At 36.9% G+C, this 144,179-nt stretch overlaps 1 protein-coding gene across 3 annotated transcripts; it reads right to left on the reverse strand.

The window, feature by feature from the left end:
- Positions 1 to 42,680: 42,680 nt before the first annotated feature.
- CLVS2 (clavesin 2) lies at positions 42,681 to 115,156 on the reverse strand. Of its 3 annotated transcripts, XM_027087273.1 has the most exons (7): positions 114,407 to 115,156; positions 113,032 to 113,881; positions 101,216 to 101,390; positions 62,975 to 63,085; positions 56,974 to 57,194; positions 49,885 to 50,009; positions 42,681 to 49,397 (listed from the first exon to the last, which is right to left on the reverse strand). In XM_027087273.1, the coding sequence occupies exons 2-6, from the start codon at positions 113,418 to 113,420 to the stop codon at positions 49,922 to 49,924; spliced, it is 984 nt and encodes a 327-aa protein (XP_026943074.1). In that variant the 5' UTR covers positions 113,421 to 113,881; positions 114,407 to 115,156; the 3' UTR covers positions 42,681 to 49,397; positions 49,885 to 49,921. The 3 variants fall into 3 exon arrangements, with proteins under 3 accessions (XP_026943074.1, XP_026943065.1, XP_026943057.1); XM_027087264.1 differs by having other exon boundaries at positions 42,681 to 50,009; positions 114,407 to 115,154; XM_027087256.1 differs by having other exon boundaries at positions 42,749 to 50,009; positions 113,032 to 115,154.
- Between the last annotated feature and the right edge of the window lie 29,023 nt (positions 115,157 to 144,179).

Below are 144,179 nucleotides of genomic sequence, written 5' to 3' on the forward strand. Positions count from 1 at the left end.
TCCTACTCAACATCTCTACCATGATGTCTAATAGTCATCTCAGACTTAACCAGAAAGTAACCAAACTCCTATTTTCTCAGCACTCCCCATTATAATAAGTGCCACCTCCATTCACTCAGTTGCTCAGGGTGGGAGGTTGGGGGTTGGGTGGCAGCCATTGAATGGGAAAAGATATTTGCAAACCATATATTTGATAAGGTGCTAATATTTAAAATACGCATACAACTCAACATAGAAAAAACAAACAACACAATTAAAACATGGGTAGAGGACCTGAACAGACATTTTTTTAAAGAAGATATAAAAATGGTCAACAGACACATAAGAAGACGCTCAACATCACTAATCATTAGAGAAATGCAAATCAAAACCACAATGAGATACTACCTCACACTGGTCAGACTGGCTATCATCAAAAAGACAAATAACAAGTGTCGGTGAGGATGTGAAGAAAAGGGAACCCTCATGCACCATAGGTGTAAATTGGTGCAGCCACTATAGAAGCAGCCACTATAGAAAACAGTATGGAGCTTCCTCAAAAAACTAAAAGTAGAACTGCCATACGATCCAGCAATTTCACTTCTGGATATTTAACTGAAGAATACAAAAAACTAATTCAAAAAGATACATGCACTCCAATGTTTATTGCAACACTATTTACAATGGCCAAGACATGGAAGCAACCTAAGTGTTCATTCATAGGTGGATAAGTAATATATATATAGATATATGTATATCTATCTATATATAAATATTATAAGTCAAATTTATCCAATAAAAAAAGAAAAAAAAGAGAGGTTCCCAAATTATAAAAACTTCAAGACATGCAAAACCTGAAAAAAAAATCTGTCATTGGAAGATAAGCTTTAGTTATAAAATATATACTGGTAGATGAATCCCTTAGCTGGAAGAAGAGGGAATGCCTCCTTTTTAAATAGCTATTCAGCAGAATCTACTGCTTTTCTCTCTTGTTCTACTCAGTATATTCTAAGATCCTTAACAGTATCAGTCCCTTGTGTGGCTAAATAAAAAATGATGGTAACTTGATTGCTCTGACTTCATGCTTTCCCATTTCTGCGTAATCATTTAAAAACTGACTTCTTCTGGCAGCTCTGCTGGGAGGCATAGAAACCTAAATAAACAAAGGAGACTAGGAAACATACAGACATAGAAAGCTTTGACATTTTGCGAAGAGGTTGAAAATTTAGCTGCACAGTTCTTATGTGTGACAAAGTAGGCTTACTCTAGTTGGTGATGGAGAGAGAATGAGGAAGGACCTTCCCCAGAAATCCAGTGAGCCCAGTGTAAGACTAAGAGTTATGACGTTAGTCTGATCCTTTATTGCTCTGTGTCTGTGAGTTTCAGATTCTGCTAGAAAATTAAATTGTGAGTGCTGACCTACTGCTTAAGATTTTGTAAGAAATGACTATTGACTGTGATGACCTCTGCAATAAGGCAATGTTGTTCCAGCATCTAGTCTGTGATATTACTATTATTATAATTGTTATTATTAACAGTTATTAACTGTTTATTCTATTAATACCAATTTCAAAGGGATCTAATTCGTGGAAAATTTAAAACTTCTGCTTGTCTTCATTTTTCTTTTGACTTTTGTGCATATCATTATTTATTACTCCATATATCAGAGTGTGACCTTGATAAGAAAAAAGACAAAAGCTAACAGGACTGGTTTTCTTTTGGCTGTTGAAAAGGGATTTTTTGAAGGACAATGGTGAAAGTTTTCCTTAAAATAATTTAAGAAATATAAACATCTAACAGGGTAGTGATTAGCACAAAAGCCTTCCAAAACACTTCCACAAATATGTCTTCACTTTGCCACATACAAAAGAAAACTGGAATTTGTTCAAAATTATGAATAATTCCTTAGCAGATAAGACATTTGGTACTAGGACGCAGCGCTCCAACCTCTCTGAAAAATGGCTTTATCTACCTGACCACTGACTTGTTAGAAGCAGCCAGGTATTTCAGGAAGTCAGCTTGATAATGACAGGCAGGCTGTCTTGGTTTGGCAGCTTTTATTCCTAAGGTATGGCTAGGCAATTCTGTAGCTCTCAGTTGACACTACCGTATAACTGGTAAACTCTCATTTTAGAAGAAAAAATACCCTCATTCAATTGACTTCGGGGGGTGGGGGCTTATTATGGCTACATACCAATGAACCATCTGTTTTGAAGGTTTCTTTTTCATCAAGGATGCTAACACTTAAGCTCTGATGGTTCAGGGCATTCTGTCATCATTAATTAATCTCCTATCGCTTGTTGTAGATGACTTGTTACTTTTTTTTTCTTAAACTTTTTCCATTCAATGGGTATTTGGCCTCTAAAGTGAGTTAACGTAATAGATCAAATTTGGTATCTCATCATAAAGCCATATTAATGCTCCTTCTTCCTTGTGACATGTCTCTAATTAGAAATTTTTTAAAAAAGCTTTTATGTCAGTTAGAGAAAATACCCGACACTAAAATTTTGTAATTTTTCCTTACAAATATGTGCTATATACTAATGTAGATGTTTTGTTTTTGCTTAATATGTGCTATCATTTATTCCACTTGTAAATAATTTGTTGTGACCATTAATCAGTGAATAAATGAACAGACTGAGAATTGCTGAGTTGTTAACTCAGGGTCAACCTCCAACTGTACCAGTCACTCAATGAAAGGTGTGTCACTTTGAGCATTTCTGCTACTAACAACAGTAATTAACATTACCACTGTGTAGAACAGTTATCATTTATTAAGGGATTAAATGTCTAAAGCACAGTGCTAAGAATGCTACATATATTATTTTATCCCAAAACTCTGACAAGAAGATATTATTATTCCCATTTTATAGAGGGGAAAACTGAAACCAAGAGAGATTATAAACTTCCTCAGGGTTTCACAGTTAATATTCAGAACTGATTCCTATGCAAGTCTTTCTGATTTTAAAGTCTCGGTGAGTCATCTAAGCTTTTATTTATAAGATAAATAAAATTGTGTAGGAGTAGACCATCTCTAAGGATTTCAATATTAGAATTTGATAATTCCCTTTCTATTTAGCATATGCTAACACATCTTTTGATCTATACTTTTAGAAATACAGAAATCTCAAGCACTTCTTTTATTTAACAGAGCAAAGTGGACTTAAATTTTCCAGCAATGTTTGATTTTGGATACAGCCAGAATGATGAAGTGTTTCACTCAGTTAAACTGACAGCTTAGACCAATGCTACTTATGAAAAGAGCAAGCAATTAATTTAATTTAGAATGTAGAGGGATAAATATTATTTTAAAGCTTAGACATAGTGCCTTTAGGATTCCATTGAGAGTTACTTTGAGTTTACTTTGTTTTTAAAATGATAAAAATTCTCTGTCATTTTAAATTCTTTTAGAGGCATATTTCACAGAGAATTAAACAAAATACTCTACTGTATTCAGCTGGTAGTGTTATTCCTTGACTGCCTATAATATAATGGGGTTAATGAGGCAATTTTTTCTACTGTTTATTATTATTTTATAATACTTAGTTTTACATCTGGAAACTTCTTTATTTGAGAATTTTCATTATTTTATATGTTTTATGTAATTTAATTTCTTTAACAAACATGTACTCATTGACCAATTTATGCTAGGCACTGTTCTAAATGTTGGGAAACGGCAATAAATAAAACAAACCAAAAAAACCTGCCTTAATAGAACTTATATTCTAATTAATAAAGGCTCACCTTTTAATAATAATTACATATACAGCTTTATAAACCAGAATTTTACCTTCTTCATAGAATCTTTTCTGAGAAACCCAGATCATACTATATTTTTCTTTCTAATCATTTACACATTGTTTGAATTAGAACACTTAAATATGCTGGTTTAACATTTTTCTTATATATGTCTTAACTTTCCAGCCAAATAAACTCCATGAAGATGAGACTATGTATTAAAACTTTATACCGTCTCTAGCAGTGAACACCTTTGTATGTGTTTCTTTATGTTCATGTATTTCTCTGACATCAGTATCCTAAATGTTGAGTTGAAAGATAGGTGCATTTCAATTGTATAATAATACTACCAATTGACTTCAAATAAAGCCACACAAATTTCTACCAATCAGTCATGTGAGTATCCATTTTCTCTCACTATGACCATCAGGAGATATTAACAAGCTCTTATTTTTCCTAATATTATAAGAAAAAAAAACATTTTAATTTCCACTTCCCTGATAACTTTTTCATGTTTTTTTTAGGAATGTTTACTTCTTTTCACAAATTTCTGTTTTTATCCTCTCTCTTTTTCAATTGGGGTGTCTTATGTTTTACTTGTTGATTTAAAGAGGTTTTTATTCATTTTGGACATTGACTCTTTGAAATGTATGTTGTAAATATTACTCATATTTTATGACTTGCACGTACACATTTAGTGTATGGTATCAGTGCAATGATGTTTTCAAAAGATCCGTTACCCATCCCTCCCCTAAAAACACAATTCATATTCAAAGTATTATAAGACAAAGCAGCTTATTTTATACATATGTTCAGTTCAAGGGGTTTTCATGACATATTTTTCAGGAGTGTTGATCCCTTTTGGGAACACCTGAAATCTATTCTTTAGGGTCAGCATCCCACTCTACAGATGAGATAAAGGAAGAATTTCGCTCTAGCCTAAAACAAATTTAATTACAGATTCATATCCTTAATAGTTGCCCTTCAAACTGAGTAGCACCTTGCCCCATCTCTAGTTAGGCCCAGTTGTCAAAATAGCATTTTAGGAATTCTATTATATAATATATTATCAAGGAATTATTATATTTTAGGAAAACCCAAAACTACTGGGTTGTTTGACAATGCATTTTTCGAATCAAACTGCTATCCCCTCCCACCCTTCCAAAGCTGTCCTGCCCAAGTGATCATGAGAGTATTTATTTCATGGATAATTCTCTGTCCTTCTGAGTTAACTTTCAATTAATTTAATTCTATGCTCCACTGAAATTAAAATACACTTCAGTTTGTGTCCACACAGTCTGGGACAACATTTCCACACCAAAGCCTACCCTGCCTTAGATTCCATCTAGGAAATGACAGGAGGGGGCCAAGTCAGGCTCTGCATGTATTACCCTATTGTTAAACACATGGCTTGTATTCAGTTTCCCAAAACTGATCCCAGCTCAGATTTTCTCTTTCCTTTCCTTTCCTTTCCCTCCCTTCCCATTCCTTTCTCTTTTCTTCTCTCTTCTCCTTTTTCTTTCTTTTTTCATTTTATCACTGACAACCCAGTCTTTAACTCATGACTTCCCACACAGCACTAACCAAGCAATCAAAATACAAATTCTACAGCAGTTTACAAATAAGAGCCAAGCTGTGGGACTTCCCTGGTGGCACAGTGGTTAAGAATCCACCTGCCAATGCAGGGGACATGGGTTTGAGCCCTGATCCGGGAAGATCCCACATGCTGCAGAGCAACTAAGCCCCGTGCTCCACAACTACTGAGCCTGGGCTCTAGAGCCTGCGAGCCACAACTACTGAGCCCATGTGCCACAACTACTGAAGCCCACGCACCTAGAACCCGTGCTCCACAACAAGAGGTTGGAATTCTAGGTTAGAAACATAACTCTGCTTTTGATTATCTGTGTGACATTGGACGATTTACTTCAATTTTCTAGGCCTCATCTTCCTCATCTTTAAAATAAGGAATATATGACCCATACCATAGGATTATTGCACAGATTAAATATTTAGTAATAAATAATATAGTAAAGCATTTAAAGGGTTTGGCACAGTGCCTAGCTCATACTGCTAAATAAAATGTAAGAATAAAATGGTAGTGGTCCAGACGTGGTACTGCCCACCAGAAAGACAATATCCAGCCTCATCTAACAGAACACAGGCACCAGTCCCCTCCAACAAGAAGCCTACACAACCCACTGAACCAACCTTACCCACTGGGGCAGACACCAAAAACACCAGGAACCACGAAAATGCAGCCTGCAAAAAGGAGACCCCAAACACGGTAAGTTAAGTAAAATGAGAAGACAGAGAAACACACAGCAGATGAAGGAGCAAGGAAAAAACCCACCACACCAAACAAATGAAGAGGAAATAGGCAGTCTACCTGAAAAAGAGTTCATAGTAATGATACTAAAGATGATGCAAAATCTTGGAAATAGAATGGAGAAAATATAAAAAACCTTTAACAAGGACCTAGAAGAACTAAAGTGCAAACAAACAATGATGAACAACACAATAAATAAAATTTAAAATTCTCTAGAAGGAATCAAGAGCAGAATAACTGAAGTAGAAGAGTGGATAAGTGACCTGGAAGACAAAATAGTGGAAATAACTACCGCAGCGCAAAATAAAGAAAAAAGAATGAAAAAAATTAAGGACAGTCTTGGAGAGCTCTGGGACAACATTAAATACACCAACATTTAAATTATAGGGGTCCCAGAAAAAGAGTAAAAGAAAGGGACTGAGAAAATATTTGAAGAGATTATAGTTGAAAACTTCCCTAATATGGGAAAGGAAATAGTTAATCAAGACCAGGAACCGCAGAGAGTCCCATACAGGACAAACGCAAGGAGAAACATGCCAAGACACATGTTAATCCAACTACCAAAAATTAAATATGAACAAAAAATATTAAAAGTAGCAAGGGAAAAGCAACAAATAACATACAAGGGAATCCTCATAAGGTTAACAGATAATCTTTCAGCAGAAACTCTGCAAGCCAAAAGGGAGTGGCAGGACATATTTAAAGTGAGGAAAGGGAAAAACCTACAACCAAGATTACTCTACCCAGCAAGGATCTCATTCAGATTCGATGGAGAAATTAAAACCTTTACAGACAAACAAAACCTAAGAGAATTCAGCACCACAAAACCAGCTTTACAACAAATGCTAAAGGAACATCTCTAGGCAGGAAGCACAAGAGAAGGAAAAGAGTTACAATAACAAACGCAAAACAATTAAGAAAATGGTAATAGGAACATACATATCAATAACTACCTTAAGTTTAAATGGATTAAATGCTCCAACCAAAAGACATAGATCGGCTGAATGGATACAAAAACAAGACCCGTATATATACTGTCTACAAGAGACACACTTCAGACCTAGGGACTCATACAGACTGAATGTAAGGGGATGGAAAAAGATATTCCATGCAAATGGAAAACAAAAGAAAGCTGGAGTAGCAATTCTCATATCAGACAAAATAGACTTTAAAATAAAGACTATTACAAGAGACAAAGAAGGACACTACATAATGATCAAGGGATCAATACAAGAAGAAGATATAACAATTGTAAATATTTATGCACCCAACATAGGAGCACATCAATACATAAGGCAAATGCGAACAGCCATAAAAGGGGAAATCAACAGTAACACAATCATAGTGGGGACTTTAACACCCCACTTTCACCAATGGACAGATCATCCAAAATGAAAATAAATAAGGAAACACAAGCTTTAAATGATACATTAAACAAAGTGGACTCAATTGATATTTATAGGACATTCCATCCAAAAACAACAGAATACACGTTCTTCTCAAGTGCTCATGGAACATTCTCCAGGATAGATTGTATCTTGGGTCACAAATCAAGCCTTGGTAAATTTACGAAAATTGAAATCGTATCAAGTATCTTTTCTGACTACAACGCTATGAGACTAGGTATCAATTACAGGAAAAAGTCTGTAAAAAATACAAATACATGGAAGCTAAACAATACACTACTAAATAACCAAGAGATCACTGAAGAAATCAAAGAGGAAATCAAAAAATACCTAGAAACAAAGGACAATGAAAACACGATGACCCAAAACCGATGGGATGCAGCAATAGCAGTTCTAAGAAGGAAGTTTATAGCAATAGAATCCTACCTCAAGAAACAAGAAACATCTCAAATAAACAACCTAAGTTTACACCTAAAGCAATTAGAGAAGAAGAAACAAAGAAACCCCAAAGTTAGCAGAAGGAAAGAAATCATAAAGATCAGATCAGAAATTAATGAAAAAGAAATGAAGGAAACTATAGCAAAGATCAATAAAACTAAAAGCTAGTTCTTTGAGAAGATAAAAAATTGATAAACCATTAGCCAGACTTATGAAGAAAAAAAGGGAGAAGACTCAAATCAATAGAATTAGAAATGAAAAAGGAGAAGTAACAATTGACACTGCAGAAATACAAAGGATCATGAGAGATTACTACAAGCAACTATATGCCAAGAAAATGGACAAATTCTTAGAAATGCATAACCTTCGGAGACTGAACCAGGAAGAAATAGAAAATATGAACAGACCAATCACAAGCACTGAAATTGAAACTGTGATTTAAAATCTTCCAACAAACAAAAACCCAGGACCAGATGGCTTCACAGGCAAATTCTATCAAACATTTAGAGAAGAGCTGACACCTATCCTTCTCAAACTCTTCCAAAATACAGCAGAGGGAGGAACACTCCCAAACTCATTCTATGAGGCCACCATCACCCTGATACCAAAACCAGACAAAGATGTCACAAAGAAAGAAAACTAGAGGCCAATATCACTGATGAACATAGATGCAAAAATCCTCAACAAAATACTAGCAAACAGAATCCAACAGCACATTAAAAGGATCATACACCATGATCAAGTGGGGTTTATCCCAGGAATGCAAGGATTCTTCAATATATGGAAATCAATCAATGTGATACACCATATTAACAAATTGAAGGAGAAAAGCCATATGATCATCTCAGTAGATGCAGAGAAAACTTTTTACAAAATTCAACACCCATTTATGACAAAAACCCTCCAGAAAGTAGGCGTAGAGAAATTACCTCTACATAATAATGGCCATATATGACAAAACCACAGCCAGCATCGTTCTCAATGGTGAAAAACTGAAACTATTTCCTGACGAGGAACTGGACAAGGTTGTCCACTCTCACCACTATTATTCAACATAGTTTTGGAAGTTTTAGCCACAGCAATCAGAGAAGAAAAAGAAATAAAAGGAATCCAACTCAGAATAGAGGAAGTAAAGCTGTCATTGTTTGCAGATGACATGATACTATACCCAGAGAATCCTAAAGATGCTACCAGAAAACTGCTAGAGCTAATCAATGAATTTGGTAAAGTAGCAGGATACAAAATTAAGGCATAGAAATCTCTTGCATTTCTATACACTAGTGAAGAAAAATCTGAAAGTGAGATTAAGAAAACACTCCCATTTACCACTGCAACCAAAAGAATAAAATACCTAGGAATAAACCTACCTAAGGAGACAGACAAAAGACCTGTATGCAGTAAACTATAAGACACTGTTAAAAGAAATTAAAGATGATACAAACAGATGGAGAGATATACCATGTTCTTGGATTGGAATAATCAGCATTGTGAAAATGACTATACTACCCAAAGCAATCTACGGATTCAATGCAATCCATATCAAACAACCAATGACATTTTTCAGAGAACTGAAACAAAAAATTTCAAAATTTGTATGGTAAAACAAAAGACCCCGAATAGCCAAAGCAATCTTGAGAAAGAAAAACGGAGCTGGAGGAATCAGGCTCCCTGACTTCAGACTATAATACAAAGCTACAGTAATCAAGACAGTATGGTACCTGCACAAAAAGAGAAATATAGATCAATGGAACAGGATAGAAAGCCCAGAGATAAACCCACACACATATGGTCACCTTATTTTTGGTAAAGGAGGCAAGAATATAAAATCGAGAAAAGACAGCCTCTTCAATAAATTGTGCTGGGAAAACTGGACAGCTACATGTAAAAGAATAAAATAGGAACACTCCCTAACACCATACACAAAAATAAACTCACAATGGATTAAAGACCTAAACGTAAGGCCAGACACTCTAAAACTCTTAGAGGAAAACATAGGCATTACACTCTATGACATAAATCACAGCAACATCCTTTTTGACCCACCTCCTAGAGAAATGAAAATAAAAACATAAATAAACAAATGGGATCTAATGAAACTTAAAAGCTTTTGCACAGCAAAGGATATCATAAACAAGGCTAAAAGACAACCCTCAGAATGGGAGAAAATATTTGCAAATGAAGCAACTGACAAAGGATTAATCTCCAAAATTTACAAGCAGCTCATGAAGCTCAACATCAAAATAACAAACAGCCCATTCCAAAAATGGGCAGAAGTCCTAAGCAGACATTTCTCCAAAGAAGATATACAGATTGCCAACAAACACATGAAGGAAGATATACAGATTGCCAACAATCACACTAATCATTAGAGAAAGCAAATCAAAACTACAATGAGGTATCACCTCACACCGGTCAGACTGGCCATCATCAAAAAATCTACAAACAATAAATGCGGAAGAGGGTGTGGAGAAAAAGGAACCCTCCTGCCCTGTTGGTGGGAATGTAAATTGATACAGCCGCTATGGAGAACAGTATGGAGGTTCCTTAAAAAAGAAACAAAATTGAGTTATTTGTAGTGAGATGGATGGACCTAGAGTCTGTCATACAGAATGTGAAGTAAGTCAGAAAGAGAAAAACAAATACTGTATGCTAACACATATATACAGAATCTAAAAAAAGAGAAAGGTTCTGAAGAACCTAGTGGCAGGAGAGGAATAAGGAGGCAGACATAGAGAATGGACTTGAGGACAAGGGAAGGGGGAAGGGTAAGCTGGGATGAAGTGAGAGAGTGGCATGGACATACATACACTACCAAATGTAAAATAGATAGCTAGTGGGAAGCAGCTGCATAGTACAAGGAGAGCTGCTTGGTGCTTTGTGACCACCTAGAGGGGTGGGATAGGGAGAAGACGCAAGAGGGAGGAGATATGGGGACATATGTATATGTATAACTGATTCACTTTGTTATAAAGCAGAAACTAACGCACCACTGTAAAGCAATTATACCCCAATAAAAATTTAAAAAAGAAAAATATGGTGGTGGAGATTGGGTGTGGTTACATCCAGGAACTCCAATTGCTTGGATGCACAGCTTCATTGCTAATTGATTTTTAGCTAAATAACTCATACATAGCAGTCAAAGGGAACATAGATTTTTGAAGAAAATGTTAATCTTCTAAAAGTTTAACGTGTGAAAAAATTCAAAATATTTTATTTTATTTATTTATTTTTAATTTTTATTTATTTATTTATGGCTGTGTTAGGTCTTCGTTTCTGTGCGAGGGCTTTTTCCAGTTGCGGCGAGCGGGGGCCACTCTTCATCGCGGTGCGCGGGCCTCTCACTGTCGCGGCCTCTCCCGTTGCGGAGCACAGGCTCCAGACACGCAGGCTCAGTAGTTGTGGCTGACGGGCTTAGTTGCTCCGCGGCATGTGGGATCTTCCCAGACCAGGGCTCGGACCCGTGTCCCCTGCATTGGCAGGCAGATTCCCAACCACTGCACCATCAGGGAAACCCCAAAATATTTTAAATGTAGTATATTGTAGCACAATGTTTGCTGAAGGGCAGTATGACATATTCTTTGCTTTCAAAGGAGATCATTTATCAGTTTACATATTCTTAATGTATTTAATTGTCCCTCTTATATATTGTATATGGCTTTTCACATTAATAATTTTATAGAAATCACTTAGTCCTTAATTCTTAGGGTAAGACTATGTAAAGAAATTGAGTCAATTTAAGATCAAATCAGGAAAAAAGTATTAAGTAAATTACAGTACAGGTTGAATTTACTGAATTCAAGGAGAGTGTTGACTTTCTCAGGCACTTTAATATTTATCCCCTTTTCTTACACAAAATTTAGAGAAGTTATGACATGGTTCTTGGCAGCATAGTCCTTTACCAGGGTATCATGCCTTTTGTGAGAAGCATGAGAAATATAAGAGTCAGAGTCTTGGGACCAATTACAGAATAAAGGACAGGACCTGCTCTCCTCTCTGCTATGTAAACACAGGAGTAGTGCCTTCTTAGATGGATGCTGGTCTTCTCTCTAAAACTGTAGTTTGATGTTGAAGAATTATAGTATGTCAATAACAGACCATTTTTCAGAGCCAGCCCTAAGCAAAATTGTGAAATAGATAGTTAGCTTTGCTACTTTTCCCCTCCTTCCTAATAATTATACTCTCTACCTGAGGCATATTTCTTTCTAGTCCCCATAGAGCAGGCTCTCTTAACTGTCATTAATTGAGAAAGCAAGATAATTCCCCTTAAAATATCAACTGTTCAATAGTAACATCTCCCAAGAGTATTATAAAGATTCTTGCTGACCAAAAGAATCTTCAATTCCCAAAGAACATTTCTAGAAGTGCAAGTTAGCACTATCATGAATGCTTATGTACGTATTTTGGGGCAGAGAAACTTTCTTAGTATCAGTGAAATTCTACAATATAGATATTATTTGCTGATAAAGCCAAGTCTAATAGTATGATTTTTCATCTTTTTAGCTTACTTTCCATCCTGAACAGATAAAAAGCACGCACGTGTGCACAAACACACACACACGTTTAGCTGTGGAGAAGATGAATCAGATCCACGTAAAGCTACTGAAAGTAAGCAAGACTGGTATTTCAGAAGGCAAGACAATGATTAAAAAGAGAGAGAGAGAGACTATTACAAACGTTGCTGAGAAGTCTAGGAAGATGAAGACTGAAGTTTGGATTTATAACTATGGAGGTTATTGGTGACCTTGACAAAAGTAACTTTAGTAGAGAGGTGGAGACAAAAGACTGGATGAGTTCAAGAGATAATTAAACAAGTGGAGCCCCAAAAATTCAGATATTTAAAAAGAGATTCATAAAGATTTGTGAGAGAGGACAGTAAAGAATTGGGCAGCATATGAAAGGAATATGATGTCAAGGGTTTTTTGACTGTTTTGCTTTAAAGATGAAGAAAACTATAGCATATATGTTTGCTGATGTGAATGGTCCAGTAGAGGAAAAGACAATGATGCAAGAAGTAAAACCTCTGAAGTCCTTGAGTAGGGCAACAGATGCCAGGATCTCGAGCAGACATGAAAAGATGTTAAGAGTGTGGATGATCTGATCCAAAGACACTGGGGAATGAGTAAGTGTCACATTTTCAAGCCACCGAAACAGAACTAAGGATCAGATAGGCCACCCCATAGAAATAACTTCAGAAACTTACCGCAGAAGTTTGATTCTAAAATAGTGTGTAGTTTAGAGTAGCCGAAGATATTTTCTAAGCCCACTGTGAGTGAAACAAGGGCCACTGTAGATGCATCTTCTTGCATTGACTAAGAGATAAATTTGGACAACTCAACTGGAGCTAAGATGGGTACAAATATTCCATGGCAATATTATTCACTTACCAGTTCAACTACCACTTATATGCATAAATCATTTCCCACTTGGTTCACATGCATCTATAGTTTTAGAAACAAATTTACTATGTAAATAAGGTATACCTGTGTTAAGCTCTGAACCTCTTAATTCCAAATCAGCTCTATTTTATGTACTCAGAATCATTCTTCATGGCCTAGCTCTAGTGCAGTACTCCCAAGGGGTAAAAACTGAATTATCCTGACCTTGAGAAAAAAAACCCAGAAATTTGTTTAACTCTATTTTTCAGCTAGATTTTTTTCCTTTCTTTACACTTAAAATTTCACTTAAAAATTACACCAGATAGCCAAGTAACAATTTTAATGACTATGAAGATAATATCTTCTTAGTGATTTATAAAATAATTTCACCAGTTCTATAATAATGCAAATTGGAAAACTGTGGAAGTAATTTACTCTTCTAGGTTTTACCTTCTTCAGACATTAGGAGACATAAGCCCTGATGATATTAATACATTTAGAAGGAAGTTGCTTACCAAATGCATATTGTTAATTTTGTTACATGGTTCAGCTTCATTTGACTATATTTCTCCCCTAAGGATGGTTTTTTGAAATGATGCCTCACAGCTATGAGCAATTCAGATTGTAAAATCTTTAATCACAAAGTAAAAATTTTTACACTTTTGAACCTTTAGAGTACATGTGGTGTATAATCTATCTATTTCAACCCTACTCTTGAATTCATTTGGTGTATTCTTTACTAAAGGTCAGCAATGTAACACTAATTGGGTCAAATTCCCTTAAGCACATTCTCATCTCCTTCTGATGTACAATACAATAAAATAGTTTTCATTGTAGATACAATAAAATTTTAAAAAATGAAATAAGGACCATAGCATTGAATATATATAAATTCTGGAATGTTCTTTCCGCTGGGATTCTTCTTGTGGCTTTTTTTTTTCCTTGCTCCTGTGGGTTTATCTGATCATTTTAACAAGAACATTCATTATTTTAAAGGAGGACATAGGTTTTCTATTTTATACCTCCATTTTATCACCCTTTAGTAATGAACTGTAAACGATCTATAATTGTCCACTTACAAATAATGCTTAACTATTCCTGGAAAAAGCATAATACTAAAATCCAGAATTAATTCATTCACCATGAATAATAAGTATTTCGCTTCCTGTTAGCATTTGTGGAATAAAGCACTTAGAAACAAATTCGGTTTCATTTCCTTTTAAAATATTTATTGGTAATAGGGAGAAGCTCCTTTTCCACAGTTTTTATGTGGGAGGCAGAGAAGGGGCTCTGCATACAATATCATTTTACCTCATTCTCCAGGTGGCAAAATACCTTTCCTTGCTCTCTGTTCTTCCTGCCAAGGACCCATGAAGTATACTTTTCCATTTCTCTTCCCTTAACCAAAACGCGTCAGCCCTTGACACACTCACACACACACACATACACATACACATACACATACACATATATATACATACATTAGTCACATTCATATGTCTTCCAGGTATGTAGACTGAAATACATAAGCTTTCTATATAACATGTGAATTTGGTCAAATACATCCACCACGGTAAACATGGAAATTATACAAATGTAGATGGTACTCACATCCATGAGCCATCCCTAAGAAAAGAAATCATCTTGTCATGAGCAGCCTCTGTGCTAAACAATCTATATTTGTTATTCTAGTTAGTCCTCACAACTGTAGTTATGAAAACCCCATTTTATAAATGATGAAATTAAAGATCAGAAATGTTACGCCATTTGTCAAGATTTAAGTAGCCCAGTTGGTGAATCAAAAGTTTAACCCAGGTCTACCTTACTGAGAGAGCTCACAGTGTTCCCATTTATTAATCCGTTCAACAAATATTTATCGATCATATATCATGCATCATGCACTGTGCTAGGTGCTGAAGTGTGTGAATGAATGAGACAGACAGGATCCAGGACCTCAAACACTTATCACCTAGAGGGGTCAAAGGTATTAAAAAAACAAAAAAACTAGTAGCACAAATAATCACTTAAAACAAAATTTGATAGTGATAGCACAAGGACAAATCCTGCCTGCAAATATATTAATTTGTTCTGCATGGTATTGGCCTGAAGAATGTTTTTATTTTTTGAATTAATTAGTAACGTTTAAGATTTTATACTCAGACATACACAGGCATATACACATGTACATACAGAAATCCAGATTCCCGGTTTATCTGAAAAAATCAGGTATGACTCACTGGGCCAGCATTCCTGCAAGACAATCGTTGGTTAGGGCTGAGAAGAGTTTGGTTCTTTAGATGATCATAGGCTCTCTGAAAAATCACGTTCTCTACCATTTCCTACTATCACCTTATTCCTTAACAAAAGCTTCCAGGCACTGTAGGTTTTTGAGCTATGATCCCTGATTAGATTACAGTTTTGGTAAATGTTAGGATCAGGTAAGATTAACCCAAATGAAATTACATATCTAAGTGAGGTGAGCAAAATTCTAAGATGACCTCCAAAGCATTACACCTCTTGAGTGTGGGTTGAGCCTGTGAATATGATAGGATGTTACTCCTTTGATTAGGTTAGGCTATATGGCAAAGGTGAAGGAATCTTGCAGATTAATAAAGTCCCTGATCAGTTCACTTTAGTCAAAAGGGAGCTTTTCTTGGGCTGGCTTCTACTAATCATGTCAGCACTTTCAGAGCGAGTCCAGAGTTCAGAGACTCAAAGCAGGAGAGCTACACTCCTGCTGGCCTTGAAGAAGCAAACAGCCATGCTTTGGATATAGCCATGTGGAAGGGAATGGTGGGTGACTTTTAGGAACAGAGGGTTTCAGTCCTATGGCCACAAGGAACGGAATTCTGCCAACAACCGGTGAGCTTGGAAATGCACCCTGAGCCTTAGATGAAATCATATCCCAGACTTATAACCTCATTGCAACCTTGTGAGAGCCTAAGCAGAACACTCAGCCACTGTGCCCAGACTCCTGACCCTTGGAAACTGTGTGTTGTTTTCAGCTAAACGAGGTAATTTGTTACACAACAATAGAAAACCCACAGATATGTTTTAAGTAAACAGGTGAAGAGAGCATTAAGGATGAGAAGCCGCAGTTTATGGAAGACTCTATGGCAGAGAGGAGGGAGGGCAGTGGTAAAGGTGTGTGTACATGCAGGGAGGGTGGACCAGCAGCCGCTGGGGCCCAGAACATTGCCTAGGGCCACATAAATCCTGTTGAGTGGCATAGACAGATCATGACCTCAAAATATCATCAATCAAATCTTCAAGGGATTTGACATACATATCCTGAAAAATCTTCAAGGAACTTTGGTGTTTACGGGTAATGATGAGCTGTTGCTTAGACCCCTGGATTATTTAATCAAATAATAACAGCTACCTCAAATTTAGTAGCACATCAGAGCAATGGTAAAAGTCAATATGAATAAGAGAAAGCAGTTCAATAAATAATTTCCTGAAGAAATTATTATCTTTTAGAGTTTTGAGAAAACAAAATCTTACTCCACTTCAAAAATAACAAAACTTAATGTATTATGTTTACTTATTTCACAAATAAGTACTGAATTATAATTTTATCATACGATCTGGGATGAAGAACAATAACATTTTTCACATCAGAACATTTGATGAAAAATAGTAAATATATATTCAAGTATTTATGTTTCCTGAAGGCACATTATTTAGTTATACAGTCCCAAAAGTGATTAAGCTTATATTTATTTCATAAAATGCTGCTAATTGCTTTTCGATTGAGATTCAAGTTCCCAGTCCCCAAACTGATTAATAGAAGAGAAAGAAAATCAACTTTTTGATACACATTACCTAGATAAACCCCAAGTAGTATATTAGAAATTATATATAGATATGAAATATCATAAAGCAGGGAACCAGGAAACAATATTTGAACCATCTTTACACTCTCCTTTTCTTTTCCCTTTCCAACCAGTTATTTGGTATATGCTACAACCCAGACATGGTGCTATGTCATGAGAAGAATCAGTAAAGCATGGTCTCTAGCTTTCAGAAGCTCACAGTGTGGTGGATTTATGGCCCAAAGGTCCTGGTTTCTGAATGGTTCATTACAGCTGAACAAATATTAGTTGATTTATTTCAGGGGAAGCTCTCCAGCCTTCCTATTCCTGAATTTGGAGAAAAAAAATAGATTCTATTCCAAAAGGAATACATTATTCTTTGAATTATTAGTATATATATACATATCATGTATTTCATGTATTTCTTGTATGTGCACTTGTGCATGTTTAAATCTGAAACTGCCCAGGAAACCTGCTTTCTTTATGCTCCACCCAAATTTACTGGCTTAGAAACATCCCAGCCTTGGTTATGGAGAAGTACTTTATCATATTTTTACGTTTCTTTGTATAAGAATCAAGTTAAAAGGAAGGAAAGAGACAGAGAGAAAGAGGAAGGAAGGAAGGAAGGAAAGGAGGGAGGGAGGGAGGAAGAAAGAAAGAAAGGAAGAAAGAAAGACAGTTACATAAGATGAAACAAAAAGTTGAAATTGTTGTGTACGTTTTATAAAAAAATCAAGTTCAATTAATCTATTCATTTCTTCCATTCCATTCTGTTTCGTTAGATTTAGCAAATGTTTGGGGATTTTCTAAGTATCAATGTATGACATTAAGAATATAGAGGTAGGGCACAGTGCCTGGCTACCAAAAGCTTGCAGTTTCATATGGGAAAACATTAAACAACGTCAATACAATTGAAAAAGTGGTAATATCAAAATATACACAGGATGACATTGAGGTACATAAGGGAAGGTCTAAATCAGATTCAAAACATACAGGGAAGGCTGCCTGGAGCAGATTATATTTGAGCTGAATCTTGAAGAATAATTAAGAACTATTCAGTTAGAAAAAAGCATTGGAGGAGAGACAACTTTAGTGATTGGCATATTAAAAGGCATAGAAGAAAGAATGCATAGTGAATTCTAGGTCCTGAAATTCATTATGAAGGACCGAGTGAGGGGTGCATACACAGGAATGCCAAAGGAGGAGACTTGTCTCGTGAGCAGCACAAGGAGAGGCGTCCCGTGCTGTGAAAGGATCTCAATATTATTATCCTTAAGGCTCAATATTATTATCCTTAAGCCTATAAGAAGTGTCAACTCTGATTCTTTGTGTCTAGATTTACTAGCCTCAAGAGGCAAACGACAGAACATGACCTTTCAACGTTCATTTTCATTCCTGGTTATATAAATTACTCTCCCATTTCCATTTTCCCACATTTAGTCTTCTGCTTTGAGAGTACTGCCAGGTAATTGCTCTACTGAGTAAAATACAGCCGTATGAAAAGCAGGTTTTCTCTAAGAGGAAAATGCAAAAGAATTCAATGAAAGGAAGAACAAACAGATTGAGATGATTTATTTGTATCTGAACTCAGATCCTATCTGCTTCTTGTTTAAAAGTCTCTGCTTGCTTTCCACCTTCCAGAGCAGGAAGGGTACCTCCACGGCTCCCCACCTCCCTAACCCCACCCACCATCTGACCCATTTACCCCTGCAAGCTCGTTACAGTTTGCTTTTCCTGTCTTGCCTCCACACTGTCCCCACCAAACTTCATTTTATAACCACTCTTGGTGGGTCACTATTGCCCAGCAAGAAATATATCACACACAGGTCCTCTCTTCATGACTTTAACCATGCTTTTCCCTAGGCATAGAATGTCTTTCTCCATTAGTCTACCTGGAAAATGATTTTCTCAGGCTTCAAGAGCTGGCACAAACATTACCTCATATCTGCAGCTTTCTGTAATTCTCTTTTAATTCCCAACCCTCTAATCTTATTCAGAAAAAATTGCTTCCTCATCAGTCCTCCCATTGTATGACTCTACCACTTTTCATGCTGCATGACACTCACTGGTACTTGTGCTTCTGTCTCCCTCACGGATCATAAGGCCCTCAAAGATAAAAACTGTCTCTTATTCATATTCATATCCTAGCAACACCCACTAATTGTTAGATGCCCAATGAGTACCTGCTGAGTTGAACTGAAACGAAAGCTTGTCGCAAACAGTGAGTTCTCTATGCCCGTGGGTTTTATTTATTTTGATAACCTACTGAGAAATCAATCATGCAACAATTTGTAAGAATCACAAAGGGGGCTTCCCTGGTGGCGCAGTGGTTGAGAGTCCGCCTGCCGAGGCAGGGGACACGGGTTCGTGCCCCGGTCCAGGAAGATCCCACATGCCGCGGAGCGGCTGGGCCCGTGAGCCATGGCCGCTGAGCCTGCGCGTCCGGAGCCTGTGCTCTGCAACGGGAGAGGCCACAACAGTGAGAGGCCCGCGCACCGCGAAAAAAAAATAAAAATAAAAAAAAGAAGAATCACAAAGGAAGCCAAAGGAGTTTAGCCCTACAGTAATCTCATTATTTTACAGAAATGAGCAGGAGTGGATATGCAAGTTACCTAGATTGGTTTTGTTGTATGTATTTAGTATTGTGATTTCCCCACAATTTAGTATTGTGATTTAGTATTGTGTTATTTCATAAAATAACTTTTTAAAAAGGTACTTACAATTAAAGAGCAAATTTTAAAATAATAATGTAATTGTTATTAAAACCTATTTTTTTCATTTAATAAATATTTATTCAATACAGACTTAGCTGAGGCACTGGCCTTGAGCTCTTTAATTTCTCATGGACCAAATCATTTAAATCAGGGCAATAAATTATTTTAAATAACTTGATAGATATCAGCAAAGAACCAATTTTATTATAATGCTACATGCAAAAATTATTTAGAATTATTATATAAAATAAAAATGTTTTTTTAATCAAAACTTAGAATGGCATCCTAAACTCCAGGAGAAATAAATACTTTCTTAGAGTGAGATGAAGAAATAAAAATTTCCTATTTTTCAAGGTCAAGGATTATAAACTCTAAAGATTCATATAGGAATGGATAAATCAACATATCCCTCTATGACATTCCTGAAAAATACCTATTTGGACAATGTAAATGAAAATTGAGCTGTCATTAAATAATGCCCTGGATAAATCTCAACAAATTTTAATCAAAGCTTGGAGAGAATTCTTTTAAAGCTTTCCAATATTTCCAGGGATGATATAGATATATATTGTTTCCATACCTCAAATGCTATGGAGAACCACTTATTAATTCAGTCTAAATCTTAACATTGGATTCAATTTTCTAGGTATTTTTCCTTGGATGTTTTAGGGTTTGGGAGAGAAGGAAGATCTGGATTTTTAAAAATTGTCTAAATTCCTTATTTTAACATATAACAGAAATACAACATAATTCAATAACATTTCGAATTTTGAAAAAAGGACTATCTTCTTACCCTTTTCTTCTTAGTTTAATAACACAGTAGTTTGACGGAACAAATGTTTAAATACTGACTCACACATCAAAAAAAAAAGTAAGTTGTTATACAATGAAATAAGCATATTTGTAAGAGAGGTCTTAAGAAATTAAATGCTACCAACTCCTCAAAACACTGACCTCTCCAAAGCAGACATCAAGAAGCAATTGCTTTTAGCTATTACAGTCAGCTCTTTGTATCTGCGATTGTGAAACCTGTGGGTTTCACAGAGGGCCAATTGTACTAGCCATAAGGGACTTGAGCATCAGTGGATTTTCGTATCTGTTGGTGGTCCTGGTACCAATCCCCTATGGATATTGAGGGACACATATACTTGTTTTCAGCAATTCTAACTTGTTAGTAGAAGGTGAAATACTGTTTCTACACTCATAAAGACTAGTTTAGAAATCTGTTTAAATACTACAATGAGAAACATTTGAAATAATGACCCTAATTTTCAGTAGAGGAAACTGCTTGTTGCATTTTATGGTATTACTAATTCAGTGGGTAAAAATGAGAAGCTAGACCATTGTGAGTAAAGTCGCAAGACCACGAGGCCATGATAGAATGGACTGCTGTCCAGCTGTTCTTGCTATTTCAATGTACTTAGCTTCAGAACCAATACTCATCATGGCATGCTTCATTGATCTAAAAAAAACCCAGACTGCCAGCCATTTCTCCAGCAAAAATAGGTTTATTACCGAATAAGCAAAGAATTGCATTGTGGGGTCTGCAACCATGGTGAGCCATGTGCAAGGGCCCCATGGCAAGGGAAGATGGGAAAAGGAAGTTGGGAGGGCTATAGTAAACGAAGAGTTCATGCTTTTCATTGGCTGAGCTGTTGCCAGGAAAGAAAAAGAGTCTTTCTTCTTCCTTTTGCTCTCTGCTATCTTTTCAGGTGTGAAAGCTCTTCCTTCTGGCCTCCCAACTCTATTTAATTGAAGTTTCTGTTTATTAACTTTTTACAGGTTTGATACCACAAACTAGCCAATATGCATTCTCATTGGTTAGGCAGCCTCTCTACCCCTGCCTCACTTATTGTTAAATAATTTGACTATCACCTCTGAATAACATCCTATTAAATTAAGGCATATTAGTTTCATATTTATCAGGAACTGTACAAGGCTATACATGTATATATATGTGTGTATATATATATGTACATGCATTTATATAAAATTTGTACACATACAAATAGTATATTCATGAAACATATATAGGTATATATCTTATATATGTTCAATATTTGTATTTATTCCTTAGATCATTCCTACAGGTTAATTTTTTCTTATTTTAAGATAGGAAGCCTGAACCTGAGAAAAGATAGTGTCTCTGTGTCACTCTCTAAGTAAGTGATGCAACTACATTTCAAACTCAAAACTTATGCTCTAGGTATTAACAACAATCTCTCTCCAATTTATGTTCGGTATATAACAAAAATCATGTTTTGCACTATGTAAAATTACATGGATATTTTATCATAGTGCTAAGCCTGTGTTTGCTGAAACCTTCCTCCCGTCCTGCTGGAGATCCCAGGAGACAACCACTACAGGTGGTTGTGGTGGACCCCACAGGATGTCTCAAGAAGTATTTGGTCCCAGCCATTTGAAAGCCATGGAGAGTTCTGATCAATCCTTTGGGATGTCCACACAATGCAGAAATTTATCTGAACCCACTTACACTTGCTGCCAACATATAACCCCAACCTGTCCCCCAGTAAGAATCACTTGACTCAGTAAAGTGCAATTGACAGCTGCTGCTGGCATTGTTATCCCCACCGCAGCGGGCAATACTCAGCCACTAGAACCCTGGTCCTACACTGCAATTGCTATGCCTTGCTTCCAGATTGCAGCTGATTCCGTCAGTTCATATAACCTGCCTTAAGGACACAACCAGAACCAAGGATATGATATCTCTCTTCCCTGTTTATATAGTCACTGCCCAGAGTCCAAGCCTTTCAGATCATTCAATCAGCTCTTCAACTCTTATCCCCACAATGCTGTAAACACATTTTCTCTTGACCCAATGTCTCATTCTAATCTTCTCTCTCAAATCTTCCACAATGACCACTGATATTCCCCTAAATTATCTGTAATTCAAAAATGACCTTAACTGAAACCTAGATGTCCCCAGAAAACACAATTTCCCCTTTATCCTACTCAGGCAAGTTGTTTTTATTTTGTTGTCTGTTTGTTTGTTTTCCCTCCCACACCTCTAATGTTTAAGCATTGGGCTAGGCAGTGGGATTTGTTTCCTCCTGGTTTCCAAAAGCTGTATGTGAATCCCCCTATTCTGGAACTTTCAGATGCATATCATCCAGCTTCAGCACTCTCCCCTCCTCCACCCTCCAAGTCCTCCTTGAAGACTTCAGCACAATCTTCATCTTCACCTTAGCTGCTTTAATTATCCAGGTGAATACAATGGCCACATGGACAAACCATCCAACAATCTAGACTCTGTGTTCTCTGAACTTCCTAATGATCTCCTCCACTTCACCTAAGCCACCTACCCCCTCAATCATAACTTGAACTCTGCCATCTCAGGAAACTCAACCACTCCTAAAGTACCCATTTCAGATATCCCACTCTGACCACAACATCCCAATCTTCCAGCCACTTGCCGGGTACCTCCCTCCGTCCCCTGAAGCAGTTATTCATATAACTCATTGAGATCACCAGTCCATTATCACTATCATTTTTACTATATCTAGCAGACTTTCAGGCTTAAAATCTTTCCCTACACAGGTTCAATTCTACAGAGATTTATTTCTGTTACCATGTTGCAGATATAACTAATTTCCCTGTCCTTCCTTTATCATTATAGCCAAACGAGAAAATCACAGCTCTAGATGAAACTATAGAACCTCTCTTAAAAGAGCTTTCTACAGTTTTTTTCTTCACATTCACTCTGCAGTTTACTCCAATCTGCATTCTGACCCTAACACTCTAAAAAAATTGCTCTTGTAAATGAAATCAGTGACACCCAAATAGTTAAGTTACAGGAAAACTTGTTTGATTTTTCAGGCAGATTCAACAAGCCAACCAAAAGTTTCCTATTCTTGAAACACCTCCTTTTCTTTGTTTCTTTAACAGAATATTTTCCTATTTTTCTTCTTGCTTCTCAGGAAGCCCCTTCTAGTGATACTTGCCAACTACCAGACCTTTAAATACTGGAATTTTGTAGAGCTCAGATCTAAGCTATCTACATATTTGAATTTATCGTCTTTCCTTAAGTGTTTATATTTTCTCCTATTCCTTTAAAATCATGAATATAAATCAGATTTATATTTCTATCACAACTTCTCTTCCAAGCCCTAGACCTATAGCCAAATGCCTAATGATACACTACTCGGATATTTCACAAATTGTGTATTTATTTAATTAATGATTTACCTTTAATCTGCCTGAAACTGTTAGATAATAAAAAAGGCAATTAGCTCATGCGTAATCATTTGAATTTCCTGTCACAAATTCTAAAAGTGAAAAACTCCATGAACAAAATATTTTTAACACTCAGTTTATTTCCCTGAACCACCATCAGCCCCTGTAGTTCTTCAATTTATAACAGCGGTCCCCAAACTTTTTGGCACCAGGCACTGGTTTCATGGAAAACATTTTTTCCACGGACGGGGTGGGGGTTGGTTCGGGCGGTAATACGAGCGATGGGGAGGGGCAGATGAAGCTTCCCTCGCTCTCTGATCACCTCCTACTGTGCGGCCCGGATCCTAACAGGCTGCGGACCGCTATCAGTCCGCGGCCCAGGGGTTGGGGACCCCTGATGTGTACTGTACTCTCTTCTTCTGAAAAACACTCTGCTTTTTCATTATTTTCAAATGTAACTGAACTCCTTTCAAATGCTCATTACCAGTTTCCCCTTTCAAAAAGACGTTGGAAGTTCGTTTACTTGTGAGTACAAGGCTCTTTCTCCTCTGTGAATTATAAAGCAATTCTTTAAAGACTGGGGTGGTAGTGGTGGTGAACTTGGGTTGAACTAACACATAAAAGAGAACCTGTAAAGTAAACTTGATGTGAATAACTGAGGTGCGGTAGTTTCCTTATGCCTACCTGGTAGCTATGAGTTTCATTTTTTTTTTTTTTGCATGTTTCACGGATGAGCTTTTATTAAAATTGTACATAGATCTCATAGTTAATTTTTTTAAAAGGGAACTTCCTTTTTTTCCCCCAGTATCAAAATAGTTATCTTTTTAAAATACCTTGAAAAATGTTAATACAATTATTTTGTTATATATTAAATTCTCTCCTAAAATCTCAGTCATTTCTCTCCCACCTCATTACCCTAGAATCCTGCTTTAGTGTCACTATCACTTTTTTTTTTTTTTTGGCATCCTGAGAAGCATCAAGAGGAAAAGAAGATTTTCCTGTTAAGTCCGCTATTTCCCAAAAAAAAAAAAAAAGTTTAAATAGGAGAAACCAAAAACAATATTTGATTTGATACTGAAGATTCTTATTAACGAGCCTTCCTCACAGAGTTATGCTCTATGTTTTGTATTTCTTTCCACATGTAGATCCAGAGTAAACAATGCCAGACAGATTTTGAAATTCTGAGCCTTTCGTCCTTTTTATTTTCTCCCAGGATTGGGAACATATTGGTGACCATATCAATGAGTCAGTGAGCATTTCCAGCATGCCTATTGTCAGTGCGAGTCCTGAATATGACACTGGGACTGTGTCACTATGTGAACTATAAGAAAAGTAAGGCTAAAGACCCACCTCAAACTATGCTGTGTTAAACTGCTAGAGTTCCCTCTTGTCTGTATTTCATCGAAAGGAAAAACTGTGCCCCTAGCACTGATCCATCTCCAATATTATGGAGGCAGGGGCTGAGTGCCTTCTCTCTAGAAACCTTTCAGTAATGAAGCCCTTCAAGCTGGAAACAGCATCCTGACTGCCTTTCACTTTGGAAAACATGTTTATCAACTCAGAGATGAATCATTGCTGCATTTATGCTAAATTGGCCATCCAGGGCTACATAGTTATTTTCCACAGCCACAGCAGACTTTCTCTTCTATTTCATGTGAATCCCAGCCCACTCCTGCTGAATATAAGGCCTGGCCTCCTTCCAGACTTCCCAAGTCTGATTATGGAGTCCTCCGAGGATAGATCTGGTCTACGCTACCTTGAGGGTCAACTTCAGCTCCGAGAAAGCCCTGCTGCTCTGTTCTGATTGGTGTGTTATGGCGATGTCAGCTACCCTGAATCATCAGCAGACATGAGTCGGAGAATAAAGTGTCCTGAAATGATGCCGGGCAAAACTGAGTCAGTCTAGAGCTTTGTTGGCCTCTGATTGTTGACAATGTGCAAGAGATCATTCACACTGACTTTTATAATTCCTTAAAAGTAATGTCTGTCCTTGTATGTTGTGGTGGTTAAAGACATACGTTAATGAATCAGACAGAACTGGATTCAGATCCTAACACTTACTAGCTATGTGTCCTTGGGTAGATTAATTGGTGTCCCTAAATCCCAGTTTACTCATCTGAGAATTTGGGCCAATCTTAGTATCTACCCCATAGGGTGGTTTTAATGATTAAATGGAATCTGGTATATAAAAGGCAGACCATAGAACAAGGTGCAGGATAATGGTTCAACAACTGGGACATATTAATAAGGGTATTATATTCATTGTCTGTTTCCATAATAATCCAGTGTTCTTTTAGCTGTCACTGCCATCATTCATTTCTTTTTATTTTAGTCATTCTATTGGCTTAACTCTCCTTAGGCTAACCCTTGATATCATATCTTAGCTTGCAGTTCAGTACAATCTAATCATCCAAAAGAAATAAAGATAAAAATTTACTCATGTCTGAGAAAAGGCAGTAATTTTTTAATTGCTTTAATGTTACTTTAAAAACTCAAACACTAACTTATTTGAAATTGATTGAACTCAAGGCCTATTTACAACCTGGCTGTGGTGTTTGTTTTTGTTTATTTGTCTGTCCTTTTTGTCATTGTGTGTGATTTCTAAAATTATGAGTAGATTTAAAATTAGGTATTTGGGAACTAAACCATAGAGTATTTACTAGTATGCTGGAGTCCATAGTGCATTGTGTTAGAATTATACAAATACAGTGCAAAACTCAAAGCAAAAAGAGCCCCCATTCATATAATAGCCAAAACAAAATTTATTTTTACATTCAGATGGGGTTTACACTTGAGTTTTCAGCCAGGTTGGCAATCACCTGATGTTTGAATAAGGCCATGGCACGCTCTGAGTGATCTCTATCTTAACTAGTCCAATACTACTCACAACTTTGCTGGAGTGGCCATTTGCTGTTCTTTTGGCTCCTTTAGTAAATAGATGAACTAACTTTTCTGCTTCTGGTCTTCTATCTATTTCTGGCCTTCCAATCTCATGTCTTCCCATGCTACAACAGCTGTATTAGTTTGCAAGGGCTACCATGACAAAATATCATAGGCTTGTTGACTTAACAGAAATGTATCTTCTCAGAGTTCTGGAGGCTGGCAGTCCAAGATCAAGGTGTTGGTAGGTTTGGTTTGTCCCAAGGCACCTCTCCTTGGCTTGCAAAAAGAATCTTTCTTACCATGTCCTCACATGCTCTTTTCTCTGGCATCCTTTCCTCTTTGATAAGGACACCAGTCTTATTGGATCAGGGCCCAAGGTTATGACTTCATTTATTAACCTTAATTACTTCCTTAAATGTCCTACCTCCAAATAGTGTAATATTGGAGGTTAGGATTCAGCACATGAAATTTGGGGGAACACAATTCAGTCCATAACAACAGCCTTGCAGACTAATCATCTGATGAGGCTTGACCTCCCTGACCCTGTTGAGTGGAACACTGGAAGAGTGAACATTATTCTACAGGCAGCTTCCAAGGAGTATGATGTTCCCCATAGGTGGGGCCAGGGACTAATGTAATCAAATTTTACAGGGCCTGGAAAACACTGAGACGTACCAGCCATTTAGGCAAGTTAACAAAATGGAAGTTTTTCATCAAAATTATTTAATTATCAGACCAATAATTGATTTAGTGAGTAGGATAAAACATTTTGTTTTCTTTTTTATAGTGAAATATTTCAAATATACAGGAAAATTTAATGAATAATAGAATGAATACTCAGGTATTAATCCAAATTAATTAAAACAAATTCTTTTAATGTAATTCTTTTGAAAGAAATATTGTTCTTTTAAAAGAAGTATAATATTACAGATACATCTGAAGCCCCTGTCAATCTTTGCTTGATCATAGTGCCTTCTTTCCTCTCCCACAGGTAATTATTTTTTTGGTTTTTTTTCACCACCACACATGATGTTTTTATACTTTTGCTTCATACAAATAGACTGTTGCTTTTCTTATTATTAAATTCCACATAAGTGGCATTGTAATATAGCTATCAATTCCAAATTTCCCTTTATACATTTAGCTCCAGCTATTTTATTTTAACTGTTGTATAATATTCTAGGGTTGACTATATCACAATGTAAATATTCATTTTTCTCTTTATGGATGTTTAAATTGTTTTCAATTTGTTGACTAGTACAAACAACATTGATCGAGGATTTCTGTACCTATCTCATTGTGTGAATGTTCAAAATTTCTCTACCAAAGGTAGGGAAGGAAAAAGTTTTCCTCGATCCACTTAGGGCTCCTGGAACAGTCTAAAAAGTAAACTGACCAAGACAGATTAACAAGAAAAAAAGCACACAAATTTATTTAATATAAGTTTTATGTGACATGAGAGTCTTCATAAGGAAATGAAGACCCAAAGAAATGGTTAAACCTGAGTATTTTATTCTAGGTGGACAGTGTTGAGAAATATGATAGGTCAAAGAGTATGAGGGAAGTGTAGTAAAATGGGGAAAACTTAGAAAGGACTGTATTAGGATTTTTCTTGGTGTTCCTTTGTCTTCAGAGATAAGGATGCTCCTTTCCTCTGGGTATAAGTCAGTCACCTCACACATGAGGGCTTTTTGACCTGTTCCAGGAGAGAGCAGGGGGAAGATCACAGTGACCTCCCTTATTTTTCTGTTTTCTCAAACTCTTTCAGCTTAAAATAGTCAATATGCTAAGGTGCCATATTTTGGAGTAGCGTGTCCTGAACCCCATCAAGAATATGCCCCTAAGAGTGAAGGTATCTCATTTCTCCAACTTTGTGAAACATTGCCCAATTGCCCTCCAAAATGGTGGCACTTATTATAGTTCCCCCAACAACTTCACCAAAATTTGTTATTATAAAATATTTTCAGTTTTTTCAATCTTTGGGTCAGTGATGTTAGCGTCATGTTATTTTAACTCACATTTCCTGCTCTCTGGTGAGCATCTTGTATGTGTTTATTGGCAATTCAGCTTTTTCTCTTAAATCCTTTGCTCATTTTTCTATGGCATTATCTACCTTATTGATTTTTAGGAGTTAGTTATATATTCTAGATTTAAATTCATTGCAAATAGGTTTTACTAATCTCTCACTCATCATAAATAAATTTGTTTACAGTTTATAGTTAAATATGTCTATGTTTTGCTGTACAGAGAATTTTAATTTTAATATAATCAAATGTCTCTTTTCCTTTACAATTTTTGGGAGGCAGTTTAGAAATTCTTCCCTATCCTGGCATCAAGATATTCATCTATATTTTATTCTGAAATTTTAAGTTTTATTTTCACATTCAAATTTTTAAAACATTGAATGCCAAAAAAATAAAGGTGTTAATCTACTACGATTACTGAATAAATAAATTGGTAGGCATGCTTACTAATTTTATGATCTTTATCTGATAGTTCTAATATCTGAAATTGTAAGCGAATTGATATCTTTTCTATTGTTTATTGTATCTGATGATTCTTGCTCATGGTAAATTTTTTCCTTATGGATTTTCCTTATTAAATTTTGTATTATGAATTATCTTCAAGATTCCTTTGAAGTACTAGGAAATGTGAGTTTGGCTTATGAGTGGTTGTGCTTTTGCTTCTGCCAGGTACTCTTGGGGTACCCCTATCTAAGATTACTATTTAAATGTTATTTCTGATTATGGTTTTCTGGACCACTCATATAGAATAAATTGGAACCACAAATCCACATAGTTATGAATTCTCAGGGGAAACACTTATTTTTCCCCACCATGGCCCAGACTACTACCTATTAAGTTTCCTTATGAAGGTGGGTTTCCTGATGGAGTAGTTATTCCTTCTATTTTAATGAGAATATAGCCCTTTGGGAGGGGGCTAGCTTAGTGCAGGATCTTATTTCCGATTCACCGTCCTTTCCCTGGACCCAAATCTTCATTAAAATTTTACAACCCCCCAAAAAGTAGAATAGTAGCCCCTCCACATACTTCCCACCCCTCCATTCCACAAACCTACCACCCAGTATAATTCAAGTATTTCAATACTTTTACTTTCTTATCTTGAGTATTTCCCTTATTTCCTTGCTTACCCAGCTATGCACTTAAAAGGATTAAAAAATATTGTGATCATTCTAGTTATTTTGTTGCTTATAAATATTGCTATAAATGAATGACCTGCTTTTCTAAGTATTGTATATCAAATAGATTCACTTACTGATTCACTTTAATTGGATAAAGCAAGATTTACAGTCTAAAAAATTAATAAATAACTCTGTTTCATAGTTTCTATTTTCTTTTCAGCATTATTATGCATTTATTTTTTATTCAGAAATCACTTGAGAGGTATAGCAAAGTCTTTAAAATTCAGATTAATTTCCCATAAACAACACTGCATCATGAATTATCTATTTTCAGAATTTCAACTTACTGTGACAGGCTGCCAAATTTCTGCTGTCATGTAAATTAAAACAAACAAACAAAGAAAAAACCCAACAATTACCCAACTGAGATATTGTGCTATAAAGAAATGTTCCACATCTCCACCACTTGGGAGTGAGAACAGGAACAATTTAAATTTTTCCATTTTATGTCAATAATGTTTTTTGTGTCCCATATGGAACATCTTTCTAGGCAGTTTCCCAGCTGATCTACTCCTGATATCACTTATCTAGCTACAGACAGAATCAAATGGTTCAGTGTATGTAATTTCTCACTTCTTATTCCAGAGAGACCATCCAGGAAAATTTTTTAAAAATCAACCAAAATGTTTTTTATATATCTCATGTCTCTACTTTCATTTCTTCTTCTTTTCAAAATCTCTGTTCTCATTTGCTCTTGGGAAATTGTTAGATGCCATATGGTTAATATAATCAACCAAGTAAAGGTTTGTTTCAATTGTTTGTGTTCCCAGAAATCTGTTAAAAACCTTTTTTTTTTTACTATGTCATCTCAAGGAAAAAGCAACATAACAGGATTAGATAAATGGAATCAGTGTAATGGATTTTCTAAAATTAGAGGAGGACTTCCCTGGCAGTCCAGTGGTTAAGACTCTGTTTCCACTGCAGGGGGTGTAGGTTTGATCCTTGGTCGGGGAATGAAGGTCCTGGATGTTGCATGGCGAGGCCAAAGAATAAATAAATATAAAATAAAATAAAATAAAAGAGATAAGGATAAGAGTAAGCACTTGATTATGACTTTATTTTCATTCAACAAACCTGTCATGTGAAAGAAGACAGCCAGAGACCCTTCCAGTGTCCCCATTCTCTGCTCTATGGAGATCATATGTATCTTAAGTAAACTCACACATTCATGAATAGTGAGTCATCAGAGCATAGGTTTCTCACATTTTTCTTCCTTTATAAAATACTTTTGCTTAAAACCCAATCTTCAAAAAGCTCTAACACATCTAACACATGCCACATTTCTTCTGTTATCAGGAACATTGGAAGTCATTTCCTGATTATCATTTCCAAGTAGCTTGAGATAATATGCATACATGTTGAGATAATATACATGAATCTCCTTTATGAGAATGTCCACTCCTATTTTTCACTTAGCTTTGCCTTTGACATAGAAATAGTGACATACGTCCACCAGAACTTTCACACCATTAGTCACTACCTTGAACTAAGAGTATGTCAACATTGCAGATAGTTCTGTTTTATGAGATCTTCTGTGTCTTTGATCTTCCTTTTACTGACACATTTTGCAAATGTGTCAATGCTGAAGACCACATTGCACTAAATAAACATAATAGAGAGGGTTTTTTTATTACTATAAATGACAAAATCTATTTCAATAGCACTTAAACAATCTAACTTTTGGATTACACAATACATGTTATATATGACATGACTGATATGCTTCACTTTATAACATATGTTAAGTTACAACATTTTTATTAATGAGAACTCTAAAAAGCAGAATATCCTGATAAAATTAATTTGGGGTAATGTCAAGATATTTTTAAGTAGCAGGCAGTTGTAGTAGAAATAACCTGAGCGTTAGATACCCAAGTTTTAAAATCCTGCTTCTTCCATTTATTACTCTGAACTCATCTTCACAAAGTCTTTACTTTCATCGAACTGAAGTATGAGTTAAAATAGCTTCTTTACATTAAAAAAGTACTTGGTACATAATATGTTCTCTCTTCTTCCATGTTTATTAAGAACATTTAAAAAGTAGAATAAGCTATATATTAAGTAATAAATAAGGTAAAGTAATATAATTCAGTGTCTTTAGTAATTTTAGCAATCAATCAATAATCATTTTACTGTCTGTACTACTAACAATATTGACAGCAAACATAATGACCAATATTATTTCAATATTCATCAATATTTTGAGACTCTTCTTTGTCATAATTTTCAGTTTTGCTTAATAACAATCAACGCACACTGAGAAGCCTTGGTCTCCTTTGGCTTCTAGTTCAGTTTCATGATACTTGCTATTTTCCAATTCCTCATTTGCCTTGGTAAGCTGCATCCTCAATTGATGGGCATGAGTTATTAATCGCAAGAGCACATAAGGATGGATGTAGCAGGAGACATTGGTCAAAGCACCATAGTAGTTTTCTCTCTCTTCAAATGGGGCTCCAAGTTCAGGAAAAGGCTACTACACATATAAATATAAAAGATGAAGAAATCTGGAGCAAAAGAGGCAAATAATGTTTATGACTTTCAGTTATAGATGTTTTTCTTAACACTAAGATCAGTTTATAATGATAAAAGGGTCAACCCATTGACAACATACCAGTTATAAACCTTCAGGTACGTAATAGTAGAGGCCCAAAATACATGAAAGAAAAACTGACAGAATTGAAGGAAGAAATAGACAATTCAACAGTAGTAGTTGGTGTTTTCAAAATTCCATTTTCAATAATGGATAGAATGACTAGACAGAAGATCAACAAGGAAATAGAATACATGTACACTGTAAATCCACTACACATACTTGATATCTTCAGAGCAGTTTGTATTTCATAATTTTTTACCTAAATGTAAAAATTATAGTTTCCATTCTGTAACAATTAACACTAATAGTTAACATTTGCTATTTACCAGGCATTATCCTAAGTGTTTTGCAGGTTTCTTATTCTTTAATAATCACAACAATCCTAATGGTACAAAGAAGATGTAAAAAAAAAAAAAAAAAAAAAAAACTGGCCTGATGTCTCACAGCTGGTGAACGACAAACAAGGGTATTATGGTCTGAATTGTATCCCCCCTGCTCTCCACCCTGCAAAATTCATATACTGAAGCCCTAAACCCCAGTACCTGAGAACGTGATTGCATTTGGAGATAGGGCCTTTAATAAAGAAGTAATTAAATTAAAATGAGGCTGTTAGGGTAGGTTTGAATCCATTCTAACTGGTACCCTGATAAGAAGAAGAAATTTGGACATGGAGAAACACCAGGGGTGCAGGTGCATAGAGGAAAGACCATGTAAGGACACACTGAGAAGGCAGCCACCTCCAAGTCAAGGAGAGAAGCCTCAGAAGAAACCAAACATGCAGACACCTTGATCTTGGACTTGTAGCCTCTGTGAGGGTGAGAAATATATTTCTGCTGGTTAAGCCACCCAGTCTCTGGTATTTTGGTAAGGCAGTTCTAGAAAACTTACATTAAAGACTTAAACTCAGTGTCTGACCTGAGGGGCCACAGTGCCAACCATTATTCTAGTGCATGATGGCAGACATGGTTATTTTTGTTTGTCCCTGATTTTTTAATATGTATGAGTTGTTTTAATCTATCTATGTTATTAATACCCACTTTGAACCTTTTTATCCAGGCAATTGTAGAGAGCTATTTAATAATCTAAAAGTTACTTTAGGTTCTGAGTAAATTGTGATGGATTTCTTGTTGGTCCACAAATGACAAATCTTATAAGAGATCACCTCTGACTCTGGAACACCCATTCTAAAAGGTATAAAATGATTTTACTAAGAAACTATTTTAGAAACAACCTGGAGGTTGTGAACCCTAGAAAAATTAGAGGCAAAAGAATCCCACTAGAGTATTTTGCTTTCCATAACATTGCCTCCTATAATCCAGAGAGGATTTCATCTTTGCTAGGTGATTATTTAAACAGAAGGAATCCATGGGAAATGACAGACTCCTTGTTGAATACTTTCTGTATATACATGACCTCAGAAAATCCCGTCTAAACTTATGGAAAAGTGCATAGGCAGCAGGTAAAATCTGAGAGATTTTTGCCTAGACCAATACATAAATTATATGCAAGAGAAGAATAAATGGCTAAGCAATTCTGATTCCAAGAAAAGCTACAATTCCAAGGAAAGTTGTCAATTCCAACCAAAATAGAATACCTGACTTAATGTTCATCTACAATGTCTAGACATTTATTCTTAAATCAGTGAGCTTTCAGTCTCTTACACTGATATTTTCTTTTCTTTCTTTTAATGTACAATATTGAAACACGTTGCATTGAGGCACATGCCGAGAGTATTGGTGATAAAAAACACATCACAAAGGGAGTAGCAAAGTTCCTAGAATATATATTTCTTAAAAACTAAATTAGGTTTATTATTCCAGTGCTTTTATTCTGCTGGAGTTAAAAGTTCTTAAAATGGCAATCAATTTGAAAGACTTCTTGTACTATTGATATGTAGGTACTGTGACAATTCCTCCCTTTATAAAATAAAAAGAAATGCTATATTTAAAAAAATTATTTAAATAATGCTAAACTGACAAGAAAATAAGGGAAATCCTCATATGATAAATACAAGACAGGTGTGAGAATCTGAGGAAGGATTTCAAAGACTGAAGACGGCCATTGACTTGGGATCTTTTGCCATTCCCATTTCATCTGAAGTTTTGGCTTGAATAGTTACTGAAAATATAGGAGATAAAGCAGGGGCCCTGTATGAGGCTGGAACACTTGAAACACACAACAGTAAATGAAGTCAGGGCTATTTAAGACTAAGGTTAGATGCTTGATGGGGACAGGGCAATATTTGATCTCCATCATTCACTGTGTACAAATATCAGTTCCACAGAGGTCAAGGATTAAATGTGAGAGGCAAAAATGCAAAATGTTTTAGAAAAAAAGAGAAAATATATATTTTTTAAAGAAAAAAATGCATAGCTTTCAAAATTTTTAATATTAGAAAATAAGAAAGACTTAATAGTTTAGAATCCAAATTAAGAATTCATGTTCTAAAAAAAGATCCACAAAATTTAACACAAAGAAAAAGACAAATAAAATATAATACGGTGGAGTTAGTGAAATAAGAAGCAAAAGTACAATACAGTTTCAACTAAATTATTGATATACAAAGGCCTATGGCAATGCTAATAAAGAAGACATATATTAATAATATGAGGAGTAGGAAGGGGAGGTGAATACAAATACTGCATAGGTACTTAAAAAAACAGAGATTAATATAAAATTTATGCAAAAAAATTTGAAAAGTTTATTGAAAATGATCAAATTTCTAGAAAAAGAAATACAGGCAGGCATGCCTTGGAGATATTGTGGGTTGGATTCCAGACCACTGAGGTAAAGTGAATATTGCCATACAGCCAGTCATACAAATTTTCTGCTTTCTCAGTGCATATAAAAGTTATGTTCACACTATACTATAGTCTACAAAGTATGCAATAGCATTATGTCTAAAACACAATGTATGTACCTTAATTAAAACTATTTTATTGCTAATAAATGCTAACCATCATCTGAGCCTTCAGTGAGTCACAGTAGTAACATCAAAGATCACTGATCACAGATCACTATAACACATATAATTATAATATGTTTGAAATATTGCAAGAATTACCAAAGAATTACACAGAGATACAAAGTAAGACAATGTTGTTGGAAAAATGCAGCCAATAGACTTGCTCCAGGCACAACTGACACAAACCTTCAATTTGTAAGAAAACCCAATATCTGCAAAGCATAATAAAGAAAAGCACAATAAGAGGAGGTATGCCTGTACGATAGCCTAAACCAGTTAAATGAGAAACTGAAAATTGAATTAGTCCTGAAACCATTGAGGATGTGCTATTAAGGGTATAAATATTTACATAAGGAAAATACCAGTCCCAGATAACTTTGGGCTTGCCATTCAAAGAAGAGAAAATCCAATCTTGCTCTTTGCAATGTTATATTTTTCAGAGATCTACTCATAAGTGGTAAAACTATAGAGAAAATAAAATTAATCATTAACATAATTTGGGATAGTTATCTTTAAGTGGAATCAGATGGCATCATGTAGAGACGTGAAGGAGGATTTAAAACTATTGGTAATGGTCTATATCTTAAGCTGAGGTATGGATATATGGGTACTCCTTCTGTTATTCCGTATATATACTACAAACTTTAGCAATGTCAGAATGGCTTAAGACAATAACAATTTCTTAAGTTTTTATTTGATTTTTCAATAAATAATACATGCACAAAGTTCAATTAAAAAAACATGGAAAGGTGAAAAGTGCAAATTTCCTTCCCACCCTTACTCAATCTATCCAATTTCCAACTCCCCCCAACAGACAACAAATGTTATTAATTCCTTTGTATTTTTCTGCATTTCCTTAATATACAAGCATATATGTATATTTATTTTATTCCCTTCCCCACTTTTTTACATTAACTATAACATATTCTGTACAATATTCTGTACGTTGCTGTTTTTCTGAACAATGTATCTTAGAGATCTTTCTATTTTAGTACATAAAGTGTTTCCTCATTTTTTTTAGGTTTGTATAGTATTCTGGTTTATTTAAGCAGATTATATCAGATCTGTATAGTATCCTTTCTATGGATATAGCATATATTTTTAAACATTTTTTCTTCCAATTTTTTGTTCTTGCAAACAATTATCCTATGAATATCCTTGGAAATACATTTGAATATATCCTATGAAATATTTCTCATGTATGCAAGTATGTTTGAAGGATAAATTCCCAAAAGTGGAATGGCTGAGTCAAAGTACACTTCTTTTTGTAGTTTTGATAGATATTGCCAAACTGTCATCCATCATAAAAGCAATGTGAGGAAGAACTTATTTCCCCATAGCCTCCTCAAAAGAGTGTGCCCTGAAACTGCTCCACTGAATTTTTGTTTCTCTCATTTTGAGCATGGTACAGCATCTTTTCATATTTTTAGAGAGGCTATGTTTTCTTTTCTGTGAACCATATGTTTATATCAGCTGCCCATGTTTCTATTGGGTTTTTCTTTTTCTCATCAATTTCTAGAAACCTTTTAATACATGAGAACTTAGCTCTATATCTGTGATATGAGTTGAAAAATTTTCCCAATTTGTCCTTTGTCTTTTGACTTTTAAAGGGCTTGCATTTGAAATTTATCATAATACATGGTATGAAGTATGAAGCTATGCTGTTTTTAATTATAATTCTGTTTCCCAAAGAGAAATATATTTAAATTAGATTACTCCCAACTTAGAATACAATAGTATTATAAGTACTATGGGTTTTTTTAAGTGCATTATTTTAAGATAGTTGACTCTGTGTAATATTTATGTTCTCAGTATGGGTCTAATACCATATTTTCACACATTATTTACAAAAACATAAAAATGCAGTTTAAAAGTCAGATAAAATGATAATGGCCAAGTAACTCCAAAGCCACCATTTTCCAAACTCAACAATAGCAATGCTGAGATAATCTCTGATAAAATCTGATACAGAACATTTTTACTCCTTTTTAGTGAACTGAATTAAATATTTCTGTACACTTAGATTAACCAATTTATTAAGATCTATAGTTCTCTCCAATTTTTTTCTTAAGATTTGAGAAAATCCAATCTGTGAAAGATATCAGCCCATAAAATTCCTATAGCAAATCCTATGAGAAAAGCTCACAATAAGGTAACACAGTAGGGGAAATGCTTGTGGGAAGCTCTCTCCCAAACAGTACCACAGCTCTCCCATGGAACACATAGTTGATTTGCAGCCATCATGATAGAAAAAGTCACCAACCTCCTGGCCTTTGATTTGCCTTTAATCGTTGACAAATGTAGAGACGATAGTCAAGAGTTAAGTTGAGTAGTTGTGCTGAGCTGCTCCCCATCCCATTTTCTTCTTGAAATCAAGGAACACATGCTTCTAAACACAAGATAGTTGGCTTCATTGGGTGACTATTGTTTTCTTAGTCATAGGCCTGATAAAGTTTCATCTTCCTGCAGGACTGGGCTTATGCCACATCTACTGATTGTTAAGATCCTTTCAAAGGCTGGGCATAGTGGATATGTACAGTCTGTTTCTAATTTTAATACCCCTGAATATTGTGCTCTTAGTATTAGTAGATGTTTACCTAATATAATACTGGTGGAGAATTCCAAGCACAGTATATGGTATGGGGAAAAAAATGAAAAAAATGAAATGGGGACATATGCAGGAGAAGAGAGTTTAATAATAAAGGGTTAGGAGAGCAAGGAAGAGTTATTAAAAGCAACAAAAGTATCACCAAATTGGTTGAATCTTCATTCTAGTACCAGCATTTCCCTTAATTAGTTGTGTGACTTCTAGCAAGACAGACCTTATAGGTTTCCATTTATATACTAATAAAATGAGCAATTTGGATTACTTAATCTCTGAAGGATCTTCTAGCAGTAGCATCTATTATTCTCAAGGAAAACAAAAAGAGAGGTAGTTTTTGATTGTGGTGAGGAGGGCCATGCCTGAGGGATAATAAGAAAGCTTTTTTTGCTTTTTTCCTTAGGTGTTAACAACTGTCTGTTTGGCAGTCTTCATTAATCAAATATATTGAATAATTACCAAATATCCTCATAATCGTTCCAAGTTAAAAATATGTATGCTACAGATTCTTAGATTTTTTTAAAGTCTTGAATTATATCCATAATTTGTTTTATTATTTTTGAGAAAAGTTTGTTAAAACATGTTTATAATATCCATTAAATGACAAAAGAGCAACTGTGGCAAAATAAGGTTTAAAATTCTTTGCACTAGAAAAATTGCTTTCAAATACCTTTTAGTATGTAAGTTGTATAAAAACCACTATTTGCCTTCCCTGGTGGCTCAGTGGTTAAGAGTCCTCCTGCCGATGCAGGGGACACGGGCTCGTGACCCGATCCAGGAGGATCCCACATTCCGCGGAGCGGCTGGGCCTGTGAGCCATGGCCGCTGAGCCTGCGCTCTGCAACGGGAGAGGCCACAACAGTGAGAGGCCCGCGTACTGCAAAAAAAAAAAAAAAAAAAAACCCACTATTTTTTTCTAGAGACTGACTAAAATCTTTAGTATATAATCAATGAGGGGAATAAATTTATAAAGACTTCAGAAACACATCAGCTCACAAAAATAGGTAATACTTTCCTGCTCTCAAAAACAGGATGTTTTATTATGATCATAATAGATTATCTGGTTTTTTTCCCATAAATTTAATGAATCAATTGTTGGTGGTCTGAAATATTCCTTTATGAAAGTCAGTATGTGAAAGAAGACTCAATTTTTCTATTAGTTAACTAACATGGCATCTAGCCTGCCCTAATAGAGACACTTTCTTTTAGTGATTTTTCTGTATGAACAGAAAAAGAGAAGCCCTATGTTTCCCCAAGATGGAAGTCATTTGCTGTTTTTCTCTCTATTTCATAAGTGAAACTTTTATTTGCTCACGGCTCCTCCTAGATGAGTTATAATCTATATTCACCGTGTCTTGTAATTTGTCCAAATGTTCTCACAAGTTTCTCTGAGTATTTTATAATATGACTACTTTATAAAAAGCAAAACTTCTAAGTTTCACATACCAGCAGGAAGTAATCCTTTTAATTCTACCTAAATTAACACCTCTGGATCTACAGTGATCGGAGCTCCCTTTAACTGTGATACTGACACGTAGAATACACCCAAACCTTTTCAGGAAAACCATGGGTTTGTGGTTCTCCCTGTGGATGAGGGAAAATAACAGATTAAATGGAAAGATTAAATTGTGTAGTCTATCAGGGCTCATTTATCTTTTGTTCTTTTGGTCTTCTTTTCTGTTGAAAATTGATGTTTATTTTTCACATATAATGAATTAAAGCAGTATGGAATTTACCTTAAAAGGGACAAAACTGGGCAGGAACTGGCACCTCTGGATGACCCTGAAACGCAGCTTGTAAGATTCATTTTCTGTGAGCATCTGCAGCCCTGGCAACCACTGGCAGTGCTGCGCAGAAATGAAGGAACTGAAGAATCCTGATAGCCATCCCCAAAATAGCAAGGAGAATGATAGATTATATTGTATTTTTCCATGAAAGGTAAGGGGCCAGATTAACAAGAGGATTTATAACAAGATCTAGCTCATGTTTTTGGTACAAGTATTGTCCCATTTCACAGGTGAGGAAACAGAGTGCCAGAGGTCACACAAATTAAACTAATAAGTCTTCATTGTACTTACACTACTACCTGACGGTATATAATTTTCTTATCTACTTTTTGCATGTCTTCTCCACCAGAATAAGACTTTCATAAAGACAAAGGCTTGGTTTTGTTTACTCCCGTACCTCTGGAGCTTAGAACAGTACCTGGGACAGATAAAGTGCTCAATTAATGTCTGTTAATGTTAAAAATGAAATAAACTGAAATCATCATCCGGTCCATTCCACTGCTTCAAGGGGAGGACATTACAGCTGACACTGGTTTGGATCACCATTCTGTCATTCCAGAAGTCACTAAGTTCTTTCCAGTGATTTGCTGTTTATAACGATCTCATCAAATATATTGTATCAAGTCAACAATAAATTCAAAATAACATTACAATATGCCCACAAATGTTTAGAGTCCCTTTAAAAATATTTTATACTTCTAAATACTAACACCATTTTCATATGTCTCCATTTTTAATGACAAAGTTACTCATAGCTATTTGACACGATGTCTTCTAAATTTACAGGAATTTAGCTTATGACGAAAAGATTGAAAGGGCATATACGCACATCCACATTTTAGAATCTGAAATTTCATTTAGCGACACTTTATTGAACAGAAATCCATTTGTCCTCAGAAATCAACAGACTTGAATAATCTAGACATTAAATGAAACATGAATACTATGGGTTTAAGAATATAATAAAGTGACCTATTTTGTAAAATTTCTAAGTCCATTAAAAAGTGCATATAATGAATAAATTTATCAAAGAACATATTGTTAGGATTCAATCATAAAAAAAATTCATGAAAAATAAATTCAGCAAAAGATAACATGAATTACAGTATCTTCCATGTACTGTGCATACTTGAGCTTGAATCCCTTATTTCTGAAGTGATGTTAAACACATTCTTGAAGATTGGCAAAAAATGTTGCCACAGAGGCAAATGGCTTCTACTGTACAGACTGTCAAGGATAGAAATACAAGAAAATCCTGTCTTGTTTCTGAGCAAGAGCCATTTAATCTCTTGTCTATAAAAGAAGGTTTTCCAAACAATCCATTAACCCTGATTGCAATATATTTATGTAACTGACAAGAAACATGATCATTGCTGAGTACCAATGTACATACTATACATCACAAAGTCACTAAAGACTGGTTGTCTCCTGAAAACACTTTCAAAAATCTATCCTTATTTTTCAAGTTATAGTTCCTTCTTCAGTACCACCTGTCAATCCTTTATTTTCAGTGTGTTCTCAATAGAAGTCCTGGTAGGAACTTATAAAACTGGAGGATTGAATTATTACAATGTAAGGAAAGGCACAAAAATGTAGTGGGGGAAAGGAATAGCATAGGTTTAACAAGAACAAAAGGATAAATTGCAAAGGATAAAAATCAGAAACTTGTCACACCAAGAATCAATATCTAAGATATTCGGTTACTAAAATTATGGATGTGTCCAAATTGTAAAAAAAATAATATGGGGATAGTTAAGGACAAAAAAAAATGTGATTGTAAAGTTCAGAAAATGATACCTGCAAGTAAAGTACAGAGAAGGGAGAAAGTTGGAAAGCCAGTTAGACTATATGAGTTTGATCAATTCCTGTCGTGTGGTGTCAGGACTATAAGAAATATGTAAAGATATCAAATATAAAACTCATTTGATATAAGACTTCTGTTAAGAGGGCTCATGGACTAAGTAGTGTAACATATAGATTTCTAGATCATGGGAAGCTCTTAGAAACACCAAAAAACTTCCTCATTTATAATTGTTTCAGAGAAAGGGTGATCATTATCTCTTTCCTTCTTCCTGCTTTTTCCCTCTCCTTTCCAGTAAGTCTATAGGCATATTCTCTTGATCTGTCTTCCATAGTGGAAGAACTATGGTCTTTTAACTTCCTGCAATTTTTAAAAATTGGAATTAACTAGGATAATCAACAAAGAACAATTTACTATGGTTTTGAGCTCAAAATGACTTTTCATCTGAGGTATCTTGTAGTCTCTCTAGGTGTAAATATAAGCCATGAATATATAGACACAACATCTAATGATCTTAGGGTGACTTCCAAAGATAAAGCTCAAAAGTTATGTAAAATTTGGGCCCTGGAGTAGAGACCAGATTTGGGAGAAAGGGGAAGAGAATTCTCGGCTCATGATAAATTCCCACTTTGATGATGTTTTAAAAAAATATTTCTTATTAAGAAAAAAAGGACTCTCCTTAAATGTATACTACTGGCTAATACATAACTTGTTGAAACAACTTAAGATATTCATGCAGTCTTTTTGGATTTGCTACTAAATTCCAGTCACTATTCAAGGCACTGGTAATACAACAGTAAACAAGACAGACACAAATATCTGCCTGTGTGGAGTTCATATTCCATTAGGGGAAAATGCAAAGTGAACAAAATAAATAAGCTTTATGCTGTATTAGAAGGTGATAAAAGCTATGGAGAAGAAATAGAGCAGAAAAAAATACGTGAAGAAACACAGGGCCATGTGATTTTAAATAGGGAAATCCAGAGAGTTCTAAGAAGGTGTCATTTGAGCAAAGATCTGGAGGAGATGAGGGAATAAGCTACGGGGATATCTGGGGGAAAGAGGCAGAAGGAACACAGAGTAAAAGTTCTGAGGTGGAGGAATGCTTGGCTATTTCCTGGGAGTGCAAGGATGACCGTTTAGCAAGACAATTAAAGAGTAGATGAAAGCTTAAGAGATGATCTAAGAAAAGTCAAGGTCCGGGGTGAGAGGGTATAGTGTCTAGAACTTTAGAAGCAAGAAATTACTTAACAATTACATTTGCATCGTACAGGTAAAGATGCCAGCCTAATCAGAAAATATGCTCTTCTGCTATACTGGTGCTTACAAACCTCGTATCACTCCTCCTCAAACATCGTTATAAGGACTGTGGTTTTTACTCTTGCAGAGAGTTTTGAGAGGAATGAAATCATCTGAGCTCACTCACATGTTGTGCTATAAATTGATTCTAGGGGGCAAGGGCAGAGCAAGGACACTAGTTTTCAGATTATTAAACTATTCCAGGTAGAAAATGAAATCTTGGAGCAAGGTACTGATGATGAAGGTTAGAGAAGTGGTCAGAGTGTGGATACTATACTTTGAAAAGGAGCTAGAAGTATGAGCTAGCAGATTGGATGTGGTTTTGAGATCAAGAGAGGAGGGATAGAATGACTATAAAGTTTTAAGCCCTAGAAACTAGAAGGTTAGGGTTGACTCTTAGTGAGATGGTAAGGTTATAAAGAGGAAACAGGTTCAGGATAGAGAAGTTTGGTTTTGTAAATGTTAAATGTGAGATGTCCGTTAAACATCCAAATAAAATGTTTAGATATATGAATTCAACAGAAAGGCTATTACCAGTCTTCCCCACGAATCCCAGGTACAAAGAACATTTAATAATTTTCTAGCAATAAAGTCTTATTATATATGTTTTTAAATTTTTAGGAAGGATTTATAAATCAGGATGCAAATATTTCAGGCCTATGCAACTGAGTGAGTTGTGTTTATATGGGTATAACGTAGCATTTTTTTCTTAAAAGAGAACTAAACATTTACGGTTTCCAACTGATACTTTTATGCTTCCAGTTAGAAAAAAGGGAATAAGACCATATTTTATTTTTAGAGAAAAGTGATACTTAGAGATAAGGGTTTTGGTGGTGCTGCTGTGTGCAGACAGACTACATACCAGAGCCCTGCCCATCATGTCCCCATGGCCTCTGTTCTTGGGCTAAGAATGTTTAACTCTTGATATCAGAAAGTCTTGACATTTTGAAATCATTTTCTGTATTTAGAATTAGTAATACAGTTTAATGCACTTTTAAGTGACAAGGAGTGCAGACCATATCTCTGGCTTTTTGTATATTGTCTGGTTGCCCTTGTTTTATTCCTACTCAGGATGCTTCTGCAGTAGCTGCTAGAAACGTGCGCTCCTCCTGACAGAGCTTTAGAAAGAGGCGGCAATAACGAGACTTGATAACCTCAAAAGCTGTGCACAGGAAAATCATCTGCGTTTGAGCTAAAGAAAGTCATGAAATCAATTATAGAGGATTCTAGTTAGGTGTCTCTTGCCCCTCCATAGATGGTTTTTCATCCACAGGTAAAATAAACGAGGAAAACTCGCAGAAGATACAAATGTGTGTTTATTAAGTAAGCATTTTTTTCAAGTCAGAATGAATTTTTTTTAAATTTTACTTAATTATTTTTATAGAATTTAAATCAATGTTTTTTATAATTCAAATTTCTGAATTTAGTTCCTTGTCTAATCCAATAACATTACATGAAAATATGAAAATGTTAGTTATTTTACTTATTGATCATTCCCATTGCTCCATGCAACTTAAAAGTTAACTTACTTCTTCATTCAAGCTCTCCTTTGAAGTCTTGTCTAGAAGTTATAGACTATTGAAAATGTAATTTTAATGAAATGAATTGTGTTTTTCCCTTTAGCCCCAAACATACAAGTATCAGAAAATTTCAGGTGTCCTAACCAAAATAGCTAACTACAATTTCTTTCAAAATAAAGTTCCTGTTGCCCATTTTTAGATGACATTTTAGAAATCTCCATTTCACAGATGCAAAGATCCGTACTACAAAATTCAACATCTACTATATGCAAAATAAAGGCTTTTTTAAAGCAAAAATGTATATTTATTCAAAATTACATTATACCATTTTTAATATTGTATTGGAATAAACAATTCCCTCAAAAGGTCAAAGGTAGTTGAGCCAAATAGTGAACAGTGTGCTCAGTATTCTTATAATTACCTCTTGGACATCTTATTTAATCTGTTTTGAAAACAAACACTACTTAGTTTGGGGAGTTTTATTTATCTTTTACACAAATATGAAAACTGAAAAACTGAATTAAGAACAAGACAGAGCTTTGAACCTCTGTTATATATAACCAATTATAATGCATTGCAATTTTTTAATATGGTTTAGGGTTTGTTCACTTCTTATCTAGGTCCCTCTCATTCACCACAAGAACTAAGTTTGACAGAATAAATGCATTGCTATCATTAAGGAAAAAAATATTTGCATGAAATTTGAAACTAAGTCAAATACTGACTGACCAAATACCTTCTGAATTGTAACAATGTCCACTATTTACTATAAAAGTGCATTTATTGTATTTAAGACCTATGCTTATTTGTTTTCTAATTTTTTTTTATTTCAACAGTATCATTTGCACTCCTTTAAAAAAAATAGTACAACTTGAGTGTCTCAGTCCAGTGCATTGCTATTTCACGTTTTTCTCCTACAGTATAGGGGAATAAATTCCCATGCTCAGTGAAGAATAGGTTCCATAGTGTTATGGCCATGTGCTGGGCTAATCTATGGATATTTACTAAATAAAAACTTCAATTCATGAAAAAAATGATATGCTTTAAGCAATTAAAGCGATATAATAATGTTTCAAAGCCAAGTCTCCTTATGTATTTATTATTTTCTCCCTTTCAAATAGTAATAGTGCTAACTAGTTCCAAGAGCATATTGGAAAACATTTTTTTCAACTAAAACAAAACAAAATCCTTTTCACTACTAAAGATAATTACACACACACTGGATATTTAGCCAGTCCTCCACGTTTGTTCCAATATATTTTAGGTAATCTGCTGATTCTTACACGATCTAACAGCCTCATAAATTTAAAATGTATCACTATTTCTTAGGCTATATAGCTATATAGCACATATAAAATGGAACATTTGCCTATTAGCTGATTGATGCAAAAAATGTAAATACCATATCTGAAAGTTCACACATCGTGCCAGAGCTCTGCTCCTTTTATTTTGTGTTGAAAGTCATTCTGAAATGTCCTCGTAACTGGTGGCAATTTTTCAAGTAATTATTAATAAACACACACCAAATAAGAAGCAAAAGAAATTATTAACCAACCAAACCAGCTAGACGCTTAGATAAAATAACATGAGATTGTATAACTTTTCAGCAGGTTTTCTTGATATAACTTCTTTAAAGGACCATAAGCATGTCCATACGCTTTTGGGTTATTTGTAGATGAGAAGGAAGTCTGTTCCTGAAGACACACTGCCATAGCTCTAAAAGTTTCTTTTTGTGAAGACTAGTAAACATGTTTCTTGATGTTTCAAACAATTCTGCATTATCTTGATGCATCAGAGGGACCTCTGTTCCCTCAGAAATATTACGGAAACGTCAAATGTTTAATTTAACAATGTGACCTAGTTAATATTAAAGAGAACCCAGCTGCTTGGCTTTCTTGCTTATGAATGTATGAATTTTCAGTACTGTAAAGTAAACAAGCATTTTATATGAAAACACTTAAGGAATGTCTCTGCCTACACTTATGCAAACTATTAATGAAATAAAAGTAATCATGCATGCACTTCAAAAACTTGCTGCAACACTCAATTTAATATTTGTATATTGTTTTAGCATAGTGCCATGTTTGTCAGTAACATGTTGAAGTTACTGTATTGAACTTACACAATAAAGACAATACTATACGAGAATACTCAAAGCAAGACCTCAAATATCCTTCTTCAAATTATAGCTATATTTCACCCTTATAATATAATAGATGCATGTATTTACTTTTTGGAAGAGAGAACAAATAGAATCCATATTCTAGTATCACTGCTTTATTCCATTTTTAAAGAGGCACTTCTTCATATTTCTTAGAATATATTTTTATGATAATCTCTTCCTTGTAAAATATCAGTCAAAAATGTGTGCAAATATCATGGACAACATAAGGAAGTTACTTATTTTTAAACCAGCTTTGGAAGCAGCTGCCCCTGAAACACTGGAGAAAAGAAATGATACAAGAAATAGAAGGTTAGGCAGGCTAAGTGAGGGAAGTAAATGAATTATGGGCCTATTCCAAATCAAACGTGGTAATTCTTTGATGCCTACAAATTTTAAGTAACAAGATAACTGAAAAAGAAAAGCATAGCTCTCAAAATAGAGAGGCAAATCATTAGAGCAAACAGTCTAGTGTTCGTGTGTATGTGTGAGTGGGGATGTACTATCTCAATGAAATCGAAAGAATATAAGGGTGCTTATTTACTATGTATGTAACAGTAGACATAGCAACGTAACACAGAAAAATCACATGAGGAAAAAGAAAATTCCTAAACAGTGTTAGTTAGCTGGTGCTGAGGGGAAAATTCATAAAGTTGATCAAATGTTCTCTAAGCAGCTTCAAAAACATTACTGGAATTTTTTTCCAGACTGAAAAGACATAGGCAGACCGAACTAGATACAGCAATTTCAAAACACATCATTGTTGTAATTTGTTCATTCATTTAAAAATATTTTACACAATCCAGCCAACTCTCAATTGCTCATTTGAAAAAGAGCCGTCAAGCAGCAATGCCAATGCAGTTTCCAAATGTGGGGTAGGGAGAGAGTGTGAATGATACTTATAAGTGGGTAGGTATACACATAAAATATGCCTTCCAAGTTATTTTTGTATATGACACTAGCCTATGACAGGGGGAAAAAAAAGCTGGCTATGCTGGTTGACATCTGAAGCTGGTAGAATTCTGAAAATTGGCAATAAATGGTGCATATCAAATGAAACTCATGAAAATGCAAGGTTGACTGGCCTCCTGTACTTACTTTCTTTCCATTTTATTCCATTATATTGTCTAACACTTGCTTGTATAGTATATAAAGCCCAATGCTAAAAAATGTATGTCAAGTTGGCAAAAACGTAAGAACAACATTGGTTAGGTTCTTAGATTAAGAGTTGCTGTGGCTTTTTATTCCAATGCATTCCAATCTCTGTAATATTTATGGGTGGAGCAGAGGACCGACAGTCATTATTCTTCTGCATTTGATTGGAGGTCAGCATTTTTAAGGTATCTTGCATTCATATTTTTAATGTATATTTATGTATTTTTACAAATACTAGACAGTCCATTGGTGACACTGCAGAATCGTGTACTGATCTTGATTTTAAGATTCTTAGCTATAGAATTAGAACTTGACTTTTTAAAGCTTTTGACTAAGAAGTATATGAAGGCTGCTACATGCCTTTATTTCTGTTGGTTTCCAAAAGTTCCTTGAGATATTTTTCTTTCAAAAGAATATTTTAATGTTAAATCCTCAGTCTCAAAAATTACCACTCTGAAAAGGTGGTAAAAATCTTGCTTTTTCACACTAGAATTTGAAATTTAAAGTTAAATTTTTAAAATGTGCTATCATTGCAGAATTTTTATGAAGTGAAAACTTTAACATAAGGATTCCAAATCTAGATTTATACTATAATATAGTATCTCAGATGCCCTAAGAAGATTTCATTATCTCTCCTGGATGCAATATGCTCTTAAAATCTTTTCTGAGAAGAAAATGTGAACTTACTGGATGATTAGGAAATTTAACTTGAATTTGGGGAAAACAATATTACTCTCCATCACCTGATACTGCCTACTGCCTTTGTTGATACCTGTTGTTTTTTTGAAGACAAAATATATTGCACTAAAATGGCAGAGTCAAGATTGCATTACAAATTAAATTGAATTCCCTTAAATAAGTTCACTGAAAAGTCTGTTTTACTATACCTTATTTTCATTAACTTTAATGGAAGTGGTTTTCCAGAGTTAGCATTGCATACAGTAATCTATAACATCTCTAAGACCATTGAATATGTGTGATTTACTTTGTAAGCCTGTCACATTGAGGATTTATTAGAGCTCAGTAAAAATATATACGTGTGTGAGAATATATATATTTTTTCAACCAGTGCACAAGAATTAGAAATTAGCCCCTTATTGGTACTTGGCAACTTTTATGTTCAAAATTAGCTGTCAAATACTATTCATGTATGAGTTCTCTTTCTCTTGATCAAAGAGTTTTGGGGGAAAAAGTTTCTTAAAGTACATCAGACAGGGATAAAATGGGGTCTGGAATAAAGGACACATTGTGAAGACAGCAGTTTAAAAAGAATCCACTCTCTTTCAGAATTCCACATCTTAATTTGGGGAACATATTTTTTCACAAGACTCCAGGAATTAAACAACATAGAAGAGTTCAAGTGTTGAGTTTACCAGGTCATTTGCCATTCCTTGTCTCCCAAATGCAAGGCCAGTGATAGTCACCAGGGTACTTTTTCTGTGAACTGAAAATCACTAGACAGTTAATACATTTATCATAATAATTTCCTAGAATCATCTAGTTCCCTGTGCCCATTAAATGTACATTTGAGTACGACAGTTTCAGAGAAAAACAACGAAACAATCACTATGATAGCTGAAATATGGCTTCATAGGAAACAGGGCTACATTTAATTAGCTTTAATTGCTTATGTGTCTTTTTTGTTCTTGTTATAGTTCATATCACTGGCATAGACTCATAAGCCAATCTTCCAATTTAAGTTACTACCAAAATTTACAAACTTGACGTGAAGAGTACATTGTATTTACAAAGAACTTGGCACTTACAGAATAAATTATTGACCTTTTAAAAAAAATTCAGACCAGGGCACCCATGGTTCAGGCAAACGGGAAAGCCTGATGTCTTATATATTATGCTACATTAACGTGAATAAATAAATTTCCAGCTGGTAATTCCTCCACAGCGCTGGCCCTGGTGCTGAAAACAAGTACCTTCCATTTCTAATCCATGGGGAGGGTAGAGAAGTTATCAGTCCAGAGAGAGCAAAGGTTGCATGTTTTCTTCCTCATTTTTATCCATGCGTTTTAACACTGTAGGATCCACAACTGATTGGGATCTAGAAATGATAAAGCCAATGTCAGTGCGTTACTGCCAAACAATCACCTTCTGTTCTCTGTCTTTTCTCCTTTATTACTTCTCTCATGGATGCGGATTAACTTTTTCTACAACAAGAGACTTATGAACTGAGAATGCTGCACATTTAAAGAGATACATTTATGGTGATGTTTTGCATCAAAGGAAACAATCCCCTCTGGCCTCTGAATAGAATAATGCACAGCAGAGGATTCTAAATACATAATAATAGGCTTAAGTTCTCTTCTTTACAGTCAAGGAAGAGACTTTTCTTTGAGTCTGAGAATTTCTAGTACAGGACTGATGCATTCCAAGAGATCACCAAATGGGGGAATTATTACAGTGAACTTATTGTTATAAGAAAAGAAGTAGAAATAAAAGGAGCCTTGATTCCTGTCTGAAAGGGCTCTATGAAACGACTTCAACAGGAATGTGCATTTTTAACCATCTTTTTTTATATTTAATGAGAACTTTAGGAAAAAAATCAATATTTCAATATGAGTTTTGTTCAATTTTCCACTAGGGCATCTGAATAAAATCAATCTTACTCTTGAAAACTTTAAGAAAAGTAGAAACCCCTCTTGTTTAGTCAGGAGCACTTTATGATTAGGAAAGCAAATAATGTGAAAACCCCTTGCACATGCCTTTGATAGCAGGTGGGAATTATATCTCAGTTCCTCACTAGGAAACAACATAGGAAAGTCAATGAAAAGTGCTACTGTGGTGGCAGGAAGCTGTCATCTTAATGGCTATGGCATTAAAGAAGCAGCTGCCCTTTTAAATTCTCCTCCATAATGAATTTTTCCCCTGCTGCTGCATTCCAACCATTTGGCTATTGCTGTGGCAATATGCCTCTTCACAGACCTCATTAATTTTCAAAAAGAAAGACTATAAGCTAAAATACAACCACACATGCTAATGAAGAAGAACAGCAATGGAACTAATTATCAAAGCAAAAATAATTACAGAATTAACTGATAAATTGACTCCTTCATTTAAATAAACTTAAATTCATTTCTAAAGAGAGAATGAAAAGGAAGGTGAGAACTTTAAAATAAGGAGGTTTATTTCCTAAATCACTTTCACTATTTTACCTCAATAATAGGTATTAGATGCATGTGTCAGAATGGAGACTGGCTGCAGTTGAATGTGGGGTGTGTGTGTGTGTGTGTGTGTGTGTGTGTCTGTGTGTGTGCAGGAGAGAGAAAGAGACAGAGAGAGAGGGAAGGAGAAGGAGAAATGATAATTTATCTTAGAAAAAAGTACATGAATAAAATACATTTTAACACAATTGACAATTGCACAAAGCACTTAATAATTAGACTTGTAACATTGTTTTTCTTAGACTCAACTGAAATAATTGGTTTCCCAAGATGAATCCATGCTAAAATATACAGGGGTTCATTTAATGTCCTGCACTAGAGGGTTACTTGACAACGAGTACCCACTAGACTATAAATTCCATAAGCAGGGACTTTATCAGTTTCTCTCCTTGCTGTGAACACAATGCATGTCACAGAGTCTGTTACACAGTAGGATTTTGATTAACTTTTATCCAATAAATAGTTTCCATACTGAAAGAAGATGGCTATCAAACATTCAAAGCGAAGAGTGATGAAGATAAAGCAATTTATCCTGTGGAGAAAGAAATTCTTAACAAAAACATTTATTTTAAAATTCTCACAAAGTTAAATATATAAATGTTGAGGCATATCCTAATAATATTCAAGTATACACCAAAGCTCTTCAGACAGCACAGAGTCTACAATATAATCATTTGCCATAATGTTCTATTAAAACACATATCATACAAATACACATACACATGCACACACATCTTTTAAATCCTTACGTTCCTTGACTACTTTTACTATCAAATGTAAAATAGATAGCTAGTGGGAAGCAGCCACATAGCACAGGGAGATCAGTTCAGTGCTTTGTGACCACACTAGAGGGGTGGGATAGGGAGGGTGGGAGGGAGGGAGACACAAGAGGGAAGAGATATGGGGACATATGTATATGCATAACTGATTCACTTTGTTATAAAGCAGAAACTAACACACCATTGTAAAGCAATTATACTCCAATAAAGATGTTAAAAATTTTTTTAAAATAAAAAAATATTAGAGGATATGGCAATGTTAATAAAATAGTTTAAATTACAGTGCACTATCCAACCTGGGATTAAGTTCCTAGTTTGCTTTTTTTAAAAACATTTTTATTGGAGTATAATTGCTTTACAATGGTGTGTTAGTTTCTGCTTTAAAACAAAGTGAATCAGCTATACATATACATATGTTCCCATATCTCTTCCCTCTTGCGTCTCCCTCCCACCCTCCCTATCCCACCCCTCCAGGTGGTCACAAAGCACCGAGCTGATCTCCCTGTGCTATGTGGCTGCTGCTCACTAGCTATCTACCTTACGTTTGGTAGTGTATAGATGTCCTAGTTTGCTTTTATCATGCACTACAGATGTCAGAATTGTTGGATGATGAATGCTGCTGGCTCAATATGCAGAACGATTCCTCAATAAAACAAGCCAGGCAGAAACAATTTCTGATTAAGATTTTTTTGATATTTAATTGCCCCAAGTGTACTGTTGTTTTAGTCTAGATTTTCTTTTGTGCTCTCTTATACAAAAAAACAGGGTTATTTGTGCAGGATCATAACTGTTAATAAATTGGTCTGTTTCAACTGCAATAGAGGAAGTTACCTAACATTAACTCACAGTACATCTTAGCAGTCTCCAGCCTCTACTGTCTTTCAATGAATAACTTTTTTTCCTCATGAAAACCTATAGTTTAACTTTAATTATCCAGGTATCATTTATTCATTTATTATGTATCTACAATATTGTGCTATACCTTAGTGTTTAAGAGACTAGATTTTAGACAGAAATGGATTCCAATTCCACCTTCTGCTATTTATTAGTTCTGTGACCAAGGGAAGGCTATTTAAACTTCCTAAGATTTTGTTCCCTTATCTGTAAAATGGGGAAAATAATACCTACATCATACAGACGTATTGAGGATCAAGTGCAATAATGCATGCATAACCCCCGGCATTAATTCCGGCAGATAGCATATGGTAGTGGTTAAGGAAATAACTTAGAGAACACTATTACCTGTGTTCCAGCATTAGCATTGTAGCTTTGGAGCTATGTGAAATGCAGAAGTTACTTACCTTCTCTGTATCTGGGTCTCCTCATCAATAAGATGGGTATAGTATTACCTTATTAGTTGTTTAGAAAAGCAAAGGAGTTGATGTATACAAAGCATTAGGTAGGGTTTGGTACGTAGTAACAATAGGTGTTGAATATTATTTAATAAAATGGAAGTGCATATTACCATTAACAACATTAGTGTTGATGCTCACTGCAACTGTTGTGTGCCAGACACTATCCTGGGTCCTAGAGGCATAAGGTAAAAGACATTCCCCGAGTTCAAGGAACCCATTCTCTAGTGAAGTTTGTATTCTTTCACATGATTATACTATCTCTCCACAAATTTACACGGAGGAACATAATCTTCTAGCTATACACGTAGCTAAATTCACCCAAAGGAACAGTTATCTACAACTCTTTGGTGAAGGAATGATTTTTCCCCTCTCAATCTAAGAATGATATAAAACTGGAAAAGGAGATGGAGGAAGGGTGGAACCTAGAAACAATTTTCTCCCGTCCTTGATGGGGAACTACCATCCCCTGCCAGAGAGAAGATAAAAATAAAGTGAAACAACTTTCTTGATCTCATTCTTCAGGAGTTTTCAAAGAGAACCATATAAGCTTCATATGATACAAAAGCTACACCAGACAAAGGATGTCTGGAATTCCAATCAGCCCATGTCAGAAGCAAGAAACTCAGGGTTGGGGAGGTCATCATGCTGTAAGCCAAGTCTTCAGGGGACAAAATGTCCTAATTAATTGGAGAAGAAAATCAGAATCCAAAAAGACTTCAAAATGTGGATCGCCTGAACCAAATCTAACAAGAGGATGTCAATTAAAATAATGTACTTGGAGGAAAAAGCTAAACACAGAAATAAAGAATTATGAGGATAAGGATCTATAAGTAAAGAGACCAGTTTTAAGGGGTTCAGTATGAGTCAGCAATGTGCCTTGGCTGCCTGAACGGCAGCAACAGTGACAGCAACAGCAACTAAAGTGTCCTCACTTTAGTTTGCAGGTCCTCACTGCAAAGCCAGAATTCTGGAACCTCTATGCAAGTAATGATAACGTCAGATGTCACCTCTACAATTCTAAACACTGCACCTAAAAGGGGCCACTGACAGACAGCAGAGGACTCCTTCATTCATTTAACTGGTGCCTAGTGAGCATGGTTTGTGTGCCAGGCTCCACTCCAGGCACTGAGGATTCAGAAGAGAACAGGATAGACAAAGCCACTAAAGTCTCCCTGAAGCTTACATTGCAGGACAGGGGGATAAATAACTAAATAAAATCCATCATTTCACTGACTAATAATGAACTATGAAGAAAATAAAGAAGGTGATTGATAGGAAGTGTCTCAAATGAGTAGGAAGTAGAGCTGATTAAGACCTGGTGACTGAGAAAGACCAAAAGGCCCTCTTGAGGAGATGACCTTTGTTTGGGGCCAGCCATTGGAAGACAGAGGAAAAGAATATTCCAGCCAGAGGTGACAAGAATAAAGACCTTTGGATAGGAACAAACTGGGGAGGCTGAAGGAGAATAAAGAAGGATGTTGTGTCTGAAAGGTAGAGGAGGAGAGAAAAGGTAAATAAACTTAGAGGAGAGAGGTAGGCAGGATCAGATCATGCAGCATACTGTAAGTCTCGATATGGAGTTGATTGTATTCATTGTATAATCAGCAGTCACTTAGAAATTCAAAGCAGAGAAGTGAACTGATCTGATTTACATTTTTAAAATATTATTTTGACTGCCACATGGATAATATAATAAATGGAAGGTAGGGGAACAGGGTAAAGGTGGAGGCAAAGAGAGCAGGTAGGAAGTTTTGGAGGAAGTGTAGGTGATGGGGATGCAGCTAAGGCTGTAGAGGATATGGAGAGAGGTGTGCTCAGAGGAGGGGACCACATTAGTTAACAAATCACAGAAGGAGGGGCTAAAGGAAATGAGCATTGCTAGCTGGCAAAGGAAAAGACTAAGGGACACCTATGAGAGCTGTCTCCAAATCCTCCTGTAGCTCAGTTCTACAGTGAGGGCACTCTGTGTCATGCTGTCACAGAAGAGTAGACAAGATGTATATCAACAACATGAAAGACTCTGTACCTCATGGATTGGAACCTTGTTCCAACACATATAGACTATGTGACTTTGGGGATACGAATATCTGTTTAACAAGGTTGCTGTGAGAATTAAATAAGTGAATGTTACCAAGAAAGTACCTAGTAAGGGCCTAACTCATGAGAAGTTTATTAAAAATGGTAGATTGTAACAATTATCACTGTTAGAATTTTAATTTTTATCAGAAGGAACCTATTCTTAGGTAATGGCTTTTAACCATTTTTGTCTTAGACAACTTTGAGAATTTGATGAAATATGCCTTCTCTCCAGAAAAAAAAAGCACTATATATACATTTATATATCTATATATACATACATACATTCAAACATATACACACACAGTTTGAATACAACTTTTATCACTTTACAGACCACTTTGAGAGTCCATCAATGAACCCCTTTGGTGAGAAGAGCATATAACTCAAATTAGGAAGCCTTGTTTTAAGAGGAGGGAGTTGAAAAGCCCGAACTTGATTTAAAGATAAGCTTGTCAATTAGTGGAGAAATTAAAGCTGAAGATGTTCCTGGCCTTTCCGTTCTCTCCAAGGAGTTGTGGAGCAGCCTGGGGAGAGAAAGGCATCACACCCCGCCCCCCAAGAACAGCAGCAGCTGCAGCAGCAAATAAAAGAGGCCAGTCTCAAAGATGCCACTGCATGAGTCAGTGGTGACCAAATGACCCTAAGGCTTTCCTCAGAGAAGGATGCAAGATAGTGTTTGCAATGACATGGGAGATGCCCTTGTGTCCTCCCTGAATTAGGTGAAGAGAGACTTGTAGGAGCTGTGGTTCCTATATTTCCAGGATAGGAAATGAACCAAGAAATAATATTTGTGATCCAAATGAATGCTGGGCTGGTGTGGCCTGGGGTAGCATAAGAATTAGATGTCTTCATCTAATTGCTACAGAATGCAAACTCAGAGGCAGTTACGCATTTGTGTGTGTCTGGCAACCCCCTTGCCCTCGATCACCAGTAGATCATGGCTGGACATATGTTTTACCCATATTGGATACAAAACACCTAGGAAAGTTTTTATTACGGAGCATGTGTTGAATAAATACCCATTGACTGAAAGAAAACAGGCCTAATAACACTATGAGAGTCAAAGCAGGAAATCAGATTCTGACTCAACAGTGAATTCTGTAAAGATTAAAGCTGTAGGGAAAGACAGTGTTTTGCCCCAGGAATGGCTAGACAGAAACTTTTAAACAGAAACTTGGCAGAGATGCTGAAAAAAGAACATAAGCTTTGAATGTTAGTGTTTGAAGTGTGTGTCTGTTCGCTCTATGGATCCCTTCCTTCAAATGAAATCTTACACAGGAGTCCAAAAATTTGTTTAGATAGTCAGTCTCACCGCAGTGGAGATGGGCACTGGCCCCCCGCCACCTGCTTGCCCTGAGGCACTCAACCAGAACCTTAAAGAACAGTTTGAAAAGCCACTGGATTGGCTGACTTCTAAGGGGCCAGCTGGATTGTGAATTTGGAGCAACATTGAGTTGAGGTTACCTTGAATGAATTTATCTTTGACTTGAAACTCCTTAGACATCCAATCATAGGAGTATGAAAGGCTTTAAAATGTCACCAAATATCTACTTCAGAAAAATATAAAATCTGGAGTTGTATCAGGTGTCCCCACCCTGGCCCAGCCCGCTTCCCAGCAACCTCCAGCATACCTCTTCATGGACTTAGGGGAGAGTTCCTTCTCTACCTCCTTCACAGGCATGCTGTAGGAGTCCACATTGTATTCGCTGTCGTCATCATACTCGTGGTCTAGCAGTGTTCTTGCCCAGGTTCCCATATCATAAGGGGGGAGCATTCCTCCAAACTCAGAGGGCAAAATCTCAGGATGAATTAGTTGGTGTAGACTGTTCAGGTTGTTACCGTGCAAAAATATCTACAAATGCAAGAAGAGGGTGGGAGAAAACACACAGAGGAGAATAAATATCACCCAGATTTTGGGAACTGGGCGGGGGGTGGGGGGGATGGAGGATTGAGGATAGGAAAGCCAAAGCAAGAGTTTTCCATGTCTGTTAAAATATTTAAGCCCTTCATCTACTCTGTGAAACAGGAAGGCTGGTTCTGTAATCCTAATACTTCATATAAAAATCCTGAGGCTCAGGGATTTTAGGTAGCTTCTAGAAGGCCAGATCATTATTGGTTTAAAGAACTGGAACAAGAAATTTCGTTTCCTGCTTCATAGCTGGGAACATGAGCAGAATCTAATGTGCACGTTGATCTGCACATTATCCTGGTGTTAGCTGTACAAAGCTGATGATGTGCATAATGAATGCTGTTAAAAGACTCTTCTCATAAGGACTCAACAACTGCTGAGCCCATTCACGTTATTAAACCCAAAAGCTGTCACCAGTATGGCTTTCTCTTTATCTTCGGTAAAAATAAGAATACTGTAACCACTAAATTACTGCTTTATAATACAAAGTGTGTGATGTAAATAAAAGTAGATTAGCATCATCACAATGAAAGGTTGACTGAAGTTTCACATCCCAAAGGACCAATGTTCTATAATGTTGCCAGCATCTTCTCTGCTAGAGATTTCCATGGTTATCATTCAAATCAGAAATGGAATGAGTTGAAACTGTAAAGCTGTGTGCATCTGTTAATTATTCTTATCACTGTCTACATAGAGCTTTTGGTTAAACTGGAGAATTATTTAAGCTACATACTCAAGATTTGTTTCTCCATAAATTGCTACCTCTTTCCTCTTCTTTCATTTCAATCTCAAGACTTCAGATCAGTCTTCTCTGATAAAGTACTCTTGTCACCTCATATAAACTTTTATATTTATTTAAAGATTATAATTTATAAGTGGCTTAGAAATCTCACACTTCAGGTTCAAGATGAACAGAGGTTCATCTTGCTTTCCATACTTTTAGAATCCACAGAAGTAAATATACTGGAACACAAAGACTAGTCTATATCAAATAAAATGAGAGGAATGGGAGTCACCAGTCAACAAATAATTTCAACAAATTGTGGAAGAGTATAAAAGCACCTGAGATCGGGTCACTGGTCAAAATGATCACAGCAAGTGGCTGGTGGAATACATAATGTGGGGCTTACAGAGGTGGAAGATACTGTCTTCCCCAAGTTAAATAAGGTTAATTGCAAAATCTACACCTTCCCCTTCCTACTTACAGAGCACAACAGGAAAACACGCACACTCTCTCCCTCTCTCTCTCTCTCTCTCTCTCCTATAATTTTCCTGGGAAAATTAAGTTCTAGCACCTGAAATCCCTACTTTATTAGGTATACAACCTTTATTTCATCAGATGTACTACGTCATGTCAGAAACCTTATCTTTCAAGTCATGCAAGAGTTAGGTAATAAATCCTTAGAAAAGTAAATGTAATTCACACTACTTCTCTTTTCACTAACACTCTGTTCCCTCCTCCCTCAACATCACTTTCAGCTTTGGCCTTGTTTCCTCTTTCCCTGAAAAAATAGGGCAACCAGATGAGACCCACCCACTAGCATCTGTGTCCATATGTTTTGCCTTTGCTCCCAGCACAATGGAAGAATAAACTCTACAAAGGCCAACCCCTCCACCTGTGCACTAGAATTCATTCTCTCTTCCACTCAGTTATATTTCCCAAACAATTCTCTCTTGTCTCTCTCACATCATCAGATTTCCTCCTCTTCTGTATCTTTCCCATCAAAGAACAAACATGCCAACTCTACTCTTCCCTCCCCCACCATACAGATGCATAAAACCTCTCTTGACCTTACCTCCAGTTATTATCCTATTTTTCTCCTTCCTTTCATTGCAAAACTCATCAAAGGAGTCATCTATATTCATTGTCCAAGTACTTTTGTCCCATTTTTCCTGAATCGAATCCAAATAGGCTTTGCCTCCCACCATTGCATGAAAATAGCTCTTGTCAAGATCCTTCTCACTGCTAAATTCAGTGTCCAATAATTCTCTGTCCTTATTTTCCTTAAACTCTCAGCAGCACTGGATATAGTAGATGGCTCTCCTCATTGAAACACTTTCTCCCAGGATCTCTTGGTTTCCTTCTATTTGATAGATGCTTTTTTCAGACTCTTTTGCTGGTTATTCCTCACCTCCCCAGCATCTTAACATCAGAGAGCTCCAGGCTTCAGTTCTCAGATTTATTCTCTTCTCTAACTATACTCACTCCTTGGTGATGTCGTTCAGTCTAGTGGCTTTAAATATTGTCCATACACTGAAAATTTATATTTTTAAGCCAGACCTCTCTTTTGAACTCCATATTGGTATTTCTACTCTCTATGTCACACCTCCACTTAAATGGTAAATGGGCACCTGGAGCTTAACATATCCAAGATTGAACTTATAATTCTCTCCCCCAAATCAACTCCTCCCTATTTTCAATGTCAGTTAATCGTACAAATATGCTTCTAGTTTCTCAGGCCAAAACATTTGACTCATCTTTTACTTCTCTCATAATCTAAGTTGTCAGTAAATTCTTTTGGTACTACCTCCAAAATCTATCCTGAATTCAAACATCTGAACAACTCCACCCTTACAATCCTAACTCAACTCCCATCATCCTTCACACTGTGTTACTGCCTCCTAACTGCCCTCCTGACTTCCACTCTTGCCACCAACACTCTATTCTCAACACAGCAGACAGAATGACCATGTTAAAACATCCATCAGGTCACATTATTCTGCTCATAATCCCCCATTGCCTTCTTCTTTCTCTTAGAGTAAGTCCTATAAGATCCTCTATGAACTCTTTCTGTGAGCACATCTCCTACTACTCACACCCTGCTGGAATATGCCATGCACACATTTGTCTCATCATTTATTGAAGTTTTACTATATTCTCCCCTGTGTATATTTTTTCTTCCTCCATTTCATGCAAGAAGTCTGGTTCTTTGGGTCTCCTTTGCCTCAGATTACCTTACAATTATACTTAGGCTGAACTTTTAAATTTAAAAAAAATTTATTTTCCTAAACCGTGCCATTGAAGAGATTATGGTAGCTGACCATAATTATGGTAGAAAGAGGGTAGAATATTTTTAAGAATTAGCAAGGAATAGAATAGCAAGCCCACGATTGAGGAAGAAGTGGAAATTTGTGACAACTAGCAGGAAAACCTGTTTCCTGTCAGCTCTTGGGGGTGTGGCAGGACCACATCTGTGGACCAGCTGAAGAGTGCACTAGGGTAGTGGATTGAAACCTCGCCATTGGGTTCTGGCTTCAGTAAAGATGCTGAAGCATCTCCTTCTGCTGGAGCAGAAGGAGACCTTAATTCAATGAACTAATACTAGCTTGAACAGTGAGCATGTCAAAAGTGGCCATGATGGATGGGAAGTTAGGCTCTACATGAAAGATTCTAGACACTGGTGAAATTTTGAGAAGGGACCCCTGTCAACCCCTAAGGTTGACATTCCCATCAGCCCAGTGTGCTGGAAACTCAAAGTCTGATTTAATTTAAGAAAATGAAGAGCTAAATGTCTACTGTGAAAGAGGATTCACGACTCTTTCCTAGGTTTCCTTTTACCAGTTTTTCAGAACATAGATTTACAGCATCTGTGTTATAAGTTGTTTGAGTAATACTGTAATGCTGAATCACTTGGGATTCCAGTAAGGAAATATAATAACGTTGCATTGTGCATTGATTATATACTTAAAAATTAAAGGTGTTTCAATCTATAATTATTTTCTCATACAAAAATTTCCAAGTCATATAGTTTTAATTAAAATGGTAAAATTCAAATACCTCAATTCCATCTGGAATAGTGCTAGCAATGCATTCTTGTAGGCATTGTCAAAATCATCAAATTCCGTCAAATAACCCCCAAACCTAGAACTTTCCTTGTTTTGTAGACTTGAAACTCTTCAGTCTTTTCAACAGAGCAAAATCATGTCAAAATCATGTCACAACAAGTCACTCCTGCACTCAAAGTCTTTCAAGTGCTCCTCATTTCACTCTGACTGAAAGCCCAGATCTTTACGACCCTCTATGAGTGGGCACACTATGTTCCTGCCCATCCAGTCCCCTAATATCCTCCCCAGTAGCTTATTCATCTCCAGCTTTTCTGGCCTCCTTGCTGTTTGTCAAATATTCCAGGCCTGTTTCTACCTAAGGACCATTGCCTTTGCTAGTCCCTCTACCTGGAACAGTTTTCCCAATACATCCACATTTTCAGCTCTACTACCTCCTAGCTGTGATTTAGAGCAAATGGTTTCACCTTCTATGCCTCATTTTCCCATCTATAAAAGGAGGAAAATAACAATGCTTACCCTAAAGCTTTGTTGGAGGGACTAAATGAGTTAACATACCAAGAGTACTTAGAACAGCACGCGGCATAGCGTGAACACTACAAAAGCATTCATTAGTACAATTTGTGCTAAAAGCCCCAGCAGGTATTTTGGATCACCTGATCATCCCTTCATAAAACAATGCTGAAAGTGTTTTTTCTGAGGCACATCAATACATTTTTCCAAATTATAAAATGTAAATTAATATGAATCTTGGTGGTAGAAATAATTCCTAATATAAATTATAATTGTTTACAGAATTCTTCCTTCTAAATTACTAAAACATATTCAACAAATTCACAAACAGAAAACTCTCTGTTCACAAATGTTTGACACCGACACATACTAACAATGATTTCACTTTCACACTCACAGTAAGGCTTTTATGGCACTGAGATACCTGAAGTGCCTTCTCATTCATGAGAAACATGGAAAATTATCTTCCCTATGGATTTAGAAGTAACTATATTTTCCTGTGGAACTAATCATTTGAAAATTGGTCACAGCACAGTGGTAAAAATATCTCTAAATGCAGAGCTATTTGTATTCAAATGTTAACTCTACAACTTTACAGCTGTGTAAATGAATAAGCAAGTTATTTATCCATCCTAAGACTTACTTTCCTCAGCTTTTCAATAGGAGATGATGCTTACTAAGCTTACTTTTCAGAGATGTTTGGAGGATAAAATGAAATAATGTACATTAAAATGCATTTTAAAATATTATCAATAGTGATAAATGTGTTCGGTATTTACAATGTGCCATGCACTGCATTAAATAATTTATATAAATATTCTTATTCTCAGAAAAATGATTATTTTGGAACCTACTTTGAATATCCTCATTGTTGGATAAAACTGAATCTTGGAATTCAAGTAACTTGTAATTTAAAGAGATATTAAAATTTCTACACATTAGTATTCTTTCTGAAATGTGTGATTGATCAAGACAATCACTACAAAATTATATTAGAGATCACAAAATTCACTATATTCAATGTAATACATATTGTGAAATAACTAACGCCTATTTATAACATAAAAAATTATAACTTTTCCCTGCATATTACTTGAAATTAAGTGTACCAATAACAATATAGTAACACGGTATAATTTTTTTTACTTTTAAACTGAGGCTTTAATATATAATGAATGTGCTAAAATGTTCCCCATTTGTGGAAAAGCAAGAGAGCTAGTTTTTAAGTATTTCTTTCACAGATACACTGTTCAGAATTAATCACAAGTTTTTACATTTTGTAAAATATCTTTTATGTTATCTTTTAGAGTTATATTCAATACAGAAACACATTTTACCACAGCACATGTTATACATACAGTATGCATCATAATTTATTGAACGGGGGAGCAGAAAGGAAATAAAAAAACAAAGAAGCAAACAAATACCCTTTTCCGAGTCTTCTCCTTCAGGAAAGGCCGGATCACGGTATACAGGGCATGGATATACCATGGTTGGTTGACAAAATGAATTCCTCCAAATCGTGCTGGGAAACTATCCTAGAGTAACATGGCGGGGAAAAAAAATCAAAACACGCTTTAAGACACTGAGAAGGTTTAGGGAAGGCCATATGGTATACAAATTTGTTATTCCGTACACTTAAATGATTATGTGTATAGCTAAGGAGAAGAAAGAAGGAAGAACCTTAGGAAGAACCTTACTGCAATTAATCATTGTAACTTTCATACAGAAACTGAAGCAATATGGAATAAAGCACATCTTTCTCAAGAATAGGTTGTTGATAGGAATTTCAGCATTTTTAGGAGTGCCACGTTTTAAGCCTGCAAACTGCTAACAGTCATTATAGACCAAGAAATATATGTAAAAGACTTTAGAAATTTGTCAAATAATGAATCTATGTTAGATAAGTGTCTATTAAAGTGTATTTAAATTAAAATGTTTTATTAAATTTCAATGTAGTTATCTATAATGTGAGGACGGTCAGATATCAAAACTCACTTTATTCTCTTTATTTTATTGCCAACTTTACTATAAACACTCTCCTTTCCTTATTCCAACTACAAAAAAAGGAAACACGCTTAAGCAAAATAAAAACCTGGAATTGTAGTGTAAGAAATTTGCACATGCATTTTGCCAAGTTAAATGAAAGTTAAACCCTCTGAGCTCACCCAACAGGAGGAAAACGGGGCTATCACAAAGCCAGCCTCTCCTTCAGCAAGAACTCAACCATGTAAGGTTTGCATCTGAAGTGATGTAGAGGTGTTTTCCTCCTTTCTGTGACTAAATAGGTGCATCTCAAGTCCACCCCCAAATCTGAAGAGAATCCTTAAGCCAAATAAGTTACACCATTTGACAGTGCTACGGATTCTACGGAAATGGACATAGATTTTGCTACTGGTTCAACATTCCACGCTGAACTGACTACAAAAGTCCCTTTAAAAAACTGTACCACTGGAAGTGTCTCTTGAGTGGCATCATAATAATTGGCATACATCTAGATTCTACTGAGAACATAAACAGGAACAAAAGAGAAGAAACTGAAATAATTGTAGATCTATTTTCTTAATTTAAATTTTCTCTTGAACAAGATTCAAAAGATTTAAAAACATGCATGGTGTAACATCATTAAATTATTTTGTTTTTAGGGGACACTTATGAGCATTAGAAATTCATTAGTGATTTTATATATTGATTTTTAGAGTCAACAAACATTTTTTCTGCAACAAAATTTCTATCTTTGAGAATAACACACTACGAAAAAACCACAGTACTTCAAATAATAATTACATTCGTAAGCTGTGTCTTATTTTATGTCAATGTCTTACTTCTTTTATAAATTTGTAGCTTTCATTCATCAAGAGTATTACAAAACAGAAATGAATCAGGTAGAAATGCAGACATAGTGTCTTTTAATTTTTTTATTTTTTCAGCTAAATATGCTTTTATTTTCATATGAAAAAATACATCTGACTTCCACATAGCAGGTTACTTTTTAAAAAATTTTTATTGGAGTATAGTTGCTTTACAATGTTGTGTTAGTTTCTACCGTACACAGGCATAGAGAACAAACATATGGATACCAAGGGGGAAATGGGGGGGGATGAATTGGGACATTGAGGTTGACATACATACACTATTGATACTACGTATAAAATAGATAACTAATGAGAACCTACTGTATAGCACAGGGAACTCTACTCAGTGCTCTGTGGTAACCTACATGGGAAGGAAATCCAGAAAAGAGGGGATATATGAATCATATATGTATATATGATTCATAGTGTCTTTTAAAATTATGACATTTTTATACATAAAATGAAGATAAATAATGTATATACAATAAAGAGAATACTAATATGTGCCCTCCACTCAACTTAAGAAATAGAATATAATTGGTAACCTTGAAGATCACTGTATTTATATATTCTTTCATTTCCCCCACATTTTAAAATTGCACATTGTATTTCAAATATAAGGATTTCTCTTGCTTATATCAATATTTTATTTTATAAATGTTATAAATATATAAATATTATATTTTTATTTTGCATATTTTATATATTTTATATATATATATATATATATCTCTATCTATACATACTGTTAAGTTTTTTAAGTACTTAAGCTTTATAAAAATGTCATAGTCAATGTGGTCGGGTAACAGTGTTTTTGCGGTTCGTTGTATCTGAAATTTAAACACGTTGTGCATAGCTATAGTTCATCGTCACTGTTGTATAGCATACCATTGTATGGAACACCACAGTTTATTTTCTCCTGTCCCTGCACATTGTTTTCCAAATTTTCGGTTTGTTTTGCTATCACCAACACAGCTGCTCTGCAGACTTCATTCTCAGAAGTGTCTCTTGTGCACGTTCAGGTGTATGTGCAGGGTATTTATCTAAAAGTGTTAACGTTGAGTCATAGAGTGTATACAGTTCAACTTTACAAAATTGTTAGGAGCAAACTGCACCAATTTATACTCTTCTTTCCCCCAGTAATGCAGGAAAGTTCTGGCTGCTCCACATACTACACTTGGTATTACCCATCTTTCTAACTTCTGCCAATCTAGTGGGTGTAAAATAGATTCTCGTGACACTTTAATTTGTTAGTTGCTTCGTCTTTGCTTATTTTAATTCCATCATTAATAACATTGTTTGATAACATAACCATTTTACACAGAGGTGTTTTGTTTCTGGGTCCTTGAGGGCCTGAATTTGTTATCTCTGCTGGTCTTGTTCATGATATCTTGTTTATGGTGGATCATATTTGGCTAATATTAATCCTTGGGAATCCTGAAAGAGCTAGTTTGAAGATGCTTTTGTCCCGACAAGACCTATATTAGCTCCCACTAGGTTCTATCCCTGGATATGGGAGAGGCAGAGAGGTTCCTTAAATGTTTCCTGGCCAGCAGGGATTTCCCCAGCACAACCTTTCCCTAAGGATGCAGCACCTGGAGGAATGCAGGTTCTCACATCCAGTCCCCAACTTGCCCTCAGTGTGTGCAGGCCTCACGTCTTCTCCTGCCCACCGCGCACCCCCAGCAATCATTACTCTCCAAAACTCTAGGTTCCTACAGTCAACATTGGCCTCCAGAACCACTCAAGTTTCCCTTATTCTGTTTCTTTCCAATAGACTCCATGTGTTTGTCTCTGTCGGGACTTGTTTTATGTTCACCAGCGTTCAGTAGAGCACCTAGACATATTTTCATTGTGATTTATTCAACACCCTGGTGCTTCATGGCAGGGAGATCTTGAAGAATTTTTAACCTACAGCACTACCTAAAGCAGAACTACTTAGTACACTTTTAAAGTATACTCCTGAGTGAGCATTTGATCTCTAGAACAAAACTGAATGAACACCAGCTATCAGGCTTTTAAGCCAGAAGTCTTAGCTCAGTGATTTTTAAACTTTGAGAACCACTTGAGGTCATGCCTTCTACTGTGAACAAAGAATATACACATGTAAACACATAACTTACACATGATGCCATGGATTCCTTGGACACATCTTTCAATACAGAATGACTTGGTCAGTACCAAATCACAGTTAAGGCAGTGTGAAAGAGAAAGGAAAACACTGACTTTGCAATCAAGTAGACCTAGGTTAAAATTCTGACTTAACAGTACCTCTGTGTTAAAAAGGTATCAAAGTATCAAAGTCCAAAGCAAGGACATAATGCTTGATTCCTTCCTTTCCTCAGTGTGATATCACTTATTTCCTTTCTCTTTTTCTTCTCCTTGTGGTATTACCATTATACACATGGTACACCTTTTGTAGTTGCCCTGCAGTCCTTGGCTATTCTGTTCTGTTCTTTTTTCCCTTTGTTCTCTTTACATTTCAGTTTTTGCGGTTTCTATTGATATATCCTCAAGCTCAGAGATTCTTTCCTTAGCTGTGTCCAGTCTACTGAAAAGCCTATCAAAAGCATTCTTCATTTCTGTCACAGTTTTTGATCGCTAGCATTTCTTTTTGGTTCTTTTTTAGGATTTCCTCCTCTCTGCTTACATTGTCCAGCTGTTTTAGCATGCTGTCTAGTTATTCATTAAAGCCCTTAGCATATTAATCATAGTTTAAAATTCCCAGTCTAATAATTCCAATATCCCTGCCATGTCTCATTCAGATGCTTACCCTGTCTCTTCAAATTTTGTTTTCTACCTTTTTTCAGTTATGACTTATAATTTTTCCTTGATAGCCAGGCATGATGTACCAGGTAAAAGGAACTATTGTAAAAGGCCTTCAGTAATAAAATGGTAAGAGGTGGGGGAAGGTAAAGCATTCTATGGTCCAATAGATTAGCTCTTGGGCTTTTAATGATCATGTGCCTCTGGACTGTTAACTCACAAGTGTTTCTTGATCTTTTTTCTCCCCGCTTGGGTGGAGCAGGATGGCTAAAGTACCTGGAGTTGGGTATTTGCCTTTTCCCATATGGAAGACTAAAGTTGGGAGTTTCCCTCCCCCGCAGGTCAGTTAAGCTCTAATAATACCCCAGCAGGTTAGGTTCTGGTTACCTGGTTTCTCCTGAGAGCAAACCTTGATGAGTAGAGCAGAGTGCTCTGGCATATGTAAAAATGGTCCCTTTTCCCCTCCTCCTGATGCAAACACAAGGAGATTTTTCTCAAATATTTACGGTGAGAACTTGGTCAAGGTCCTGGAGGTAAATCTCACAAAAGTGTGGAAGGCCCCCCTATACCTGCTCCTCTCCCTGGAGCTTTAACTCTCAGCATTTTATACAATGAGCCTCCAGCAATCCGTCATTAACAATTCAGGCTGTCCTTCCCCAGATTGGTTCCCACGTAGGTTTCTGATCATGACTTTCTGCCCCAATAAGCCAAGACTCCCTGTATTCACCTGTTTCTCTAATCCTGGGGGGTAGGGGATTGCCCTGTGTCCTCACACCACTTTTATAGATCTAAGAATATTTGTTGATTTTTCAGTCTGTTCAGTTTTTTCCTTGTTAGGACAGAGTGGTGACTTCCAAGCTGTTTATATTAGGAACTGGAAACCAGAAGTCTGATCCCCTTTATTTCTGATCACACCTCGGGTCTTGCAGTATTTATACCCCCACCTCTGTGTAGCTTCATATTTTCATATTCACCTTCCATATGATGCTAGTGTGATCACAGTAAAATCCGAAACTCACTACCTCCATTCCACTCCTTAGTACCATGTCACTTTCCCCCATCCCCTTCATGTCTGTTCATGTTCACATGCTGTTTTATCACTTGTTGATTCTGTTCCTTCCCATATGCATCCCTCCCTTTTTGTATCATCTGCTCTTACTAATCCCTTAAGAATTAGCTCAGGCAACACCATTTCCAGGAAGCTCTTTTGATCCTTTTCCTGACTTATCCCACTGCTCTCACATCAAAGCCCATCTCTACCATCACAGTGCCTAAGTCCATCACTGCACTTGCCATGATACTAAAATTGTCTCTTTATTTATCTGCCTCCACTACTAAATTGTGAGCTCTTTGAGTGCAGAGGTTGTGTGTTCCATATGGTCTGTTGGTGCTGGGCCTGGCATCCATTTCCACCTACTTCATGCCCCACCTAACAGAGCAGGGGATGGAAGGCTAAAACAGGAATCTATGTTAGCTAGGGTTCTGACTAGGTGAGATCTGTCAATGAGATGCACTTGAATAAGATTTAAAGGACTAAAGGGAGGTAGCAGTCACCTTCCTGTGCAATGACAGCTGCTAAGCAAGCTCTAGAAGAGCAATTGTTTACAGTAGTATCTGCACACCACCTTCCACTTTCTAGTTACCACCTTTGGAAGGTAAAAGTCTGCTGGGACATTAGCAGTAAGAGGGTGAAGACATCAGTTTCTTGACCTTTGAATCACATCTGCAGGGTTGGGACCTCAAAACCAAGAGAGCAGTCACAGACCTCCGTAATTTTCATTCCTCCTGCTCTTCCAGTGAGGTTTTAAGCACTCACTCACTGCATTTAAATCCATTTTTCCTTGAACTATGCAGAGAGATTTCTGTTTTGTGCACTGAATGCTGATCCAGACTGTGCCTGATTCATCCTTCTACTCCCAGCATTTTGAAAACCTGTGTATGTGAGTGTGTGTGTAAGCTAGATGAATATTTATTAAATGAAATACATTCTGATATTTATTATTTAAGTAAACTATTTACATTCTCTGAGCTACAATTTATCTGCAACATGGGAACAATATTTAACAGGACTGCTAATGGCTCACCATTGGTGCCACTCATTGAGCCCACCTTCTTGGTGCTGAGCTACCATATTAACTCCCACTTTACACACGTGGAAATGACTGCAGTGGTAATTTTATAATATAGTTTATTGGGCAATTGTTTGGCCCTAAATAACACTACATAGTAGAAAATAATAATCAAAATATTAAGAATATACAGTATGTTGATCATTGGCTCTGGCCACACTGCTCTTCACTGGAGACAAGGAAATAAGTGCTTTGCAATTAGTGAGAATATAGCCAAAATGGGCTGAAAAGAGTTAATAGAATTTCTACCTTCCAAAAGCTTTTGCCAATTCACCTACTTCTATTCGTTTTTCCTTGAGCAGAACACTTTGTGCTTGAGGTACAGATTGTCTGGCGTGAATTCTTCAGTTAATGGAAACTCGACCCGCCAAAGCTCTAGTGGAACTCGGCATGTCTCCAAGCTTCTGCTGACCACAAACTCAAATAAATATCCTTCTTTGGGAGAAGATGGATTTGAAAGTACTTCCAGCATGTAATATGTGGGTTTCCTTAAGAGTTGACGGCCATGGCAAACAACTGCAAAATGAGCTCAGTCAAAGCAAAGCCTTGATCTTCTCCTCATTGGCATAAAAACACTATGAACACAAGAGACTTTGGCATCATGGGCACCATATAAAGGGGTAAACATATTTATATCTACCAAATATACATAAGAGAATTATTCACATATTTCTAGCAAAAAAAAAATACGTTTGCCCTAAATATCTAGCTATTCAAGAAAAAAAAAATTAGAGAATCTGAACTATTAGCATGTAACTCAAATTTTTAACTGATTTTGATGAAATATAAAAATTGTGTATTAAGATTAACACTACTATGAGTAAATTGTCAGATTTGAGAACATAAATCAATATAGTTTCTGGTGTAATTAAAGGTTGAGGTAATAAATGTGAGGAAAATGAACTTTTCTATTATTACATCACAGCTCTGGTCTTGTTTCACAAGTAAGACTGTCTAGGACTCCTAAACCAGACTGTCTACGGTTCCTCAACTTCTTCTTAAACTTATCAACTGGGTTTAAGAATTGTCCTCAATGTGAACATAGGCAAAAATTGTATTTGTAACTCACCCATTCAGAATTAAATCTATTCGGCCTTTTTTAATGTTTGTTTTTCTTTTCCTCTTTTCTTGCACTTTTTGTAGCACTTAGTTTCAACTACTATATGCGCTATGGCAAAATGCATTTAGTGATAAATTGTAGCACCAGCACCTAGAAATTACACCTTTAATTCCACAACTCTACCTCTGAAGTTATACTAGGATCAAAAATATTGGACTATTCTTTTATGAAGCTTTTAGAATAAATATAAAACATGCTTGTTGTAGAAATTTTGAGCACAAAATAAAATATAATTTTTTTTTGCGGTACGCAGGCCTCTCATTGTTGTGGCCTCTCCTCTTGCGGAGCACAGGCTCTGGACGCACAGGCTCAGTGGCCATGGCTCACGGACCTAGCTGCTCCGTGGCATGTGGGATCTTCCCGGACTGGGGCACGAACCCGTGTCCCCTGCATTGGCAGGTGGACTCTCAACTACTGTGTCACCAGGGAAGCCCAAAATATAATTTTTAAAAAGTCACTCATAACTTTACCACCTAGAGACAAAAGCAATACTCTAAGCATCTTGGAGTATGCCTCCATTTCTTTTCAGTTATGTTTTATATAGATGACATGAAACACTAACAGTCTTAAATTATGATAATAGTTTTTTTATAATGGCTCATATGTGTGCAACATACACGATATCACTTTCTCTAAAAGTATGAGTAGGTACAGAAAGTAGGTGATTATTGTAGCAGTTGGTACTACTGGTTCCTTAGGTAGGATCAACATTAGCTTCCTTCAGATATGTTCAAACTTCTTAAGATCGGTCTGCTTTGACAGCTAGTGGGAAGCAGCTGCATAGCACAGGGAGCTCAGCTCGGTGCTTTGTGTCCACCTAAAGGGGTGGGCTAGGGAGGGTGGGAGGGAAACACAGAGGGAGGAGATATGGGGATATATGTATACATATAGCCGATTTGCTTTGTTATACAGCAGCAACTAACACAACACTGTAAAGCAATTATACTCCAATAAAGATGTTAAAAAAATAAAAACTTTGAAAAGAAAGCATAAAAAATATGCAATCAAAAGGTGAAGAGAAAAAAGATATAAAAGATGGTGTTAAGTAGTTATTAAGAATATTATGTTATTTGTATAGATTTTATGATATTTGTGGTATGTGTCAGCTTCTTAAAATGTGTAGTTTATAGCGATTCATTTCATTATGAGTAAAATTTCATCTTGTATCTGAAAAAAAAAAAAAATTGGTCTGCTTTGACGTGCTAACCGTAGAATGTTTTGCTAAATATGTATATTGAGGGTATTCTTTCTAGATGGTAAAATAGTATTTTAATCTCATATCCGTCTTTTATTTATTTATTTATTTATTTGCGGTACGCAGGCCTCTCACAGTTGCGGCCTCTTCCGTTGTGGAGCACAGGCTCACGGACGCGCAGGCTCAGCGGCCATGGCTCACGGGCCCAGCCGCTCCGCGGCATGTGGGATCCTCGCGGACCGGGGCACGAACCCGTGTCCCCTGCATCAGAAGGCAGACTCCCAACCACTGCGCCACCAGGGAAGTCCTCAGATCCCTCTTTTAGAATGTTGTACTAGCTATTTGTCTACATGTTGTACCCATCTTCAGAAGCTTAAGATTCCTGAATGAAATCACGTTTGTTCTAGTTCCAAAGCCCTGCTCCCATTCCCTACCACTAGCACCCTGCGCAGAGTCTGCAACTGAAAAGAATGGAACTATAGTTGTGATCCCATATACTTAGTGCCATCAATAGTGGACAGACAGATCCAGGCAAGTCATTCAACTGCTTTCAAAAGGGAAACAAAAATTTTTACCAAAACATTCTAACTAGTGCCTTCTGCCAAACTGCAAGAAGACAGGCAGGAAAGTATTTAATTATCAGCTAATTGGTATGTCTTTTTCTGTGCCTGTCTCATGACTGGTAATAAGCCATATGTAAATGAATGTAAGTGACATTGAAAACAAAGGATCTTGACCCTGGTATGGAGATAAGAGAGTTTACATTGAAATCGTACACATGCAGGAGGATGCTTCATCTCCATCCTCTTAACTTGTAACTGTCCATTAAAACCTCATGCTATCCAGGTAGGCATCAAATAAAGGAACTTAGATGAAAAAAATTGTGTAGAAACAAAATTTCACCAAAAGGAAGTAATTGCTCTGACATGTAGGGAAACAATAATGATTAACATTTTCTACAACCAGTTTGTTTAACATTTAGAGTTTGTCATTGGAGAAAAGAGAAGAAAATAAGCGAATGGTTGGAAAATGACTAGTGAATTCCTGTTTCAGGAAACAAGTCAGCCTTCAAAGATATATCACATTGTATTCCAAAATAAGCACTTAGCAAAGCTTTTTGTTTGATGAGCAATCTCTGAAACAAAATGCATGTCAATTACAGATTTAAATTTTTATGATTCCTCAGAAAACAGTGTCTTAATTTTAATAAGTGTTTTAAGAAACATGGATTAACCATGATGGATCATTTAAAAGAGTGATGAATAGGATACATTAATTTCCCATTAATAAGTGATATTCTTTTTAGAATTAAAAATTTTTGAGATATGAATACATTTTGAAATGATTTTACCCTTATAAAGATTAAAATCTTAAATCCAAATACACACTAAAATATAGATAACTTTTTATGTTAAATTTTTAAATTTGAAAATTGATATTCTTAGATTTGCATTTGCAAACTTTACAGTATCTGTTTGTTTTAAGACCTCTGGCAAAATGTCAGCTATTGTTTAAAGTGTCTATCATGAATACAAGTGTGTCAACATGAATTTCTATTAAGGGTGATCAACAGAATGTGCTCTACCCAAAGGCAAATGCATACCATTTACAACACTTCTATTTTTAAAAATAGCCACTTTCCTTCATCCTATATGCATCGATACTTAGCTAAAGAAGGTTTCATGGTGCCACGACTCCTAATAATGTCTCTTTTGCCCTGTCACTCTCCTTTTATAAAATTCAGTTCCCATTATAGAGATATGCTAGCTTTGTTCTTTTTCAGTTTTGTCTGAGGGTGTTCTCTGTTTTGTTTTGTTTTTTAAGTTAATTTGAAATGATGCCCAAGTGCAAGTGCAGTGATGTTGCCTGATATTCTCCTTTCTGGGGAACATAAAAGAAAACTTAGAGGGGCTCAATGGAGGGCTCTATCTTCTCAATGCAAATAACTAGGAAAACTGCTATAGGATCCTAAGGTACTAAATTATCATGTCCTTTAAACTGTGAGTGGACATGTGCTGTAGGGAGAGCAGGTCTCACACCAACATTTTGAAGGCAGAGGCGTTTGACTGCATTGCTTTGGTGATTGCTTGGACTGAGAGAGTCTTCCAGCTTCCACTCCAGAGGTCTAGGAGGAAACTTCTCTGGGTCACTCAGAACCCAGTGGTGGCCAAGGACTGCTCCAGCTCACAAAGCTACAGGCCTAGAGAAAGGGAAGGAGTGATACTTTCCTCATCCAAGACACACATGATTATCATCTGCTCACATGAAAATGAGAATTGTGTAATGTTCTTATTGTTGTAATTTTAATGTAGACCATCATTTCCCAATTTTTAATTTTGTTATAAAATCTTAAATACAGTATAGTTCGCTTGCCTAAATCTACAAAGAATAACCTCACTTCCTCTCTCACCAGTAAATTATCACTTGTAAATAATGGTTATACACTAATTCCACAGGAAAAAACACAAATGTTATTCCATTTTTTCCTATTCCTGCTATGTTTCGAACACATGTATTGAGGTAATCCATAACACTCTTGGCTTCTAGTTTCCAGGGATAAATCCACGTACCTATTAGGTAAATGTCTCTGTCAGCAAAAGTATTCCGGTCCCTTCCTCTCAGCCACATAATCAGAATTATTAAATAGACCAGAGGGATTACTATGGAGAGAAAGCTTACGAGAGTACATTATGACTATATGATCAGGGTCTCTGAAATTTGTGGGCTAGAACTGACTAATCTTTCTCAAAATCTCAGGTATATTCTAATTCCAGACAAATCACTGTTTTATTATTGTGTTCTTGTGCTTATAGTTGATCATCTGGTGTTGGTTAACTTTGGTTCAAGTACAACCCTTCCCATACTGTAAGGAACCCTGGAACACAATGTTGGTACATTACAGTGGATAAATCCCTATACCTAGATAAAACTCTCAAATTACACTGGTGACACAGTGACATCAACTTTGCATATGGAAGGGTATGTCTGAGTCTTGAGTACAGTAAAATACAGACAACTTAAAGTGGGATAGTATATAAAATATTCCTCCTCGAAAGAGCACTACCTAGATAAAAAAGTTGCTTAAAGTATAACCAACACTGAAAATTAATTTGTACCATGTTTAGTCATCACATAAATGAATGAACAAGAAGATTTCTCTTTCATGAGCAAAATAAGTTGGTATTCCCCCCAGCTATTTTTTCTGTCAGAGAAGGTTGAAATCAGATTGAAACGAATCACAGCAACAGAGCCTTGACACGAAGACACAAGACTTATTTAAGTTAGTCTCTGCTGGTGTGTGCCTGGTACATGCGGGAGGTGAGACAGCCAAGAGGACAGGACACAAAGCCATTCTCACACCTCTTCACCATCCATGAAATACCAATTTCAATCAACTATAACAGCAGGAGAGAACCCAAAGTCAAAGCTACCACCTTGGGCTTCCCTGGTGGCGCAGTGGTTGAGAGTCTGCCTGCCGATGCAGGGGACACGGGTTCGTGCCCCTGTCCGAGAAAATCCCACATGCCGCGGAAGGGCTAGGCCGGTGAGCCATGGCCGCTGAGCCTGCGCGTCTGGAGCCTGTGCTCCGCAACGGGAGAGGCCACAACAGTGACAGGCCCACGTACCGCAAAAAAAAAAAACAAAAAAACCTACCACCTTATAAAAACACTAGGTTCTTTTATTAAAACTGAACACAAAGCAAAGGTCACAGTTAATTGTGCCATTTCCAATCAAAATAGAATATATAGTAATTTTCTATGACCTGTACCTGAGTCTTGTGGCTTCAATCTATGTGTTAGCTGTAGCAAGACAGCCTTACTTTTACCCCCAGCCAGTATATCAATAATGAATTAGGTCTCCCACTTGACTTTTAAACTACTTTAGTAACACACATTCAGAAATGCTAACGTTCTCATATTCAAAATTGCCAAAGGGGAATGAAGCAGCAGAACTTCAGCCAGAGGAATTCAGAAGAGCAAATTATAAAAGTAATTCGGCAGAAATCCTTAAGTGAATATTTCAGGACACTCCTGCCTACATCAGGCAGGTGAAACTGGCCAAGATTGTTTGTAATGGTGAAACTCAGTGCTGCAAGGGTTTGGCAAGACAGGATCTGTCATATTCTGTTAAGGAAATAGAAATTGGTGAAACATTCCTGAAAGAAACCTCAAAGCATATACTTTATTTCTCCTAATACTATTTCTAGAAATAAATTATAAAGAAATTATCATTAATTGGGGCAAAATTTTCTGTATTTGAATGTTTTGTACATATTTTGTAATGAGGAAAACACTGGAAACAATTTAAATTTATTTAACAAAAGAGTGAATAAATGAATAGTGTATTTATAATATATAATACTAAAGAGCCATTGAAATGGCATTTTCAAAGAATTCTTAATAACAGAAAACAATCAAACTATAATATTAGGCAATAAACCAGGAAAAAATTTTATTTTAACGAAGAATATAAAAGAAAAGAATTAGAAATATACATCAAATATTGGCCTGGTTAACTCTGTGTAATAGAATACTAGATGACTTTTATTTTATTCTTTGTATATTTTATATTTTTCAAATGTTCCGAAATGACCATACACACACACACACACACACACACACACACTTAGAGAAATATTTTTAAAAAATCAATACAAAGACAACACAGAACTCTAAGCGTTGATTAATGCTAACAAATATTTACTGAAAACTGCTCAAGCCTAGGAAACATAAGGGGAATATGAATGAAGCAGAGTCCTTACTTTGAAGGAATTTATATTCTGGTAAAAAGAATAAGTAATGTAAACCAAGGAAAGACAATGTTCACAAAATGTTATAAGGTTTAAAGGAGAGAAAAGATGACAGATTGAACAGAAGTTGGAATGATGAGGAAAGAACTCCCAAAAGAGGTAGTATTTGGAATAAATCTTAGGGTGTCAATGAGAATCTGGTCGCTGTAGTTGAGGCAACAGAGTGAGTGGAAGAGAGCATCTCAGAGAGAAGGAGAAGTGCGACTAGACACGGGGAGACTGGGCCACCTTTGGGATCCAGTTGCCAGGACTGTTTGTCTGGAGTTGAAGGTAAGTGTGAAGAAGTGTTGACAGCATGGCTGTCAGCAAGACGGTTTTGCAGGCCACCTGAACCATCCAAGCTGTCTCACAAAAGAGCTCGAGTGTACTTTGCACTAGGTCTCCTTGAGAAGAGTGGCATGTTGCAGTCGTGCTGTGGGAACATTAATCTAGCAGGGTTGTGTAGTTTGTTATGGAAATTTGACATTTTAATATTTATGTTTTAGTGCAACCATTGTAATGTAGAGACATTCTGTCTCAGGTTAAAAATAAAAAACCAACTAGAGTGTTAGTTTTGTCGTTTTGTTTTTTAATGACCAAGTGATGTGTGACACACACATCCATCCACCAGGTCCTCCCATCATGCTCACCTACCACATGCTCACCCGCAGCAGGGATAAGGTGGTGAGGGTAAGGGATGGGACGGGGCTGGAGTAAGACTTGGGAACTAATGGAGATAAGGATGGAATAAGAGTCCTGGGTGTCTCTGATGCACATTTCTTGGAATATGAAACTGATTTTTATGTTTTCACCTGCCCAATCGTTTGGTGAAGCCTTGCAAAATGTCCTACTTTACTTGATTTCAAGTAAGGAGACAGGGAGGATGGACACATGAGGTCAAGCCTATTAGCACTATGCAGGTAAAAAAGCTGAATGCGAGTAATATTAAGGTGTTAAGTATAAAAGGAAAACCAGATACACTCATCAGAAATATGGTGAAGACAGAAGAGGGAGCCTACAAGAGAATGGCTGAAAGTAGGATGCTACATTTTAATCTTGGTTAGTTGAGAGACCACTACTTGTACTAGAAACTGAAAGAGGAAACGGATTATATTTGAGAGGAAGTGTGATCTGTCGAATTTCAAGTGGCAGTAGGCCATGTGGAGATGTCCCCAAGTTTGGATAGCTCAGACTGGAGTAGAGATATAGAAAAGCAGAAACAGAGCAAAAAATGGAGATTCATGAATACACTGAAAAACATTTTAAAAGGCTACAGACACCTGTAAATTTTAAAATGATAATAATACACATTTGTCCCCCTAATTGAAGTTCTTGACCAATATCATGTTGCCGGCATTGGAGAGAAGAGGTCACTGAAGCCAGTGTGATGTTTTCCAATCATTTGCCAGGACATTTTTAGCTCTACCAACTCCTTCCAAGACTATGTGGTGTCCATATGGATTGTGAGGCAGTGGATTATAAAGATAGCTTGAGAGGTTCTAAAGATGTTCAGGCACGTGTCCTTCAAAGAAGCACATATGAAAAACAGCACGGCCGAGGCTCACGGTGTAGGCAGCCCCTCTGCCTGACACTGCTAATGAGGAGCTCCCATTTGGTCTCTGAATGTCTCCTGCAAGGCCAGGGGTAAGGAGGATGATTCCTCAGTTTAGCTAATCTGGGAATATTTACGTTCTCTTACTTGTTAGTTTTACAACAGGAAGGAAGCAAGGGTATAGCTTGGGATGGTCACCCCCCCACCGCCTCCAAAATCTGAAAACTCGTAATGAATGTACCTCTAAAAAAAAGAACTTCTAATTCAATGCTTCAAATATTTTACTGTGCTTTCCTTGTGTTTATTACAAAATCAAAGATACTTATCCATTTTGGTTACTTTGAGAAGATTCTAATTAACGCTACAGGAAATTCATGTGCGCTGTGTAGGATTCTTCTTCCTTTTGCTTTACCTTCTGTGACTTTATTGGCAGTAATAATCACCCCAAGCTATTCCCTGGAAGTTTGCCTTCACATTGCTGCAAACTCCTCCTACAAATAAAGCTCCTTGGGAAGTTGTAGTCAACAAGCTTTCGCGCCATGGTGCATTTCCTCGGAGTGGAGATGTCAAAGATTGGCACTTACTGTCCCCCCATAGCATTCCTATGCACTCAGGGCCTCCTTGAGTGCACAGAACTGGAGAGTTCATATTAGTCTTTGGTCTGCCAATTTGCATGAACAAGATATGGAAGCATCTTTATTTGTCCAAGCATTCATATCAGGGCAACCAAACACATCTGTAGTCTTTCTTTCCTTAATCTCAGTCATGGTATATACATAAAAAATAAAATAAAATTCTAGCCCAGCCACACAAAGTTGCAGAAAATCCTCAAGAAAGCACAGATTTCCTGAACAAAGAACTGTTATTTCCAATGATTGCTGTATGCATGGATGTATGTGTTTAAGAAAGCTCCGTAGCTTCAACGTCTTCTTCGCAATTCATGAGTAGAAGAGATTGCATGCCTTGCCCTTCACCTGCCCTTGAAGGGAACACAACAATTCTGAACTAGTGACAAAGCTGGTTTTATCCGTTTTATATAACGTGTAAATCTGACTGGGGCAACGCATGTCATTTAAAAAATTGAAGTATGTGACATATTTAGGCTGATATTTTGTTCATGTAATTTTTAAAAACTCACTCTCTAATCTTTAGAATAGTCCATGGCTCAACCGTGAGTTACAATTTAGGTGGATTCCAGAGATTTTGGAGACAAAACACAGACAGCTACACCTTTACTCCAACTTCAACACTCTCCCCACCCCATACATGTAGTTTGTCATTGGATCAGGTTTTGATCCTATTCCTTTTTTTCTATCATCTACTTACAATTCCTTTAACATGGGTCTTATCTGTGTTCATGTATGTACATATGTATGTATTTGATGGAAAGCTCCACATGAAGTTCTATGTATTAACTCTAAAAAAATAACCCCCACCTTTAGGTAAAGTCATCAAAAAATTCCTTTACAAGTAAATATTACCAAAGGAGTAGATTTTACTTTAAAAAGTGTTGCTTTTATCTCTCCAATAGTCTCTGCCATATAGATCTGATCAAAAACAAAACAAAACAGGAAAAACTATTCTACTTCTTTCAATGATGCAAAATAAAAATGTTATTCTGAATGTTATTCTATGGTCTTCTTCAAAAGAGGTAATAAAAGTTTATTTCTCATTCAACAAGGATTTATTGTTTTAAGTACGATGCTGGTGGTGAGATCCAGACTCTAATATTTTCACTTTTTTAACCATTCAGAAGGTACTTGTATTTATCTATTTACTCACTGATTTTTAAATTTTTAATAATAGACTCACAGGAAGCTGCAAAACTGAAAGAGACCCCCTGCACTACTCCCCCTTCCTCGCCCAATGGAATATTTGTACAATCCACAAAGTTTACTCAGATGACATCAGTTTTACAAGTATTCATTTGTGAGTGTGTTTGTATGTATTTCTATGCAATTTGTATCATCTGTGTAGCTCACCACATTCAAGATGCCAAAATGATCTATCACCACAGGGCTCCCTCCTGCCACCCCTCCAGGGTCACACCCAACCTGACCCCAATCCCTCACCTCTGGTAACCATTAATCTGTCTTCCATCTCTATAATTTTGTTATTTTGAGAATTTTATATACAAGTAGAATCATACAGTATATAACCTTTTGAGACTGGCTTTTCTCATTTACATAATGCCCTTGATATACTTCAAAATTGTTGTATGTAGCAATAGTCATTTTTTCCCCTTTTTATTACTAAGTAGTATGCCATGGTATGGATGTACCACCATTCACTCATTTTAGGACATTTGGGTTGTTTCCAGTTTGGGGCTATTATTAAGGATATTTGTGTGTAGCGTTTTGTGTGAACATAAGTTTTCATTTATCTGTGATAAGTGCTCCAGAGTGAAATTGCTGGGTGATATGGTTGCATATTTAGTTTTATAGAAAACTGCCAATTGATCTTCAGAATTGCTGCAGTATTTTACATTCCCACAAGCAATGTATGAGACATCTGGTTTCTCTGCATCTTTACCATCATTTAGTATTTTCACTGTTTTTAATTTTGTTTTTATTTTAGCAATTCTGGTAGGTATATACTGATATCTCATTGTGGTATTAATTGCATTTCCCTAAAGACAAAAATGTTGAACATCTTTTCATGTGCTTATTTGTCATCAGTATATCCTCCTCAGTGATATATCTGTTCATTTACTTTGCTCATTTTATTATTGGAGGTTTTTTTCAAATGTTGACTTTTTAAGAGTTGTTTGTTTCCTAGATAAAAGTTCTTTCTTGGTTATGTGGTTTGCAAATATTTTCTCCTTGCTTGTAGCTTGTCTTTTCATCCTTTAAACAGGGTGTTTCACAGAGTAAATATTTCTTTAATTTTGATGAGGTTCAATTTATTTTTTTTTCTTTTATAGATTGTGCTTTCAACATCAAGTCTAAGAAACCTTTTCCTAGCCTTAGATCCTAAAGATTTTCTTTGATTTTTTAGAAGTTATAGTTTTGTGTCTTACATTTAATTCCATAATCCATTTTGAGTTAATTTTTGCATAAAGTTTGAGGATTAAGTCGGGATTCATTTTTTTGCCTATGGATGTCCAGTTACTTCCTGCATCATTTGTTGAAAAAGCTATACTTCCTCCACTGAATAGCTCTCACATTTCTGTAAAAAACCAGGGCATATTTGTGTAAGTCTATTTCTAGGTTCTCTATTTTGCTCCATTTTTCTATGTGTTTATCCCTCTACCAGTTCAACGTTCTAATATTTATATCTAATATTACTGTAGCTATATAAATTTGACACAGAAAGAACAAAATCTACTTCTTCTCAAGATGTAAATTAAAACTATTTTCCAAATATATCACTATGTTGTTCTCTGAAACATAAATAAAAGTTGATTTATAAAAAAAAAAAAAAAAAAAAAAAGTTGATTTTTAAGGAAACAATTCCATCCCTAGAAAAAACTGAAAATTAACTTGCCATTTTATACCTTTCAATTTCATGGGCCAAATAATGTTAGTTTGAAATGTTTCTGTTAAAGCAAAAAAAGATTAATATGCCAACATGAAAAAAATAAACCCCAAACCTGAATGAAAAATACATATCTAAAGATTGAGAAAAATTAATTTTTTGTCTATTAGTGCTATAATTTTTTGTCTGCTATAATTTTTTGTCTATTAGTGAGAAAGAGACCAAATTTTGAATATTAGAGTTACGTATCATACTAAGAAAATACTGCACATACTCCTGTAGCAGTGACACTGCTTCAGTCACTCTACAGCTAACACACACCTTTATCCTTTTCTTAGTTTAAGCAAAAAAGAGCTTCACATTTTATTGATGATATATGTATTGAAGGAACATTCGTTAAGCCCCACTTTTTGCCATTCCCTTAGTGATGGTGAGTAAGATACCACCTCTGCCACCCATGGATTTTGCCATTTAGTTGAAATAAAAATGTTATATTCTATGTTTTACCAGAGAGCATTTTGGTGGCTTACAATGATACAAAACTTTATTTTAAAGTAAATGAGTAGTTTCTGATTTAAAATGACAGACTGAGCATGTGCATTTGTCTCCCTTACTCCTGAGACTTCATTACAATTATGGGAAAGGAATTTTTTTGAGGAAATGAAACCATAAATAGTGAGCGGAGTGGAGAAAAAAACATGATCACATAAATTATTTCAAAGCATTTTTAGAATAGTTGAAGGATTTAAAAGTCTAATGAATAAAACAGAGGCAATACAGACGGGTATGAGAATAAGAAGAAAGGGATTTTAAACAAGAAACAGTAGATTTAAACCAGGAATTCACTGAAAAACAATACAGAATGATAGTCATGCAGAAAAACTAGAAAGCAATTAGACAAATTAGAAGAGAAAGTGACTGGGCTAAAAGAAAAATGATTTTTAAAGGAATAAAAAGAATTTCATGAGTAAATATGAAAAGATGACTATAAGATACTGGCAGTGAATCGTGGGAAAAGGTCTTCTACTTTTAGTTATAAGCTCTTTTATTTTTTATGAAGAAGTAAATATCTTGATATAATATTTTTAAATGGAGTTAAGTATAAAAGAAGGAAAAATAAGACCAAGATTCTCAATAATGAGACTAATGCAGTAAGGTGTATGTAGTACTAGTTAGTACAGATATATCCCTGAGTGTTTTAGCAGCAGCATTTGAAGTTATAATCCCTGAAAATCTTCTGGAAATAGTCACTTAGAGGTTCATCAGATTTGTGAGTAGACATGTGAGCTGGAATTAGAATTGGCATTTGCTTGTGAAAACAAGCAACTTTTAGAGGTGGCCTAATAGAGACACCTAACACAACAGAAATTCACCCTTCCTCTACTCTGTGATAAGCTGAATGATAACCTTTCAGACAGGATTAAAATTCTCCTTAGAAAATGATTTCAACCCCGTCCTAATGTGTAGCAAGCAAAGTAGCAGTTAAGGCCCTAGGATTTATTCCACCTTCCTTGGCAGAGCGAGTTTTAGTCTCAGATATTAATGTGAAGAAGAAAGCATGTGCTGTCATTTGGATCTTCCCACCTTGGTTCCACTCCAATACTACCTGGACAGCAAAGTCCAGTTTGGAGCTATGAAAAAAAGACAAAGGGAAGGAGATCTAAAGAAAATGTTACTGAAGATAGGGCTGACCATTATGCTTAGCTAGCGGGGAGTGAGCAATTCTCTGAGCAGTCATATATGAGTCTGAAGAACATATAGTTTAGGTGGCATAAAGCTTGACTTCAACATGACTCATTCCTGCTTCTCTCTCCTATAGTGCTGAGAACATTAAAACAGAACCTGAGATAAGGTTCTTGGATAACTGGGACTCCACTGGAGATTAAATATTATGCAAAGAATTCAAGAATCCAGTCTCTTATCCGTCTCTTATAATAGCTCCATAAGACCAGAGATGAGATCAAACACCAGAGAGAGATCAAAGATCAGACACAGATAGAATGGAACAAGAAAAGAACAAAATGTACACACTTTTATTAACAGCCTATTTAAAAGACTATTTCAAAGAAATAAGAAAAAAATGACATAAAAGGAGACATTGGGATATTATAAGGCAACAGTGTGATGGTGATAAACTGTAACTTCCTGCCTTTTTCCAGTTGGTATTGCAGAACTGTGATAGAGCTTTGACTCGGCTCTCTGTACAGCTCGCTAAAGGTCTGGTGTACAGAGGTTATGAGCATTTCGCTAAGTGAGGATGATGCATCTCCAAGTCCAATAGCCTTCTCCATGTAAGATGATTCATGAGAACTATTCTCACAGTAGTTTTAACAAAAACTGCCTCATCAATCTGTGTTTTAATACACAGGTTCCTTGCTACCTGTGAATTCCATCATCAGACAGTATTTGCTATAAGTACAGTTGATGATATGCTTAAATGAACCAACAGCATGTTGCAACTGTTACAGTGTTTCCCTCTGTTTAACCCATCCTTTATAACAGGTCCACCAGATTTTCTATTAAAATACACTTTCCCTGTCAAGTCAAAAACTTGACTGATCTCCCACAGAAAAATATTTGAACTCTAGAGTTGCATTCATGACCTTATACTATTGGTATCAATTAACTTTTGCAACCTTATTTCCTACTTTACTTTTTCATGAATGCTAATATACAACTAAATTAATCTACTTGCTAATACCCATCATGTACATCATGTACATATTCATCTCTGTTTTTTCCCCTAACTGTCCCTCAGCGTGTAATGCTTTTAATGATGCATTTCCCTTCTCTCAAAATCCTTCCAGGGCCTTCTATGGATATCTTTTTTCTTAATCCTTTCCTTAAGTAAAATATAACTGCCCTTTCCTTTCTCCCTCTTTAGTATGTTATTTGCACTTTTACAGAGCATTTGCGATTTTAAGTTAACATCATCTTTGGCTATTTAATAATATACTTTACTAATCGTGGCAAATATTTGCCACACTGATCCAAACACATGTGGAGTAATTATTTTTTTACTTGGGGATAAACTGAAAAAAAAAGTTTTGAATTTAGAAGAAGGAAACTAGAATGATACACTATTTAAAAACTTTGTCATGAGAGAAAGGATGGAGGAACAGGCCATTGGTATTTGGAGAAGAAAATCATAAAATAAAAAATATCAGATAGCTCCAAATGTTCAAAGGAACAACACTCTATGTTTTTGAAATATTGTTATGTAAAGGGCCAGGTACTAGGTGCAGTAGCATTGATCCTGTCTTCATGAGTTGGTATAAGGACCAATGGGTGCAAGATTCAGAAGCAGATTTTAGCTGAATTTAAGAAAGAGCTTTGTTGCCAAACTCAGAGACGGAAAGGACTGCCTTTTGAGGTGCTGCACTAGCTGGCTCAGATTGTGTATAAACGGAAGCTGAAGAATCATCTCTTAAGACTACCACAGAAGTAATTCTTACATAAGATGGCCTGTGTGACTTCTACGTTTCCTTCAAATGCTAAGATTCTAAAGATTCTAGCCATGTCTACGCTAAGCTTTTCATGACAGCATCTGACATAGAATGTGCTCCTGTGTTGTGTACCTGCTGAAACTAATTTAGATCTATATAGAATGGTCAAGAGCCCAATACGGAATGACATAAAATGCCAAGAAATAGCATCCTAATTAGATAAGAAAGATCACATTAGGTTGCACTCTGTTATTTTAATACTTGGTTTTCCATTCACTTGTACTTAGTATTAGTCTAGAAAGTCAACAGGAAAAAGAAGAATCTAGTCATGAATCTGTAACCCTTAAATATTTAAAATATGTGAATAGTTGTTTATAATTTACCAACATTTGATCAGATTTTAGAAGAAAATTAATTCATTAAAAAGTCTTATAAAACAGAATGCACTTTTTTGTACATTCAATATCATAAATACAATTTATCATCAGATCTTGAGCAAATGAAAGTATAAACCTTTTCAAGAAAATCTTTTCCACAAAAGGCTTTACCATGAGTAACTACTAATTTAATTTTTTAAGAGTATCTTTTTTTGAATTTTATTTTATTTATTTTTTATACAGCAGGTTCTTATTAGTTATCCATTTTATACATATTAGTGTATACACGTCAATCCCAGTCTCCCAGTTCATCCCCCCACCCCACCCCCCACCACTTTCCCCCCTTGGTGTCCATACATTTGTTCTCTACATCTGTGTCTCTATTTCTGCCTTGCAAACCGGATGGCATTCTAATTTGGGTCCCAAACCGCTGCCTCGCCAAAACCTCTGGTTTGTTTCATTTAAGGTAAGCCTGACAAGCTCTGGGTCTATGGAGCATGCCAGAACCCTTACTTCTCGTCTGTTCAAAGAGACTAATATGAGCAAAGACATGGGCTGGGGGAGAGTGTCTGGTGACTAGATCATGTTTTAGAAAGACAACTGTGATTACCACGTCCATGTTGAGGAGGAACTGGACAGGGTCCAGTTGGAGGCAGGGCCACTGATTTATCTTTGGAGATAACAAAGGTGAGAGGTAACAAAGATTTAAAGGAGGATAGGGAAAAAATATGAATTGGAAAGGACACAGACAAAAAGTACCCTCCCCTTCTTTTTCATATCACTTGGCCTGAACTAATGCAGACATTCAGCATCTCTGGGCTGGATTGCTATAAAATTGTCTCCTAAATTCCCACTTTTCCAACTTCTTTCTTTAAGATTATCCCACTCCATAGATATTGGTGGGCTGAAGTCATGAACAAGTGAATTATATCATATTAGTTTTTCAGTTGGCCATTTTCCATGATTTGTTTTCTCACTTAAAATACTCATTGATTCTCCAGTCTTCATAAAATACAGTTTAAATTCAAAGTCCATCCCACTTTGACCCCAACCTATCAGATTTCTCCAGTGTATCTTTCTTGCCTACCTTACATCAACTCGTCACATGAGACTGCCTAGACTTATAACATATCCAAAATGCAGTGTATGAATTTTCACTCTATACTTAGCTGCACTGTTTCCCTCCCTATGCATCTCTATATACCAAATCATGTCATCCTTGAAGATATGCTCAATCTTTAACTCTTACATAAAACATTTATAGCATTTTAGTCCACACACCACAACTCCCTCTTCTGAACTATTAAACAATTTCTGTCTGTAAAAATTTATTTTGCCATTTATAGAACCAATTTTAATAATATAAGGATATGACTGGTAGGCAGAAATAAGATGTACTGTTTAAAAGCATGATTGTCCTTATAAGGTGTAATTTATGTCCACTTTTTGTCTTTTACTTAATTCACCGATGGCTATCTTATTCAGATTTGCGTAAAAATGTTTTTAAATGGGGCTTATTGATGGCTGTTTAAAAATTCAACTTCCTTCTTCCCTCCTACCAAACACTGGTTAGTTCATCTCAGGTATATTAGCATAATATTTTGGTTTATATATCAGCCTGGTAGCTTCACAAAACATGCTTTTTTAAGCATGTCTGATCTTTAACTCTGAAGCATATTTACATTTCCACTGACTCTGTTTTCCTAGGTCTTGCTGTAAATTTCCTTTGTGGTTCCCAAATGTGACCCGTCACAGCTATATGAGTTAGCACTGCATAATTTTCTTAAGATGAGCAGCTGCAGCTGCCTGATTCTATTAATTTTCTCATCAGACTATGTTAATATCACTTTAAAATAGGAGCTAACCTTTTTAACATGGCACATTGTATACTTATTTGTTAAATAATTTGCTTTATTTTCTACTGTATATCATGACTACTTGAAATAAAATTTTTATGATAAAAATACTATGTTCCCAATGGTAAAATGTGTAAAATGCAGAGAGTAGGAAAAGGAAAATTTCTCCACAGTCCTACCACTCTCATATAGTCATTGCTTACATTCCAATGCATTTTATTCTCCTCTTTGCTTAACATATTATTAACATAAATGTGATCATATTTTCATACATTCATTTCTATCACACACACTTAAGATTATTAATAATCATTGCCCATATTATCACAAACTCTTTGCAAACATTACTCCTAGCAGTTGAAAGATCATCCATCATAGAAACACCTTGGTGCTGCAGGGTTCTTCCTCACAAGGATCTATATTCTCCTTCAGCTCATGGATTCTGAGTCTGAGAACTATCTCAGGTCAGGAAACTAGGCATAATATTCTAACTTTATATTCGGATAGCTGCCTTCATTCCTTTTCTCTTTTTTCTCGTTTAATATTTTAAGCAACATTTATTGTCTTCCTATCTTTCTTTCCCATAGGAACACCATGTTTAATAACCATATCCACAGCTCCCTTAGGGCCAGGCCCTTACAATTGCCACTCCAACCTTGCCACTCATTATAATAACTGCACCCAACATACTTCTGGTGTTTAAACGCCATCACCTAGCCAGCAGTATTTCTGAATCCTGTCATCCCCATTGTTCAGGAAATCCTTTCACTGAGTTTCTTTACCATAGTCCTTTTGATTACTAATTCCCCTGCAGCTCTCACATGTCTTAGATATTGCACTCTCCAGTGTATGTTCTCCCATGAGTATCCCACCCTATTTCATCACTATGAAAGTTTTAAGAATTGCAGGTCTATAACATGCTTTTAGTCTACCCAGGACCAATGATATGATCCTCCTTGCCAGTCAACTGGTGAGTTATTTAGCAGAACTGTTATCTTGCCATTGAGGAAGTCTTCATCTAGTTGAAAACAGTGAGGAGAGATATGTATATTAATCATGTAAATACAAGTCTCTTCATGTATTTCAACAGAAAATATTTGTGATATTCCCAAGAGTGAAAATCCCCAAAGTCCTAAGAACAAACCAACGAGTTCCACATGTTATAAATCACAATACTTTTTATTATCACATTTAACTATTATCTTACAACTTGGAAGAACAAATGTAGTGACTATAAACTTCAAAGAGAAAATTACCCACTTAATTTCTTAAAAGATGCATTATTTTCAGAAAAAGGGAGTGGGAGACTTTCTTCCCACCTAATTTTAGTTGGTGAGTTTTGCATGATCTGCCAAGTTAGGTTGATTAATTATATTATATAACCACTGTATTTTGTTCTAAAGACATAATCTTCTTGTTACATAGTTTATTTATATTATCTTCTCCAGCATGGGGCAGGGAAGAAGTGCATGGTCAGGACTGACTGTAACCAAGTGACTCCTCTGACTAGGTATCATGCCAATCTCTTTCATACATGTTATCTTGTTTAATCTTCAAAATAACACCAGGTGGAAGGTATCACTCCCATTTTATATGTGGTAACAATGACCGCGATCAGTTAAGTAGTCTATCTAAAGTTGAAATCTGGATGTGGCTGAGACAAGACTTAAGCCCAGGAATGCTTGCTTCTAAAGTCTGACCTATTCTAGCACCTGTCAGGGGAGAGACAATTCTGCTTTCAACTATATCCTATATACTTTTTGTCCAAATACCTCTTTATGAAGACAGCATATAATCAAACCATGACTTTCCTAGCAGTTTTCGTGGGTGAAAGAAGACAATCTCTTTCTTCCTTACATAGCCTTATGATGAAACACAAATCACAGTGTCATTTCTCTTACCCTATATCCAACTTAGGAATGTTTTTGTGTTTTTAAAATTAGGACATAAATAACTTATGGGAAGATTCCAAGAATAGAGGAAAGAGAGGTGATAGTTCTAATTCCAATGCCGATACATGAGTTTCCAGTAAACAATTCCAAAAAAACAGGAGCTAAATAATAAAGGGAAAGCCTTAAAAGGAAAACCGTGGACGACGTGAAAAATGTAGCCTTGACCCAAACATAGAAAGTATGAGACTCAGGGAAAATGAAGGAAACCTCCACTTCTGTGAGTACTGTGACCTATTCTAAGAGGTAGAGGGGCTAACTTTAAGGGCAGTGATGACAAGAGAAAACCAGAACTGCAAAGCGGAAAAGACAAACCTCAGCAATGGAATTTCTGGGAGCTCTCCGTGGTGCTGCTTAAGGCTGCACCTTACTTAATCACCTGCACTTAGGCTGATTTCAATTCAGCCTAAGCCTACTTTGATGGTTTCTATGCAGCACTGAGGTCACATTAGCTCTTTTCTGAGTTAAGGCACTTTCCAGACCCAAATATCTATGAAACTAGAAAACAGCCTGTTATGATTTACAGCAGAGTGCGTTTACCCTCCTTTCACTGACTAAATTATAGCTCTAAGTTTAGCATATAGTAGTAACCCATTATGATGCTGATTATCTACCCCCTGTTGAGACAGTAGGCCTCAAACACCACTAAATGTAGCTTGTTCACCAGTTCTGTTGTGGCCCATCGTGGTCTTGCGTGGGGTAGAATGTGCTTTTCTTAGCCATCTTAGGAGAGACAGTGCTCTGACTGGTAGCATCTTTTGGAGGTTTTCTTTTAAAACCAAGTGATAAAATTGCCTATCTGCCTGAATTTCATCTTACTTGAAAATAAACCTGGTTTTCTAAGCTTTAACGCCTTAGTTCATAATAATTTGCAAATAATTATGGGTATATCTCTTGGAATATTTTTGGGTTTTTGGAAATAAATTTACTCCATATTTAATCCTAGAAAAATATCTCTGGGGATTTAAAGAACATAATAATAAAAGCTATTACTACATAGAAGAAGAAAAATTTCTCCCTTAGATCATTATCTATAGATAAAAATGATGGCTCATGACTTTCATTTCTATCGTCTTGTGGTCCTAAACTAGAAAATGGTTGCTTTGGGTGTCCCTGGTGGCACAGTGGTTGAGAGTCCGCCTGCCGATGCAGGGGACACAGGTTCGTGCCCCGGTCCGGGAAGATCCCACATGCCGCGGAGTGGCTGGGCCCGTGAGCCATGGCCGCTGAGCCTGTGCATCCGGAGCCTGTGCTCCGCAACGGGAGAGGCCACAACAGTGAGAGGCCCGCGTACCACAAAAAAAAAAAAAAAAAAAAAAAAAAAAAAAAAGAAAGAAAAAGAAAAGAAAATGGTTGCTTTAAGGAGTTAAGGAACTTCCAAGTCAATAAGGCTGACTGAATAAGCGCACTCGCCTCACCTCCTTCCACAAATTTAAATGACAGTAAACGGTACAAACTATAATAAATTTACAACACTGAAAACTAAATGAGGCAAAGTAACTTTATTAAATCAGATATTTGATAAAATTTTAGAAGATGAAAAATACATGTGGTTCTAACTTCCACTTCCAGAAAGACAGAATAATCAAATCATACTTTTCCCTATTCTTCTCATTAAATATAACTAAAAAACCTGGGCAGTATCCATAAAACAAACATAAGAAGACTATAAATGGTGAAAAGAAAAAGGCAGACCAGCTAGAGACTTTGGGACCCAAAGAATGAAATACTAGCACATTCCCCGGGCTTGATTTTGCCTCAGATATCCCAGATTTATAGCTGGCAACTGGAAACAGGCACAGACAAAAAAGCCCTAACTAAAGCTTGCTCTCACTGGCCAAAGGACCAGGAAAGACGCATACTAGCAACACACAAAAGTTTTAGGCAATAACTACTCTACTCCAGCCAAGCACTAGAGGAAAAGAAAAAAACAAAAACAAACACATGTGACCTCACTCCCACCCACACCAGCAAAGGATGAAAGCACCCTCATCAAGCTGTGATGAGGTATCCCAGCTCCCACCAGGGTCATGTAAGAGAAGACTGAGTATGCAGCCAGGACTTTCATCCCTATTATATCGATGTTAATATCCTGGTTGTGAGATTGCACAATATTTTTGCAAGATGCTACCATTGAGGAAAACATATATGAGATCTCTCTGCACTATTTCTTACAACTGCATGTGAATCTACATTAATATAAAAATGAAAAGTTTAATTAAAAAACATGTGATCCAGAAACATTATGATACACAGAGGATTAAGACCACAGATACAATGTCCACGCAATAGGAATACCAGAAAAGGGATCAGAGAAAAATTGAAAGGAAAGAATAACAAAAATGTTTCTGTTTCTATCTGAAGGATTCATTAAGGTGTGGTAGACACAAGAAGATCTGTTCCCAAATGCATGCTTGTAAATGCCAAAGATGGAAAAAAGATCCTAAAATCTTTTACAGGTACCTACAAAGTATCAAAAATTTGTCTGAATCCAGGCTTCTTATCAGAAATAATGGATGCCTGACAACTATAAAATAATGATTTCAAAGTACTTGAGGGAAATTATTTTGGATCTATGTATCTAGACAAAACTATTAACCAATGTGAAAAAATAAACACACTTTAGAGAATGCAAGTGCTCTGCAACTTTACCTTCTTCAGGTGGAAAAAATAAATAAATAAATATATATATATATATGTAAACAAAACAAAAAAGAGAGAAAAGAATTCAAGGACTTGAGGAAAGGAAATCTAAGACACAGCAAATATTACACAAGAATGAAATTTGAAAGTCTTCTAGAATGACAGCTCTAATACAGACCTAATAAACAAGAGGAAAAAGTCATAACAGGAAATAAAGAGCTCCTAGAATACCTTCAAGAGGAAAGTGGATTCCTTATGGTACACAACATGATTGAAAAACTAGGTACTGATGGTATAACTTTTACTTTATTAATTTATGTACTAAAATTATATTGACTTTTTGCATGTTTTCTCTAGATGACTAAACAATAAGTAAAACTTCAACTGGTTTTTAAAGCACTTGATAGATATTGACAAAATGGTGAAAGCTGGTGGACTCTGCATCCTAAAATTTGACATTGATTTCAGTCTTTAAGCCTATGCAACAAGACTCTACAGTGAAATCCTTTCAGTGTTTCAGCAGCTAGTATTCTTTTTTGGGGAGTTTCTCAAGGTAGGTAATCTCGAATTTTTTAAAAAGTCATATTCTCATTTTATGAAAATTAAATCCCCAATTCAGAGGATTTCTAACTTTCAAGGTAAAGCAACAAAAATATCACTATAGCTGTCTTACATGTAGTCTTAAGACGCTAGAAGAATGATTTACTATTTTTCTCCTTTTAAAATCGGGATCTTAGGAGCGCTGAACTGACTGAATCGCAGCTGTGTTACCTTTGTTATGGGGATATAGCTATAGGGACCCACGTACACAGAAATGGCCAGCACCCCTACCTACGCAAAGCTAGTCGGGTACAGAGATTGCAGTAAGTACACAGAATGGATTGTAGGAAAACTGCATTTATTTCTTTGTGCTTAAAGGTTGGAATAAAACTTTCTTGAAACACTGTCTAATTATCACCTCTTCCTTTCAGAGAACATAAGCAAACATGCTATAAAGAGCTGATAGAAGAGTCATCATAGGTATTTTAGGGAATCAGCATCGTGAAGAAGAGGACGAGGTGTCCACCATTCCTTTTCTTCCTAGAATCACAGACTACATTTCTTCATCTCCTTTATAGTTATGGGTGTCGACTTGACTGAGTTTTCTAGCCAACAGAATTCAAGTTCAAATAAACAATGTACACTGTTTTCAGGTTTGGCCCATAGACATGTATCATACGTGATTTTCCATGCTTTTTCACCTTATAGGGAAATGCAATGAAACTGACCAAACTGACCTGGGAAACCACACATAGAAAACGGCAGGGCAACAAAGTGGAAGGAACATGGGTTACTGACTCACTAGGAGAAGCACCATACCTTGATCAAAGCACCCTATTTGATTTCACCGTGAGATGGTTGAGCAAATGCACACATTTCCGTTTGTTTGTTACAGCAGCTATCAGTACCTTATATAACTACCTCACACTCCCCCACAACTTAAAATTCCAACTGACTGAGGCCTTTCAAAATGCAGTTGACCTCAAGCCATAGAAACACACTATTTTTAATTGTGCCTCAAATAGAAGCCCAGGATTAATACAAGGAGGCATTCCTCTTATGAGTTTATTGTGACTTCTCCGATTGCTGATATGAAGAAAATGAAGCCCATTAAAAACAAATCCTCAGAATAGTTAAAATGAAGAATAAAGAGTATTTTAATTTCCAGATCAATCTTAAGAGAATATAACAAGAGTGCTACTCATGGATGGGACAGAAGAATCACTTACCCCCAAGATTCTGGCAATACGGTACCAGAATTTTAAAACTTAAGAAAACAAAAATGACACCTTAATTTGAGATTTCAAAAGATTTTGATTTAGATGTCCAGGAGGGTACATTTATGAAGGTGAAATGACTAAACATTTGAAAGATAAGCATGTCAGTTTTATCAACATCTGTAGGAAAATCTGAGAGCACTGGGGTCTTAAACTAATTTTTTCCAGTTTTATCAAGGCATGATTGACAAAAATTGGATATACTTAAGGTATACAGACAGCATGATATTTTGGTATACACATACACTGTAAAATAATTGCCACAATCAGGCAAGATCTATCACCTCACATAATTACCGTTTTTTATGTGTGTGTGTGTGTGGTAAAAACAGTTGAGATCTACTCTCTTAGCAAATTTCAAGTATACAACACATTATTATTAACTATAGTCACCATTCTGTCCATTAGGTCTCCAGGATTTTTTCATCTTATAACTGAAATGTTGTACCCTTTGACCAGCATCTCCCCATTTCCCCAACCTCCCGACCCCTGGTAACCACCATTCTCCTCCCTGTTACTATGAATTTAACTTTGTAGATCCTACGTGTAAGTGAGATCATGCAGCACTTGTCTTTCAGTGCCTGGCTTACTTCACTTAGCATAATGTCCTCAAGGTTCACCCGTATTGTTGCAAACAGCAGGATTCCTTTCTTTTTTAAGGTTGTATCTAAACTAATTTTTTTAAGATAAATGAATGTTCACATTTTGCCATTTTGATTTGAAGAGAGTGAAAAAAATGAAGTTCTACTGGGATAGAAGAATATATCAAGATGCATTTACATTGATAATAAAAAGAATAAGAGAGAACTTGCAGTTACTCATCTTTTTTGTTCTCCAGTTAAGGACTTGTCTTAACATAGCCAATAAAATGAAATGGAGAATAGCTCGTATGGTTTGTTCAGTTTTTCATTATAGGTGGTTACTTTCTATCCATTTATCATTATCTCAATGACTCAAACAGAAAGATTATTTGCTTCCTTCCCTTTTTTTTTGCGGTACGCGGGCCTCTCACTGTTGTGGCCTCTCCCGTTGCGGAGCACAGGCTCCAGACACGCAGGCTCAGTGGCCATGGCTCATGGGCCCAGTCACTCCGCGGCATGTGGGATCTTCCCGGACCGGGGCATGAACCCGTGTCCCCTGCATCGGCAGGTGGACTCTCAACCACTGTGCCACCAGGGAAGCCCCTTCCTTCCCTTTTGTTGCTTAAATTATTTGGCTGTTAGAAGAAAAATGATAGCTAGTCTCCTTTTCAGTGGTTGAAAGTGTACAGGTATTAAATGTTATGGATAGTTACTGATACTCCTTCCTTTAATTCAGTAAGTGTATGTTAAGTAAGTCTAGAGCACTCATCTCTTTATTTTTTTTTCAAGGTTGACAACTACTTCCTCTAACTAGACATTTTAAATGGATTTAGCTGCTAATCAAAAAAAAAACAAACTCAGCAATTTTAATGCAAGAAAAAATAGTGAGATATATGCACATACACATGTATGTAGGTACATGTATGTGTTATGTTTATGTGCATATATGTACATAGATATGCAGAATTAACCTGGCCTGTTAGCAAAGTTTATATAATCCTTAGCCTGCTTGCTGAACTGAATATTATATATAGCTTTTACATGTCTATAGTCAGATTTTAAAAAGACTTCCAACGTCCTACTTCTGGGGACTAAACCTCGCAGCCAAGCCACATTCTCATACCATGAAATCAAGCAGCTTTAGGGTTTTCACTCATTTTGTTTTAGGTTAAGAAACAACTGAAAGGAAGCACACTTAGTTCAGACAGCTATGCATGTGATGAACAAAATGTCACTTTTTTTTTATACACTGCCCTTGTCACTGTTTCTCAACATGGTTCTGACGGTGCATACAAAATGTGGAAATAAACGCTCCCACCCTCCAGGCTGTCTGAATAAATACAGTTCATGAGTCCGTGTGTTCATTTTCAAAAAGACAGGTATTGTTTCAGACCTCTACCAGCAATGCACCATCATGCTGCCTTAAATTTACAAGGCAGCTTGCATGCAAGAGGTTTCTGCTGTTGTCAGAAGCATTATAAGCCTGAAAACTATTGGCAGGTTAAAAACCATTGCAAAAAACACTGTTGCAAAACAGAGTCCTTTCGTCTTATTATGAAAGCCTAATTTACTCAATATCTCATTGACTTCCTCTTTAATATTCTCCCATAACTGTCCTCCATACACACACACACACACACACGCGCGCGCGTGCACACACACACATGTGCAATTTCAAAGCTAGCAGGAGCTGTGGGTAAGATCGGGAAGACTGAACAAGCTAACGCTAGACTGAAGTTAATGGCACTCCTCACCCGCTAGCCCTGGACAAGGATGTTCCAAGTCATTAGCATAGCCTCTGTTTTTGGCAAGATCCCCTAGGTAGGACTGGGCTTCCAAACAGTCAGAGCCAGAATTTGTAGTTGGCAGCACTTTCTGCCTTCCACATGAATGACCAGAGCTCTCAGAGCTAGCAGATTGGTGGCTGCTAGTAACACTGGACCCTTGAGTCAAAAGAAAGGGCCAGCATTAAGTACTGTGAATTGATTACATATTCTTGATTCTTTCACAAGTCCTATTTATTAAGGGCTCTTACAATATCTGGCACTGATTTAGGTACTTCGTGATGGCCCTACATCTGAGTCTTAGGTAGCAATTCAAAGAGCTATTCAATTCTTTGTTACAGCCAAACCCCTTGTCAGCAAGCAACCTCTTGACTTCATTATGTACTTTTCAGCAGATGGAGTTTGGGGATTCCTGTGAAATTGTGAAAGCAACAGCACAGAGACTCAGCAGAGCAGAGCTAAGGGGGAATAACAGGTAAATAATCCAAAGGGCAACAAACAACAAAGGTAGGGTCAGGATATGTTTAAAAACATCACAAATAAGAGATTCTGGATTCATAAGAGAGTTTGAGTTTTTCACTACCAAAGAGTTTTAAGAATGGTAATATTTTATAAGAAAAATATTAAAATAGAGCAACAGAAACCAAAAAATATTAAAAGCACACTGCTTCATTATAAATTCAGTCTAAGCTGTTCTAGGTATTTCCAAACATTTCATGTTTTAATTGGCTTCCCCAGCAGATATCTTAGAGTCAACAAGTCACATCCACTTAATCTTGTATTGATTTTCTAAGATGCTTCCTGTTACTATGACTACCCTAATCAATTAAATTCTTGTAAGGTGCAAGACAATTTTCTCTTTCTCTTTTCCTTCCGGCTAAGAATGAATACTTTATTTCCACAAAATATATCTGATGTTGCCTCTTATCTATCAAGGAGCCGCATTGTGTTGGTAAAAAAGTCTTTTATGCCTTTCCTTTAAAAAAAAATGTTTGAAGATTCTGCAAAGAGAAAGCGTACAGAATTGTCTTGGATTGGTATAATGAGTGGCTTACCAATTTGTGGTTGTGAGGATAAAAGTTCTCTTTGGCTAGCAGAAAAGTGCCTTGCCCTTGCCCTTCATCACAGGGAACTGGGAGGTTGGTGGTCACTCAAAGAGACCACTCACTGGGAAGAAGAAAATGGTTCTGCCACTTGGTGTCCAAAAAAGTGCAAGGTCAGCCATTTGTGACTATTTTAGTACTGTACTATCCCAACAAAGACATTTCACCTGTACTGAAATGTGAGGATTTTTGGCATGGGGGAGGAAAGTTACTTTAACCTGAGGCTACCCATTTTTTCTTAGGCACAGCCCTGGAAACAACAGAAACAAGGGGGCATGGGAGGCACAAACTATTGGATGTAAAATAAGCTCAAGGATGTATTGTACAACACGAGGAGTATAGCCAATATTTTGTAATAACTGTAAATGGAAAGTAACCTTTAAAATTGTATCATTTTTCTAATTAACAGAAAACCAGAAAAAACAAGATTCAGGAAAGACATTCATTCTTTGGAATCAGACAACCTGGACTCAAGCCTTGAGGTCAGCTGAGAAAATTCAGGTAAGCATCTTAAGCTCCCTGAAGTTTCATTATCTGTCCTACAAAATGGGATCAATATAAGTACCTCTAGGGTAGTCTGGGTGTTCTCTATATCTAAGCCCTCTCCTTTGATCCCAGTCAATTCTTCTACCCAACAGATCTTTCCAAAGAAGAAGAGTGACCAGGTCACTTTCCTGTCCCAAATGTCCCCATGTCTGGAGTACACAGGTCAAACCACACAGCATGCCTTCCTCCAGCCCATAGGGCCAGGTCTCAGCCTGCCCTTCCCAGATCACCTCTGGTCATTTGTTTCAATTCATTTCTCACTCTAGCCGTATCGAAACTGATTTATCATTTACTTTCAATGCTTTGTAGCTGTCTGTTCAAGGCACCTCCCCCAAAGTTTCCCTGCCCCAAATGCTCTTCCTGTCCTTATTCCCTTAGCAAACTCTTGCTCTTCCCTCAAGGCCAAAGCTATCTCCACAATCACCACCTTTCCAACTGTGCCAGGAGTTTCTCCCAAAAGAAACGAAGACTAATTTTCACCAGGTAAAAAAAAATCTCATGTTTTGTTTGGCTTCCAACGAGAAAAATATATATTATTTGGCAGCTAACATGAAAATATCTAGATGCTATTTAACCACAAAGTAAGTGATTTTTAAAAAATGGAATCTGTGTATCTATAATCTGAGCACTAAAAGCAAAATACGATATTTTTCAGATTCCCAAAGTCAATCATCTTTAAGTCTTCACAGCCTAGGTAGTCACTGAATTGTGAGAAAAACAGCACACATCCAGGAAAATAAGCCACTTGAAAAATGAGCTTACCCACATCAATTACTTTGATCATTAATATCACCTGCGAGGTGTATTATTTCTAATGTAATACTTTAAAATTGGTATAAATGAATAGACTGACATCCAAACAAGTTAAGTAATTTGCCCAAATATTTGATATGTGGCAGGGCTGCCATCCAAACCCAGGTCTGTCTGCCTCTATAGCACGTTTCCATCCTTCAACAGTGTCTCTCTATTGGCCTTCCACTGTGATCACAGGTGGATCTTACAGCAATGGTCTCTGTGTTTTTATCCAAAGTATAAGGTGCTATCTCTAGTTGGGTCACTCAAAATACCTGAGGAAAAAGAGGATTGGTGTATGCAGGTAGAGACGTTATACAGTCACCTCTGTATAAAGGAAGAGAGATGGGCCCTCTTCAAATCACAGTTACATCCCTTAATAATACACATCATTAAATGTTTCCTCCTTGGCACTAGACCCACTGGTAGCTTTTCTTACTTTTGGTTTAATTCCCTAGGGTATTTTTTTGTTTGCCTATTATAGCAGAATGATAGCGTGATACAAATTATCACTGAGTTATTAAAAATATTCTCACCTCTTAATTTCCCTGACTGGGTTAATTGGAAGGGGTTTATTATTGTGGTTTTGGTGGTGGTCTTAGTGATGGCAGTAGTTGTGTTTAACAATCTAAAATTGTGCACATGTGTCTTTACTTCAAACACTTTACGGTTTCACGCTAATCTCAAAAAAAACAGTTTATTCATGCTCTGCGTGAAACATATCAATACACAATAATATTTCTCACATAGTAAGTACAAAATAAAACAGAGTCTTAATTAGAAAAGTCAGAAAACGTTACTTCAGTATGAAAGTAAATATGAAATCACACATGTCACAATGGAACATTTTTAGCACATCTTATATTCTCATTCAGAATCACCATTGTTTATAGATATCGATATAGACATAGACAAAGATATAGACATAGATATAGAGCATCTAAAAATTAATTTGAACTAGAGAAAAAATGAGTTTAAAAGTTAGTAACATGTCAAATTTATTCCCAGGAGGATCTCCCTCCTTTTAAGTGGCTTCCCAATTGGCAACCAGGAGGAATCAACCCTGCTTACTCAGTCTGGGTCCTGGGAGCAAGGAAAGGGGATGGGGACAGTGATGGGGAATAGAGATAAGGCAGTTCAGCAGAGGTCCCTGCAGAGAGGGGGACCATTTCCCTGTCTAACACAAGCACAGAGGTTTAATCTGACTGTAGCTCCTGTTGGGCTGACCCTCAGCACTTAAAGAGTCCTGATCAGAGCCATGGGTAATGGGGAAGTTCCCAAATGTGTCCAAGTGGTCAGGTTTTTCCTCCACCAAGGACTTATATTACTATTAAATGACTCCATAAAGTGTGTAAATTAGCAAACAGCAAGATATTGAGTCTATCCTTGAGTTGTTTGTTTTTTTCAATTTTTTGGAAATAATATGAGTTCTCCAGTTCTTCATATGCTGAAGGCCTAGACTACCCCTCATGCCAGTTAAATTGGGATCACGATTATAAAAGGCTAGGTTACCATTCTGTGTTAAGTAATATGGTTGGTGGTGACCAATTTTCTCTATAGAGTGAGGAACACTTTACACGCTGATGGCAGGAGGGCAGAATTAGGACTGATTCTACATGATACACACATTTCCAAGCACTGTGTTTCCCCATGCCCTCCCAACTCTTATTAACTGTCTCTATGGAGTTAAAAAGAAAGTGTAGTTCAAGATAAGGCAGGAGCAAGGCTGACTCACCAAGAGCAACTCAGGAAACCTGCATCAGGGAAAACCTATCAGAGAAAAGGATCAGTGTGTCTTATTCACTCCAGGGGCAAAACCCAAATTGTGAATTCAATTTGGTTAAGATGTCCTGCTGCTTGGAGAAGTGACCTTTTTTTAGGAGGCAATCATCCTTCAATTTAGGTGCCTATAGACACAGTCAGAAATTACTGTGAAGCAGAGATCTAGATAATTTTGGTTGTTCTACTTAAAAAAAAAAAAAACTAGCATCCTGAACTAATGAATGACAACGATAAAATTAGTTATTTTGTGATATTTTCACTGATAAATGTTATAAAAACTAACTGCTGCAAACTTCTAAAAAGCATGTTGAACATACTGAGAATACTGAATAAGCTCACTTAAGAATTAATTTGCAAATCTTTTTAAGAATTTAAATTTTATTCCATAAATAGTATATATAAAGTAGCATAAAGCCAAGCAGAGAGCAGAAAAAAGACACCTTAAAACTTAAAAAGAAATCGTCGATATTAGGTTTATAACATGCCACTAAATAATAACTGATTTTCCATTTTATAATTCCCAACCAGTTAAACGTCATTCATTGGAAGATGCACCATTCCTCTGTCAACTCCACATCATGGCCCTTCCACAATTAAAAAAAAAAAAAAAGAGCAAAAAAAACCCCAATTAAGTATAAAGAAGTAATTCAAAACAGTGATTCCATATCTCAGATACCAAAAAACATATTGATTGATTGGCTTTCCAACAGTTGTTGGGCAACTAAATGGAACAATGAAGCAAACATTTAGCTAATTAACAACTATACACAGAAAAGGAAAGAAAAACAAACAAACAAAAGCCTAGATAGCTAAAAATTAAAATACAGAAGATGTTGCTTGTTCTGATTATCAAGCTAAAAATCCCAGATCATCACTGGCACTTATAGACATAGTGAGGGCTTAGTGCCAAGTGTCACAAGCTTCCATTCATTAAAAGGCCCACATCTTCTAGCTTTTCTTCTATGATCCTTTGTCCAGTTAGTGTTTGTCCTTGAAAACTAGTTTTTTAAATGTGCTTTTATTATTCCTTAAGTAAGATCTTCTGTTGTTCTACCACAGATAAGCCAAACATGGGAGACTGAGAAACTGGGTAATTTGTAAATCATTACCTGAAGGCCTTCGATAGCCAAGCGCAGCATGCTTGGTGTAAGTTTAGAGGCTTGCTTGAAGGTGAAGTTACTCCAGTCTATGATCAAAACAAATCCATTCACTTGAAGCTCAGGATCTTCAATCATGGCTTCTAAAGAAAGTAAGATGGCACGCAAAATATCCACCAGTGTGTACCTATCGGCAACAGAAAAGGGTTGCATTAAATCTGACAACCACTTGTGTAGAAGCTATAGAAAGTTGTGAAGCGTACTAAAAATTCCCTCTTAAACTACATCAGGAATCTTAAGGAAATGATTTTGTTTAAAAATCCTCTTTTAAGATGAAGTTTACTTTATTCGCTATACTCAGGGGACATACTAGAATTTAACATGTATTCTACCAAAACAAATTCCAATGCTTTTGAAAATACTACAATTTGTTTCCTTTTCCTTTCCTTCTAGGCCTTGCTATGAGTTTATAAAATCTCATTTCAACAACCCTAAAAACTAGGCATGGTACTTTTAAATAGCTCAAGAATGCTCTCAGAAGTACTGACATTTCATATCTTCACATGTGGAAAATTTGAGAATGAGATTTGAAGGAGTTTCATCAATAAACAACACTACACATAAACAGTTATGATTGAAAGTGTCAACAGATTTTAATTGTACTGAGTTTATATCATAAAGGTAAAAGAAAAGAAAAGACAAAAAGGAAAGGTGGGATGGACAGAAAGGAAGGGAGATCAATGAAAATAAAAGGGAAAATGTACCTTTCTGTTATTACATAGGCCATCCAAATTTAGGGGTCAAGACTTTATCTTTTTCTACCTTGCAACTTAGCACAGTGCCTTGCACACTGTAAAAACTCCATAAATGCTCTTTACTTTCTTCTAAAATGGAACTAGACTAGAGTGCAAAGACACTAATTGTGCATTAAGACACTGCCTCAACGAAGGCAGTGGAAGTAAGAAGAAAAGAAGCCAAATTTGAGAAGTATTTTAGACGTAAACTTTTTAAAATTTAATACTTAATTAAACGTGAGGGCTAAGATTGAGGGAAGAGTATAAGATGACACACAGATTCTAGCTTCAGTCTGATTAGATGGTAAAAATCTTTCATCAAAATCAAGAGTGCAAAAAGAGGATACAGTTGAGGATGGCTGGAAATGTGGAATTTGGAATAGTATCCGTTGTACTTGAGAAACATGTAGTATACCCAGAAAGATATATCAAGTAAACATCTGAAAAAGTAAATTCCTAACTCAGGAGAGAGCTCAAGATTGAAAATTCCAGAATCAAAAGCACACCAATCCTACGTTCAAGGAAGTGGATGAGGTAATGCAATCTGAGCTGAGAAGAAAATGAGATAATTACTCTAAGAGGGAATCCCAGCATTTCAAGAGGGATTAGTAAATTTATGGAAGATGTTAACAATTTTCCGTTTTTAGCAGCCTGCATTTCAAGTTTACTTTTCTGCTCAGACATTCAGGTGGAGGTATCTGGGAAAAGCGAGAGAAAGAAATCCTGACCTCAGGGGAGAGGTGGTGTGGGGAGGGGGGTGGATTAGGAGTGGAAATCATTGGGATTCAGTGGAAGCAATGGGCTCACCAGGAAGATGCATGAGACAGTGAGCACATGTGAGGGAGTAGTTCTATTTTGACTTCTAAAAACATTTGGAGGCGAATGGAGAAAGTGTAGTAGTTCAGAAAGGAAGGAATAATTAACAGTGAAACCTCAGGCAATTTCTCACTTTCTCTGGGCCTCATTTCCTCATCTGTAAAATCAGTAGCTTGGAATAGAATCTCTTTAGGGTCCCAGCATTAATTAAGCAAAGGGTGTGGTGTCAGAAGACTTCAAGACGGAATCTCTTCCTGTCCCTCATTAGCTGTGTGGCCCTGGACATGTCAATGATTTATCATTCTGAGGTTTAGTTCCCTTAAATGAGAGTATCTATGATTATCTCACTGCAGCTCACTGGCAGTGGCAAGGTGGGAGGAGGGGGTATGGGAAGGGAAGTCAAAGACATGATTCAGGTGAAACCATTTGCACAATGCTAGGTATGTATCATGTGTTCAGTAAATGTTGGTTGGAATACACACATAGCACCCTTTTTACTGTAATGGTAACCACAGACATAGGCAGGGTATGATCAGAACTAAAGAATATTTGCTTGTAAATTTTACTTAAAAATTAACAATAATCTTTACATAGCTTATTACTACTGTGAAAGGCAAGGATCAAGAGATTATTTTTAAATCTCTGGAAAGTATACAGGGTATTTATAGGCCTAAGGCTATGGCATCCCAAAATACTACATAAGCACATGAGATAAATTTTTTTGTAGAGCTCTGTTAGCTGTCTTTAAATCTGTGAAATATGAATGACTGAATACCTTTATCTGTCACTTCATGGCTGGCTCATCTCCTTTTTAAACATAATGGCCTAACACAGTATTGTGACCAGAAGCCTATAAGCCTACACAGACTGGAAAGTTGGAGCAGGAAGGCTTTAGTTCTGGTTAAAATTTAGAGCTACCCCCTCTAAAAAAGTATTCACTTTAATTTCTGAAGTTCATAATAATATCACAGTTAAGAAAATTAAAAATTAGAACAATCCAGTTTAGAACTTCCCCCATTATGATCATTCTTACATTTCCTATAAGAATGACAAGTAGCATTAATACCAAACAGCCTTAAGTAAAAGTGGAATCTGAAATCGGCTTTGGAAGAATGATGCACTGTATGTATGAAGAATAAACCATGGCACCAGCAGGGCTGAAAACAAGAGGCAATTTGTTTTAAGTAACACATTTTAAGTTTGGCTTTTCCAAAACTGTCAAATCAAGAGAGAAACTTATATACATATCATTATTCCAAAGGAAAGAAAATAAGGCAAATCCCAGGATCATCAATAGAGAAAAGCAGGTTTGCAAAGTTTTCAAGGGTAAATCTAACAATGATTTTTTTAATTTAATACTTTCTTCCAAAAAGAGAATTAAGTGATTTTTATATAAATTATACTAATGTATAAGTTTAATAAAAGAAACATAAAAACATCCTAGCTAACTGAATTCAAAGGGCAGGTCAAAACCACTCTTGAGGGCTTCCCTGGTGGCGCAGTGGTTGGGATTCCACCTGCCGGTGTAGAGGACACGGGTTCGAGCCCTGGTCTGGGAGGATTCCACGTGCCGCGGAGCGGCTGAGCCCGTGCGCCGCAAGTACTGAGCCTGCACTCTAGAGCCCACAAGCCACAACTGCTGAAGCCCGCGTACCTGGAGCCTGCGCTCTGCAGCGGAGAAGTCACCGCATAAAGAAACCCGCGCACTGCAGCGAAAAGTGGCCCCCTGCTCGCCGCGGCTAGAGAAAGCCCGCATGCAGCAGCGAAGACCCAACTCAGCCAAAAATAAATAAATTTTTTTTTTTTTTTTTTTTTTTTAAAGGGCTTCCCTGGTGGCTCAGTGGTTGAGAGTCCACCTGCCGATGCAGGGGACATGGGTTTGTGCCCCGGTCCGGGAAGATCCCACATGCCGCGGAGCGGCTGGGCCCGTGAGCCACGGACGCTGAGCCTGTGCGTCCGGAGCCTGTTGCTCTGCAACGGAAGAGGCCACAACAGCGAGAGGCCCGCGTACCACGAAAAACAAAAAAACCCACTCTTGACACTCCAATCCTCTGTTGTCAAACATGTCACATTACTACCATTAGCAGCTCAGCAGGTTATTCGTAAGCAGAACATTATTACATGAGACCTTGCCAAAGTCTGCAAAATATCTTCCAAAGAAATGGAGCATTTTATGAATTTTCTGTCTTCAGGAATCCTACTTTCATTATTCTCTTTGAAACTATTTCCGAACTGTTGTATTTTACAAATTAGACGTCACTACAATAAGTATTTCACAAGCTCACCCCAATTATAGTAGCTCTACCATTGCTATTCTTCCCTTCTATGTTGAAAGAAAGCCATAAACAATAAACTAGCCCATTAATGGAGCTCTTGGCTCCTGACTGTGCTTCCCAAAGCAGCATTAGGTAAAGCCTGAACCTGAAATCAACTTGGAGAGGATGAAATAATGACACCAGTACACCTGGGACTAGTAGACCACTGCTCTTGAAGGAAGTCAAAGCTGCTATAATATGTAAAAAAAAAAAAAAAAAAAAAATTCTCCTATCAAGAGCAGGGAAGCTGCTTCTGCCTCTGGCCTTACAAGGTTTTGGGGAGCTACCTAGCCTATGCTTCTCTCCTGGGGCTCACAACGTCTTATCCCCTACTAGAGCTTACAATCAGTGCAAAGAGCGACTTAAATCACAAACAGGCCATTTCCTTCCTACTCTCCAGCCCTTGCTTTTAGCCTGACAAGGAAAAACTGGCATCTTGGCATCACACTGAGCAGCACAAGAGCAAGCAGCTTCCCCTCTGTCACTAAATCAATCAGCCATTATTAAATTCTTCATTAAGGCTGCCCCCAGCCCTCAGTTTTCATTATGCCACATTTTCTAATGTCTGAAGCACTTTGTGTTAGAAAGGTGCCAGGGGAAGAGACAAAGGAGAAGAGTTACTTTTATTAATGCCTCAGAGTATCATTAGTGCTAAAGTCAATGAATTCACCAAGGTATTTTATATTACTGAGTGGTAATAATAATATCTCTATCTGTGTAATCGTTTAAGATTTCCAAAGCAATTTCAAACGCATTATCTTAATCTCAAAATAAGCCCAAAGTCTCTGTGCCTGACTTAGTTCCTATTATTTTGGAGATGAGGACACGGATGAGATCTCAGAGAATTTAGACAGTTTGTCCAAAATCACTATGGGAGTAAAACTGGAAGCCTAGATGAGAAGCTGGGTCTTTCTGACACCCCAGTGCTCTCCACTCCTTATGGTGCCTAGACCTAGAACCGAGTTTGATGAATAGCTGTTCTGCTTTCTCATGTCTCAGTGGCATACTGTGTGTCAGAAGATGGATCAGAAAGTCCATACCAACATGGCGCCAGGCCAGTTATCAGGTTAGCTCCAACCTGGTCCCAGCAAGGGGCTTTGGCGGAAGAAAAGTAACAAGACATTTGTAAAAGTCAGAATGGGAACAGGCTAAGTCTACAAACCTTGGAGGAAATGTGAAATCCAAAATAATTAAGTGTCTGGTTTGTATCACTAGGCACAGATTAGTTGTCTCAGCCTTGCTTTAATTTTACTGCTGTGGAAATGTACATGAGTAAGGACAAAAGAATCCTTGTAAATGAAACATCTAGAGGAAAAATGTAATTCTTTGGGGGAAAAAAAGGTTAAAAAGTGTGCACGGGCTGCTGCCAAAATAAAATGAAATGAAATAAAACAAAGTTGTGCTGGAAAAATACAGACATTGAAAAGGCAACTCTTCCTCAGAGCAGAATAAGTGTCTGCTTAGCTGCTTAATACAGTCTTTGCCTTCAGAATATTTATTCTACCAACTTAAATTTCTGTGCCTAATGGTCTACATTCTGATGTTTAATCAAGATTTTCTAAAACATAGATGAATTTTTTAATTATCAGAGCTTGCTTTTTTTATAATTATATTTAATTGTCTTTTCCCAGATTTATGTTGGTTAACTACCTGTACACACAAAACAAGTTTGACCAATTCACTTACTAGCTGTGAGGTTATGGGTGGAATAATTGCTCTGTGCCTCAGTTTCCACATCTGCAAAATGTGGATATTAACAGAACCTACCTCATATGTATGTGATAAAGATTTAATAAATTAATGTTTATAAAGTGCTTAGAATAGTGCCTGACACATAGCATATGCTATAAAAGTGTTTCAACATGAATGAATGAATTAAATAATTAATTAAAATGAAAAAATAAAAAGTTGATTACATTACCCAAGCAGGTGATTTTCTTTCTATACAACACTGAGCAGCCTGCTGCCCCTGCCCTGAACTTCCAGCACTGACAAGCAATACCCTCATTTAGCACTTAATGACCTCTCTGGAGTTATTTAGCTTTTTGTGTTTTTTCTTCCCGGAGAGGTTGTATGTTCCTTCATGGTACAAAGAATGTGTCATGTGTCTTTTTTTGCACCTAACACCTATTAAATGTCCACGTATGTAGCAAATGCTGGAAAAAAGTATACTTTTTAAAACATTGATTTGAATCAAGTACTATTCTATTCACTCATTTTACTCGATGTTGTAAGGACCCAACCAATGTACGGGGACATCTTTTCCCTCATGTCAATAGTGCCACTTACTATGTTAATGAAATGTATGTACGTGCTTTCAATGATGTAAAAGAATTCAATCTTTTTCCCAGAATGGAGGAAATATAGTAATTTACTAAGGATAATTTAATAATTTATTAATTGTTGGCTCATGTTTTAAAATATCTTTACACATTTTTTGAGACATCCTTTCAGAGCACTTTAGTAACATCAAATCTGTGCTTCTTTTCAACTTTGTTTAAAGTTGCATATTTGAAACATGAAAATAGCCTGGTTTGGGCCAGACCCAATCAACATCCTGCTGAAGTTTGGAACTCTTGGTCATTGCTGTTATTTCAGGATTATTTCACTAATTACTGCATAATTACCCTAATTTTTAGAGACTGTCCTATTTTTTTAAAGAGATTTGTCCCAATATTTAGCTAACATTTCTCAGGACAATTTTTTTTCTCTCCCATTTTCCATGGTATGAACCAAGGGCATATTTTGAAGTAAGCTGCAGTTCCCAGAGTATTTGTTTAAAGAGCAGCCCTATAAGGAAGCAATACAGAAGCCCTGCTGGGACAGAAACCCCATGGAACCCACACCTGCATTCCTAGTATTGACCTAATCTCAAAATCAGCCGTAATACGGCATAGCAGTGCCTCTAGGCTTTCGAAGGTAAGGATTCCTGACCCTGCCAGGATATATGACACCAAGAAACAAAAAGTTGAGAAATATTTAAATATTTTAATAAACAGAGCCAAGAAGACTTGAAAAATCAGTCCAAAAAAATTAAGCCTCTTTTTTGGCTTGTTTTTTGTTTTTAAAATTATCAAGTAAGAGTGTTTCTCCCTAATTAACTAGTTAATTGCCCTTGTCTGTTTTAATCTATTTCTAATCATTTTATTTTATTTTATATTTTATTTTATTTTATTTTAGTGCACTTCCACAGAAGAGTAAAGCTTTGTGGCTGAGAGTAAAGCAAATATGTATAGTCTATGGCTATTTTTAAAAACTTTTAAGCTACCATCATCATAACCTTCTTTCATTTGAAGACTGGCTACATTATTTTAATAAATGAGAGCATAGTCATAATTAAAACTGAAGCTTCAAATAGCTGGCCATTTGTATAATATTTTCCTTTGTATGAAAAAGCCACACAATAGGAACGAACAAACTGACAACAGTACATGTTTTAGGCAAATTCCAGAATAAGTTAGAGGATCATAACATTGTCTCACCAATCAGTCTTTGAGCCCTTTCAGAGTTTCAGTACTATAAGTGATAATCAATGTCCATTATGATAAGCCAAACATGGTACAAGACGGTCAGTGCTTTCTGAATTGCCACTATATTAGAATCATTTTAACTTGGCTGTATTTAATTGTTTTCTAATGGCTGTTAATCAGATTCCAGATAAATTGTTTGTTTACAATTGGTTGTTTGTGGTACTAAGTAGAGAGATGTCATTTATAAGTCTAAGAAGGTAAAATATTACTTGCAGGCTAACTGACAAATTACAGGCCACATATCAGAATACATGTCATCATTATGTTTCAGGTAACACAGTTTACTCATGAATATTCCCAATAATTACATGCCAGTGAATTTCGACTTCTCAGATACCTGCTCTCACGCCCTAGGGTCTAGACCACAATCTACTTCCGTTCCAAACTTCCTTTTCTTAAGGTAGTATAATCTATTCTAGCTTCTCGGTACATTATCATCACACTCTGTTGATGAAATCAGGTGGACAATTTGAAGGTATCTGCTGAGTCCTAAGCAGGGCACTGTCACTCAGGAAAGCAAGATAGCATGTAATATATGGAAGACTACTGCATCACAGTAAATAGAATCCATTTGTTTTTAATTTTGTGGAATTTACTTTTGTTTTCAGAAATTATGTTAGACGATTTGAAAAAAAAAAAAAAGATAAAATTGTGTGAATCTTTGCCAAGGATAGCCTGCTCAATAAACGTAACAAATCATCTGAAACCTGTTCTGTTTTTTTATAAAAGAACCACAGACCACACTGAAAGTCATTTTGACATTTCAGTATTTCAAATATTTTTTTAGCTGTATTACAAGGTAGGTACACTGTAAATATTATACCTCAGTCTCCTGAAGATTCCATATTTCTTGTAAAGGCTTTGGAAACGGTCCAGTTACTTGCAATTACCTGAAACTGACCTGCACTATACTGCAATAGGAAGAGACACTATTTTATTTATAGTCACCATCTCACACACATTTACTGTTTCCAGTCTCCTGAGAAGCACAGAAAACTGTCCTAAAAATTCAATATAGGAGAAAGTATATATAGATAACTTCCTGCTTAGAATTCTTTTTTAAAAAAATGCATAACTCAATTCAACTCAACAAACATTTACTGAACATTAACTCTAGTTCAGGTGCTGTTATAATAACATGAGGCTTAGTATTTTTTTGTTACACAAAACTCTTTACAAAGTTTTTCAAAATTCACAAAAAATCTTGATATTCCCTTTGGGAAGTTGGAAATAACCTGTTATCCAAATAAAGGGGGACATTTTCTTCTACCTCATTTCTGGAATTTCCCTGTGCAATCCTGGACAATTCCCACCTATTCTTTCTTTAAAACAATGTTATGTGTCTCTTTTTTTTTTTTTTTTTTTTTTTGCGGTACGCGGGCCTCTCACCGTTGTGGCCTCTCCCGTTGCGGAGCACAGGCTCCGGACATGCAGGCTCAGTGGCCATGGCTCACGGGCCCAGCCGCTCCGCGGCAGGTGGGATCTTCCCGGACCAGGGCACGAACCCGTGTCTCCTGCATTGGCAGGCGGACTCTCAACCACTGCGCCACCACGGAAGCCCTATTTTGTCTCTTTTAATAGTGTTTTGTGGTTTTTTTTGGTTTTTTTTTGTTTTTTTTTTTAGTTGTTGAAAGCCAGGTAATTCACTGAACAGCTCTAGAAGGTGGTTAGAATTATGTTCAGATGTGCAGTCTTCTACAGGGACCCAGGTTGTTTGGACTGGTGGGATCAGAGCAGGAAAGTGAGAACACCTCACTCACAGAACAGGGGAGGGATGAGGAGTAAAAGAATTTGGCACATGGCATATCCAGCTAACAGAGCAATCGTAAGGTAAACACCTAGGGAAGGTGGCAGAGACTTCTGTAGGAGTCAAGTCAGATAAGCCTTGAAAATGTACAGTGGAGGAAGGAAGGGGATTCAGGCCAAAGGCAGGAAAAGAGCTGGTGACACTCTGGGCACTGTCAGAAAGGCAGTTGTCCTGCTGGTTTCAGAGCAGGGCAGAGACAGTTCTTAGGCACATCTCCCAAGGATAAAGGTTTACAGAGGATGCCAAGAGGGGGGACCTGCTTATCCACTAGTCCTTGTATATGTACATGTAGATATGGGATAGGGGGGTGCAGGCAGGGAAAAGGAGGGAGGGACTTTTTAAAAAATATATAGGAGGAAGAAACTCAACTGAATTTTAGATAAGCTCCAAATAAATTGTATACCTTTTGATCTTGAAGTACTAAAACTTCTTGATCATGCCTGTTCATTTCCAACCACAGAAATTGAATTCACAATTATTAGTCTATAGGCCCTGTAAGGTATTTTTACAGGACATGGCTTTTCATTTTTAATGTCACATGTACAAAGTTTTAATATTTAAGATTTTGTGTAGATTTAAAAAAAAAGTTCTACATATCAATTAATAAGTCCCCTCCCATTGTAGATTTCCAGGGAGATATATTTTGATTACTAGTAACTTAGCCTTTACATGAAAACATGAGATAGACAACTAAAACACAGTTTGTTTAGTAAGTCCAAAATAATCACCTTTCCACATACATGAGAACTACAAGAGGCTTTCATCTTAATTAGGTTTATAAATCAATGTCAATATTAGCTCACTTATAGAAATAAATGAAAATAGGTTTGATGTATGTTCATGTCTCCCTAAGGGCAATCTGCTTCCCTAATGATATCTTTAACAAACTTTGAGACATATTTAAATATACAATTTCCATAGCACTCATTTCATGGCAACTCAATAAACTAAGTTCCAGTCTAACTCATGAAATACTAGGTTCTTTCTTGAATAAAATTTTTCTGCTTTGATATACACAATAATTGGTTTGCATAACCCTACAATGTACTTCTTAGATGAAATAAAAACTTTTAAAAGAGAAATTGTGGTCAAAGGATGGCATTTCATGAGCCTTTAAACTTTGCTACCTGATAAAGAGTACAGTAAAATCTCTATAATTAACCAAAATAAGAGACAGAAAGAGAGCTCCATTCCCCTCAATGGCTAAGTCTATGAGTTTCTTAGCTTTATGATTCTTCAGGTAGTAGTTTATCTTTATATTTACCTAAAAAATAATTGTAGTTCTCAACGTAGAATTACAGGGAAAAGGAGACCAACTGAAGGGTTAAACGTCTGTTAAAAATATTAATTTGCATTCTAAAATCCCAAGACTCTGAGAAGCCTATCTGGAGACCTATAAGATCCATAAGATTTCTCAGTAACTGTAAAAGTCTTTTAAAGTTGCTCCAGAGATGGTTTAAACTAACCAGATGCATCAAAAATCACCATTCACCGCACTAAAAATACAGCGATGTTTTAACAACAAGCTTCTTATGATTCATAATTCTGGTAACGCTTTTAAGTTCCATGACATTTATTTAACTTCAAACTTAATTGAAACTACCTTACACAAAGGTCTTTTATAATTTCTTATATCTTTCAATCTGAGAAAATAATTCCTCCAACTGAGGAAGTAGAAGAGTCATTGTCTGTTTTTTTCTATTGTAATGTAGATGAAGGAAGAATATTAGTTCTCCTCCATTAAAAAGCCAGAGAGCTCAAAAAGTCTACCAACTGACAGATCTGAACATTTTTCACTTCCTTCCAAATGATGAAAAATCACATCAGACAGGAAACACATTCTTTAGATTAGTGACAGGTGTAGAATAAGCACACAAGTCAGCCTTTATTTTCAGGGTCGGCGGCATGCTCAGCAACAGAGGGGACAACTCTTCCTTTTTATTGAAGTGACACACATCATATTATTCCTTCATCTACACATCACCAAGCAGAAAAGTTTCCAAGCAATAAAACTACTTGATCTTGGTTGAATGCCAGGGTAGTCTTAAAAAAATAAAACCGCAGTACTAAAGAGAGGGTGGGGGGAAGTGGTGGAGGACGATGATGGTGATGAATCCAGTTTAAGAATTTCTTCAGGAAAAAAAAAAAAAAAGAATTTCTTTAGGAGGAAGGAGGGAAAGTTGTCTCCATTCTCATACTCATTTCTCCACAGAACAGTAAACTTATTTAGGAGTTGAAAAAATTAGCAGCTTTATTTAGAAGCTGAATGATTGAGATTATACAGCACAATAATATGGTTCATGAAGCACCTAACGCTGCAGTAGAAAACAGGTGCTAGTGAAGTAAGAGTTTCAAAGGTAAAGATAAAAGTCCCACCACCTCCCCAGGGTGCCCACCAAAAACGCATTTCTTCGTTCCAGTTTCTCTTCCCACCCACCCCACCCATCCACCCCGAGCCAAATAAACAGTAATGTCAAAGCTGTAAAACCATGACACTACTCAAGATAAATTCTGGAAAATGGGAGAGTAAAAGAAGCCCTAGTACAAGTTCGTATTTAGGACTTACCTGCTCTGATCCCAGTTGGCAGCGAAAAGGACTAGAATCTTCCTGCCATAGTGGTCCAGATTGGCTAGGCCCCCAGGGAAGCCATCCTTCAGTGCCTGCTTGATGCCCGGATCAGTGGCCTTGAAGCTTTTGAACATGTCCAGGTTCTGCTGCCGGTACTCAAAGTACTGGGCCAGGAGGCGGAAAGCCTCGAAGTGATGAAACTTCCTGGCCCGTAAGAAGCGTAAGATGAAGGCATCATCTGTGCGGAGAAAGCCAATGTCCGGCCTGGTGATGACCATATCCCTCACCTCCTGGATGTCCTGGTGCAGTGTGTCTGGGTTCTCATTGAGCTCCAGGCGGGCTTTCTCCAGGGTCTCAGGAGAGAGACCAGCCTGTAAATGAGTCATTGTTCTGCTTGTTCCTGAGCCCTGCCTTTCTCTTGCTGGCTGTCCCACTGCACCGCTGGCCCTGGTCACTACCACACACCGGCCTCCAGACCTCGCTGCTGCCTGCTTCCTCTTCTTTACAGGAAATGATTTGTCTTGGTGTCCAGTCAAGTACCCTGTTGCTCCTGCTTCCCCACACCTTTTCTATGGAGGATATAAACTTCTTTGCCCACCCCCTAAAAACAATGTCCCACTTTAGTTCCCTTGTCCCTTTCCTTTAAAGAGATGTGGACCTCTGGCGGCCCAGCACTCCTCTTCTTGTCCTTTCTCTCTCCTAACAAAACACCCCTAACTGCACCCCGCACAGGTGGTGCTGATCTTGGTGCTGTCCTCTTCTCTTCCAAGATGTAACAGAAACAGCCCCCATGCACATCTCAGCCCCAGCACTGTGATGCTTCTGCGGTCCCTACTGAAGGATGCTCCTGCCAGGGATAACGATGGAAATTCTGATTAATAATAAGGCGGCTCTTCAGCGCGGAGCTCAGGGCGGGGGAGAGAGCGTCTTTGCCAGAAGGAAAAAGAGAGAAAGAGAAAGAGGGGGGAAGGAGCTTATTTCTCCTTCTACTTATTCAAAGATGCTATTTCTAAGACATTTGTGGGATTCCATTTAAAATGACTGGGATCCAGTTAGGCGGAGGCTCTGCAGATAGCGCACCTTCCCTCCTCCCCTCCTGGATGCACCGTGATCTCATAAGGCACCAGAAGGGGTTTTGGTGGCGTTGGCACCAGCGTGGGCTCCCCCCTCAACCCCACCCCCAACTTCTGTCTTCCTCTAGCCCTTTATTTCAACGGACTTGCTGCGGAGAGGTTGGGGGGAGGGATCTCGCCGGGAAGGTACATTGCAAAGGCAGGGTTGGGGGAGGAGAGGGTGGGAAAAAGGAGTGGAGGATAAAACCTTTTCTATAATACCCCAAAGCGAGAGAGAAGAAAGAGCAGCCGGCTCCTACCAGCAAACCCGGAGGCGGGGACGCTAAGCAAGGCGGCCCTCCCTGGCATCCATCGGCCGCGGCTTCGGAGGCGGCGGCGGCGATAGCAGCATCAGCCCCTCTCGGTGGGTTGGAGCGAGCAGAGAAGAGGGACGGCAGCTGGGACCCGGGCAGAAGACGCTCTGGGGAGCAGCCCTGACCACATCGTCCGCGAGCAGCCCGCTTCCTCTCCCCGCAGGAGGGGTGGGGGGAGCAGAGCTAGGGCCACCGTTGCCCCAGGTTCTCGCCCGGCCCTGCCATTCTCGCCTTCGGGAGAGGAGAAGGAAGGGAGCCAGAATCGAACGCCTGGATGGAGAAGGCCACGCGGGTAGCCGCCGCCTTTGTGCGCCGGGAGCCGCCGGGACCGTGGGCGCGGCGGGGCGGCGGCTGCGGGGCGCGGGCCTCACCCTGGGCGCTGCCCAGCGGCCGCAGTCGGGCGCGCCCCTCCGGGCTGCTGCTGCGGCGGCGGCGGCGGCTGCGGCTGCCGCTGCTCAAAGAGGACGCGGCTCAGCCTAACTCCTCTCTAATTATCCCAGCACAGATCTCGCTGCGACGTAAGCACTCACTCAGCTCGCGCACGCCCTCGGCTGCTCTCTCCCTGACTCGTTTGGGTAGGATCGCAGTTTCCGTGGCATTCAGATATCCCGAGCCCCAAGTTGAGCCGGCTCCTGGTCCCCACTGCCGGGATGGCCGCTCGGGCGGACATGGCCTGGCCGGGCGGAGCAGCGACGCCTTGCAGCCTCCCCACGCCCCGCTCTCACCCTTTGTGTGCGAGACCCCGGCGCTGCCCGGCGGCGAGGAGCTGTAGCAGATGGTAATTCACAGTGACATACATTTTCTAGTTCCGGTAGGAGGTAATTTTTTGATGTGGAAGGAGTACGGAAACATTGTGTCCTTTCCACATTTTGTTGTTGACAGAAAGGTTGAATTTGGTAAAGAAGACCAGAGTGGTTCCAAAGCATTGTGCTGATGATTCAGTCCCCGGAGGAACTTATATGGATAGAATTTCGACCATAAGCTCTGGCTGCTAAATTCCTGTTGAAGAGGATGGAAATGAGCACGGGGTGGGGTGGGGGCGTGGGTGGGACCAGTTCTCAGAGGAAGGAAAAACAGGCGCTCCTTGACTTCCTTCTCATCTCATAATAAAACACACATTTCTGGAGATGCATATGATGGTTCCCTCCGTTTTATACATCTGTACACAAGAATCATCATAAATGAGCAGAAGTCTTCGAGCTTGAGATGACTGTCTACGGGTTTGAGAAAAAGCAATGTTTTCTATTTTCAAAGGACAGCATGTTACTGAGCAAGCATGTCACCAAGAGCAACTTTTGGCTTACAGACTGTCGAATGGGGTCCTGAGTTCAGGTTAACTCAATGCAACAACAGATATTTACTGAGCTCCACTGTGTGTGAGCCATTGTCCTAGATTCTATGGATAGGTGGTCTTGAAGATAAGAAAACATTGTCATATTTGATGACTATTAGTACCTTCAGATTACAGGCACACACTTTTAGTTATTGTTCTTAAGATGATGGTGTTGACAAAGAGAAAGAAGAGGGACGGCAGACCTATACCACTTTATTAATTAAAGTAGTGCAAAGTAATGTAGGAACCAGAATAAGAAAATAAATTATACACACACACGAAGTCATTATCCTCAGGGAATTTACATTTTAAATGGGGGAGGTGGAAAACAAACCATATTGATGTATGTGTATTACATATATATGCACTATATGTATTCAAGGTCCTTCTAGGACTTCATGTGATTACGACTCTCAAAAGCATTCTGAATGCAATATGAACTGTTAAAAATTTTTGGTTCCCATTTCAAAAAAAAAAAAAAAAAGGAAAAATTCAGTTTAGACCAGTATTCAGTATTCAGTTTCTAACTGAAGAAAATGTCTTATATCAACTGTATAAACAGGTTTTAGCCATCACCAATATGGAGAGACAGTTCTCCCGGGGTCTTGTGTTTCTGCATGTCTTATGAGCAAGGCACTAGCTATCCTTTTTTCGAGACTATCCTTTCAAGGCTGTATGCATAGTGAACAGCCTTGGAAGAGCCTTGGCAGCTGGATATAGTACCTCCATCTGAACGAAGGGTAGGTTTGCTTAGAGCTTTAGAAGATAGTATCTCTCTCTCTCTTTCCTGAGCAAAGGGCAAGCAGGCTTATTTGGTTTCCTTCAACTCAGAGCTACTCTCCTGTAACGCCACCCACGGTGTATGCAAATATAACCTGACTTCTCTTAGGCCTGTGGGAATTGGGGCTCAGGAAACCAGCCCCAAATAAGCTGATGCTCAGAGTGCTTTTCTGCATCTGACTCTTTCATCTCTAACTCAGGAGTTGTGCATCCATGGAACTGTGGCCAGCTAACTTGTTAGCTTACAAATAGGGTTAAATCTCAAATCCTTCAAGGTGCTTAAAACGCAATTGCTTAATTTTGTTCTCTGAGATGGAAATACTAGACTATATCTTTAGAAAGGAGTTTATAAAATAAAATTAAACTTGTTGGTCATTGGTATGGTGTGACCTATATTTAGTGATGATATTTTCATTATATATCAATAATAGAATTGCCTCAAATAAGGTTCATTTTAACATATCAGTATATGATCTAAATAGCTTCTGTTATGCAGTAGCATCATTGGAGTTGGTCAGTTATATTTACAAACTATTCAGTCCTGCAATGATCCTACTTTTATTCTGTCTCCCTTGTACATTTGAAATCAAATTAAATATGTAAAGCCGTCTAAGAATTAAACAAGGTGTTTATCCAGATGACACCAGAGCATTTGATTCTCATTCAATATTAACTCACTTTGCCAAATTAATACAAAGTAATGTAGAGACTAGAATATGAAAATAAGTTAGTTAAACAAAAAGATTAATTAAATTGTAATCAGAAAATAATTAAATCAAGGACTTCAGCTGTTTTCAAGCAACCTGAAAGGACAATTTGTTTTACTGCGGTATTTAAAAATGGATAGAGTGAGTGATTTATGCTTTAAAGCATTTTATCCCATTTGCTGTTCAATACAGTATACAGATGAAAAGGGGCAAAAACAAGATGTACAGTTCAATGATATATTACAAAACAAACACCTGTGTAAATACCCACCCAGGTAAAGGAACAGAACATTGCAGGTACCCAAAAAAACCCCATCTCCTCCCCTCATAACTACTGGCCTCTCTTCCCAACAAAGAAAGCCATTCTGTCTTCATTTTGAAAGTAATCCCTTCCTAGTTTTTCTTTAAAAATTTACAAACTAAGGAGCGATGCACTACAAATTAGTTTTTTGTTCTTTAAGTTAAATAAATCTAATCATTCATATGTAATTTTGTGATTGGCCACTTTCATTCAATATTATGTTTGTGTTTCATTCAATATTATGATTCACCTATCTTGTTGCATGTAGTTAGTTCATCCATAGTCAGTGATGATGCATGGAATTTCATTTTATAAACAACATACTTATCGATTCTCCTGTTGATGGAAATTTGGGTTGTTTTGTACTTGGGGTTCTTAGGACTCATGATGTATAAACATGTTGGTACAAGTCTCTTAGTGCACGTGGACATACCTAGGAATGAAATTGCTGGGTCTTGTGGGATATGCATCTTCAAATTCAGTAAACAATGCCAAATTATTTATATCCAAATGATTGCGCCATTTCACCTTCCCCCCAGCAGTGTATGAGGTTTCTCACTGTGCCACGGTTCTCATAAGTTCTTACTAGTGTCCATCATTTTAACTGTATTTTAATTGCATCCATGATCTGATTTTGAACAGGGGAATTGCATGGTGACTTTCAAATGCATTTCTATGATTACTACTGAGGTTAGCTAGTTTTTATATATTTGGCCATTTGTATAACCTTTTTTGTGAAGTGTCATTTTAAGAATTTTGCCCATTTTTATAGTGGATTGTTTATTATTGTTGGAGTTCTTTATAGATTTGGAATATGAGCTCCACATGTTACAACTATCTTCTTCCAGTCTGTAGCTTGCATTTTTACCCTTCATAGTGTCTTTTGATTAACATAAGTAAGAATTTTAATGTAATTTAAATTTTCCCCTATGAATAGTGTTTTTTGTGTCCTGTTCAAGAATATCTTAAACAGGTCACCGAGATATTCTCTCATACTACCTTCTAGAAGTTTTGCTGATTTTGCCTTTCACATTTAGACCTGCAATCACTTGAGACTGGGTTTAGTGCACGGTGTAAGAAAGGGATCAACCATTGTTTTTTTTCCTATATGAATATCCAGTTGACTCAGCACCATTTACTGAGACTATTTACTGAAAAGACTATCTGTTTTTCCTGCTGAGCAGAAGGGCTACCATTGTCACAAAATAACTGTCCATATATGCATGGATTTTAACTCTATATAAACTATAAGCCCCACAAGACATCATTGTTTTATATAACTAATATTTCTCAGTGGTTCTCAAAGTGTGGGCCCCAGGCCAGTAGCATTAGCATCACCTGGGAACTTGTTAGAAATGTAAATTCCCACCCCTGACATACTGAATCAGAAATCCTGGTGAGGGAGCTCAAAATGTCATCTGGCCAGCCTTTCAGGCATTCATAATTTACACTAAAGCTTGACAATTGTTGCTTTATATTTACAGACATATTTATTCTTTTTGTTGTTCTTCATTCCAATGTCATTGTCACAATGATCTCTATTGCGGTAGTTAATAGGCAAGATTCTTTCCTCCAGAGATTTATCTTGTTTTGTTTTCTCTCTCTCTCTTTTTCTCACGTATAGGTAGTACTACAGATAAGAGTATGGCCTTTAATAGCATTGCATAGACTAGGTGTTGCAGATGTAGTTGACAAATTCTCATTTCATCTTAGTGTTGTATTACCAGTGATATCACACCTTCACAGAAACCAGTAATGGGAAATTGATCCAGCTATCCTCCTGAAGATACAAATGCTTCCCAGAGACCCCATTTGATACAGCGAGGGTGATTGTACTGCTCTCCCTTCTTTCAGAGAAGTAAATATACTCAAGGAGGTGATTACATTAAATCTTATTAGCCTGACAGGTTTTATTAAATTTATAATACATATTATATATAACTATTTAAATTATTTCATATCACAGATCTATATTAAATTAATTGTTAGTTATTTTATTTTATTTTGCAAAGTTGCTCTCTACTTTTAAATAAGGCTTTCATAAAGGGATTTGTCTGGATCACTTAATTCTGTGTCAATAGTTCCAATATAGCTGGGCAGGTGAAACTAGATTAAAATAATCATTAAGGACCACCTCAAGGAAAAACACTCCATAAAAGGTTTAAGAGGGGTGTGTGTGTGTGTGTGTGTGGGTGTGTGTGTGAAGGTCTGATTGGATGTATATGAACCTCAGCTATATTTAAAACAATCAGCAGCTGGGTGCTCACTCCCTGGGCAGCAGTTTATTATAAGCAACACTAACACCCCTAAAATGAGTCCCCCGAATATGAATACTAAAGAGTCTATCAGGGTGAAGATACTTCAATTAAAAAAATGTGGAAAACTACTATTTTGCTGAACTTCCCAGAGTTGTCACTTCTTAAATAAAGGCAGTGTATCCAGGCTTGTCAATGGCAGTGAACATGCCTGTGACTAAATGTCCTCCTGTTGCTAGTGTCTCATCAGTAGATAAGAACAAATTCAGTTCTGCTTCATTTGCTCTTATTTTGAGGCATGTAATTTCAGTTCTAACATATTTTCATACCAACTGCTCAAACTTGGATTTCTTTCATTTTTGTTCTCCAAAATATTGAGAATGCTGTTATTGCACCATATCTGTTAATAATCATCTAATAGGACCTGGGTTTGTTCTAATGGAACATAATTAGCTAAACTTCATGAAAGTTTGAAGTAAATTTTATACAACAAAAACATGGAAACCATATGTATGTTTGCCCTGCCTATAGTCCCAGTACTCAGCACACATCAAATACTCCAAAGGCCCCAAGTGGAAGAAAAGTAAAACTTGTGGAGTTAAAAAAATCCCTACATGTTCCAACCGTAGGCGAATATTTTAAAGTGGGAATAGTGCACATAATACACAAGTGAAATATTTTAGATTTTTGAAACCAGTCGTCTCTGACATTTGCCTGAATGTTATAAAGTGGTTTTCTAGGATTTCTTCTGCAGTCCAGTTAAATCATCCTTTGAAAGTACTTTCCTTAGATTTCCATTGGTTCAAGTCCTCTCAGGCTACAGTTACAAACATTCCTGTGACTTTTCCAAACTGTTTATCTTCTGGCTTACTAAAGAGGATTTATATAGCAGAAGAAAGTCTTGAAGCTGTCCAGCTGGATACGTGTTGATGGCTTATTAAGATGACACTCTTACTGATACAAAGAGTGCTTTAAAAAATCATTCTAGTAAGTCATGGACCGATCCTCACATGAAGTTTGAAAAAAAAAATGTTTAAAGATGGGAGTGGAGGGGCTTCCCTGGTGGCGCAGTGGTTGAGAGTCCGCCTGCCGATGCAGGCGACGCGGGTTCGTGCCCCAGTCTGGGAAGATCCCACATGCCGCGGAGCGGTTGGGCCCGTGAGCCATGGCCGCTGAGCCTGCGTGTCCGGAGCCTGTGCTCCGCAACGGGAGAGGCCACAACAGTGAGAGGCCCGCGTATCGCAACAAAAATAAAAAATAAATAAATAAATAAGTAAAATAAAATGTGCTGTGTCCCTTTAGGCTGTACTTATTTAAAAAAAAAAAAGATGGGAGTGGAGTTTCAGTTCTTTGCAAATTCATTTATTCTTCACTAAATATTTATTGAGAACCAATGTAGACCCTGCGCTAGGCAACTTTCTGCTTCCTTTTTAGCTCACCACTGTAGAATATACTGGAGCTAAATTATCTGAACTATTAGACGATTATTTTGCAAAAGCGTCATTTTTAGGGTTATATTGCAAAGGTCATTTTTCTAGTTTCAGATGGACACAGGTCTGTAAATTCAAACAGAATCCTTTGGGATAATGACCACTATCGGGGATGCTGTGGACTTTCAAATTGGTGCCTTAACCTAAAGAGCATCCTTTTAGCATCTCTTTAGGAGCAGCTAAATTTTTCTCAACCATCCAAAACAGGTTTTCTCAAGCTATTTTAGATATTGTCCCATGAACCAATAAATAAGATAGAACTTTGGGTATTGTGCAATCCCTGGAAAGCTTGCTTATCTAGTATACTGCCACTCAAATAAGTATATTATAAAAGAGGAGTGAGTTATAAGAATACAACCTGGGATCCTTACAAAGTGTGTCTGTTGGCTCCCTGTAATTAAGAGTGACTGGTCTTGGCTTTATCAATTGAAGTGAAGTTTAGCTAGTTTCTGTATCTGAATAATTAGACATCTTTGATAGTACTTTTGATGACAGTTTTCTCTTTAGCGATGTCAGCAGCTACCTTACTTTCTCTGGCTCTTGTTGACCCAGCTTCTCACAGCTGAATCCAGTGTTAGCTGCTTCTGAAGATTCTGGTCCTTCTCAGCCTCCCAGATCAATCAGAACAAAAGTAAAGTGTCAGCCAGAGTTTCCAAATTCAAATGGCATTAGGGACCCAGCAGCCGGTATCTTAAACTGTGAAGCAGCCTGTGTAAGGCCACAGGGAGTGTTGGTAACTGTGGCAAATTTTGAAAGCATACTCAACGTTCAGACCTTCTGGTTTGTTTCCACACTATGCAAGCCACCAGAACATCTGCTGGGCTGCCAGTTTGCATCCCTTGACATAAGCTAATATTTTCTGCCTAAGCTATTCCTCTGTCATGTTTCAAACATGAGATTCTGTGGGCCATTCACTGCAACTGCCAGACCCTCAAGCTGTGCTGCCCCACTGGCCTCCCCTGCTTTAGCAGCCAAACTCCCTGGGACATGGCGTGCCGGAAGCTCACTCCCATACATTCCCTAAGTCACAGCACCTCAGAACTCCCTCATATTTGACCCACAGGTGGACCCAGTCCATGGGGTTGAACTGCAAAGCATGCCCCAGACACCTCCACACTGACTAGCCATCTGTTATTCCGCTTTGCTGGTTCTGGTTGCTGTCCTTGTGGCTAGAACATTGCCTTGTATCTGAAACCAAGCATCAGTCCTCAATAAAAAAACTTCTCCAGAAGTTGACCAGGAACTCTCTGACTTCTGAATGTTCTCCCACCAGTCTAAGCACTGGAGGCTGCACCTTGACTGCCTGGACATGCAGCCAGGCGCCAGGACCTAAGGGCACGTCTCTCCGCCAACACTGTGTGGAAAAGATATAGGCCCTTCTGGAGAAGCAGCCGGAGCCCAGCAGCATCTCAGAAAACAGATTTTCTGACTCCATCTTTCTTCTTTATCCAGCCAACATTGTTCCGGAGTCTACCAAAATTACAATTCAAGGCAAAATATACCCTGAATAGGCCAGAATAGGCCTTCTGTTTTCCACTCACTGGATTATGCAAGTTTCTTCTCATATTTCAAGAAACTGATGGGGAGCTTGGGGTTGGCCACCAGATGGAAAGCCATCTGTAATACACAGGCCAAGATGTGCTGCCCTGTAAAACTGGGATTTGGCCCAGTCAACCTGCTAGCTGTCCAGTTTCATACTACTTGGTTGCAAAGTTAAAAGACATGTTTACTATAAATACTTCCCCACACCTCAGCAACTTTGCTGCATGTACCTGTCAAGTTACTATGCAAAAAGATTTGAACAACTCTCACAATGAGGCAAAACATAAGAAACTAACATCATAATGAGAAAAAAAACTGTTAGTATCAATTTTCTCCAATTAGAATTTTCAAATTGTCTATTGCTAGAACACTAATCACTGAAAATAATATCCTACTTCTATCTTCTGATCCTGTAACCCTCCAGAAGCTACAAGACAGGACTCTAAAGATAGTTGCAAGTTTTCTGGGATCCAAGTTACAATGGAATATTAAAACAGTTTGATGTATATTCATTGTGGAACAGAAGAAATAAAACACTGATGTCATGATTTCAAAATTAAACAATAAGTGACTTCATATGGCTGTAAGAATTCCTAAAATACGAAACAACTGAAGGAAAAAACGTATGGCTCAAATCTTCAAGGTACCCCTTGTTTCAAATGAATAGATTTACTCCCCATCCCCCATAATCGTTTTATACTTTCTTCCATTGCCGTCCATTATTTCCTGCTCACAACTTCATAGTGGAGCTCAAGTCAAAGATGTGGTCTGGCTTGCCAGCAGAGGGAGCTACAAACTCGCTAGAGCTTGACTAACATCCAGGGACCAAAAGCACAGTGGTCACGTGGGGTCTGGGCTATCTAAAGCCAGTTGAAAGTAGGGTTGCCTGATTAAGAAAAAGACAAAACAAAATACACTCAGATAAATTTGATTTCCAGATAAATAACAAATAACATTTTTAGCATAAATATGTCCCATGAAATAATTGATATATATTTATACTAAAAAAAATTAAATCCAAATCTAACCAGATAGCCTATATTTTATCTGGTAGGCTTAGTTGAAAAGTCTGTTGCCTACAGAGGGGAAGAAAGAAACTTTAACAGTAAAAGGCAGGGCCTATTTTATCAATACCAGAAATGGAAGCAGGGAAGAATTAAGGGAAGGAGCTGGTAAGACCAGGCTCATACTGATGGCACTGCACCCGTCAGGTCATGTGATCCAATGTCTGCAGGAGAGTGGGCTGCAGGACTGTGGGGTAGCTGTGTGGGTAATAGGAGCAGTGGATTCAGGAGGCATTTTCCACTGGAATTCACTATGCATGTCTGCAGCCTGGGAAGCCCGTCGTTTGATTTATCTGGTCTATCTTTTGTGATTGCCTTGACTCTTGTAGGGAAGGCAGAGGCTCTAGGATATTGCTCTTTCTCATGCAAGGGAATCGAGAGGTTGGAGAATTAGAAGTTCAAAGAGGGCTTCCCTGGTAGCGCAGTGGTTGAGAGTCCGCCTGCCGTTGTGGGGGACACGGGTTCGTGCCCCGGCCCGGGAAGATCCCACATGCCACAGAGCGGCAGGGCCCGTGAGCCATGGCCGCTGAGCCTGTGTGTCCGGAGCCTGTGCTCTGCAACGGAAGAGGCCACAACAGTGAGAGGTCCGCATAGAGCAAAAAAAAAAAAAAAAGCTCAGAGAAACTCAGTGGATGTTTGAGTTAAACGTGTTTTTGAGTATAATCCCAGCCTTTGGAGTATGCTGTAATTGAGACTTTTACAAAGAGGGGGGAAAGTAAACTGGTAAAAATAATTGCATCCCTTTATTAATATAAAGCTGAAATATTTCACTTTGAACACTAAAAACTATTGAAGCTAAATCTTTGCAAGACCAAATACTCCTGTCCTATAGGAAATGGTTAGCTATACTCTGGTGACAGAGTGATTTTAACGTGACCAGGATTTAAGTCATTGGATGCGTAAGGAGTGCCACGTGAAGAAGCAATGAACTTTATTACCATCTGGTGATGTGCTTCTGGAATTATGTACCATCCTGTCCCCTTCTCATCTCACACCACTACCCAGTGCCTTGACTTGTACTACTGAGACCCTCACCTGTATAAACAGCACTGCCTTTCCACCAAGTGAATGCAGCATTCACAAGGAAGACTGGTGTTTCAGCCTACGACGCTTCACCCCGGAAAAAAATCATTTTGAGCATAAAATACCATATTAGACACCATGAGAATAAGGAAATGGCATGAAATTAGGAACATCAGTCAAAGCAAGAACCTTAGGTTAGCTCATAAGCTTTACCTTTTATGATAATTGCTCAGGCTGCCTGGTTTACATGAAAACTTACTTAGCTTGTATGCCTTAAAGCACCTTCTAAAATTCACTTTACTGTTTGTATAAAAGTATATTTTAAACTTCCTCAAACTTGAGAGTTTCTCATAGTGTCAAATAATAGATCAACATTATACTAATCCCTATTAGCCATCATTTTCCGTGAAAATAACACAATGAGAATGTATTCTTAGTTTATCTCCTGCAGAGGAGTCACCAAATTCATGACATTGGTAACTGTTTAGGTGAAGGCAGGGAGATAAAATCAAAGAGGGGCATCATGCGGCTTTAAGTAATTTGGCACTATTTATTTTTTAGTATATCAGTGGGTATAAGGGTTACCTCATAATGTGCTTTCTATTTCTATGTCTTAAATGTTTCACAATAAGCTTTTAAGAAAGAAGAAATCAGTCGCTTCAATCATGCACATACTTTGGTGACTCGTATATACAGGTCAAGGCATGTGATGCACATTTGTTTAGTATGATTTTTGCTTTTAGGCACATAATCACGCATCTTCTCTGATGTTTCCATATTCATCCAACTACAAATCAAAGAAAAATATTTTGATGAGCTATCAAAATGGCTTTATATTTTTTAAAAAAATGTTATTGTTGGGCTTCCCTGGTGGTGCAGTGGTTGAGAGTCCGCCTGCAGATGCAGGGGACACGGGTTCGTGCCCCGGTCCGGGAAGATCCCACATGCCGCGGAGCGGCTGGGCCCGTGAGCCGTGGCCGCTGAGCCTGCGCGTCTGGAGCCTGTGCTCCGCAACGGGAGAGGCCACAACAGTGAGAGGGCCGCGTACCGAAAAAAAAAAATGTTATTTTTTATGGGGTTTACAACCTCATAAACCTCTGACTACCACCCTATCTCCTCTCCTTTAAACTTGTTGACAAGGCTGTTTAGAGTCACCGTCTCCTCTTGGTCATCCTCCACTCACCCTCAACCCTGTCCTCGGACTTGCTCCATTAAAGTTGTGCTCACCATGCATTAGTGGTTGTCACGAACAAATTCTTGCTAAATATTACTTAATCTCTGTAACATTTGCACTGTTAATATCCCCACATTTTTTTTTTTTTTTTTTTTGCGCTACGCGGGCCTCTCACTGTTGTGGCCTCTCCCGTTGTGGAGCACAGGCTCCGGACGCGCAGGCTCAGCGGCCATGGCTCACGGGCCCAGTCGCTCTGTGGTATGTGGGATCCCCCTGGACCGGGGCACGAACCCGTGTCCCCTGCATCGGCAGGTGGACTCTCAACCACTGCACCACCAGGGAAGCCCATCCCCACATTTCTTGACATATTCTCCAGACATCTTTGGGCTTCTGTGATCTGATATTTATTTGGCTTCTCTCTTCTGAGTCCTGCTTCCACTGCTTATTAGCCGTTTCCCTTGACAATTTTACTCTAAGCCTATTTTTACCTATAAGCCTAATTTTCTTCACTGTAAAGATTACTCATTGCAGCATTACTTGGACTGCTTATTGTATCCATACGATGAAATACCAGCAGCTGTTTTAAAATATAAAGTAAACCAGTTGTGATCATCTGGAAAAATTAAGTTGCACAAAAGTAACACAATCTTAAAAGAAGAAAGAATTATCAATCACAACATAAATATGCAGAGAGAAGGAAAAATTAGAGAGATATGCGCTAAACTTTACTGAAAGTTATTTTGCAGAATGGATTATATAATACAGTTACCTTCTAATTCTGTATTTATATCATTGTGAATTTTGTAAAAGCATACATTATTTTGATTGTTGTAAAATGTGAAAGACAAGGTGAGAAATAGGGATGTAATATACTTCACTGTATTGTCGAATTAATTAAATGATACAGCACTTGGCACTATCTATGGTATACTGTAAGCCCACAACAAATGTTAACCATTATTATTATTATTATCTCTCTGCACCTTTGTAGTTTCATTACTCTTTTCCCAATTCTAAAACATTTCTGTTCCTCAGGGTTGCATTTTCAGCTCTTTCCTATCACTCTACACACTTCCCCTGCCATTCTTATGCCAATGACTTACACCTCTCTATCCAAATTTCCCTGAGGAGCTCCAGACCCACCTACCACAGTCTTGAGCTTATTTCTACTTGTAGATCCTTCAGCCTAAAAATGCAACATGCATAACACTATAGTCTTCACGTTGACCTTCCATAAGTACTCTGCCTCTGGGTTCCCTATTTCAGTGACTGGTAACCCCATCAAGCCATTGTGTAAGCCAAACCTGAAGGTCAACCACTGTTCTGCCATCATCCTTCACTATCGATCCCTTGGTTCAGTCAATTCTTCCCCTGTATCTCTCTTTAAAAAAAAAAAAAAAAAAAATATTTATTTATTTATTTAATTTTTGGCTGCGTTTTGTCTTCGTTGCTGCGCGCGGGCTTTCTCTAGTTGCGGTGAGCAGGGGCTACTCTTCGTTGTGGTGCACTGGCTTCTCGTTGTGGTGGCTTCTCTTGTTGTGGAGCACAGGCTCTAGGCACGTGGTCTCAGTAGTTGTGGCGCACGGGCTTAGTTGCTCCGCAGCATGTGGGATCTTCCCGGACCAGGAATAGAACCATGTGCCTTGCATTGGCAGGCGGATTCTTAACTACTTTGCCACCAGGGAATTTCCCCCCCCCACCCCCCCGTATCTCTTTAGTAGCTCTAAGGACCATCCACTTCCTTCCAATGCCATTGTCATTCCCTTGGTTACATCACATATGTAACCACCTCATGTTAGTCTCATTGTCCCAGCTTTATACCAATTTATTTATTCAACAAGCATTTACTGAGCAGAGGTTATAGCCAGCAAGGAAAAAGATAAGAAAATTTGCAGTCACAACTTCTGTTTCCAACAATGTCGGCTTTATTATTCTTATTTCGTATAATATCACACATATATTATTCACATTTGATGTTTTATTAAGAACACAAACATTTTCGTGCAATCATATTATGGACGACAATGATATGACAGTGATAGTATGGTTGGTCTTGAAGACACAGAGTAGATGAAACCCAGCTTAGAGTAGGACTGTGTGATTTCAGAAAAAGCTTCCTGGAGGATGTAACAGTTGGGCTGAAATTTAAATTATGAGTAGGTGCTGCCTGGACAAAGAAGAAGAGGAGAAGTGTTCCAGGTAAGAAGCCGCATTGTAACATACTGACATACTGAGAATTTTCAATGTCGCAGAAGCCAGACTTCTTAACATGAGTCATTCTGTTCCAGTGCAGCTGAAATTTGGAACCAAGGTAGAAGAAACAGAAGCAAATCCCTGTAAACTGTGTAAAGAGATTAGACTCTGTCCTAAGGAAATGGAAGCCATCAGACAATTGAAAGCAGGATGTCACATAGCAAGATGACTGCCCTAACCACGGTGGTGCCAGTCTCTGCCCTTCAATCAGAGTGAACTTTGTATCTCCTCCTGAAGCCCCTTAAACAGATATCTTTTTCCCTCAGTTTAAAGTCCAAATATTATCTGACCCTTTCATACTTCTCTACTCATTTCTCTTGTCATTCACTCAGCTTCAGTAAAATCAATCTCCTAGCACATCCTTGAAAGTAAAAGTACTGCACAGTCTTGCTTCTGAGCCTTTCCACACTCTGCTCCCTAATCCTGGTACATGCTTTTTCTATTCTTCTTCACTGCGGGGGTAACAACCACTAATCATTCAGGGCTCAGTTTGCAATCAACCTCATTATACGACCCACCCACCTCTGTCCACCATTGATCTGTGCTCCTACTCTGTACTCATAACAATGTATGATAACCTTACTGTATCATATATCATGCTCCAGTGTAATTGCCTGCTTTCTCCTTGTTTATCCTGTTCCCTAGTACGCATAAGTTCTGTAAAGTTAGGGCTTTGTCCTGTAGGGATGTGATAAATACATGTTGAATTAGTGAAACATCATTTGGTTTTCTGGTTTAAAGAATATACCAGGTTTCTCAATGAATTAAAAAACTCAAATAAATATATCAAAGAAAATAATATAATCACAGTAATTTAAAACAGATAAAAAAAGAGTTGTGAATTATATGGTAGAAATTAGATGAGTCTGAGTCAAGATCAAATCAAATTAGATGTCTGAGTCAAGAAACCAAATATCAGTTATGTCTTTCTTACTTGCTATGTTATTAGGTTAGGTTATTTAAGACCTCTTAACCACTTTTCCTTCACTTGTAAAGTAAAGGTGTTCGCTTAGATGATTTCTTACGCTCCTTTCAAATTTAAAATCCTCTACTCAGATAATAACAAGTGGAGGTAGCATCTATGTAAAGTACGAATGTTTCCCAGATTATTTAACTAGCAATGTGGTTTGTTTACTTCCTTTCAGTTGTGTAAAATGAGAGTAAATGAAATAATGTATATATTATTAGCTATAATATATAATGGCTATATTATTAGTCACTATGATTTGATTAAATATCTTTCATACTCTCTTTATAAAGTGGTTTGTTTTTGTGATTTTGCTACTGAATGAAAAATTTAATTCTTAAATAAAATTGAAGTGGAAAACAAGTTTGTCTCAACTCTAAATGATGTCTTGAAACCCACTCTTAAATCAGCTCTTAGCAATTCAATTTTAATTACCAGAATTCAATCTTAGATAGAAATTCACTTTTCAGTTGAACGGCCTTTTTTCTCTGACTCTGTATCTTTTATTGGTAACTTTTTATACATTAGCTTCTTTGATTAGAGCAATATAGAAGCTGGCATGGAGAATTCAAAAAGTTAGTATTATACTCTTTCAAATGAGTATGATTTAATGTCAGTATGTTGTTATGTGGCTATAGATATAGAATTTCCAGTTTTAAATGAAAAAGGTAATATCACCTTTGAGAATCTACCACAAACTGTCAGAGCAAAATTAAAAGCAATTCATCAAAGAGCATACTGACTGTCTTAGTAGAATGGACATTGATTATGTCCCAATTAAAGCAAACATGACTCACACTGAATGGAAATCAATTGACTATCTGTATGATAAGCATGATCCTCCCTTTGCTGTCTAGGACAATGGAGCCATGAAGGTGGCTGGGGAGAGAGATGTGCTTCATCTGCATGTCGCACAGCACTGTAGTGAAGTTCCAGAAAGCTGAGGATGGTCCCAAAGAATGTGTGGCCAAGGAAAAAACGACACAGCACACCATTCATGCCCCACTCCACCTTAGGTACCAGCTGGCCTGAGGAGGGTACTGTAGAGGAAACTCTCTAACGTGCTGGCCCCAGGGAGATCCAGAGCTTCTCCATGGAAGAAGCTTGCGCTTAGGGGAGCATCTGAGTGAAGGGCAAAGGAGGCCCCTTCTCCCATTAGCCAGGGGGTGTGCATTACAAGGACAGAAGCATAAAGTACGCGCCTTTAAAGTGTTGGGTGCAGATGTATCTCTCACCAGCCCTCACAGCAATGGGAATTCCAAAACACATCCTCCCTATGCTGCCGTGATACACTCAAAGATTCCCCAAAAGCATTTTTACAACGGAAAAAATAAATTCTGAGGTTCTTCACAGTTTGTTACATAGCACTAGAGTGTGAGAGCAATGGCATTAAATCTGATCAGCTCCATTTATTAGTTGCTGTAAATCTTTTATGGTTCGTACAGACAATTGAATATTGCAGTGTGATGAAACAAGAGCGACCACTGTGGTGTCAGAGTAAGCTCTCCGGGTTGTGTGAATTCAGGAACCCTCACAGCAAACCACGAGAGCAGCTGCTTTGACTAAAAAGCTTACTGTAATTCTATGCCATTTTTTCCCCGCAAAAAATGTTTACTTCTACAATGTTATATAGTGCATTTAGCAAAACTGCTGATTAAAACCCTCTTTTTTCTTTTTATTTGTAGATTTTTTTCTATTGTCAATTACAAATATGCTACATATTATCAACCTCCTTTTGAGGTTGTAGATAAAAAGAAGAAGGGAAAAACCTATGTTGATTTTTTGTTTAGACTTCATACTTATTTCATGCATTTTTTTAGTGGTATCTCGGGTCAAGGGTGTGATATTTGATTTTTTTTAAGCTCTTGACACGAACTGCCACCTACTAGCCTAACATTTTGTTTCTCTCCCACTCTTCTTTTCCTCTGGTCTCAATAGCTCCTTCCTCTGTCCTTGCTTATTTGTTCCTCTATTAAAGTATATATTTTATTCTGTCTAGCAGCAGAACTTTTTTTTTTTTTTCCATGTTTTTCTCTATGATGGAATTTCAAGCTTTTAAAGGGCAGTGCCCATGGCTTTTTCATCTTTGCATCCCTCGCAGCCACAAGATATGGTACTCTCCAAAGACAAAATTCAGGTTTTTGTGTGTCTAATTGAAGCAAGTTTAACTTAACCAGTCCAAAATATTCTTACTTTAAAAAAATTATTTAGGGAAAAATATAATTTCTTGCAAACAGTAAATCACTGCAGTCACCATGAACGACAAGTGATCAACAAAATTTCATGTGAGGAGATCCATTTAGTCACCATGTTAGGCAGCAAAAATGCCCTAAGCACACAGGTTGCAGATGAGAGGCAAAGATCTGACATTTAGGGCTTCCCTGGGGGCACAGTGGTTGAGAGTCTGCCTGTCGATGCAGGAGACACGGGTTCGTGCCCCGGTCCGGGAAGATCCCACATGCCGCGGAGCGGCTGGGCCCGTGAGCCATGGCCGCTGAGCCTGCGCGTCTGGAGCCTGTGCTCCGCAACGGGAGAGGCCACAACAGTGAGAGGCCCGCGTACCGCAAAAAAAAAGATCTGACATTTAACCTAAGCAGTAGTGTGAAAATAGAGTATTTTTCTTACTATTACTACATAATGATAAAGCCTCTAAATGAAGAAAGAAAATGTCTGTCAATTATATGGTGCTTTATTGGCAAAATACTAAAATGTCAAATGGTCTAAATGTATACTTTATATACACTATACATTAAATTGCTATCGCTAAATAGCTACCTGCTCAACATTAGTTAGCAAAACACTTGGTGAAGTGACTCAACTCTACACATTTCATACAACAATCTGACATTGTACAGATAATGTTTTTAATTCATGTTTTACAGACTATTTCTTCCATGTGACACATATTTATTCAGTGCTTTTATGCTAACTTTCTATAAAAGGTGCCATTCTATTTGAGGTCTACAAAGTCAGTTTGCATTCTCTGTATGTTGCATCCTTATAACAACCCAGTATTTGTCTCTGAGGTAAAAGACATTTTAAAATTTCCACTTTAGAAATGAGAACTAAGGGACTTCCATGGTGGCGCAGTGGTTAAGAATCCACCTACCAATGCAGGGGACACGGGTTCGAACCCTGGTCCAGGAAGACCCCACGTGCTGCAGAGCAACTAATCCCATGTGCCACACTACTGAGCCTGCGCTCTAGAGCCTGTGCACCACAACTACTGAAGCCCATGAGCCTAGAGCCCGAGCTCTGCCACAAGAGAAGCCACCGCAAATGAGAAGCCCATGCACTGCAACGAAGAGTAGCCTCTGTTCGCGGCAACTAGGGAAAGCCCGCAGGCAGCAAAGAAGACCCAATGCAGCCAAAAATAAAATTAATTAATTTTTTTAAAAAAGAAATGAGAACTGAGGACACAGAGGTGAAGGTGCATGACTGAAATCCCATTGTTAATATGTGTCTGAGTCAGGATTGTAACTCAAGGGAACTAGAAGTTTGCCAAGGCTCCTTTTCACTCTCTACTACTTGAGCACATCTAGAGGGATAACTGTGATTTTATTTTAATTTTTATTTATTTTTGGTTGTGTTGGGTCTTTGTTGCTGCGCTCGGGCTTTCTCTAGTTGCTGCAAACGGGGGCTACTCTTCGTTGCGGTGCGCGGGCTTCTCATTGCGGTGGCTTCTCTTGTTGCGTAGCACGGGCTCTAGGCGTGCGGGCTTCAGTAGTTGTGGCACGTGAGCTCAGTAGTTGTGGCGCCCGGGCTTAGTTGCTCCGCGGCATGTGGGATCTTCTCGGACCAGGGATCGAACCCGTGTTCCCTGCGTTGGAGGATTCTTAACCACTGAGCCACCAGGGAAGCCCCAGCTGTGATTTTCATATTCATTTGAATGTTTTTCTTGCACAATTCTTACTTTTTAGCAAGAGCTTTATGTAAATGAAATTATTTACAGGCGAAATGACAGAATGTCTGGGATTTACTTTAAAGCATGTGCTAGGAAAAAAATGGAGATCAGTGGAAAGTTTAAAAACATTTGGGATAATGTTGATAATTGTTGAAACTGGGTAATGGATATAAGGGACTTTGTTTTGCTATTCTCTTTAATTTTGTATATGTTTGAAAATCCCCATAATGAAAAGTTAAAGAAAATAAAGAGGATTTCGAAACTCACACTTGGGAGCATAGATGGTAAATTAGTCAAGTAAATGGTTCCTTGCGATGCTGACAAGAGGATAATTTTGGAGAAAGTCCAAGATTACAGTTCTTAGAGTTTTAGACCTGGATAGTCCATTTAAATTCATCCCCTTTCAATAGACAAAACTTTCACTTTTCAGAATGTTCACTGATTATTCAAATTATTCCATGGACTAACAAAAAAAAACAGCCTAAGGGAAAATTATGCATAAAAAAGCAAACATTAAAATTTCTTCTCAGGACAATGGGTAAGAAGAACTATGTGGAAAAGGGAAATGATAAGAAAATACAATTTGAATATATTATTTTCAAATTCTTTGACACCGTGACTTGGCACACTCGAAATTTAAGACTTTAATGGAACTTAGAATATATTGTTTTAAATAATTCAAGAATAAAACCAAGAATATGTAAAAATTTAATATAGTGTTGAGGAGAAAAATGAAGAGTTTGACCTTGAAAATCATGATGTTGCACAACTACTTTACTCTGAGACCCTTACATGATAATACAGGTGAAGGGTGACACAAGAAAATGACTACAGACTCTTTATGATTGCACCACGGTGTAGGTGTGACAGCCTTTAGCATGTCGCATATCAAGGGAAGGAATATAAAGTAAAAATATACAAGTAAAAATGGAGATGAAAGACATCAGGCTTGCTGCTACTCATAGTGCACAAAAGAAATATTTAACCCAAGAGATTAAATGTCCCCTGGAGAATCTGCTAATATTAGTCAATCAAGACAATTTTCCCAGTTTCTTCTAAAAAGATACAGAGCTGAACGTTCTGTGGAGAGCAGCTAATTACCTTAAATGATTTATGGCCACCTCTTCAAGTATTTAATAATACTTTGTGTCTGTCAAAGTAGGCAGAAGTTAAAAGAAAAGAGTGCAAATATTAGGTGTCTAATTGTTTCTGCATTAACTAAGGACAATAGAATTCACATTTTTCTGTCAGGAAGTCAAGAGTATACCACACAAACAGTTAAGAAGAAGAGTGTATGTTTGAGTCACATCAGGAGAGACAAAATATGAACATTATTGGGCTTCCCTGGTGGTGCAGTGGTTGAGAGTCCGCCTGCCGATGCAGGGGACACGGGTTCGTGCCCCGGTCCGGGAAGATCCCATGTGCCGCGGAGTGGCTGGGCCCGTGAGCCATGGCCGCTGAGCCTGCGCGTCCGGAGCCTGTGCTCTGAAACGGGAGAGACCACGGCGGTGAGAGGCAAGCATACAGAAAAAAAAAAAAAAGAACATTATTAATGATTCTAGTTGCTCCCTTTATCTTCAAGCAATAGCACAAGATGCTGTGAATCAATGCTAATATTTTTATTGCTTTTGAGATGCTATAGTGATTTTGTCAATCATGTAAGGCAGGCTAACTCTAACATAGATTTTTCTCATAGTGGAGCCCACTTTGGATTTTTCTCTCACGTATTTTTAGAGAGCGGACTCTGCAATTACGCTGCTGTGTTTGAATCCTTCCACACCCTAGCTGGAGCAAGTTGCTTAAATTTTCTGCTCTTAATTTTCGTATCAGTAAATGAACATAATTGTACCTACTTTAATAAGATTGTTGTGAGGGTCATTTTAGGTAACAAAGAGCTTAGATAAGTATTTGACATGTGCTTAAGAAATGGTAGTTAATAATATTATGCTCTATATAACATACATTCCTTTTTCCTAAAGTAAGTTTTCTATTTTAAATGAAAACTAGTTGTCATAGGCCAACACATCCCAGCCTCTGATGCTGAAATAGTCTTGTTTCCTCAGGACTCAAAGATCCTGTTTTAACAGAGTAGATTGTTTAACTTACCCAGAATCTAACTCTATTCTTCCTTTTAACAGAACTCAATTGTTTTTTTATTTGTTTTTATTGTGGTAAAAAACATAGAACATGAAATCTACCCTCTTAACAAATTTTTAAGTGTACAGTACAGTATTGTTAACTATATACACATTGTTGTACAGCAAATCCCTAGAACTTTTTCATCTTGCATGAATGAAACTATACCCATCGAACCCGCAACTCCCCATCTCCCTTTCCCCTTAGCCCCAGGCAACCATCAATCTGCTTCCTGCTACTATGAGTTTGACTACTTTAGATACCTCATATAACTGGAATAACACAGTGTTTATTCTTTGACTGGGTTACTTTGCTTAGCATAATGTCCTCAAGTTTCATCTATACTGTAGCATATGATAGGATTTTCTTATTTTTGAGGATCAGTAATATTCTGTTGCATGTGCATACCACATTTTCTTTATCCACTCATCTATCAATGAATATTTAATTTGTTTCCACGTCTTGGCTATTCTGAATAATGCTGCAATGAACATGAGAAGGCAAATATCTCTTTCAGTTTCTTTGGGAATATACCCAGAAATGAGATATGGGGCTGGATCATATGGTAATTTTATTTTTAATTTTTTGAAGAAACTTCACACAGTTTGCCATAGTGGCTATACCATTTTATGCTGCCACTAGGAGTACACAAGAGTTCCAATTTCCCCACGTCATGGCTTGTTATTTTGCTTTCATTTATAATGACCAGCCTAACAGATATGAGGTGGTATCTCCGTATGGTTTTGATTTTCATTTACCTGATAATTAGTGTTATTGAGCATCTTTTTATATACCTTTTGGCCATTTGTATGTCCTCTTTGGAGAAATGTCTATCCAAGTCCTTTACCTAATTTTTAATTGGGTTATTTGTTTTTGCACTATTAAGTTGTAGGAGTTTCTTATATATTTTGGATATTAACCTCTTATCATATATATATATATATATATATATATATATATATATATATATATAGTTTGCCAATATTTTCCCTTATTCAGTATGTTACCTTTTTACTTTGTTGATTGTTTCCTTTGCTGTGCAAAACATTTTAGTTTGAAGTAGTTCTACTTATATATTTTTGCTTTTGTTGCCTGCACTTTTGGTGTCATATCTAATAAATCATTGCCAAGATCAATGTTGTGAAGCTTTGCCACAGTGTTTTCTTTAGGATTTTTATAGTTTCAGGCCTTACTTTTAAGTCTTTAATCCGTGCTGAGTTGATTTTGTGTGTGGTATAAGATAAGAGTTCAGTTTTATTCTTTTGCATGTGGATATCCAGCTTTCCCAGCACAATTTGTTGAAGAGATTGTCTTTTCCCCATTGTGTAGCCTTGGCACTTGTTGACTATTATTTGATTGTATATACCTAAATTTATTTCTAGTCTCTCTATTCCATTAGTTTATATGTCCGTCTTTATGCCAGTACTACACTGTTTTGAACACTACGGTATTGTCATATGTTTTGAAGTCAGAAAGTATGAGGTCTCCAGCTTTATTCTTTATCAAGGTTCTTTTGGCTATTCAGGATCCTTTTTCATTCCATATGAATTTTAGGCTTGTTTTTTCTCTTTCTATGAAATATGCCATTAGAATTTTGATAGGGATTTCATTGAATATGTAGATCACTTTGGGTAGCATGGAAATTTTAGCAATATTAATTCTTCCAATCTGTGAACATGGAATGTCTTTCCATTTATTTGTCTTTAATTTCTTTTATAATTTTTGAAGTTTTCAGTGTACAAATCTTTCACCTCCTGGTTAAGTCTATACCTAACTATTTTGTGCTTTTAGATGCTATTATAAATAGGACTGTTTTCTTAATTTCCTTTGGGGGTTATTCATTTTTATTATATAGAAATGCAATTGATTTTTATGTGTTGATTTTATATCTTGCAGTTTTACTGAATTAACTTATTGGATCTAACAGGTTTTTGTTGTTGTTGCTAGTCTTTAGGGTTTTCTACATATAAAATCATGTCATCTGTGAACAGAAATAATCTGAATTCTTACTTTCCAATTTTGATGATTTTATTTCTTTTTCTTCCCTAATTGCTCTAACTAGGACTTTCAGTACTATGTTGAATAGAAGTGGTAACAGTGGGCATCACTGCCTTATTCCTGATCTTAGAGGAAAAGCTTTCACGTTTTCACCATTGAGATTATGCTAGCTGTGGGTTCTTCATATTATGGCCTTTACTATACTGACATAAATTTTTCTATTCACAGTTTGTTGAGTGTCTTTAAGAAAGTGTGTTGGGGCTTCCCTGGTGGCGCAGTGGTTGAGAGTCTGCCTGCCGATGCAGGGGACACGGGTTCGTGCCCTGGTCCGGGAGGATCCCACATGCCGCGGAGTGACTGGGCCCGTGAGCCATGGCCGCTGAGCCTGTGCGTCCGGAGCCTGTGCTCCGCAACAGGAGAGGCCACAACTGTGAGAGGCCCGCGTACAGCAAAAAAAAAAAAAAAAGAAGGTGTGTTGAATTTCGTCAAATGCTTTTTCTTCCTCTATTGACCATGTGACTTTATCCTTTGTTCTGTTAATGTTGTGTCTCTGTGGGGGAAGGAAGTTTTGGGGCTTCCTATTCTGCCATCTGGCTCTAACAGAACTTAATTTTATGCACTCCATCCCATTCAGTCCCTGACTTTCAAGAGAACTGACTCTACCACCAGCTCCTGGAGGTGGACCTGACCCCACTAAAGATCATCTCATCTCTTTGGCTAGTGATGAGATTTATTGGGTTCCATAATGATGAGATTTTACTGGAGTTAATGTAATTCAAGGAAAGGACTGCTGTCCCGTTGGAAGGTTCTGGGAAAGTCTGCCTTCCTCTTCTGGGAGAGCCTCCAAAAACAATGTTCTCTGTCACTCCCCTTGCATGTGAACAAGGAAGTATGCTCAATTGCTATTGGCAGGCATCTTATGACCATGAGAGAACTGGCCTTAGGTTGAAACCCAAACTGTGTGTGGCTGCACAGAGAGACCAAAGAAGCCTGAGTCCTTGATAACATATTTGGTTCAGTGAATCTGTCAACACTGAAGCCCACCCTTAGCTTTGAATTTCATGCAATGTGAATTTTTATTGTGTAAGTTTGAATCATAAATTCTAATAGTTGCAGACCAAAGCATAATGGGATGAATTGGAGAATGTCATTAATATAGCTAAAGCTCAGTTCTTGGATCTGTAAAGTCCTTGTAATGATTAAATATGATAATGTTTTATATATACTGCTATGTATAAAATAGATAACTAGTGAGAACCTACTCTATAGCACAGGGAACTCTACTCAATGATCTGTGGTGACCTAAATGGGAAGGAAATCTAAAAAAGAGTGGATATATGTATACATATAATTGATTCACTTTGTTGTACAGCAGAAACTAACACCACATTGTAAAGCAACTGTACTCAATAAAAAAAAATTTTAAGGTATGATAATGTGTTTAAAGTTTCTATCAGTGTCATGCACATTCAGTTCTCAATACGTATTAGTTCCCTCTTCTTTCTTGTATAATGAGGCTCAGCTTTTCTTTCCCCACATATCCCTAGACTTATTAAGGAAAGTGCTTTCTATTTTTTGTTTCATAAGGTAAAAAAAAATAAATCTCACATCTGTTTCCAGAAGAAAAGGGTACAATTCCTCAACAAGAAAAATGGTTTTTGTCTTTTGTTCCCAGTAACAAGATTATTACAAATCCCTTGTCAATTCCCACCCTCCCAGCCCCAATTTTTCTACAAAATTTTAAATTTACATGCCAGACAGCCCTGTTAATAAAAATTGGAATATAGGAACATAGTATCCAGAGCTGAAAGCTCATGTTTGAAGTCTAAGACCAGAAAGAGTGTTCTCTCACCAAACTGTACAGACTATGTTCAGGCAGTATTTTTTACATAAAAGCAAAGGAGAAAATGTACGAGTACTGTAGGCACTGGAGGAGACCACTGGGTTTTACTCAACCCAAAATACATAAATGCATATGCCAAAGGAGTGGGAGACCTAAGGTCCTGCACATAACCATTTGTAGTTCAAGGAAACAATTGGATCGGTAACTTCTAATCTATAAGTTGTGATTTAAACTTCCATCTTTTTTCGTAGCGACCTTGGAGTATCAATCAGGTGGACACCATGCCACATAATAAGCTAGAACAGATTTAAACTGATACAATAAAAATTTAGTATTTCATGTTCCCTTGTGAAATATTTGTGCATTTATGAACTACATCATTTATATGGTTTGTGGAGTCATTGGATAAGTGACACTGATACAAATAGTGTCCATTGTGTAACGTAGAGATTTTAAATTTTGTGTGTTGTCAGGCAATGTTTATGATACCTTAAAACGTCCACACAGCTAGTGACAAGTTATAATTGAAGAGACAGCTAGCTCTAAAATAACTCTACTATAGATTTTTGCTCTCAGAACACATTATCAAAGACATTTTTCCAAACAACACACATCACTGCCCTTCACTTGTGGATTTAACTTCCTCCAAGTTGTTTTCACTTCTCTCACTTACATTTTCTTTTTAAACAAGAGTTACACTTCCTTAAGCAGCTTCAGTGAAGCATATAGTTTGGGACCACATGGTTTCATGCAATATTGGCCATGGTACTGTTTAATCCATCAATGTCCATAGCTTTTAAAATGGACCAAAACCCCTGTGGAAAAGAACCATACAAATCTAACACAGAAAGTTCTGACTCAATAGTACATCAAGCTAGATACTCCCTGTGTGTAACTATTTGTTGCTAACAAGGCACTTTAAGAAGTTCATTAACTCTGTGAGACTGCTTAATCACACCTCATAAAGGACAGTTTATTTATCCTGCAAACATATAATTCCAGCAATAATTTACTGATTTATATTTGAATCACTATGTTACTCCATTTCATATCTTTCTTCTAGATCTCTGACATAAGCCTCCAACTTAAGAGCAAATGGTTATAATAGGTCAGTAGGTTAAGAATTACTATAACTGAAACAATGTTATGCCAACTCAAGTATTTATTAAACGCTTTAGCACCAGGCTAAATTGGGAACAAAGTAATAAAGCAATTATAAGGCACAGTTCCTATTTTAGAATTTAGTTGAGAAAGGAGAATAAAAGTTGTACAGACATATATATTTTTAATATACACACATATATGTATGTATTATATAAAAGCTATACAGAGCTATAATTACATATTGTTAAACAGTTATATATAATTATATAGTATAGATAGTTATGCTATTATATATTATTTATATATTATACAACATGATTTTAATATGCATCTAATATACATGAAATGAATATTATATTTACAATATACATTTTTATGTGTGTATATATACATTACATTTATGTATTTAATATACATACAGTATATATTATATAATATACATTATGTGGTCTATAACAATATAATTTTATGATAAAGTATCAAAATTGAGCTTTTATTTTCATTCATTCAAACATTTTTGGAGTAGAACAGAGGTTGGCAAACTTTTCTGTAAGGAGCCAGATAGTATATATTTTAGGCCTTGCAATCCATATAGTCTCGGTTGGAACCATTCTATTCTGCAGTTCTATGATGCACAAATGAATGGGTGTGCCTGTGTTCCAATAAAACAAAAGCTTCTCCTATAACCTACAAGGCTCTACATGACCTAGCCTCTTGTTTGCTCGCTGTCATCATTCAACACTTGTTTGCTCACAGACACAAGGACTCCTGGTTTGTGGCTGTCACCACAGGGCTTAGTATTCGTTTCTCCCTGGAATTCTCTTTCTTCAGATATCTGTATAAATTTTTTCTCCTCTCCCTTCAAGTCTTTGCTCAAATATCACCTTCTAATAAAGCCTTTCTTAGTATGCTATTTACTACCATGGTATGTAGTATTGTCACAAAATATCCTGTAGCCTTGTCCAAAACTCTGTATTTTGCCCCATGGCTCTGATTTAGCCCAGTGGTTGAGAAAAGCATAGACTCTGGAGCAAAAATGTTTGAGTTGAATTCCGGTTCTTTTACTTACTGACTGTGTAACTTTAGGCTAATTATTTTATCTCTCTAGGGCTCATTTTCCTTTACCCATAAAATTAACATACTAACAGTATGTAATTCATGGAGCTGTTTGAATTAGTTAATATACAATTCATTTAATATACATAAAATGTCAAATTAATACTGAACTGAATAAAATTTCTAAAATAACAGAGGAATAAAAAGATACTATCCAGCAGAAGGCAGGGAAGGAGAAAAATAAGAAAAGGAAAAAAAATAAAAAGAGAAAACACAAGATAAGTTGCAAAAATAAAGCCATTGTATTAATTGTTAACTATAATCATTAGCTCCAATATAGGTAAATGGATTAAATCCACCTATTAAAAAAACAGATTGTTGGGTTAGATTTTTTTAACGAAATCCAGCTCTACACTGCTGACAAGGAAAACATCCAAAACACTCACACGCACACACAAACATATGTACACATAAACACATACACATATTGAACTTAAAATGATGGGAAAAGATATATTTTGCAAAAACTAATCAAAAGAAAGCCAAGGTAGCATGTTAATTTTAGACAAAATATGTTACGGAAAAATTCATTATAAGATAAAGAGACACATAAAAATAAAAACACACCTGTATCAGAGAGATATATACAAATGATGAACTTGTACGTACCTATCTTAATCTGTTCAGGTTGTTATAAGAGAATATCATAGCCTGGGTGGCTTATGAACACCAAACATTTATTTATCACAGTTCTGGAAGATAGAAGTCTGAGATCAGAGTGCCAGTGTGATTGGATGAGAGCCCTCTTCCAGGTTGCAGATTTCTTGTATCTTCACATGGCAGATGGAGCTAGGGAGCTTAGTAGAACCTCTTTCATAAGGGCACAAATTCCATTCATGAGGGCTCCACCCTCATGACTGAAGCACCTCCCAAAGGTGCCACCTCCTAATACCATCACATCGGGTGTTAGGATTTCAAAATATGAATCTGTTGGTGTGAGGAGTTTGACACAAACATTCAGATCATAGCAGTACCTAAGATAAATGTGCAAGGATTTTTATTGTGACACTATTTATAGTAATAAAAAAATTATGACATTCTCTTATTAAAAAATCATGTGATTAAAAAGTTCAAATTAAAAATACATTTTATATGCCATGTTTATAAAATATATATATAAATTTATATTTGCATAGAAAAAGAAACTAAAACACATCAAACATTTATCAATAATTATTATTTCTAAATGGTAGAATTTCAGGGTTTTTAAATTTTTTTCTTAAAAATGTTTTCTAATTTAATATAACGTACATCATTATGTATAATTTTTAAAAGCAGAAAAATAAATAGTTTTAATTCAAAGTTTTACAAATAAACAGCAAAAGTTTAAATATATTTGCATCATGACATCAACATTGACCTTTTTTTTAACATTAAGATTTTTCTAAAGGAATTGCTCATAGAGTGCTTGTAAAACAGCTATTTCCAACTGAATTTTGAACATATTCAGATGTTTCAATTCCTTTTTGCCTCTAACCTGAGTTCAGTACTGCAATTTTAGCTATATATCCATAGTAGAAATCCTTCATGTATTTATTGAGAACATAAATATTCATTAGCATATCTTATTTCCCTCCAGGGTAACATCAATCTATATCAACACTCCAACCTCTCAGTTTCCACACTTAAATTTTGCAGGGATGAGGGTATATTATTTATGTTTTCACACATACATTCTAAACATCTGGGATAAAAAACCCTTGCTCTCATTATCACTCATTTAAATCATTTTGCACAATGCCACAGGAGAAATGGTTTGAGAATAAATAAAATGTACTTTGGTTGTTACATTTTATGATTTAACCAGAAAATGTCTGGACATGTTTTTTTAAGTATGCTGTAAATGCCAGTCTATTGTCATTCTAAATGAAGATTTTCTGCATTAATCTGTGATTGTTTCTTAAATAGTCACCTCACCTCAGGTGCTTGCCTAGGCGTTTTCTCTCTCTCTCTCTCTTTCTCTCTTTCTTTCCCTCTCTCTCTCTCTCTTTCTCTCTGGTTCTCCTTTCCATCCCTGTTCTTAAGCCTTGGGTTAGACTTGAGTTAAGAAAAGGAGATAAACCTTAAATCGTAGATAAAATTAGAATTTTGATTTACATTAGATTTCATTTTGAAATGAAAATGACTGAAAACTATGAAATCTTTCCAAAATATCAAGAAGGGGTAGGAAAGATTGATCCTGGAGACTATGTTTGCATGGTGGTGTTAGGAGAAAATCCCTGTTTCCTGGTCATAACCTACTGAATTCAATCTACGTAATGAATCAATTAAAATTCATTCCTAATTATCAGTCCACTCCATGTCATGCTCACTGTGCTCCACGCAGGTTTTTGTTTCACCAGTGCTTCTAAGTGGACATGAGCTTTAAAGGTCTTTCCTACAGTCTTAAGGTATCTAATCTCCACTTTGTCTCCACCAAAGGAGCTGCACTGCAGTCTTCAAAATGCCAACTTTCCATAGTAATCTGCTGTTACACAAAGAAGAATTCACCCTCACTTTAAGTTTTCTTACTAAGTCAAATATTTTATGCACTATTCCATCTTCTAAGGATGAATTACTATCCATAAAAATGGATTTCCATATGATTGTCCCACCAGTTCTCCAGAGATGTCCATATATGTCTGATTCCCAGATACGAGTATTGTTTGAACTTAAGCTGGAATTCCCACTATGTCAGTCAAAATCAATACCTCATTAAGTTACTTAATCTGTTTTTTTTTTAATAAAAG

Source organism: Aethalodelphis obliquidens, unplaced genomic scaffold, assembly GCF_003676395.1.
Source record: "Aethalodelphis obliquidens isolate GAN/ISIS:26980383/991018 unplaced genomic scaffold, ASM367639v1 scaffold3, whole genome shotgun sequence".
Classification (NCBI taxonomy): domain Eukaryota; kingdom Metazoa; phylum Chordata; class Mammalia; order Artiodactyla; family Delphinidae; genus Aethalodelphis; species Aethalodelphis obliquidens.

What these genes read in the sequence shown, in the direction of transcription:
- CLVS2 (XM_027087273.1), bottom strand. Translation starts at nt 113,420, where the DNA reads ATGACTCATTTACAGGCTGGTCTCTCTCCTGAGACCCTGGAGAAAGCC. An exon ending in TGGCTATCGAAGGCCTTCAG is followed by an intron (nt 63,086 to 101,215) that starts GTAATGATTTAC and finishes ATGTTACTCTAG; the next exon opens with GATAGTTTCCCAGCACGATT. An exon ending in AGGAGAAGACTCGGAAAAGG is followed by an intron (nt 57,195 to 62,974) that starts GTATTTGTTTGC and finishes TTGCATTTGTAG; the next exon opens with ATATTTTTGCACGGTAACAA.